General features: G+C 39.9%; 1 protein-coding gene across 2 annotated transcripts; it reads left to right on the top strand.

Annotated features, from left to right (window-relative positions):
- On the top strand, positions 35,431-143,212 carry FGD6 (FYVE, RhoGEF and PH domain containing 6). Of its 2 annotated transcripts, none has more exons than XM_005679831.3 (21): positions 35,431-35,668; positions 40,768-43,189; positions 79,177-79,330; positions 87,116-87,183; positions 87,269-87,299; positions 100,810-100,961; positions 102,545-102,701; positions 103,858-103,945; positions 117,828-117,878; positions 121,442-121,500; positions 121,584-121,655; positions 122,366-122,434; positions 122,968-123,051; positions 123,769-123,848; positions 129,646-129,748; positions 130,224-130,370; positions 131,201-131,303; positions 133,191-133,318; positions 136,432-136,560; positions 137,169-137,317; positions 138,896-143,212. In XM_005679831.3, the coding sequence occupies exons 1-21, from the start codon at positions 35,653-35,655 to the stop codon at positions 138,930-138,932; spliced, it is 4,299 nt and encodes a 1,432-aa protein (XP_005679888.2). In that variant the 5' UTR covers positions 35,431-35,652; the 3' UTR covers positions 138,933-143,212. The 2 variants fall into 2 exon arrangements, with proteins under 2 accessions (XP_005679888.2, XP_005679889.2); XM_005679832.3 differs by having other exon boundaries at positions 35,432-35,668; positions 79,180-79,330.

Raw genomic sequence — 144,179 nt, 5'->3', positions numbered from 1 at the left:
AAGGAGATCCTGGTTCAATTCCTGGGTCGGGAAGATCTGCTGGAGAAGGGATAGGCTACCTGCTCCAGTGTTCTTGGGCTTCCCTTGTGGCTCAGCTGGTAAAGAATCTGCATTACAAGATTCTGTAATGCAGGAGACCTGGGTTCAATCCCTGTGTTGGGAAGATCCTCTAAAGCAAGGGAAAGGCTACCCACTCCAGTATTCTGGCCTAGAAAATTCCATGGACTGTATAGTCCATGGGGTCCCAAAGAGTCGGCCACGACTGAGCGACTTTCACACTTTCTTTCACAATGTAAAATCTGGAGAAGTGTAGGAGGAAGGTCAAGAGGAGCTGACACTGGAGCTAAGCCCAGGCAAGGGACAAGGATGAGCGCAGGAGGGAGCCCTGGAAGCTTATGCCATGCAGACGGTGGCAGCTACGAGTATGGGCCGACAAAGAGCCAAGGGAAGAACAGAAGAGCAATGAAGTTTAAAAGGCACACTGAGATAGATTTCAAAAGACTGTGGTCTTAACAGTTTTGAATTTATCCTATAGACTATGAGGAGTCATGGAAGGTTAATACAAGGAAGCGAAACAATAAAAATTTGCATGTTAGAAAAATAAATGGCAACAGAGCAGTGGCTGTACTAGCAAGGAATGAGTGTAGCCAAGAAGCATGATTAGGAGGGTACATAATAGTCCAGCTAAATAATGATAAAAGCTTGCACTAGGGTAGTAAAAACAGCAATAACTACGAATTAGATTTTAGAAAGAAGTTGAAGTCACTTACTGACCAAATCAATGTCAGAGTGTGGGAAACTGTAAGATAAATTGAGAGGGTAGTAATTTGGGAATACAGAAAAATATTTTCTTTGTTTCAGGGGTGCTGAGAAAAAAAGCTCTGCTTTAGGCATGTTGAATATGAGTTTCCTGGAGCACAGGCAGATGGAAATATCTAACAAGTATCTGGAACTCAGTGAAAATGGAGAATAGACAAAACGCCAGTGAGGGCAAGAAAGTAGATGAGATAGCTCAGAGGAAAAGAGACCACACAGAGGATTGATGCTAAAGCTTTACGGAAGGAATGTTTAAGAATAATCCCAGGAAAAGAAACCAGAAAAATATACAGAGAATGAATACCAATACAGAATACTCAGTAAGTACCTAACAATCACATTTTTTAAAAAAAGTCTAAAAATGGTGACTGCTTCATCATGAACTCAAACAGAAAATTTGCTTTCCAAAGGAAATACCTGGAACTTCATCACTTGAACAGAATCTGGGGGGCAATTCTAAAAATATATCCCCTAAGAAGGAACAAGAAATCTTTTTAAAAGTTTAGCTGCCCCAGATTTATATAGAAAAAATTAATTTTAGAGAGATGTACCTTACGCAGTTGAAATATGTAACATGAAGATTAAATGAACTTTCTGGATATGTGGTAATTTTGAAAAACACCTTCTGGCTATGCTTTTAACTGCTCCTCAATTTCTGAGAGGATGAACTTTAAACTCTTATTTATTTATAAACTAGTAACAATATTTCTAAATGTAAAAATACTGTCATAAGTGAAAAGAACTAAACAGTTATAAACCCAAGTTTACACACACACACACACACACACACACACACACACACGAGGTCAATGTTCATCTCCAGCCCCAACACTATCCCTTGACCCATCCTTTGTCTTCTGTTGCCAAGTAATCTCAAATTCAAATTTTAATCTATGAATCATTTTTTAGATATATCTTTAGATTTTGCTTTTAAGACAGGAAAAAAGACACAGATGTGTATAATGGACTTTTGGACTCAGAGGGAGAGGGAGAGGGTGGGATGATTTGGGAGAATGGGAATTCTAACATGTATACTATCATGTAAGAATTGAATCGCCAGTCCATGTCTGACGCAGGGTGCAGCATGCTTGGGGCTGGTGCATGGGGATGACCCAGAGAGATGTTGTGGGGAGGGAGGTGGGAGGGGGGTTCATGTTTGGGAACGCATGTAAGAATTAAAGATTTTAAAATTTAAAAAATAAAAAATAAAAAAAAAAAGAAACAAAATAAAAATCATGATTGCCTTTAAAAAAAAAAATAAATAAATAAACAAAAAAAAAATAAAAAAATAAAACCTTCCCCAGAAATATCTGTATTTGAAAGGAACAAGGAGAAGAAAGGGTTTAGGTAGGGAGGGCCCTCAAAACTGGTTCTGGTCTATGTGCGCTCTCACTCCCTTAACTCCTTCCTTGTGAGAGTTAGCTAAAAAAACACACCGTTTCCCTGGTGTTTACTCTGCTGTTGCATTTGGGTCCAGCTTGGTTACTTCACATTTTAGAGTTTTTTCCTAAGAAGAACAAAAGGAAAGATCCTTCCCTTTCTATCTTACAGAGTAAATGATTAACTGAAAACTTTAAAATCTTCCTCCCAAAAGTAACAAGACTCCTATATTAAAACACTGATTAAACTAGAATGCTCAAGAAATGAGGTAATCTGGTTATATTTTTTTCTGTTAGAATTCTTTTTGTTAAAACTGAAATATACTGGAATATTTTGTAAATACAATAATAGAGCACAAATCAATTTAGTGAACCTAATTATTGGTGGCTTCTTCTAGTACCTCAGCCTCCCAATGCTATATATCAACTATGAAATACTTACTATATAAAAATATATGATACTGCAGATATAAAGGGCAGCAGAAATTGAGGTAAATATACTTACTCCATTATATATCTTTGAAATAATTTATTAAATATTAATTTGCTTTCTCTTTAAAAAAATCTAAAGAAAAAAATTCTAGTTATTGTAGGCGTCCTGTAGTTGGGCTCCTATTAAGATACTGACTTTTATTTTTTTGTTTTTTTTTCCTGGTTCACTCTAAGTAACTTCAATATTTAAATAAGCAATATATTTTGATCCTCAATCATATTAATTTCAATTCATTATACAAATTAACCATGACATAGTCCAAAATACCAAGGATTCATGTTTATCTAAACAGATACATACCACTGATGAAATAAAAATTAAAGTCTTAACCAGTGCAGGGGAAGAACATGGAGCTGCCAATAAGGTGTTTTTTAGTAAGGATAAGGATAAAGGCAATTTAAATAATCAGTAAAAGACAAAAGATTGAGTCATAGAGAATGGAGATGCCTCCTTACTTTTGGCAGGGCTCTTGTAGGAGGCTTTTGCTGTCCCTCTGTCACTGCGCTTTTTTCTGCTTTTGGTGACAGAGAAGAACATACTTCAAAGTCTGTGTGTCCCAGATCCTGCAAGTACTGGTAAAGTGGAGAATTCTGAAAGAGATATAAAATAAATTTCAAGATAATTACTACAGTTGACCTTTTAACAACATGGGTTTGAATGACAGGGCTCCACTTTAATGATTTTAAAAAATAAATGCACACTACAGCACTATATATGGAGGGGTGGCTGAAGCCCAGCAAGAGGAACAGAGCGTAGGGAGGACTGACTGTGCAGTTATATGCGGGTGGGTGCCTCTAAACCCCCTATATTTCAAAGGTCACCTATTTCAAAAGTTTTAGAGACCAAATTCAACATTATGACAAGTATGCCCAAACTGAATTATTTACACAATGCCACTTAACATCAAAAGAAAAAAAAAAAATCAACAATTCAGCAGGGTTAACTCAAAAAAGGAAAAACTAAATAAAATAGACATTCTTTGAGTGCCAGCAAGAAAAAATAAATTTAGGAATATAAATAGATTTAAGCAATTTCTTTGTCCAAATTATTTGCAGTATTAGAATAAATCGCTTCGAAATAGCTAATCCTGGCTAAATATAGTGCCAAAAAGGACTCACAGTGAAAAATAGTTATTACTTGAAGCCAAGAAGCAATGATTATACTGTATCAATTATAAATTTATCATATAATCATACTGATTAAGTCAACCAGGCACAGATGAGTATTATGTATCATTTGTCAGCACTGAAAACAAACTTAAAACACCAAGAAAGTTACCAAAATAAGCTTACATACAAGCATACGGCAAATAAGAGGCAGTGTAGGTTAAGAACAAAAACTTTGGAGCCAGACTACTTGGATTTAGATCCCAACACTGCCTCCTACCAGCTTGGTAACCCACGGTGATTTATAATCTTTCTATGCTTGGGCTGTCTAATCTAAAAATAGGTATAATATTAATACCTAAACCATAGGGTTCTAGGACTAAATAAATATAAAGCATTTGGAGTAGTCCCTAGCACACAGTAACTGTTCAATTTACACCTCAACTTTATATAAGCTGTGTGCCAAAGGCAGGTTATGGAATAGAACAAACAGAAACATCCTCATCACTATCGAATGAAAATCCATGGGACAATTCTAGATAAATGCTTTACCATCATTACTACCGTTATTCCCGTTTCATAGATGAGGAAAGATTCACTCACCTAGAGAAAGCAGGATTGGTCTCACTCCAAAGCTAATGCTCTGAAATATTGTGCTATATTACCTAAAGTTACAAACAGCCTCCTGTGTTTAGAAAAGACACAAAAGAAGCTTACGTACAGTTTAGTACAGAGACATGAAGCAAATGAATAATTACAAGAACGTACTGGTTGATATGGAAACAGAGGAGAGGCAGCTAAATGAGACCAATACTTTAAGGGACTGTATCTTTGAATTTGAAAAATGAGGAAGAGTGGGAATTTGCTGGAGTGGTAGCAATTCACTGGCTATTAATTTGAGAGAACAGGAAGATGAGTGCCTTCCTTTGAAGCTATGTTTAATCTCTTCTTTGAGAAAAATAGGCAAAGCATTTAAAAATAAGGAGAAAGAACTTATAGTCTCATCCTTAAATCAGACTTAAAATCTCTAGCGGCAGAAATGATTAATCTTTGTATTACCCATAATGTATTTTCAAATATTGCCTTGAGTTATTCAATATGTATTTTCAAACTGAACTGTGAATTCCATCTTGCTCTGCCCCTAGAATGGCAAAAGAACAAGAATACTAGTTGTTTTGGGCTGACCTTTAGAAAAGTTTACATACTTAAAAAAAAAACAAAACCCAAACTTGTTTTTAAGACAGTAGAATCCTTTCTTCAAACGAATTCCCATGGGGAAGAACAATAAATAAAATGGATCAAAGTGGAGTTATTCTAATTCAAGGGTCATCACACTTCTTTTGTAAAGGCCAGATAGTAAACATCTTAGGCTCTGCAGGCCATATGGTCTCTGTCTCAACTAATCAAGTATGCTGCTGTAGTGTGAAAGCAGCCACACGATACAGACTGATGAATGTGCTTATGTTCCGATAAAACTTTATTTATGGAAATAGTGAACTTCTTATAGTTTTCATGTGTCACAAAGTAACATTCTTTTGATATTTTCCCCAACCATTAAAAATGTAAAAACCGCTCTTTGTTCACCAGCCATATAAAAATAGGCATCGAAGGAGTACAAATTGGCCCGGAGTTTACTGACTCCCTACTCAATCAAGATCATGAGGCACACTTGTGATTGCTAACTGTTGTCCGGGAAGGGGCTTAGTGGGTGGGGACCGGGCCAAATTTCTTTTTATTCAAACTGTAAGGCCCTACCTTACAGTAAACTAGCTGATGCTATGTCCAACACTGACTACAATGTCCCTTCCTTTTTCAGCTTATGTCACAGCTCACAAAATAACAAAATGAAGTATCTGTAACAGATTTTTTAAAAGTGATTACACAGAAGAGATACAATAAATACTCTGTTCTCCCTTTTTGTTTGCACATTAACTAAGAGCATACACCCTCAGTTTGGATAACCACAGTCTGAACACTATTTCATATTTCACAAAACAGCAACTATTAATTGTCTAGTAAACTCTGGCTTGCCAAGCCCATCACTGCTTTGTTTCATGGCTTTATGTAACTAAGCTTTTGGCAAAATTTCAGAGACCTCTCTGAAGACCTCTGTTACCTCTGGAGACAGGGGATGAAGGTAAAGCAGGTTTAGTAAAATGTTAATTCCAGTCACTGTCATATTTCATGTTTGTACTTCTCTCTTTTTGGCTGTTAATGCAAATCATATCACTTTCTAACACATATAAACAGACTATATGAACACTAAAGCTTTATTGATTATATTTATGATAGAATTCTGCACTGTAGCATTTATTTTACTGTTTTATTTGCACTTTTATGACTCAATAACCTTTGAACCAAAAGAAAATTTAAAATTTAACCAATGATAACACACAAATGAAAAACAAACATCCTTTGGCTAACAAACTGAACATCAGCCAAGATGAACTGACCATGATAGACCTTGTAAGACAAATTTTAAGAATGCAAAGGGATTTTTAGTAATTATTTTATATTAATTTAAAAAATGTTTGGCAGATAAAATTACCTTTCTCTCTGAAACTAGCAAATCATCTATGCACAAACTGAAAGATCTCAGATAGCCAAATAAAGACCAGTGATTTTCAAAACTTTTTGGTCTTGGGACTCCTTTCTAGTCTTAAAAATTATTAAAGGTCCCAAAGAGTTTTTGTTTATCTGGATGCCTAACAATATTTATCATATTAGAAATTTTAAACTAAAAAATTAAAATATTTATCAACTTACTTAAAATAATAATAAACCTATTATAATAGTCATGAAGCAATTTAAAACATTTTAACATGATTTTAATGAAATTTTCTTCACAATGAAATAAATGTATTGAGAAAAGTGGATTGTTTTCTATTTTTGTAAATCTCTTATTAAAGCCTGGCATGACAGGAGGAAGTGGCTGCATTCTTATATCTGTTTCTGCACTGAATCAGCAGCAAGTTTTTATTTTGGATGAAGTATATAAGGAAAATCAGACCGTAAACAGATAGGCAGTTGGAAAGGGAGGAGTATTTCAAGTCTTCTCTGATACCTGTATTATCAAAAAATAGCCATATCAAAGTCTACAAGTGATAATTTTGAAAAGGTTTAACATGAAATATGAAACCATATTGGTGAGCTCTTCATATTTTGTACATGCGAGAGAGAATAATAGAAGCAAATAATGTGTCTTAGTATAAAACGTGATCAACCAATATAAAACAAATTACTTTTTCTTTGACAGCAAGGTGACACTCCATACTGCAACATCCTTAACCACTCTATTGGGAGACTATTAGGCTTAAAAACAAATACACAGAAATTTCTGTGATTCATATAATGAGTATTATTATAGGTTGATTCAGCTTTAGAAAGGGACTTTTTGTATGTGTGTGGAGGGTAAGGCAAAGTAGGTGGTGATAAAGAATTTTCTTTGTTATAACTTTTTCCCTTGGTTCAAGGGAATAGAATCAAAATGTTTCAGTTGTTTTCTAGAAGAGAAATTATTAGCACTGGATTCAAACTACAATTTTGTAGTACTGGAGAATGTTACTGCTGCCAAAAGAAATATGAGAAATCCCAGACACAGCATGTGGGAGCTTCTCCTCAGGAAATCCTTGTGGTTCACTATTCCTGTAAATTTTAGCTGACAGAAAACACACATCATAGCACCAGAAAGAATTTTGCTAAATGCAAAAATGCCAGAAGTCTTTGGTTGTGCTAAGATTGTTCTGATGGCTAAAATATACTTTTGTAAGAAAGTAAACATAAAATAAGACAGGAAATCCCAATATTTTTGCTAGCACTGCAATAAAATGATTCTTTAAGTCCCAGATTACCTGCATTTCATGCTCTCCCCAAGACAGGAGATCCCATGCCAATGGATATATAAAGTTTGAACAACTCATTTAACAAACTGTTTATTTTCTCCATGATTTATGTATGGTACATTCCATAGAAGCGCCAGTACTATTACTGCTGATTTGCATTTTAAAAGATTAACTGTGCAGAAATGGAGGTGGTGTGTAAAATGCTCTTATTAATATGTTCTTTTAAACCACTTTAAACCCTTACAGGTAGAGCAAGTTGTAATCTTTCATATTCTAGCCCAGAAGGGGAAGAAGAGGCCAAATCCAGCATAATTAGACAACTCATAATAACAAATACTAAAAATCCCCCCATGTGGCAGGTAATATGTAGGCACAGGTGAGAAAACAAAACAGGTTGATGTCTTTGCTATAAAAGTTTCATTCTATGACACTTCTGATAAAACTATGGTACACTTGATACTTTCCAACCAAGTTGATGGTTTCAGGAAAACCCTCTCTTGGTCTCAGTTTCCTGAAGTACAAAGAATGCCATGAGGTTCTTAAACTTGTTCAGGTGGTAAAAGAAAACTCATGACACTCTTTGGGAAATAAGACAAAAAAGTGGTACATTATAATGCAGAATTTTGTGTTAACTCAAATGCCACTTTATCCTATGTAATCAGTCAAGTCTACAGTATGGAAATTCTACAGATTAAATCACCCAGTTTCTTCAGCAACAAAAAAATGATAAAATAAAGGTAGAGGAGGTAAAGAAAACTGCAAAAGACTAAAGGGACATATCACCCAAACGTGATGGAAGGATGTTAGGATCCTGGTTTGATTGTAAGAAGACATTTCTGAGATACCTGAGGCAATCCAAACATAGGTATTAGATGATACTAGGGAATTATTAATTTTTTAGATAACTGCATTGGAGTTAGCATTAAAAACCAGAGAGAGTGCTTATCTGTTAGAGATGTATACTGAAGTATTTATGGGTGAAATTAAGTAATGTCTGGGATTTGCTCTAAAATACTCCAAGAAAGATGAGGGTGGGAGGGGAACAGATGAGACAGTTTGGCAAAATGTTAACAGCTGCTCAAGCTGAAGTTGGGTTATGGGCACACAGAACTTTCACTGTATTACTCTTCTTATGTATAATTTTAAAAGTTCATTATAAAAGTTTTAAAAAGTCAGATGCTAGGTTTTTCCAGAGTCTGGTATAAAAGATTTAAGAAAATAGCAAAAAAAAATTGAAAAAATTCAAGTTATTATTTTAATCTAGGAAAAAGATAAGTTTATTAAATTTTAGAAAAAAATTCTCAAGTCTTTACAAACTTCCATATAATGGTACTGGTAGTTTTAGTATCTACTGAAAGAGAATACAACAAAGTTCTCTCTAGCAACAAGATTCCAAGTTACCAGTCTTAGCAGAGGTACAAATAAATGGCTAACTACATGTCAATTATTCATATTTACTTTTCAAAAACTAATGTGAAGTTTGTGGGATAAACAATTTTCATCTATGTGATTTCTGAAGCCATGTTTAGACAGTTAAATACAAAAACTCAATATATTCCTATGGACCAAGTAAGTAGATTTTGGCCTCATTCCCCAACTCTGATATTTGGCAATGTCTGAAGATAATTCAGGCAATGGTAAGGAGATACCCCTCGTCCAAGGTAAGGAGTAGCGGCTGTGCTTTGCTGGAGCAGCCATGAAGAGATCCCCCACGCCCAAGGTAAGAGAAACCCAAGTAAGATGGTAGGTGTTGCAAGAGGGCATCAGAGGGCAGACACACTGACACCATACTCACAGAAAACTAGTCAATCTAATCACACTAGGACCACAGCCTTGTCTAACTCAATGAAACCAAGCCATGCCCGCGGGGAAACCCAAGACGGGCGGGTCATGGTGGAGAGGTCTGACAGAATGTGGTCCACTGCAGAAGGGAATGGCAAACCACTTCAGTATTCTTGCCTTGAGAACCCCATGAACAGTATGAAAAGGCAAAATGATAGGATACTGAAAGAGGAACTCCCCAGGTCATTAGGTGCCCAATATGCTACTGGAGATCAGTGAGGAATAACTCCAGAAAGAATGAAGGGATGGAGCCAAAGCAAAAACAATACCCAGTTGTGGATGTGACTGGTGACAGAACCAATGTCCGATGCTGTAAAGAGCAATATCGCATAGGAACCTGGAATGTCAGGTCCCTGAATCAAGGCAAATTGGAAGTGGTCAAACGAGATGGCAAGAGTGAATGCCTACATTCTAGGAATTAGCTAACTAAAATGGACTGGAATGGGTGAATTTAACTCACATGACCATTACACCTACTACTGCAGGCAGGAATCCCTCAGAAGAAATGGAGTAGCCATCATTGTCAACAAAAGAGTCCGAAATGCAGTACTTCGATGCAATCTCAAAAACAACAGAATGATCTCTGTTCATTTCCAAGGCAAATCATTCAATATCACAGTTATCCAAGTCTATGCCCCCAACCAGTAACGCTGAAGAAGCTGAAGCTGAACGGTTTTATGAAGACCTACAAGACCTTTTAGAACTAACACCCAAAAAAGATGTCCTTTACATTATAGGGGACTGGAATGCAAAAGTAGGAAGTCAAGAAACACCTGGAGTAACAGGCAAATTTGGCCTTGGAATGCGGAATGAAGCAGGGCAAAGACTAATAGAGTTTTGCCAAGAAAATGCACTGGTCATAGCAAACACCCTCTTCCAACAACACAAGAGAAGACTCTACACATGGACAGCACCAGATGGTCAACACTGAAATCACACTGATTATATTCTTTGCAGCCAAAGATGGAGAAGCTCTATACAATCAACAAAAACAAGACCAGGATCTGACTGCGGCTCAGATCATGAACTCCTTATTACCAAATTCAGACGCAAATTGAAGTAAGTAGGGAAAACCGCTAGACCATTTAGGTATGACCTAAATCAAATCCCTTATGATTATACAGTGGAAGTGAGAAATAGACTTAAGGGCCTAGATCTGATAGATAGAGTGCCTGATGAACTATCGAATGAGGTTTGTGACATTGTACAGGAGACAGGGATCAAGACCATCCCCATGGAAAAGAAATGCAAAAGAGCAAAATGGCTGTCTGGGGAGGCCTTACAAATAGCTGTGAAAAGAGAGGCGAAAAGCAAAGGAGAAAAGGAAAGATAGAAGCATCTGAATGCAGAGTTCCAGAGAATAGCAAGGAGAGATAAAAAAGCCTTCTTCAGCAATCAATGAAAAGAAATACAGGAAAAGAACAGAATGGGATAGACTAGAGATCTCTTCAAAAATTAGAGATTCCAAGGGAACATTTCATGCAAAGATGGGCTTGATAAAGGACAGAAATGGTATGGACCTAACAGAAGCAGAAGATATTAAGAAGAGATAGCAAGAATACACAGAAGAACTGTATAAGAAAGATCTTCACGACCCAGATAATCATGATGGTGTGATCACTCATCTAGAGCCAGACATCCTGGAATGTAAAGTCAAGTGGGCCTTAGAAAGCATCACTACGAACAAAGCTAGTTGAGGTGATGGAATTCCAGTTGAGCTATTTCAAATCCTGAAAGATGATGCTGTGAAAGTGCTGCACTCAATATACCAGAAAATTTGGAAAACTCAGCAGTGGCCACAGGACTGGAAAAGGTCAGTTTTCATTCCAATCCCAAAGAAAGGCAATGCCAAAGAATGCTCAAACTACCGCACAATTGCACGCATCTCACATGCTAGCAAAATAATGCTCAAAATTCTCCAAGTCAGGCTTCAACAGCACGTGAAACATGAACTTCCAGATGTTCAAGTTGGATTTAGAAAAGGCAGAGGAACCAGAGATATAATTGCCAACATTCTTTGGATCATCAAAAAAGCAAGAGAATTCCAGAAAAACATCTACTTCTGCTTTCCTGACTATGCCAAAGCCATTGACTGTGTGGATCACAATAAACTGTGGAAAATTCTGAAAGAGATGGGACTGTCAGACCATTAACCTGCCTCTTGAGAAATCTGTATGCAGGTCAGGAAGCAACAGCTAGAATTGGACATGGAACAACAGACTGGTTCCAAATAGGAAAAGGAGTACATCAAGGCTGTATATTGTCACCCTGCTTATTTAACTTATATGCAGAGTACATCATGAGAAACGCTGGGCTGGAAGAAACACAAGCTGGAATCAAGATTGCTGGGAGAAATATCAATAACCTCAGATACGCAGATGACACCACCCTTATGGCAGAAAGTGAAGAGGAACTAAAAAGCCTGTTGATGAAAGTGAAAGAGGAGAGTGAAAAAGTTGGCTTAAAGCTCAACATTCAGAAAACGAAGATCATGGCATCCGGCCCCATCACTTCATGGGAAATAGATGGGGTAACAGTGGAAACAGTGTCAGACTTTATTTTTCTGGGCTCCAAAATCACTGCAGATGGTGATTGCAGCCATGAAATTAAAAAACGGTTACTCCTTGGAAGAAAAGTTATGACCAACCTAGACAATATATTCAAAAGCAGAGACATTACTTTGCCAACTAAGGTCTGTCTACTCAAGGCTATGATTTTTCCAGTGGTCATGTATGGATGTGAGAGTTGGACTGTGAAGTAGGCTGAGTGCCGAAGAATTGATGCTTTTGAACTGTGGTGTTGGAGAAGACTCTTGAGAGTCCCTTGGACTGCAAGGAGATCCAACCAGTCCATTCTGAAGGAGATCAGTCCTGGGATTTCTTTGGAGGGAATGATGCTAAAGCTGAAATTCCAGTACTTTGGCCACCTCATGCGAAGAGTTGACTCATTGGAAAAGACTCTGATGCTAAGAGGGATTGGAGGCAGGAGAAGAAGCGGACGACCGAGGATGAGATGGCTGGATGGCATCACGGACTCGATGGACATGAGTCTGAGTGAACTCCGGGAGATGGTGATGGACAGGGAGACCTGGCGTGCTGCAATTCATGGCGTCGCAAAGAATTGGACACGACTGAGCAACTGAACTGAACTGAAGTTAATTCTGGTTGTTGTAACTGAGGGGATGAGCTTTACTGGCATCTAATGGAGAGAGTCAAGGCTATACTCAATATCTGACAACGCACAGGACGACCCCTACAAGTTATCCAGCCCAAACTGTCAACAGTGCCGAGGCTGAGAAACCCTGTTTTACAGTATAAGGAATCACAGTTTGAAAAAATTCCCCCCCAAATATATAGCCCAGTAGCTGCTTTCATTATTTACCTTTTACTTTGGGAGCATGATAGATTCCAAAGCCAAAATGGAAAATTACTTTTCCATGACTTGCCATCCAAAAACCCAACAGGCTCTGTAATAGTGAAATGAGTTACCTTCGAAATAACTGCAGCAGAGTTAACACGTTAAAACTTCAACCAGTCACTAATACCGTGCAAAACCAAAATCATCACAGCACTTGGGTACATTTGGAGACTATTTCTAAATGAACTTCTTATTCATCTACCTGAACTTTAATTTCCCAATAAAATAATTTCCTTATTAAAAAATTTGTTGGGGTCTCAACATAAGAAAAGAAAAAATATATCTGACTAATGAGGCCACATATGCAACTAGGAAATTTGGATATCTAAGTAAACTCACTTTCTTCCACAGATGGCATCTTACTAAGAAGTGGCTTCCTTTGGTTATTGGCACACCTCTGTCAATGCTACAGGCCCACCAGCACGTACCTGCATCAGGCTGGAAGATGCCCGCAGGATGCTACGATGCTCTTTCCAAACTGGTCCTGATGCACCTTCTGGATACTCGCCTCTTTCCCAGGAGAGCTCAGTTACCCTTTTAGAAAAGCAATATCTAGTCTGCAACAACTACTGGCCGAATTCTGATTCTGGTTCCTCATCAACTATTTGCTTTGTCTTCTAGATGCGGATGACTGAGTGCTTACAGCATTCTGCCAGGAAGATTTAGCAAGAGGGAAACTTAAATGGCAATCGTCATTTGCTTATCTACCACTAACCAAATATTTATAGAGCATCTACTATACTAACTAGAGTTAGAGTAATTTTTGCCATTAACTTCTCTCGCAGAATATTCAAGGAAAAGTTAACTTTGCTTTACCTATAAAAGGAAACTAAGTTCAAATTCTCAATGTCATGGATTTTTTTTTTGTTTTTAAATTAAAAATTAAAACAATATCAAAAGATATAAAATGCAATAAAAACTTTTTTTCCCCTGCCCCTGATCCTACCCCTACATCCTCTCCCAAAATGTAATAAACATTCTTTAGCTTGTGAATTCTTCCTCCTAAATTTGGTATCCATTTATGATTGAAAGTGGCTGGCAATGGAGATGGCTAAGATGACTCTGAGATTTTTGGTTTGAACAATTAGGAGGTGCTATTTACCAAAAATAAAATAGCAACAGAGGAACAAGTCTGAAGAGAGAGGCAATGAGTTAGAGGCACCTGTGAGACATTCAAATGTAAGTAACTTGGACCTAAGATATTTGGAGATCAGGAGAGTGGCCTAATCTGAATGTGTATATTTGAGTTTTTTGCGAATTAGGTATGCTGACAAGCCCATACAATGTCATACAGGTGTGAAAAACACATGGCGTAAATGAGATCAGCCTGAGATAACGAAGACAAGATGGTCCTAAGAGAGATCAATATATTAGAAAAGAGTAAAGTCAAAGCTGGAAAATAGTAAGAGTAACAGTAAAAACTGTTAAGATTTATTGAGTTGAACATATATGAAGCATAAGTGAAGCTTGTTTTACCATACCTAATTTACTCCTAACAATAAACTTCTAAAGAGGTATTATTACTACCACTCCCATTTTAGAAGGAAACTGGGATATATAGAGGTTAAATAACTTATCCAAGGTCACCCAGCAGAATGGAAGCTAGCTGGGGTGAGTCCAAAGCCTACATCCTTACCCATAACACAAAATTGCCCGAGGAAAAAGGAGATCTAAAAGGAACAACTAAGGCTTCTCTCACAAAAGTTTATACAGGTATGGTGAGGCCCACAGATCAAGAGACAATGCCATTGCAAAGACTGTTATATTCACAGATCTCGAGATGGGAGCAGCCTGTGCCATAGGGGAGGAGAAGGGACATGGGCGGCACCAGGGTCAGTCGGAAGGGAGAGGAGGGAATTACGGGAGAGAGACTTCACTGTGGTTTCTGTGGGAAGGAAGGCAGCAAAGTAAGCAGGCTTCACACTGGCGAAATGGATGATTTCAGCAGGCTCTAGAGCGCAGGGTCTCTCCCAAGTAGGGCCTGGTAGTGACCCCAGGGTGACTAGGCAGACAGACAGTAGCCAGGTGAGCAGTTTTTTTGTAACCTGGAAGGAGAAGCAATCCCTGCAGGGTCAGCAAGGCTCCAAGTTGTTAAATGCATCAAAAAACAGAATGTAAAACAATGACTAATAAATTTATATGTCAGATTTCATATTCTGTAAGGTTTAAAATGCAGGCCCAGCACGGTACTATTTTTAACTCAGTTATATATTTTCCCCTTTTCTTCAGGCTGTCCTCATCTCAAGTTATTCCCTTTCACTGCTAGCGTTAAGTTTCACAGAACTAGTCTCTCAAAGTGGCTTTTTTTCCCCTGTGAATATATTTTGAAAATGGCAGCTCCTCCAGATCTTCACAGAACTACTGTTCTTATGACCTACCGGCTCTTTCATTTTCCTTTTCACTCATTCCAGTGCTGCAGTTTCCCAGAGGCTACAGGGCCCACAGGCAGTGGATATCTCAAAATGGTCCTTGACCCGCTCCCTCTGCCCATTTTGCAGGTTACAACAGCATTTGCTTCCAGTTTGGAAATGTCAGTGGAAGCTGCTAATTCTGTTTGGTGCTACCAGATGCACTTATTTCTCACAAGAAGATGATCAATGTAGACGCTCATCTGTTTGTTGATGCCCTCCCTACTAATTCCTCCCCAAACAAAGCAGCACCAAACATTGACCGAGTAACCACACTGCCAGGCATTGTTCTGAGCATTTTTTATACAACAGTTCTCATCTTTACAATAACCTTTTATGGCAGAACACATTTAAGCGAAGAGGAAACTAAGGCACAGAGACCAAGTAACTTCGTTGGCCACGGTCACAGAGACAGTAAATGCTAAGAGTCAGGATATGAATCTAAGGCAGCCTGACAGAGTCAAAGCTATTATTTACTCCACTGCATTGCAAATAAGTAAAGAAGTTCATTAACTTTGTTTTATATAGTATTTTGTACAGCTTGTGTATTTTTTTAACCAGAAGCTGAACTTGTGATTTTTAAATTACTTAACAGATTAAGTTAGAAAACTCAAAACAGATCAGCATAAGTCTCCCAGTAATAGCTACATTTATCACCCATCATTTCTTTTTCAGATGAGCCATAATTCACATGAATTTGCCTCAGATTACACAAGCCTAGAAGCTGGCTACAAAGTCTGTTTTAGCCAGACTTCAAAGTCGTTTGCAAGAGTACAGTATTATTACAATGAAAATATATTTATGTGTTATTTGTGTGGGAAAAGGTGCCCAATATGAGAGGTTGAATTCTTAATTTAGCAAATGAATGGAATGATCCTGAGCACGTTTCTATATAAAAATTAATGGTCTACTTGACTGTTACACACTTCTTTTATTTAAAGCATCATACCATATCAAAGCAAAATGCTAACTACTGCCAAATGTTAGATGCTATATGATCTCTGCAAGTTTTTATTAAACACAAAAAGCAACAGGAAAATAGTTAATTACCAACAGAAAGTAGTAGGAAGCACTGGCACAGAAACCTGAAACTGTGTGAGGCAGAAGTAACTGTTAATGAAGACTTTACACCTCTACAAATCTGTTCTCAGAAGCCTTCCAATTCCATCCCCTTGTTAACAGAATTTATCAAATTACTTGCAGGTAACTTTTCTTTAAAAGTCTAAGAAAAGTACTGTATTTATTTAAGTTACATAGTTCTAAACGTTTCTACCATACCAACAGAACCTCTAAAAGATCTTTTATTCAAAACAAAATCTTTAAGGAGAAAGATATCTGTAATTAGAAGAATTTGATGGAGAATATTTGCCTTGAAACAATTTATTAACCATTATAAATGTTTTAAAAATCTTTTATTTTTGAATGTAAAGTTGTAGGTCTAACAGTGATTATCACATACAGAACAGCATTGTTTTTGAAGAATGTGATTGAAAAGGATGAACTGTTGTCAATTGCTTCGATTTTCTTATTTTTTCACAGTTAACTGAAGAACTCCACAAAATAAGCTGACGAGGAAGACTGTCATTACCAAATTACACAAGGTAATTATTTTCTCTATTTTTAATGAAGAAACTTTTGGTATATCAACACCTAAAACAGTCACAATGAATAAACCCTACAAAGGAAAATACATTTTCCCACTACTATTAACTATATTGCTAATATATGGAATTTCTATAGACCTTTCATTTATCTCTAATCAGCACACAATCATAAAGCATAATTTAAAAATAACTATTTTTTGCCCCCACCTTAAACCTTGAATAATAATATAGAAAAAGTATATTGCAAAATTAAAGATATTATAAAATAAGAGGAAATACTTTTTGGAGTATACACATTTCAGCATAACTTCTAAATTACTATTCCAAAAGTCCCAAATTCATGTGTTAATTGTTCTTCATTATCAACAAAGCAAAAATCTAATCATAGAATTAAAAAAGATTAAGCTAAAAAGGTTCATAAATGGGTTTAATTAGGGTCCAACTAATTAAACTACTCACAGACAGCATAGTTCTAAATCCTCCAATTGAGCCAGAGGAAAAATTTATTGCCTCTTGACCATATTCTTTTGATCCGTACACTTCTTTCTTTGATGGTTCCCACTTGTTTCTCCAGAACTACAGTACAAAATGGCCACTGAACTGGAGGGCGTGTCCTCATCATTACTAAGCATTTTGCTATCAGAAGCAGCTCTTCGAAAAAACCTGAACATAATTTCTTCAGTGCCACTCAATATTACTCTGTAACTGCAGAAGCAGTAATAAGGACGGTGGTGTTTAAAAAATGCCATTAGAGATTATTACTTAATATTTATGTTAGTTTTTTTTTAAACCAGCAGCAAATAAGACATCTATTCATAAATTCTCCTGGTTGCAGGCTTCTGTTTTCCAGCAGAAATTCATCCTATGCAGTTAATTTTTCATGAAATGTTATAAACAACAAAAAGCTTTAGAGAGATTAACTTTACATTTTTTCCTGTATAACAGTACAAATTACTTAAGTGCAACAGTATCTAATCCAAAACAAAACGTATCCATCAAAAGAAAGATGAAGAGATGTGAAGGGAGAGCACTCACACAGCTTACAGGCTCAACTGATTAAAGCAAAGAGCAGCAGCAACTTGGTCTCAACTAAGGAAAGGGAAGACAGTGATCCTGATTGACCCTTCTGTAGTTCTGATGCTACCCTTAATGTTACTCAGTATCTTGTTCATCAACTGGCATATACTGGGCACTTAATGAATATAGAGCAGAAGCTATGTGAGAAAGGAAAACTATCATTTTCAACTGCTTTTGAAAAAAAAATTGGAGCCATGTTGAATACATTGGCAAAATGTTGGGTGTGAGAAGAGCATACAACAAACACCAAAGTGAGGTTTGGGAAGCCCTATTAGATCCCATCTAACCTTATTTTCTTTTTTCCTTATTCTAAATAATAATAGTAAATGTGGAGGCAGAATTTGTGATTCTGTTAAGGGACAGAGGCGACATCTTTCTCTCAAATAATTCATTATACTCTATCATCAAGGAGATTTTGAAAGGAAAAGTAAAATGAAAAGAACATGGCAAGATATATACTAAAATAGAAAATCTACTTTAATAAAGGTGTTAAAGAGATATGAGGTTAATGACTGTGGATTTATCAGCAAAAATCCCCAAACAGGATATAGTTGGCCAGATTCTGTCAGCAAAATAAACTACAATGTGGATTAAAAATTAAATCATCAAATATTTCAGATAAAGACAAATGGGGATTTTGATCTTCTGCAGTGGGAATAACAGTAATAAGCATGTAAGCAATATTCTAAAAAGCCAGAGGCAATGAAGTCAGTACACTAACACTATACCCCTGTGGAGTACATTGAGCTTCGGCCTTTTCTCCTAAATCCTTACGCATGATTTGCTTCTGGGAACTCAGAAAACACCTGGAGTGGAATCAGGAAAATGAAAATTGAGCCACAGTTATTGATCTAAAAATAGACTGGAAATGAGCAGAATCTCTTCCTGTATTTTCTAATTAACGGAAGCCTTTAGGGGCTTACTCTCATTAACTCAACCAACCTACCAGATTCAAGAAAAATTTAATACTCAAGGATGATCTGGTATAACTCCTCTATAACAGATGTCAAGTAAGCTTTAGAGAAATTAAGTGATTCATTTAAGATATCATTGCTAATTCATGTTAATCTCTTGACTATTAGATTAGTCCCCTTCCACAATGTTTTCAAAGCATGAAAGTCGTTAATATAACTACATACGCTACCAAGATAACCAGTAAAAGTAACTTAAGGATTGTATATCAGACAAAGGAACTTGCATTTTAATAAAAGCAATAAACAGAGACCTACTATCTTTTGCACTGTCAACATATTTTTTTTAATGTTAGCATCTATATTGGAGCTCTGAGGATATGTGATGAAGCCAAAACAGTAGAAACAATATGACACAGACAGAAAAAAGCGAAGACTTGTCCCTCAAGAAAAAATTTTACAATTCATGTTAAATAAATTTATTCTTGTATATATGGTAATAAACTAGCTCTGGTCTTAATGGTCAATCTTATATGTCAATAGGGTTCTGATTTAATAACTTCATTAATCAATATCCGTTCTACTATAGATAAATGATAAAAACATGAATTTTGTCATGCTTCTGATCTCAGCTACTAGTCAGAAGTAAACTATATAATACAATTGTAAAGCTTTATGTACTACAGGTAACTGAAAATGCATTTTAAGGAATAATAATATGATACCATAATACCTAAAATTTTGTAAGTATAGTTTTTTCAGAGAGAAAGCTCAATTATCAAAACAGCAAATACTATCAACATACACAGAAAAAATTTCCTTCCATTAGTCAAATCAATAAAGCACATAGGAAAGAACCTACAAATGTTACTTATAAAAAATGCCTTACTGTTCTTCAGAGATGTATAATAACCTTTAAAATATAACAAAATGAGAATCTCTCTCAAGCAAGAGAGGATTTTTTTGTACCTTTCTTATAGACATGGGAGATTGTGTAAGTGCCATCTCACATTCATTTGACTGCCTTAGTGCTGGGGGTCAGAGAAAGCTAAACCTGAACACGTTGCCAACAAAGGGTTAACATTTAATTATTTACTGATGAAGGAGGGAGAGACGTCAAGAGAAGAGGGGCTTTCCCAGGTCTGAGCAGTTAGCTTCCCCAGTCATGACCAAAGGCAAAAAGAATGAATTTCAACAAATACCAGAAGGAGTTCAACGACAAAAAAAGGTTATCATGTACAGAGCTTACAGAGTGAAAGGGTCCCTTGAGGATGCTGCTGTCCCTCTAAGAAAGTTACAAAAAAAAACAAAAAAAGGCTTAGCTGCACTACAAATAAGGCAAAGAGGTAAAAATATTAGTCCTTCAAAAAATTTTTATTTTCAGATACTCTTCCCTCTAGGAGTAGAAGGATTCAAGATAGGATAAACAACTCAAAATTTCTGCAATTAACCTATAATGAAAAAAATCCAACAGCTATGAATGAGCAATCAGACTAGTCATCTAAGGTGACTAGAGAATTCTTACCCTCAGAACATCTTAAGAGATTCCAATAACAGACCAAAATGACAATATTGGTACCTCAGTATTTATTTTGCTTAATACCCATGTTAGATATGGAGTCCATCATTTTCTAAACTTTGTCCCGTTGCTACTCAGTCAGAGGTCCAAGTGTGAGGTGATGTCTTTCCCATTTCAGCCTCCAGGGGGTAGTCGGGCTCCAAGATAAAGGAACTAACTTTCAAGATATTCATATATATGGAATCTAGCCCTGATGAAAGGAAAACAGTCAGGTTCTAGGGTAAGGACCAGGAACTGGGTCTGGAAACTTCACTCTTCCTTCCATTTCTTAATTCATCCTCTATATCATTGTTCAGTCTAGGAGGGCTCAAAGGTGGCTTCTGGAGGGAGAATACAAAAGACCCAAACTACAAGAAAACATAATGCAATTGACTAATAACCAAGGAAACTGGTATTAAACAAAGTCATTTTGAAAATGTTTGAAATAGAAAAAAGACGTGATTGGAATACTTTCCAAATATGTGCTTGATTTAAAATTCAAAATTTTAATTTTAATGGGGCACATGACTCCCTTGAGTTAGTATTAAGACATAAATAAGCCTGATTTTTGATTCTGAAAATCATTATAATAATAGTATTACATCAGACATACTAAAAAACCCATTAAATTTTCTTAGAAGAGAGGTTAGATCCTATGATGGATGTGGTAGGCTTTTTTTTTCTGGCCTCTAAATTACATTCCTGCCTAGTGCAACTCTTGTATTAAAGAGAAGAAAGAGCTGAATGTAATATTTTCCAAATTATCTTGAGCTAGGGTTCTAGATGCATATCAGTTCAGTTCAGTCGCTCAGTCACGTCCATCTCTTTGTGACCCCATGGCCCGCAGCACCCCAGGCCTCCCTGTCCATGACCTATTCCCAGAGTCCACCCAAACTCATGCCCATTGAGTCGGTGATGTCATCCAACCATCTCATGCTCTGTGATCCCCTTCTCCTCACGCCTTCAATCTTTCCCAGCATCAGGGTCTTTTCAACTCTTCACATCAGGTGAGCAAAGTATTGGAGTTTCAGCATCAACATCAGTCCTTCCAGTGAATATTCAGGACTGATCTCCTTTAGGATGGACTGGTTGGATCTCCTTGCAGTCCAACGGACTCTCAAGAGTCTTCTCCAACATCACAGTTCAAAAGCATCAATTCTTCAGCACTCAGCTTTCTTTATAGTGTAACCCTCACAATTATACATGACTACTGGAAAAAACATAGCCTTGACTAGATGGAACTTTGTTGGCAAAGTAATGTCTCTGCTTTTGAATACGCTGTCTAGGTTGGCCATAACTTTTCTTCCAAGGAGTAACCGTTTTTTAATTTCATGGCTGCAGTCACCATCTGCAGTGACTTTGGAGCCCCCCAAAATAAAATGCGACACTGTTTCCACTGTTTCCCCAACTATTTCCCATGAAGTGATGGGACCGGATGCCATGATCTTTGTTTTCTGAATGCTGAGCTTTAAGCCAACTTTTTCACTCTCCCCTTTCACTTTCATCAAGAGGCTCTTTAGTTCTTCTTTGCTTTCTGCCATAAGGGTGGTGTCATTTGCATATCTGAGGTTATTGATATTTCTCCCAGCAATCTTGATTCCAGCTTCTGCTGGAATCCAGCCCAGCGTTTCTCATGATGTACTCTGCATATAAGTTAAATAAGCAGGGTGACAATATACAGCCTTGATGTACTCCTTTCCCGATTTGGAACCAGTCTGTTGTTCCATGTTCAGTTCTAACTGTTGCTTCCTGACCTGTATACAGATTTCTCAGGAGGCAGGTAAGGAGGTCTGGTATTCCCATCTCTTGAAGAATTTTCCAGTTTGTTGTGATCCACACAGTCAAAGGCTTTGGCGTAGTCAATAAAGCAGAAGTAGATGTTTTTCTGGAACTCTCTTGCCTTTTCGATGATCCAAAGGACGTTGGCAATTTGATCTCTGGTTCCCTTGCCTTTTCTAAAATCAGCTTAAACATCTGGAGGTTCACAGTTCACGTATTGTTGAAGGCTGGCTTGGAGAATTTTGAGCATTACTTTACTAGCGTGTGAGATGAGTGCAATTGTGCAATAGTTTGAGCATTCTTTGGCATTGCACTTCTTTGGGATTGGAATGAAAACTGACCTTTTCCAGTCCTGTGGCCACTGATGAGTTTTACAAATTTGCTGGCATATTGAGTGCAACAGTTTCACACCATCATCTTTTAGGAATTGAAATAGCTCAACTGAAATTCCATCACCTCCACTAGCTTTGTAGTGATGCTTCCTAAGGCCCACTTGACTTCACACTCCAGGATGTCTGGCTCTAGGTGAGTGATCACACCATTGTGATTATCTGGTTTATGAAGATCTTTTTTGTATAGTTCTTTTGTTTATTCTTGCTATCTCTTCTTAACATCTTCTGCTTCTGTTAGGTCCATACCATTTCTGTCCTTTATTGAGCCAAACTTTGCATGAAATGTTCCCTTGGGATCTCTAATTTTCTTGAAGAGATCTCTAGTCTTTCCCATTCTATTGTTTTCCTCTATTTCTTTGCACTGATCACTGGGGAAGGCTTTCTTATCTCTCCTTGCTATTCTTTGGAACTCTGCATTTAAATGGGTATGTCTTTCCTTTTCTCCTTTGCCTTTCACTTATCTTCTTTCCGCAGCTATTTGTAAGACCTCCTCAGACAACCATTTTGCTTTTTTGCATTTCTTTTTCTTGCTCCCTGTCTCCTGTACAATGTCATGGACCTCCATCTATAGTTCATCAGGCACCCTGTCTCTCAGATCTAGTGTCTTAAATCTATTTCTCATTTCTACTGTATAATAGTTAGGGATTTGATTTAGGTCATACCGGAATGGTCTAGTGGTAGTTCCCACTTTCTTCATATTAAGTCTGAATTTGGCAATAAGGAGTTCATGATCTGAGCCAGTCAGCTCCAGGTCTTGTTTTTGCTGACTGTATAGAGCTTCTCCATCTTGCTCAAGGGTATGTTTTTCCTTAAGCTCTGTACTAATAATTATATTACAACAATGTATCTTGCTCAAGGACATGTTTCTCTTTAACAAGAATCTTCTGACTAATCTTGTTATATTAAGACAGGTTGTGAGTGTGGGCCTGGTAAAAGTATATAAGGCCTTGATAAGACTAGTGAGGGGGCGCTCTCCACCCTTCTGATGTCTGTGTCAGAAGCTTTCTCTGTCCTTTCTCATTGTAATAAAACTTCTGCCACAGAAAAGCTCTCAGTAATCAAGCCTGATCCCTGATCCCACAGCCAAATCTTTGGAGATCAAGAATCTGACATTGTTCACCATAAGCTATTAGTGAGAACCAGCCCAGCTGGTAGGATCTAAATAAAGGTGATACCTTTTCAACCAGGCCTCTTTTGTAGATAATGCCATGAAGTTGAATGAGGAGAAAAGATCCAAAAGAGAACCATAAACACTCTATAGATTTCAGATTTAAGAGTTAGGCCCAAATGAGCTCTCTGTGGTTCATTTCAGTTCAGTTGCTCAGTCGTGTCCGACTCTTTGCGACCCCATGAGTCGCAGCACGCCAGGCCTCCCTGTCCATCACCAACTCCTGGAGTTCACTCAGACTCATGTCCATCGAGTCAGTGATGCCATCAGCCACCTCATCCTCTGTCGTTCCCTTCTCCTCCTGCCTCCAATCCCTCCCAGCATCAGAGTCTTTTCCAATGAGTCAACTCTTTGCATGAGGTGGCCAAAGTACTGGAGTTTCAGCTTTAGCATTATTCCCTCCAAAGAAATCCCAGGACTGATCTCCTTCAGAATGGACTGGTTGGATGTCCTTGCAGTCCAAGGGACTCTCAAGAGTCTTCTCCAACACCACAGTTCAAAAGCATCAATTCTTCAGCACTCAGCCTACTTCACAGTCCAACTCTCACATCCATACATGGCCACAGGAAAAACCATAGCCTTGACTAGACGGACCTTAGTCGGCAAAGTAATGTCTCTGCTTTTGATTATGCTGTCTAGGTTTGTCATAACTTTTCTTCCAAGGAGTAAGCGTCTTTTAATTTCATGGCTGCAATCACCATCTGCAGTGATTTTGGAGCCCCGAAAAATAAAGTCTGACACTGTTTCTCCATCTATTTCCCATGAAGTGAAAGGACCGGATGCCATGATCTTCGTTTTCTGAATGTTGAGCTTTAAGCCAACTTTTCCACTCTCCACTTTCACTTTCATCAAGAGGCTCTTTAGTTCCTCTTCACTTTCTGCCGTAAGGGTGGTGTCATCTGCATATCTGAGGTTATTGATATTTCTCCTGGCAATCTTGAATCCAGCTTGTGTTTCTTCCAGCCCAGCATTTCTCATGATGTACTCTGCATATAAGTTAAATAAGCAGGGTGACAATATACAGCCTTGATGTACTCCTTTCCCGATTTGGAACCAGTCTGTTGTTCCATGTCCAGTTCTAACTGCTGCTTCCTGACCTGCATACAGATTTCTCAAGAGGAAGGTCAGGTGGTCTGGTATTCCCATCTCTTGAATAATTTTCCTCAGTTTGTTGTGATCCACACAGTCAAAGGCTTTGGCACAGTTAATAAAGCAGAAATAAATGTTTCTCTGGAACTCTTTTGCTTTTTCCATGATCTAGTGGATGTTGGCAATTTGATCTCTGGTTCCTCTGCCTTTTCTAAAACCAGCTTGTGTATAAAACTGTCTAGAAGCTAACAAACTGAAACTCGACCACATTTCAGGGAACTATACAGACCACCTGACCTGCCTCTTGAGAAATCTGTATGCAGGTCAGGAAGCAACAGTTAGAAATGGACATGGAACAACAGATTGGTTCCAAAAGGAAAAGGAGTACGTCAACGCTGTATATTGTCACCCTGCTTACTTAACTTATATGCAGAGTACAGCATGAGAAATGCTGGGCTGGAAGAAACACAAGCTGGATTCAAGATTGCCAGGAGAAATATCAATAACCTCAGATATGCAGATGACACCACCCTTACGGCAGAAAGTGAAGAGGAACTAAAAAGCCTCTTGATGAAAGTGAAAGAGGAGAGTGAAAAAGTTGGCTTAAGGCTCAACATTCAGAAAACGAAGATCATGGCATCTGGTCCCATCATTTCATGGGAAATAGATGGGGCAACAGTGGAAACAGTGTGAGACTTTATTTTTTGGGGCTCCAAAATCACTGCAGATGGTAATTGCAGCTATGAGATTAAAAGATGGTTACTCCTTGGAAGAAAAGTTATGACCACTAATAAACAATTTCTAGAGCATCAAAAAAAAAAAAAAAAAGAAGAAGAAAAGTTATGACCAACCTAGATAGCATATTCAAAAGCAGAGACATTACTTTGCCAACTAAGGTCCGTCTAGTCAAGGCTATGGGTTTTTCCTGTGGCCATGTATGGATGTGAGAGTTGGACTGTGAAGTAGGCTGAGTGCTGAAGAATTGATGCTTTTGAACTATGGTGTTGGAGAAGACTCTTGAGAGTCCCTTGGACTGCAAGGAGATCCAACCAGTCCATTCTGAAGGAGATCAGCCTGGGATTTCTTTGGAAGGAATGATGCTAAAGCTGAAACTCCAGTACTTTGGCCACCTCATGCAAAGAGTTGACTCATTGGAAAAGACTCTGATGCTGGGAGGGATTGGAGGCAGGAGGAGAAGTGGACGACCGAGGATGAGATGGCTGGATGGCATCACTGACTCGATGGACGGGAGTTGGTGATGGACAGGGAGGCCTGGCGTGCTGCGATTCATGGGTTGCAAAGAGTCGGACATGACTGAGCGACTGAACTGATACTGGTAGGGAAACCAAAATCCTGCAACCTCATATTTATTCAACCTGTACAGCAACTCTTAAACCCATATCAGAAATCAGGCTGTTAAAGTATGCAGCCTCCAAGTAAAGCATACTTTAATACCCATTTCCTATGAGGCTAAGGAGTGCTAAGAGAGAAGGAATAAGTTCTCAGAAGGCAAAACCAAAGGCTGTGGATGACAATGGTTACGTTAATCCTAGAGAAGGGAATAAGGGCTACAAAGTAGGTTAACCAAGAAAGTCTCTTGCAGGACGATTTTACAAGAAGTGGATGGCACACTCAAAAGGAATAAGTGAAAAGAGTAATCAAATAACCGTTATTTACATAGCCTTAAGAAGGGCTGAGGCAGCTAGGAGGGGACAGTAAAGCATCCAGGGACTGGCAACAGCAGTAAGTTATTAACTTCCTTGGGCCTAAAGGTCAAAGGAAAGCAACAGTGTCACTGAAGCCCGAAAGAGATGAAGTTAAAGAAGTCCCCCAAAAGACTTGTGGCTTTAATTACAGGAACACACAATCACTACCAAATGGTAGCCCTGCTAGGAGGAAACTAGAAATATAGTATCTCTCCAGTGCTCTGTCTTCTATACTCTTGCTATGTCTGAATGTTTGTGTTCTCCCAAAATTCAAATGTTGAAACCTAAATCTCCAATGTAACAGTATTTGGAAGTGAGGCCTTTGAGAGGTGCTTAAGTCATGTGGTTAGGGCGCTCAAGAACAGAATTAGTGCCCTTATAAGAGAGATCCCAGAGAGTTCCCTCACCCCTCCTGCTGCCCACAGGGGAAAAGACAGTCATTTATGAACCAAGGAAGTGGGTTCTCATTACTCAACCACACTGGTACCCTAATCTTGGATTCCCAGCCTCTAGAACTATGAGAAGTAAATTTTTGTTGTTTATAGGCTACCCAATCTGAGTGTTACAGCAGCCTGAGTTAACTAGATTGGCTGAGCCTAAATGGAATTAGCTAAATAGAATTCTCACCACCTGAATTGAGAAAAGTCATCACTACCACCATCAATCCCTTACCCATACACCTAGGTGTTAAGCCGGAGTTTAAGAACAAATCACAAAGGAAATTACAAAACCATGAGACAAACTACATTTCAAAACTCATGAAAAACAGCCAGTACAGCACCCAGGGACATTTATAACCTTACAAATTATTTTTTAGTATTCAAGTCTTTAACTCAAGAAACACACAATACCAGTAATTCTGAAAACCAACATGAATTTTTTTCAGGAAAAATTTAATAGTAGCTAAAGTTTGAAAGTGAAAGTCACTCAGTCGTGTCTGACTCTTTGTGACCCCATGGACTACACAGTCCATGGAACTCTCCAGACCAAAATACTGGAGTGGGTAACCTTTCCCTTCTCCAGGGGATCTTCCCAACACCAAGGATTGAACCCAGGTCTCCTGCATTGCAGGAGGATTCTTTACCAGCTGAGCCACAAGGGAAGCCCAGGAATACTGGAGTGGGTAGCCCATCTCTTCTCCAGAGGATCTTCCCGACCCAGGAATCGAACTGCGGTCTCCTGCATTGCAGGTGGATTCTTTACCGACTGAGTTATCAGAGAAGCTAACGCTTACAGAATGCTTATAATGTGCCAGGTACTCATCTAAGCACTTCACTTACATTAAGTCATTTAATGACTCACAACTGCTCTATGAGATTGATACTGTTATTTCTACTTAATATCGAGAAAACCGACACAAAGAGGAGTAAACTGCTCAAAGTCACATTAATTAATATGTCTTGGAGATAAGATTTCCTAGGTCGTCCAACTCAAGATTCTATTCCTTTGACAACTGTATTACACTCTCTTTCAGAATAAAAAAGACTATCAAATATCTCCTGAAACAGAAAACTGGAACTGAGCATTAACCATAAAAGAAAAGGAACCACTAAACTACATCTGTTCTGTGCACCCTCAGCAAAGGTCTAGACAGTTTAAGGGTCAATTTAGCTATGGCCTCGAGGAATAGATCCTTCCTGAAAGGTAGCAAAATATGCCACCCCAAAATTATGTCACTGGGGCATCTTTCAGAAGAAACTCAATTCTCATAAATCCCCTACTTGGGAGTTTCATCAACCAGGAAGATTGACTCATCAGAGGAAAGGAGGATATACCCAGTCAAACTTTGCCATATCTCCCACCTGCTCTTCTAAGGACCCATTTATCTTTGCAAAGTAAATATTTACTTTCCCGAGGTATACATGGGGCTTCCCAGGTGGCACAAGTGGTAAAGAACTCACCTGCCAATGCAGGAGCCATAGAGACACGGGTTCGGTCCTTGGGTTGGGAAGATCTCCTGGAACAGGGCGTGGTACCCCACTCCAGTATTCTTGCCTGGAGAATCCCATGGACAGAGGAGCCTGGTGGGCTACAGTACTTGGGGTCGCAAAGAATCAGACATGACTGAAGGGACTTAGCACACTCACACAAGAGGCCTACATCCTTTCCTTGGCCCCACGTAGACGGTACATGAGCCTGAATCATCTAAGACATCTTGGAGTGTTACAACCTTCCCCTGACAAAGATTCTTTCCTTAACCCAACTTTGTCAGGCTCCTGAAAATTCTACACACTTCTCTGCAAAGTCTAGTTTTAACAAAACCCTGCTATGTCAGTTTAGCAAGAGTCTCTCATCCTCCACAACAGATCACCCTCAATCCTCCTCATGGGTTCCTCATCTTCTACCATCCCTCCAGGTGAAATCAAGCCCCACAGGGTTAACAGAAGCTGGTGATTAATAGAAATTCTTGAGCTTGTCTTAAAGAACAGATAAAGGAACAGCTTGTTAAAACTCTTCTGCTTATAGATTGCCTTCACTGGTGAGCTTGCTTTAGTTTTTTTCCCTCTCTTTAACTGCACACACCCCAAGCTTCATAGAGCCTAGGTAATATACCACAAGATTCCTTAAGCACCGTACAGAAAATACCTCGATATACGGCTTGCTATAGTACTGGAGACAGGGGCTTAAGCTGATTTTTAGGAACTTAAGAGTCAGCTTTTGTTCAGTGAGAGCTGGCTAAGACTGGTTGAGATCACAAGCTGTAAGACTGGACCCACGCAGGTGTTGGACGAACGTCCTTTTGACATCAGAGGGCCAAAACCTCCACCTCCAGAATCATGCTAAGTGCCTCCATCTTTTAACATGCATCCTTGGAAGAAGCATGTAACCTAGATATGACTGCAAAGAACACTGATTACCTCACTTCTCCTGTACCTCCAATCACCTTTCCTTGCAACTAAGACCACCCTGCTTCTTTACTCCATAAATATCCCACCTTTGGGAGGGTAGATTTTCTGCTTGTTTTCCCTTGGCTGCTTTGTGAGTACTCTTCTATGGCAAACTTCAGTTTCTCAGCATTTGGCTTGCAGTAACAAAGGAACAGACCACCCTGGCTTGTATTCAGCAAGAATCCTGGTATATCGGTTTAGCCAAAACCCCTCTAAATCCATGATTTCCTCTTAGTAATTAAATTTCCACTTATTCATGTATTTGCAATAGAATCCAGTTCTATACTGAGGTCTCTTCCCCCTATTGCAGTAGTCCTGAATAAAATATGTTTTTACTGCTTTAACTATCATCTAGTTCCATTTTTTTTTAAAACACTATCTCCCATGTATATATGTGGGTATGCATGTTGTTAAGAACAAGACAACACGCCCCAAATGGAGTCACTTATGCTAAGATCCACTTTCCAAACCAAAGCTTACATTTTTGGCCTCTTCCAGAAATGTAACCGAGGAGGACCCTATGGGGCCTTCTTGGGACAGAGCCCCTCTCCCAATATTCTCTGCTGTAGCTCCTATCAGAAACAGCAAGTATATCCTGCATATTTCCTGAGTTTTTTAGATGCTAAAAAACTCCAAATAGAAGAAATTAACTACCTGATGATCATGAGGCTGTAGCCCCCAGACCTACTGGTACCTAAGAACTGATAATGTTAATGGCCCTATTAGCTTAAAATCAATCAATCAGAGAATTCTGAGTGACCAGATCACACACCTTGGGATGTTCCTCCCCTCATCTGGCCTTTAAAGATGCTTTGTGAAACCCTTCCAGGAGTTAGGATTTTGGGGGCAGGAGTCACCCGTTCTCCTTGTATGACCCTGCAATAAATCTTTCTCTGTTCCAGACTTCAATGTTTTGGTGTTTGGACTAGTAAGTCCAAGTTGGGCATAGGAACTTGTTTGTTCAGTAACAGAAATATAATCTTAAGCCAGTCAATCAGCATCAGTGAGGTAATGTGCCTGACAGACCCCTGCCACCCCCTAAAAGAATGTGACCTTGATACAACCAATCTCTTTACTAGCCTAACTTCCCTGACCCACTTCCTCTGCCTATAAAAGTCTCTCTCTCTTTTGAATAGATTCGCGAACTCCTTTCTGTCTGCTAGATGGGATGCTGCCCAATACATAAATTGGAGAACAAAGTCTGTAAGACCTTTTAAATTTACTCTAGATGAATTTCGCTTCATAACAATGCTAACATTTTTTTGTTTTTGTTTTTGTTTTTTTTAATCTAATCTATCTGTTATTACAGGAGTCTCAGCCAAGAACTCAAAGGGTAGAGGGAAAATTATTTGTCCTCCCCTGTTGTCCCAGTTTGTAAATCTGTCCTAGAGCACAAAGTGATGGGAAGTTGCTTGAGTCATTTAGAAGGCAAGCAATAAAAATGCTCGTGGATTGGAAGATTCAATACTGTAAAGATGTCAGTTCTCCCCAAATTAATCCAGAGATTCAAAGCAATTTCAATCAATCTTTGCAGTTTCCTTTTTCTAAAGTGAAAATGACAAGCTGACTCTAAAATTCATTCAGAAAGACAAACGGCTAAGAATAGACAAAGCAATCTTGAAGGAAAATAAAACTGACGGGTATTATTCTATCAAATACTAAGAACTATTATAAAAGTTATAGTAATTACAATAATGTGGTATAGGCACAAGAATGATCAAATTAACAAGTGGAAAAGGGAACATCCAAAAACAAAGCCACACATACAAGGTATCCTGATTTATGACAGGGCAACATTGTAGTTCATCAAAGAAACATGGTCTGTTCAGAAAATGCCAGGTTAAATAGACAACCATGTGGGAAAAAAACATATGTTGACCTTTACTTGATATCACACAAAAATCAGTTCCATATGGATGGCAGATCTAGAAGCACAAGGTTAAAATAAAGCTCTGTGACCTTAGAGCAGGCAAATATTTCTTTAAAGGCACTGACCATAAAAGAAAAAAGATTTACTTCGATTATAATAAAATTAAGAGCTTCTGTTCATTGAAAGACACTATTAAGAGAGTTCCACAGACCTGAGACAGTTGAGGTACATATATCCACCAAAGGACTCACATTCAGTATATGTAAACAAATCCTTCAAATTGGTATCAAGAGATAACCCAAAATAAAAATAGCAGCAAATTTGAATTGGCTTCACGAAGTGAATACACAACTGGTCCGTAAACATAAAAAAACCCCTCTCCCTTTCCTTATCAGGGAAATGCAAATTAAAGCCAAGAGATACCAGTATACACACTAGAATGGTAAAAAGACGGAAATTAACAAGTGTCAGGGAGAAGGCAATGGCAATCCACTCCAGTACTCTTGCCTGGAAAATCCCATGGACGGAGGTGCCTCGTGGGCTGCAGTCCATGGGGTCACGAAGAGTCAGACACTTACTGAGCGACTTCACTTTCACGCATTGGAGAAGGAAATGGCAACCCACTCCAGCGTTCTTGCCTGGAGAATCCCAGGGACGGGGCAGCCTGGTGGGCTGCCATCTGTGGGGTCACACAGAGTTGGACATGACTGAAGCGACTTAGCAGCAGTAGCAGCAGCAGCGTCAGTGAGGTTAAGGGGAGCAACTGGACCTCTCCTACACTGCTGGTTAAGAGTACAAATTGGTACTACCAAGTTGGAATAATGTTCGGCAACATCCACACAAGGTGAACGTATGTATTTCCTATGACTCAGTAATTCCTCTTCTAAGTATATACCCAACAGAAATATGTTCAGTAAGATATATATACTGAAATGTTCACATTAGCACTATTCATAGTAGTTTCAAACTAGAAATCACCCAAAGACCATTAATAGTAGAGTAGATTAAAAACTGGTATACATTCACATGCAATACTATGGAGAAATAAAAAATCCTTACATGACCATATGGATGACTATAACAGACAAAATCAGAGAGCAAAGTCAGACAAAACAGAGCATATACAAATGGAACTGCATAGTGTGTACACTATAAAAAAGTCAAAAGGTATCTAAATTAATTATTATAAGTCTGAAGAGTGGTTATTTTGGGGGTGGAGAGAAGTGACTGGAAGAGAGTAAGAGGGAGCTTCTGGTGTGCTGATGATGTTCAGTTTAACACAGGTCCTGGTTACATGGGTGTATTCAACATGTGACAATTGATCAGTCTGCACATTTATGATTTGTGCACTTTTCTTATGAACATTATGCTGCAATAAAAATTAATGTATATGACAAAAAGCAAATACATTAAACAACAAAAAACATTTCTAGGGACTTCCCAAAAGTCCAGCGGTTAAGATCCTATGCTTCCACTGCAGGGTTTGATCCCTGGTCAGGGAACTAAGATCCCACAAGCCCCCCTGGTTCTGCCACAAAATAAATAAATAAATTTCTACAAGTAAAATAGGTTTAAGTAACTTATGAAAAATGTATGCAAATCAGTTTTTGAGAATCTAAATCCAACAGGAAAATGGGGGAAAAATACAAAAAGAAATGCTCAAAAAGAAATAAAAATGTTTCTAGTAAATTCAAAAAATGTAAATTAGAACAGCAGAATGCTCTATTCCCTATCAAATTAGCAAAGACTAAAAGAAATTAATAAGGTTGCTAGTATTATTTTCTAGATTTGGTGAAAATAATACTCTTATTCCTAACAGAAACTTGAAATAGTATAACCTTTCCACGTAAAAGTCTTGAAAAATGTTTGTATCTTTTGACCCACTAGTTTCCTTTCTAGAAATTATTCTAAGGAAAAATCAGAGATGCAATTAAAAATGGACTTATGCCAGTGTTGATTATAATGGCATTTTGAAACAATATAACTATCCAAGAATGGGAAAATGATTTTGATACATATATATATTGGATATTATGTTGTTTTCAAAGAGTAATGATAAGAAAACACTCAGTGAAAAATACATATACAATTCTATGTGGTATACTTTTTTGTGTTAAAAAAAATCAAACATATTTGCATAGCAAAAGTTGGCAAGAATACACACTATAATTTAATAGTGGCCATCTGTGGGTGAAAGGATAACGAGTGATTTTAATTTTGTGGCTTGTTTTCTACAAAGAAATGCTGTAGAAATGAGCATGCATTATTATCATATTCAGATATCTAACCACATAACAGGGTAAAAAAAAAAAAATCCACCCAGTCCCTTTTCTCTAGCAATCTAAGTACCATAGATTTTTGTCTCTCATGTCCCACATGCAATCTTGTAACTTGTTTCCTCAATTTTACCTTAGCAGTATCTGTCCAAGCCATTATTCAATTCAGTCTTCTCTCATATCTGAAACTCAGGCACTTGTATTCCCTACTGACCTCCTCAAATCAAGACACTTCCTTTCGGTAAAAGAGCCTATCTTTCACTGTTCTCCATTCTAGCCCTATCAGACCGCTTCACATAGTAAGAGTTCACACTCAAGTCCTAGAAATATCTGCACCAGATACCGTCACACCTCCCAAGCTTGGCATACTTTGTTCTCGTTCTTCAGAATGCATTTTCTCCCTTCGATCTCTCTAAATAGACTCACAGTTCAAGACCCACCTCCAATATCCATTTACTGGGTGTAGCGTCTCCGAGAACAGACGGCAGTTTCCAAACCAATCCTCCAATGACAGTTTGCATATATTTCAGCATATACCATTCTGCACTATTTATTGTCTAGCTCTCTTTTCGTAAAGAATGAGCTGTTTCTTTTCTTAAATTTCTTAAAATCAAGTTGGATGAATGGACTTTGGTGAAGCATTATACACATGCCTCATACAGAGGTGTGTGTTTGCGCCTGTGCCTGATAGATAAATGGCAACAGAAACACTAGAATTTTTTTTTCATTCGAGATGGCAGAGAACGTCTTAAAATAGTCCCCACACAAAAGCACTCTCACCAAAGCCTCGAAACAGAAGAAATAGCTACACCTAGAGCAACAAGCAAAGGACAAAAGAATTAGATGCTGAGACGCCCCGGCCCTAATCACCCACAGGAGGTCCCACACACAGATCTTAAACCACGTTAGAAAACTAGCACCGGCTGCCTTCATTCGAAGAGCCACGCCGCGACAGTGAACGGTGACCTCGGGCACTTCTTGATACTGACCCCAAAAAATCAAGGACGAAAAAGGGGGAGGCTAAGTCGTACGGGTGAGTCTCCAAAATCCACGACTGCGCCCCGCCCCAACCAGGAGCAGTTACCCCACCCCCACACCCCGCCAAGGCGTCTCCATCACCCGGGAAGGAACACGCAGGGCTCGCGTCCACCGGCCAGGCTGGGAATTCTGGGATGGCCCGAGGCAGAGACTGGGCGAGGCAAGGGCGCCTCAGGCTACACCTGTCAGGCAGCGGCCAGCACTAGGCCCGGAAATCGACGAGATTCGGTGACCAAGAACGGCAGGAGCGTCACCCGCTCCCTCGCTCCCTCGATCGGCCTCTCGCCTTCTCCCTCGTCCTTCTCAAACAAAGGCAACTCACACGCACCGCCATTTTTCCCTTACCTCAAAAACCACCTCTTCGTCAAAATCCGGTGTCATCCTTCTCCGCCATGCCACCCGCCTCAGCACGATGGGAAATGAAGGCGGGAGAACAGGCTGCACCCAGGCGTCTGCCCCTGCCAGTCCTTGTGTGCAGAAAACTACAATTCCCATCATGCCTTGTAGCTCACGCCCCCTTTTCAAACCCGCTCATTGGAGCTGAGCTTGAGCATGTGGGCGGGAGGGGCGGGAACGGGATGAAATTTGGCCCTCTGATTGGAGGAGGCTGGGGCTTTTGTCCGCCTTTTACGGCCGCGGCTAGCAGGGGGCGCCTGGAGCTCTGATTTTTTTTTTTGGAGCTAGAGAAGTCCGCGCACTGGCGAAGCGGCGTTGAGCACTGTTCGTGCGCGCGCGTGGACGTCCGTCCGGAGCTCCGCTGCTCTGTGCTCGTGCCCGCCTGCCCGTCGCCGGCGCTCGCGCCGGGGAGCGCCGCCGGGTCCTCAGAGCCGGCAGCTTCCTTTGTGCGGCGCTCACGTTGCGCCGCGGTCCCTCAGGACGGAATGTGGGCTCTGCGAGGATTTTTCTCTTCTGCCCAAATTTTTGAAACAATGGACTGTAAGGGGCGCGGGGATTAAGGGGGGCGAGCTGGGAAGCGAGCTTCACTGGGGAATCATGACTTCTGCTGCCGGTAAGTGACGGCGCTCAAGCTGCCGCTGGAAAGTTTGTAGCGAGCGCTGCAGGCTTTGGGCTCGGGGCTGCTTTCTCCCCCGGGATAGCTTAGTAGTGTTCTCTGTGCGTTTCTCCGGGACTGCGGCAAGTGCGGAGCAGACGGTGTTTGCTGCCGGATTTTCTCGTCCCTTCGCGCCTAGAGGGGCACTTTGGAAATCCTGTGTCTCTTGGGACCTCCCTTTAAAGGAAGACCTTGTTGGGGTCTCTTAGCTCCAGGAGAAACGGGAAATGTAAAGAGGGCATTTATTTATTCTTTTCTAAAATTTGAGCGACTTTGCCTTTGCGTATGAAAATAGTTTAGATTCCCATGTTAAGAAATCAGTTATTCTAGGAAAGGGCAGCAGCGTTCCCGGAGTGTTGAACTTAGCCACTAGGCTGTGTGGCTTTAACCTCAGTGAGGACTGGAAACCCTGACCCTTAGTAAAGAGATGTAGACTTTGTTACTCCTGGGTTCCCCCCTGTTAGCTGAGAATTAGAGGAGTAGAACTGCCGATGCCAAGGTTTTTGTTCATCTTCACCCGGTTTTTTGGTGGACTTTTTTTTTTTCCTCTGTCTACCTGGTTAGTGTACACAAAGGCTTATTTTCTGTCTGCCTCCCTTGGTCCTTTCCCTTCATCCATATGGCAAAGCCTGTTGTATTACCTTTGTGTGCACTCTGAAGAATTTTATGGACAACGTTCAGAAGGAACAGTTCCTATTTTCCGAAATAATTACTAAAGTGATATTATATTCCCTTATAAGAACACAGGTTAACTTTAAAGTTAGAATTTTTTTTAATTTTTAAGTTTTTTAAAATGACAATTTCGCCCACATTGAAAGAAATAAACCTTCATTATACATTTAATAGTAAAATAGCTAAGACTCCAAAGTTACTTCTAGAATCAGCAGTTAAGTATCAGATTAAATTTTCTTAGCTTTTCTTGGCATTTGTTTTAAATTCCTGTAACTTGAAACTGTCAAAGAGCACCCTAAATGTTCTGATTTGTGTTCTTTCTGAAGACTAGGTATGCTAGAGGTTGTATTGCTAGGTGTAATCTGATTACAAATTAAGGAGCTGAGAAGTTAGCCAATAGGAGTAAGAAAGCAAGGAGTGCAGTGTTCCTGTAGTAGTATCTCTGAAGATGTTGTGGATCTTCCCTTTTGATGTTATATGTGTGTGTAGAGGATGTCATCATATAGTGAGAATTACATTATTTATAAACTCTTCTTTCCTTACCAAAAGAAGGCTTTCTACTTACTTGAGGTGAAGTATTTTCATCCTAAATTTCTGTGCCTCAGTGTAATGAACAAGACAAATTTTAAATTTAAAATTACTGGAGATTTTAAAATCCTTCCAGCCCGTTTTAACTCTTCCTTCGTCAAACGCATTTAAAATTCGTACTTTGGATGTGTCAACTTTCAGTTCCAATCCCAACAGTTTATAAATGAACAGATACAGAAGCATTTAATTGACATTTAAATATGAAAACCTGATCTAGGTCTCAGTTTGGAATTGTATTATTTCATTTGAATGACCCTCAAATATTGCAGGCTATTTTTATATTTATCAACTTTACAATTCAATCCACAGACATTTCTGTGGTGTTAAAAAGAGGGACACTTCCTGTGTTTAGCTGAGTTAGTTGGTTTTTAGCATAGCTGGCTGAGAAGCATTAACTACTTTTTTGCTTGCCCATCTGTTAAGATTTATTATAATTTTTTCACATGTCTAAATGGAGAATATAGAAAAGAACTGGGGTTTTATTTCCATCTTCTAACAAAATTATGTGTTCATCATTCTTACAAGCTGTTTATGATGCTCTTTGGGACAAAATTTAAATTCATTAAAACTTTAGGAACATTATTTGCAGCTGGGGGAGATGTTTGTTTACACTGAACCTAATCTGTGGCATTGTTTGGGCTGGTTGGCTTAATTTAAGGACATAAGCAAAATATAGAATATCTAAATTATATGTATTCTAAAGAGCTTGCTTTGTTTTTCTGCATCTGTGAAAGAGTAGGCCCACACAGAGATTTTAGAATTTTTAAAATCAGTATATGAGAAAAAGAGAGCTAATTATAGGAATGTATTTTATACCTTTTTGAACATGAACAGGTCTCAGAGTACATGTGCCGTACTTTGCTTTTTGGCTGGTCTAGTAGCTCAAAGTGTTGCACGTGGACCGCAGCCATCTGTGTGCAATAGATGATGAGTGTGTTTGTAATTGTTAGAATAGTGGTACTAGTGCTTTACACTCTTACCTTACTTTTCCCTGGAGCCAAACAGCTGTGTAAATAAAAGATTTGCTGCTATGCTCTAAAAAGTTTCAAGTCTGACTGTTGATATAGTATTAACATCCAAAGGTGCTGGATTTATTGCAAGTTTGACATTGGAGCAGACTGTCATATAATGGCTTGTTATTTTTTGATTTGTGTTTCTTTCAAAATAGAGCCACTAAAAATAATGATGAATTTCAAATATTGCTGTGTTTTACTGGCTTAGTTGAACACTTATTCCTACTACTAATTAAGAACTTAGTAATCCTATTGAAGTTGATTCCTACAAACATATTATTATTCTGTGTTTAAATGGATATTGACTTTTATTTTTTTAAAGAAATATCTTGTTACTGAGACATAGTAAAGATGTGTATGTGGCAGCTCTGTCTGTTCCCAGGCCCAATGTTCAGCATTGCGGATACAGCAAAGAGACAAAGTGCCTGCCCTCCTGGAGCTTGTCTTCTTGTGGGGAAGACAGAGGGAGGTACACTGAAGAAAAATCACACAGGGCAAAGGGCTCCGGAATCTAAGGGTTCTCCTGAAGCAGGTATCTCAGACGTATCACCTCAAAATCATTTAGACTCTAGAGTAATCTGTTCAAATCCCTCATTTACAAGTAAGGAAACTGAGGCAACCAATTCTGCATAAAAACACACAGTTAGGTTAGTCAGCTTTCCCAGTTACATTATTGGTTTTCTCCGAAACAGCATTAACTAAGCCAGAGTTCACAGTTCTTTATTTAATTCATTGAGTATGTGTTGGGGAAGTTAGGTACATAATGCTGTGCTGTATTTCTTGGTAATCACCATAGTTCATGTAGTTAACTGAGTTCCTGGAACAGTAAGAGATTTATGATTCTTGGAAGCAGACCCTGTACAAAGTGTATTTAAAGAAAAGAGTAAAGTTGATACCAAAGATTTTAAAAAAAAGATTGAACTGAAATAGCAAAAATTGATTGAGTGAATGACCCTGAAATTTCTGAACAGACTCTAAGATTCAGTAAAAGGTTAATGAGATCAGAGGTTTTTTTGCTTTTGTTTTTTGGTTTTTTAGCTGTGGTAAAATAACCTAACATAAATTTAGCATCTAATACTATTTCTAAGTGTGCAAAGCAGTAGTGGTAAATGCATTCATACCGCTCTGCTGCCAGTCTCCAGAACTCTTTCCATGTTGCAAAACTTTTTGTTTATTCCTTCAAAACGCCCAGAGGTAGGATGTTTTCAGAATGGTTACAGAAATGAAATCAGTGTGACAGTCTGTCAGTCTTCCTTATCTTGGATAAGATGGGAGGTTAGGAAGAAGCCTCAGGCAGTCATACTTTCTGTTAAGACTTCACTTAATAGGTCAAGGGTTTAATTTAATAGCCTATGACACAAAGCTTTATCATTAGGGTTTGAGTGGTTTTAAAATTTTTTATACCTAAAAAAAAAAACAAGCAAAATAATAACGTGCTTATTGAACATTTAACTGAAATTGCATGGCTTTGGGAATTTATATTAAGGCATTTTGGAACTACCTCATATCTTTTTTTATTATAACATTATACTGAAGAATTAAATGAGAAGGCATCTGTTATCGGGTGACCTTAGTTGAAGAGGTTTGGGAAATTCTTCCTTGGTTGGTAAAAAGGAAGTAGAGCACCCTACTTTTTTTTTTTCTCCTTACTTGTGTCCCTGTAATATCTTCCCGAATTGGAGTACTGTGACTAATTTCCTTTGTTGAAAAGAAACTCACCACCAAGTGAAGAATCAAAGCCTCTGTGTATCCAAGCACTTAAACAGTGTCCAGCAGATGATATTTTGAAAGATTCAAAAATATTTTTACCACAAGTCTTTTAAGAAATATGACAGGGTGAAAAATGATAGTATAGATAGAAAAACATAAAAGAACTTCAAAAAATGTGGATGTTCAGACCATGTAACTTCATTTTATAGGCCTTTTGTGTGAAGTTTTAGGTTCCTGTAGGCTAGAGCAGATCTGTCGAAATCTAACACAGTGCTTATAAGGTGCTTATTAAGTCCTTTTAATATAATGTCAAGAAAGAATTGCTACCATAGGAATTATAGTCATCTTTTAAATACACTAGAACTGTGGTTATAAATGAGGGGTATACATCGTAATCACCTGGGATAGAGTGTAGACATGTGACTTTCTAAAAATAAAGCTCAGTGAAGAATTATAATGAAAATTCCCATTTGACAACGCCTGCACAGGAAAAATACCACTTTATTAAGAGCCTCAGATAATGCAGTATTGATAATTTTCAGTGTTTAAGTTTGGGAAATTTCTAGTTTCTGTATTCTCTTTTAGGTTATTTTGGGGTTCAAGTGAGATAGGTCATTGATAGAGGGCATTTTATACAACTCTACTGTATATCCTCGAGATAGAAGAATACTGCTATTCACATGAGACGTTTGGGTCATATCCTATGTAAACCTTAGGCAAATTCAGCTTTTGGACTCAGTAAATGAACCACAGTATCCTCTCCTACTATATGGATCTAAGCAAAAGCCAGTTGTTTTATTTAGTGTTGACTACAGATATGGTGATCTGTTCCAGAGTTAGAAGAAAAACTGTATTGGATTTACTAAGCAGTGTACACTATACCAAAAACTGTATGTACTTGAATTGAAGAGCAATTTACAGAATTTTCAAAAGTAGTACTGACTCTGCATAATGTAGTATAATAATCTGCCTAGTAAAATGCATTGTCAAAAGTAAAAATGTTCTAAAACTTAATCATTTATCTTCTGCTTTGGATTTTTGGTTATCAGACTTTTTTTTTTTCCCCCTATCTAGAGATTAAGAAGCCACCAGTGGCCCCCAAACCAAAGTTTGTTCTGTCAACTAATAAGCCAGCTCCACCTCCTGTCGCACCCAAACCCGAGATCTTGGTTTCTAGTGTTCCACAGTCAACAAAGAAAACCAAACCATCCATAGCTCCAAAACCAAAAGTTCTGAAGGCCTCACCTGTCCAGGACATCACACAGTCAACATCAAGGAAAATCGTCGTGAACCTGGAAGAGCATACACAGGAATTCCCTCAAAGTACTGACAACTCGAACTGCAAAAACAAAGGACATCCGAGCAGTGATTATATTTTACCACTGTGTTCCTGCCATCCTGGATGTGACCATAAGCTTGAGAACAGAGGGAATTTGTGTGTCAAGCAGCTTGTCTTAGGGCCCCTGGAAATGCATGAGAATTTAGAAAATAACAAAATTGGTGAGTCCCCTTCAGCTATAAAAAATCAGCATAAATGCGATTCTGTTGGTGAAAGGGTCAAGAGCCAGGGTAAAGTAGTTTTAAAGGCAAGCATCCTCGAAGAGAAGCTCAAAGATGTTTTAACACAACGAACGTCACCCTTTCTTTTCCCCCAGAAGCACAGATCCACAGACAGTCCAGAAATGAGTGATGGCTGTAATTCCCACAGACAGTTCAGCATTGAATTTGCAGACTTGTCACCTTCCCTGTCCAGCTTGGAAAACGTTTCTAATCATCACCCTTGCCACCTACAACTTCCTAGCACTGAATTTCAAAATTTTGAAACTAATCAGAATGACAGTGAAAAAAGCAACACTTGCTCTCATTCATCTGAACAAGAAGCTCTAGAAAATGGAAAAAGGAGTCCTTTCTTATCTTCAGATGGAGATAGTAAGAAATCAGAAGCCAATGACCTTGGTCCCTTGGAAATCCACTTAGTGCCATGTACTCCCAAGTTTCCAACTCCCAAGCCCAGAAAAACACGTGTTGCACGCCTCTTACGCCAGAGACATATAGATACTCCGAGTGAAAGTACTGAAGAACCAGAGAATGTAGACAGCTTGCCTCATCTTTTCGAAGATAGTTTGAAAAACAATAAAATCAGTGTCTTTCATCAGACTGCTTTGTGTAACCAGGAACAGGTGGACAAAGTGAAGCCAGAAAATAAAGGTGAATTGAATGTGGACCTCACCGGTGACAGACAAAACTCGGTCTATTCACAGAAAGCCATGTGTCCTGAAACATTTTCCTCTGAAAAACTGTCACCTCCTTTAGAAACAGACTCTAACTTGAGTTCTGACAACAAGTCAGGAGATAGTTCTGGTATGTCACTTGCCGAGGACAAAGGAACCAATTTTATAAGATGCAATACTCTATCTATGAGCCTGCCCAAGCAGCTCAAATTAACCTGCAGCGAACATTTGCCTACTGCATCTAACCCGGGAGTGTCTGCCCCTCAAATGCAAAAGGAATCTGTGATAAAAGGTGAAAGTTCCTCAAAAGTTGTCCCCAAAAAACCGCAAAGACACAGTTTGCCTGCTGCCGGAGTGCTTAAAAAGGCTGCCTCTGAGGAGCTTGTGGAGAAAAGTTCTTACCCCTCAAATGAAGAAAAAGATTCAGAGAAGGGTCTAGAAAGAGATCACATGCAGCATTTATGTGCCCCAAACAATGGTATGTCATCCTCCTTTGATATGCCTAAATGGGCTTCTGAGAAGCCAGTGTGGAAATTACCTCATCCCATTATCCCCTTCTCTGGGACCCCAGAATCCTTAAAGTCCGTCACCATATCCTCAAACAGTGAGACTTCCAGTGCCCTGACCAAGCCTAGAGCAAAATCATTATCTGCTATGGATGTGGAAAGGTGCACTAAGCCTTGCAAAGACTCTCACAAGAAGAGCTCTTTAAAGAAGTTGCTCAATATGAAGCTGTCCATCTGTTTCATGAAGAGTGACTTCCAGAAATTTTGGTCCAAGAATAGCCAGCTTGCAGACACAACCTCAGGCAGCCTGGCAGTTGGGGAGCAAAAAGGGAGTGAGAGTGATTGGCATGGTTTGTTGGTGGAGAAGAGAAGTAAACCCATCAAGGCATATTCGGCAGATAACTATAGTCTGGAGTCCCAGAAGAAGAGGAAGAAGTTGCGGGGCCATACCAGTGCCCCTGATGGACCAAGAGCCGAGTCTCTGGATGACCAAATGCTCTCCCGGGAGTCGTCCTTGCAGGCACTTTGCAAATCTATTACCAGCGACTGTGCACCGGAGTATGAAAATATACGCCATTATGAGGAAATACCAGAGTATGAGAACTTGCCATTTGTTATGGCTATGGGGAAAACTCCCGAGTTGGAACAGCAGAATTCCAGCAGTGTGGAGGACACTGATGCAAGTGTGTATGAGGTAGAGGAGCCGTATGAAGCTCCAGATGGCCAGCTCCAACTTGGACCCAGACACCAGCATTCCAGGTAACACTTAGGTGTCAGACAGACTCATGTATCACTGAAATTAACCCTCAGCAACCCTGTGAGATAGGTTAAGATCTCATAGGTGGGGACAGGTCACTTGGCAAGAGAGTGGTTTATTTGATTTTGTTTTTTAATTAATTTTTATTGGCATATAGTTGCTTTACAATGTTACATTAGTTTCTACTATACAGCAGAATGAATAAGCCATACATATACATTATATCAGGCTTCCCTGGTGGCTCAGAGGTTAAAGTGTCTGCATGCAATGTGGGAGACCCGGGTTCGATCACTGGGTCGGGAAGATCATCTGGAGAAGGCAATGGCACCCCACTCCAGTATTCTTGCCTGGAGAATCCCATGGATGGAGAAGCCTGGTAGGCTACAATCCACAGGGTCACGAAGAATCAGACAGGACTGGACGACTTCACTTTCACTTTACGTTACATCCCCTCCCTTTTGGACTTCCTTCCCATTCAGGTCACCACAGTGCATTGAGTGGAATTTCCGGTGCTATACACTGTATTCTCATTAGTTATCTGTTTTATACATCATATCAATAGTATACATGTGTCCCTCCCAGTCTTCCAATTCCTCCAATCCCTGTTTTCCCCCTTGATATACATATAGTTGTTCTCTACATTTGCGTCTCTGTTTCTGCTCTGCAAATAAGATCATCTATACCATTTTTCTAGATTCCACATGTATGGGTTAATATACAATATTTGTTTTTCTCTTTCTGACTTACTTCATTTTATATAACTCTCTAGGTTCATCACGTCTCTACCAATGACCCAGTTTGAGAGAGTGGTTTAGTTAAGCATATATTGTTATTTCCAAAGTGCAGTCTCTTTTTATCATGTAGTCAGGATGGGTATTTGCAATCTAACCTTTCAGTCGTTGACTTAAAAGTACCAACTTGGAATACAGAGCAATACCCTAGAGGAGGGAGTTGTCCAAGTCAATGAGGTTTATTTGCGAGGTATAAGAAATCTGTGAAGTTTTTGAAATCTCTGTGTGCCCTTGAACTTTGGTGCCCTTGTCAGATAAAACCTCTAAATTTGCAAAATTCACTACTCTTTGAGGATTATTTATTTCACTTGTTGAAGGCTAATTACTAACTTCAGATGGAGATAGAAAAAATGCAAGAGAAACAAAACTCCTGCCTTTCTCACTTTTGTATACATACTTCTACCCCTGGTGTGCCTACTTCATCTGTCTCTTTTGAAACCTTGTTTGTCCTTCATGGTCCAGCTCAGCAATCCTTTGCTTTCTGAGGCTTCCACAGTTAACTAGTACGACGTGTTTACCTCCTATTCTGATCTCCCAGTTACGCTTTGATGCTGTGGTGTCCTTTATCTCAGTCTTCTTTATGGTAGAATTGTTTATTGCCATGCCTGATTGGTGTTTGGTTTCAGGCTTCATGAAGAGTTCTGGTCATATCTTTTTATCCTGCATGAGGCTAATGCAAGGGTCTTAGTAGGGATCGGTGGATTTGGTTGACTAAATGGAAGAATGAGCGAAAGAAGGGCAAAGGGGAGCAGCTTCCTAACCCCAGGAGCAGCTTCCTTCTCTCTCCCTAGTCACAAAGGGACCCTTGGCATTGTGTTGAAAGTGTTTTGTGTTTAACACAAAGCACACAGACCGTTTTGGAAGTCTTTATATTCTTTCTTAGGTGACTGACTTCAAGCCTTTGAGTGCTTAGGTCTTAAAATAGGACTTCTGTAGAAATATTAATACATGTGGCACATAGTAGAGCCTCAAAAAAAAAAAGGATTATTGGATGAATTGAATAAATCAAATTAAGCAAAATCTTAGTTGTTGCACCAAGTAAAATAAATTGTTCTTTTACCTTTCAGATGCTCTCGTGGCACTTTTCTTTGCTCATAATCCTCTCTGCCCTTCCTCCTTTAACCCAAAAAGGCTTACCTCCTTTGCCTTAACTTTTCTAAATCTGACTTCATCCTGTTTACAGCTGTCTACTCTGAGTGTTCAGAGAAGGCAGTGGCACCCCACTCCAGTACTCTTGCCTGGAAAATCCCATGGATGGAGGAGCCTGGTGAGCTACAGTCCATGGCGTCACTGAGAGTCTGACACGACTGAGCAACTTCACTTTTACTTTTCACTTTCATGCATTAGAGAAGGAAATGGCAACCCACTCCAGTGTTCTTGCCTGGAGAATCCCAGGGATGGGGGAGCCTGGTGGGCTGCTGTCTATGGGGTCGCACAGAGTTGGACACGACTGAGGTGACTTAGCAGCACTCTGAATGTTAGTACCTAGGTGAAAACCTCTCCCTTGGCATAAATATTTCAATGGGGAATAAAGTAGCCAACTTTTTAAAAAAGTCTGTTTCCTATTTTCATGCCTGCTCATCTCACCATGGAACAGTTTTATTGATGCTGCCCTCCTTTTGAATAATTTTTTATTGGAGGATAGTTGCTTTACAATGCTGTGTTAGTTTCTGCTGGTACTGCCCTCCTTTTAACAAAGTTTTGTGTGTTATTGTGTATATGTGTATGTCGAAGGGACGAATTTGGGTTCTTTGTGACATGCTGCTGCTGCTAAGTCACTTCAGTCGTGTCCGACTCTGTGCAGCCCCATAGACGGCAGCCCACCAGGCTCCCCCGTCCCTGGGATTCTCCAGGCAAGAACACTGGAGTGCATTGCCATTTCCTTCTCCAACGCATGAAAGTGAAAAGTGAAAGTGAAGGCTCTCAGTCGTGTCCAACTCTTAGCGACCCCGTGGACTATAGCCCACCAGGATCCTCCGTCCATGGGGTTTTCCAGGCAGGAGTACTAGAGTGGGGTGCCATCACCTTCTCTGCTTGAGCAATGAGTGGATGCCAACAATTAAGATAGGATTAGGTTTGGAATAAGGGTGGTGAGTTTGCTTTTGGGATATGTTGGATTTGTGGTGCCAGATAACCATCTAGGGGAAAGCGTTAGTTACTCAGTCATGTCCGACTCTTTGTTACCCCATGGACTGTAGCCCACCAGACTCCTTTGTGGAATTCTGGCAAGAATATTGGAGTGGGTTGCCATTCCCTTTTCCAGGGGATCTTCCTGACCCAGAGACTGTACCCGGGTCTCCTGCATTGCAGGTGGGTTCTTTACCATCTGAACCGTCAGGGCTTTGTGACATACTCCTATCCTTAGCTAAGGTGAAGTTTTTTTCCTTGAAATTGGAGATTTGACCCTGGAAGTTTTCTGTTGACCCTCAGACTTGATCTGAAGGGTTTGTGATAATCTCTAATACAAACTGTAAACTTCTGGAACTTGTTCTTCATCTGGTTTGCTTCTTATGCCTTTAGGGCACTGCTGCTCTGGTCAGGGGCAAACGAGGAAGGAAGGGGTTAATGTACATATCCAGCCAGTGCAGCCGGATGGCATTCATAAGAAGGGCTTTTTCTCAAGGCCACAGGAAACCAAAGGCGGCTTTGGACAGGTTGAAGCTGTCAAGTAGGGCAGCCTGGTAAAGAGTGGGTGAGCTCTGCTTTTGAATTTCGCTTTCCATGGAGATTTTTGTTTAGGCCTGGCGCAGGGAGGCCTGAGCAGACTGGGGAGTCCTAAAATGTGCCAGCTGAATCAAAAGCCTTCAGTCACAGGCCAGGCTAACAGTGTTGCCTGAGAGTTCGTACCTTGTGTAAACAACATTGAGCGTGGAAAGAGAAAGGAGAATTCAAGCCTCCCGAGGAGGATACCTGGCTACCCCCAAAATAAGGTAAATGAGAAGTGGAGCGTCTGTTTCAGGTGAGCTGAGTGGATCCAAGTGGAAATCCTGTTTGACAATCTGGCTGTTGAAAATAAAGAGCTGTGTTTTAGAGTAATTAAAATTCAACACCCTGTGCTTCTAAAATGATAAGAAAAAACACAAATGAACTCTTAAAATTTTTTCTGCTGAAGTGAATCAAACAAGTGTCTTTAACAGTTTCTTAGGCATTGGAGAAGAGGTTCTGGATCTTGTAGAGGGGACTGATTCATAGAAACTCACTAGTTTTACAGTCTACTTAGATAACCGAGCAGATTCTGGATTAGTAAACAGAATAATGGGGGTAGCCTGTATGGTCTTCTTCTTTAGAGTATAGATGTTTCATGAATCCAACAACTTAACATTTCCGGATTCATAACAACATGTTTTTAACTCTTCAGAAAAGAATTGCAGGCAGCCCCCAATTTCAAAGAGGATTGTGTTCTAAAAGTTTGTGATGAAAAAAAAAAAAAAGTTTGTGATGATTTGAAACTTAGTGTATTTCTCAAAGACACAGTTGTGGGATGGTGATATAAGCCCCAGTTTAGTCTCCGGGTTACATTAGCCATCACTGTCCTGGCCTCCCCTTGCCCCTCTCCAGGTAGATTCATCCTCAGTGCTTTGTGCTAATGCAGGAGAGTTGGCCAGGCTGGAGCCGAGTGCCTGCAGGGCAGGAGCAGAGTTGCTGTTTGGAGGCAGCAGGGTTTGTGGAAAGGGTGAGGCAGCTAAGGAAGAATGAGGAAACTGGGGGCTGGGCTGAGAAAGACTACAACGCACTGCCAGTGACAAGAAGGGAAGGGCTGGGTGGGTGGGAATTAGGATGCACTGGATTTGCTTTTCCTCCTTTCTCCTTTACTGTTCCCACCCCTCCCCTTAACCCTCCTCAGACTCCTTTGTGCAGTTCACCTAATTAGTCTCTGACCTCAGGAAAGAGTGAGTGGAAGAAACTGAGGGAGGGGGCTGGATGGTAAGGAGTGGTTGAGCAGCCAAATCTCAAGGTCAGGGTGGATGATGTCATAGAAACGTTATTGTTGATGTCCAGTCACTCAGTGGTGTCCAGCTCTTTGTGACCCCATGGACTGCAGCATGCCAGTCTTTCCTGTCCTTCACTATCTCCCATAAGTTTTCTCAAACTTATGTCCATTGAGTCAGTGGTGCCATATAACCATCTCATCCTCTGATGCCCCCTTCTCCTACTCTCAAGCTTTCCCAACATCGAGGGCTTTTCCAGTGAGTCAGCTCTTCACATCAGGTGGCTGAAGTATTGGAGCTTCAGGTTCAGTAGTTCCAGTGAACATTCAGGGTTGATTTCCTTTAGGACTGACTGGTTTGATCTCCTTGCTGTCCAAGGAACTCCCAAGAGTCTTCTCCAACACCACAGTTCGAAAGCATCAATTCTTTGGCACTCAACTTTCTTTATGGTCCAACTCTCAAATCTGTACATGACTTCTGGAAAAACCATAGCTTTGACTAGATGGACCTTTGTTGGGAAATTAATGTCTCTGCTTTTTAATACACTGTCTAGGTTTGTCATAGCTTTTTTTCCAAGGAGCCAGAGTTAGATGCTTAGAAACATAGAAAGCATAGAAACATAGCTTTAGGTATTCCCAGGTAGGTCACTACTGGGTCATTACTCTGGGTTCTCAGAAGTAATTTTGTTGGAAGTAAGATGGTGAGCCCCTTTGGAGTATTCCAGTGCTCTTGGGGGGTACAGTGACCCTCTTCCCTGATGTGTTTCAGACATAATACATCTAAAACAACGGGCAGTGGGCCTTTCTCTCTGGCATGCAAGTGACGAGTGCTCATTCACTTGACCAAGAAGTGTGATTTCCGTAAGGAAGTTTCTAAAGTTTGGGCCTCTGATGTTAAAGAGTTAGGGACAGATCACAAAATAGTAGGGCCCAAACAGTGGAATTTTCCTCTTAAAATTGTAGCAGATTTCCTGATTCTATAATCCAGAACAGTTTTCCCTGGAAACATTCCAGGTTTTTTCCTCTGTTGTTGTAGTTTGTTCTTATTATAAGCCCTTCAGGGAAAATGTGTGGTAATTGGGTTTTCCTGGGTAACCTATCAAGTCAGTTTATTTATTGCACAAGGCTGACCGGTATCAAGCAGTATGCATTCAGAGATGGAAGCGTGTGCTACTCCCTAGGAGTTTCTGCCCAGTGGGGCTGAGTTATAGACGACAAGCTTTGTCTGAGTTGTATCCCAAGTAGGGTGTTGGACTTCACAGAGATGGTGACACTTGACCTGTGGCTTATAAAATGGACGTGATTGGATTTGGCATTTAGATCATTTTCCAACCTCTGTAAGAGTGGTTTCATTCTTTGTTTTCTCCTTAGTTTAAATACAAAACTGGGCTTAAAGAGCAGCCGAATGGCATTTCAAATCTCAAGTCCCAGTATGGCATTTGTGTTGTAAATCTTCAGACCCAGCCAGAAGCTGTCTCTCCTGGGTTACGTTTACCATCTGGTGGTTTTGTTGGATTTTAATATAATGATTAAAGTATAAATTAGTAGCCCTAATGAGCACTTCCATGGTTGTCATAGCACCAGGAAGATTAAGCACAGTTAAAGGGTGGGGGCTGGGACTCGTACATCTCAACAGCAGCTCTTTCCTGTGAGTTATTTTCAGCATCAGCTCAGGAAATATCAAAAATTTGTATGGCTCTTTAACTTTGTGCTTCTTGTGTTGGAACCATAGCCACACGGTTTTGGCAGATCTGTTTGTTTACATACTTACCCTACATTTGAAACATCAACTAGAAGCATTGGATTTTATTTCTTGGCTATGCAACTTTTCTTTTTTCCTTTTAAATATGTACTAGGAATTAAAATGTGGTATTTGTGTCCAACTATATTCCTTTGGTCTCACTCTTGCCAAAACAGGTAAGTTAATATTTTGTCAAATACATACGTTTTTATGTGACGGAATATCACTTTATACTTTTAGAGAGCATATTTTTAGCCAGAAATAGAAGAATGAATATCCTACATTGTGATTGTGTGTGCACACACATGTCCATGCGTGTGTGTGAGCGCATCCTGTCTTCCTTGGTAAAAATACATTGTTTTGAGATAGGTGATATTTGCACATTTGGGGGAAAAAAGATGACATTGTTTTGAGATAATTGGCTGGTTTTTCCATGATTTTTCAATGGTAAAAATTGAATATATAGTTTTAGAATTTCACCAAGGTTATGATTTTTTTTTTCATAAAATTGCAATTAAGAATTGTATCAATGAGGTAGAAATTGCTTTGCAAAATGAAATTTTTATCTTCTTCCTGGAAAAATTTTCCCAGGAATGTTTCTGTTTGGGAAAGGGCACATGTGGGAAGGGTAACAAAAAGGGCCTTCCTTCTTTTCCTGAGCATTTTTAATTTCTGTAAGGACCTGATAGATAAAGATAATCAGACAATCCACCAGTCTGAATGGATTAAACCTAACAGTAGGATGTTTGCAACCTAATGAATTTGCCTTAGAAATAACCATGAGCAGGAGTTGGGTTCCCAGCCTTATCACAAGAGCATCTTTAGCATATGAAAAATGCAGTGGAAAATAGTGGGAAGTGAGCCGGGGACAATAGCATTAAACAGGGCAATAAAATTAAATAAATAGTGTTTATGACTTCTAAATGCTGATGTATTCAAAGAGGGAAAGGTTAGTGTGTTGATAAGGAAAATAATAAGGGAGGAGGGACTAGTACGAAGAGGTGGAGAAGATGACCTTTGGCCCACCAGTCCTCCAGGTGGTTCAGGGGAATTCCACATGCAGGCCCCTGTTCAAACAAAAGGGGATGAGTATATTCATATTTCAGGTATTCACTAAATGCCTGTACTTGTATGCTACTTTGGTAAGGTTTCTGGGTTCTCCCAGACATTTCTTTCAAATGCATCATCTTTTCCTGGGGTTGCATAGATTAACTTGATATTTAGGGAAAGCCCTTTATTTAAAAAGTAGACCTGTTTATATTAGCCTGTTTATTTTAACACTTTCTTGAAACTGTATGAGGTACAAAGAGAAGTTCGAGTTACAGTAGTTTTGGGTGTGGGACTCTACAAAGCAGTGCCGACCTTCTTTTAAAGACTGACTTTGAAAAGGATACCAAATTGCTATGATTTATTCAGTAATCCTGGATAAATACTTTGGTATTATGTAGGAACTTGGATGATCCTTTCAGTTTTATTCAGTACAGTTATTTTCTAGAGATCATGTACATTTCAGATCATCAGCAGTAATGTAGCAAATAGGTGAATTTCTGTTTTAGAGAGGATTGCCAGGTATTATACTCTCACAGGTTCTTAGGAAATTTTGTGGAATGTTTAAGAGTTACTGAAATTCATTTATGGAATATTTTCATGGAGAAGGAAATGGCAACCCACTCCAGTGTTCTTGCCTGGAGAATCCCAGGGATGGGAGAGCCTGGTGGGCTGCCGTCTGTGGGGTCGCACAGAGTCGGACACACTGAAGTGACTTAGCTTAGCTTAAGAGTTAAGTTCAAGAATGGAACTGCCTCGTTTCTTCTGGATAGTATGGAAAGACTTCTTTGGTGGTTTAGTTTGGGTCTGGTGTTTGTGGATCTCTAGAGGAAAAAAAAAGTATTTGTGAGTAGTTTTGTCATCAGGCAGAGACAGTTTATCACTGGGGCTATAAAAATTTGATTGGTTAAATAGGATATCAGTGGAGTAAAGTACTATGATAGTATTTCCAGAAAGGATAGCTCTCTTCTGCAGTTTTCTTTTAGACTTCTTATCCCTTTTTGTTTGCATGTATTACAGATCCATTCTGGTTCCATGTAAGTGTGAATTGGAATAAGGTTGTATGAGGTATTATTACCCTTTTATATGTAAAGAAACAATCCTGGTAATAGTGACTTCAGGAAAAATGGGCCAAGATGGAAATGCAAATGGATTAGTGGTTCTAAGCCCTAACTCTGAATGGTCTGTTTACCAGACTCCCATTTATCAAAGTATTTTAGTTTCAGCTTCAGGAAAGGTGAAATAATAAACACTGAACAAAGCAAGTCAGTTTCCCCTGACTGTTTGGATAAAAATTTAAAGGAAAACAAACACATTTAGACTTTTTCTGTTTGAAATATCAGTGCTTGTTCCTTTTAGCTCCTGTGGCTTCCACTGAAACCTTTGTTTTACTTAAATCACTTTTTTTTTAAAGTAAGTTTCTTGGTAACATATTTGTAACAGTTGATATATTTTGTCATATATTATTATCATTTAAACATTAGGAATTAAAGTAAACCAATTAAAGACTGGTTTTCTAACAAACTTAGAATAGCTTGGTTTTTGTTTTGTGTCCCATCCCCCACCCCCGCCCTTAATGTGAAAAGCAGTTCTGATTTGAATTGCATGACAAGTGTAATTTCACATCAGGAAAACATATATAATAAATAAAGAAGGAGTAATTGGAAACCTTTTCCCCTCCTCTTTCTATTGGTCTTTAGATGTATCTCCAGTCATAAGTAAACATTTCAATTTAAATGAGTAGTTTTTACACTATTTAATTTTTCTTTCGATAGCTTCACTGTGAGGAAGAGGAAAATAAAGCATAGTTCCTCTGTAACCCCCAGTTAGGTTGTGGGGAGGACTCTGGGGGCAGGGCTCGGGGCCCTGGGAGCAAGTAGGGATTGGGATGAAGACATTTAAATGGGGGCCTTTGGGGTCGTTTGAAAACTTTGAAAATTGAAGTGTGTCTTTTAATGGTTTTAGTTTAAATGTAGTTTTAGAATCATTAAAGTTCTGAATTAGAGGAGTCATTAGAAAACATTCAGCCCAACCTCCGCATTCACTTGATAAAACCCAGCACAGCACGATTTGTTGACTTTCCCTACAGGAGAGAGACAGAAATTGCGAAACTGTGGCTCCAACCTGGTGCTTCAAAATACCACATCTCCACTTCTAACGCTATTGTGGAAGTATTACAGAGACCACAAGTTTTAGGAAATAGTTGCAGAAAGCTTCAGGATGGCTTGTACCTTGGCCTTATTTTCTCCTACTAGGACAGATAATGTTCCTTGTTTGAGGAAAGAGGGCTGCCACACAGCTGCATATAAGCACAGAATTATATGACTCCTACTTTTTAAATGGTGGTTTCAGGGAGGGGAGTGTTCAGACTGTCACGTGAGTGTATGTTCCTCGGTTCTTTGTCTCGTCACAACAGATATTTGGAGTGACAGACACTAAAGCCCCCTCAACGTGTCTCAGCTCTCAGGACTTGGATAGACTGTGTTATAGCTCTCAGGTCTTGAATGGACCATGTTATAGCTCTCAGACAAATCGGTGTTACAGCTCAGTGTTACAGCTCTATTTTATTTAGAAGATAGCAGGAAAATCCATCTTTGAGGCGTGAGGGCACGTCAGTCCAGAGATAAGAGGAGAAGAGCACCCCAGCGCGCGGGAGAGAGAGCGAGCTAGCTTTGGCTTCTCTTTTGATATGTTTCTCACTCCCTGGGCCTGTCCTATGGAAATTGGGTCAGCCAGGAGTGTTGTTTGTTTTACCTGAGGTCCTCACTCCAGTCCTCGGACCTTCTTTTGTTCTATTTTCGTGGGCATTTCCCTTGCTTGTCTTTTAGCCACCACCATTTTGGACTCCTTTTCCCTATTCTACCTACCTAACAAAACTAAGCAGAAGCTTTACAAATAATCTCATGCCACTAACATATGTTGGTATATTAGTGTCGCTTTCCTTCAACTCTCTGATTCTCCCCATCAATCCAGTTTTTTTTTTTCCCCATTTCACCAAAACTTTATTGATCAGATGATATCAAGGATAAGAAATGCTGGTAATATCATATAGCATAGATTCCATATTTAATAGTAACAGCTGATATTTCTGATATACTAGGAACTCTCATAAGAGTTATTTAGTCCCTATTATCCTATGCAGCAGATCCTCAGTTCGATTCCTGGGTTGGGAAGATCCACTGGAGAAGAGATAGGCTACCCACTCCAGTATTCTTGGGCTTCCCTGGTGGCTCAGACAGTAAAGAATCTGCCTGTAATGCAGGAGACCTGGGTTCGATCCCTGGGTTGAGAAGGACCCCTAGAAGGAGGGCATGGCAACCCACTCCAGTATTCTTGCCTGGAGAATCCCCAGAGGAGCCTGGCAGGGTACATTCCATGGGGTCACACGAGTCCGACACGACTGAAGTGACTTAGCAGACATGCAAATCCTATAAGATGGATACTATCTCTTATTACACATGAGGAAACTAAGACTTCAGTGAGGTTTAATAACTCACCCAGGGGTACACAGCTAATATTCAGAAAAACTGATCCTGAGACATAATAATTTTAAATCAGAACATGTTCGTATTATAGACTGTCTACCCAGGAGACTATGATTTTAAAAATGCTCAGTTCAGTTCAGTCGCTCAGTCGTGTCCAACTCTGTGACCCCATGAATCGCAGCACACCAGGCCTCCCTGTCCATCACCAACTCCCGAAGTTCACTCAAACTCATGTCCATCAAGTCGGTGATGCCATCCAGCCATCTCATCCTCTGTCGTCACCTTTTCCTCCCTCCCCCAATCCCTCCCAGCATCACAGTCTTTTCCAATGAGTCAACTCTTCGCATGAGGTGGCCAAAGTACTGAGTTTCAGCTTTAGCATCATTCTGTCCAAAGAAATCCCAGGGCTGATCTCCTTCAGAATGGACTGGTTGGATCTCCTTGCAGTCCAAGGGACTCTCAAGAGTCTTCTCCAACACTACAGTTCAAAGGCATCAATTCTTCGGCGCTCAGCCTTCTTCACAGTCCAACTCTCATATCCATACATAACCACTGGAAAAACCATAGCCTTGACTACATGGACCTTTGTCAGCAAAGTGATGTCTCTGCTTTATGCTATCTAGGTTGGTTATAACTTTCCTTCCAAGGAGTAAGTGTTTTTTAATTTCATGGCTGCAGTCACCATCTGCAGTGATTTTGGAGCCCCCAAAAATAAAGTCTGACGCTGTTTCCACTGTTTCCCCATCTATTTCCCATGAAGTGATGGGACCAGATGCCATGATCTTTGTTTTCTGAATGTTGAGCTTTAAGCCAACCTTTTCACTCTCCTCTTTCACTTTCATCAAGAGGCTTTTTAGTTCCTGTTCACTTTTATTACTGTGCCCAATTTGTTCACTATCTAGAGGAAAAAACACGGGGACACCTGCAGTGATTTGTATAGACATTAATGAGCATTTTCAGAGGCCCAGGATTTTTCATGCAAGATAAGTTTGTGAATTGGAAAACTTTTATGGTTAGGGAATAGGTGTTTCAGTGGTTAAAAATGGAAATAATCATGCCGTGTTTGCATTTGGTCAAGTTGGTGGTTGCTATTCAGAATGAGTTAAAAAGTTCCTGTCATTTCCTGGTTGCATGTGGACATCAATGATACAGAAAGAATTATGCATGTCTCATATTTTCCCACTGATTTACATGACACTTGCTTTTTTATCTATTATTCCAGTTCCTCATTTCGTTTTCTGTCAAGTACTTTCCGAGTTCTAAAGCACTGTAGTTTTTTGGATTTTGTTGTTTTTTTCTCTTTTTTTGGCCATGCTGGGCAGTATTGAAGATCTTTGTTCCCCCTGGCAGTGGAAGCATAGAGTCTTAACCACCGGACCACTGAGGAAGCCCCCCTAAAGCCCTGTAATTTAAAATTAGCTACTATTTATAGATTCTCCAAAGCAAATAATTTTGTAGGGCTGCAGTACCTTTTATGATACATAGTAGCCTTATTATCTTGATGAAAAATTAGATTTAAGTGAATGGTGGATTTTTTTTCCCCAAAGAGGCAGGTGATAAACTCTCTAGTTGCAGATTAGAGGAAGTAGGATTTCTGGAGCCTTTGAATTATGAGAGGATAAGACCTGGAAACTAGGAGAGGAAAACATTCAGTTGGATTGTAGGTTGAAAGAAATTTCCTTAGCTAAAGCACTTCTAGCGTCATTGCTGGGACTGCAGACATGTGTCACAATTGTTGACCCTCTCTACCTAGGGGCTGGTGAAACCTACCTCCAAGGGTAAACTAATTGAAATGCCTCTTTAAATTTAGCACCTGTGTTCATCCTGCCTAACCTGAACTAAAGCTGGCTAGTCTTCATTTTAACCAAAGAATGCTATAAATTATATTATCAATTCAGTTCAGTTCAGTCACTCAGTCATATCCGACTCTTTGCGACCCTATGGACTGCAGCACACCAGGCTTCCCTGTCCACCAACTCCTAGAGCTTACTCAAACTCATGTCCATTAAGTCGATGATGCCATCCAGTGATCTCATCCCCTGTCATCCACTTCTCCTCGCTCCTTCACTCTTTCCCAGCATCAGGGTCTTTTCCATTGTGTCAGTTCTTCACATCAGGTGGCCAAAGGATTGGAGCTTCAGGTTCAGCATCAGTCCTTCCAATGAATATTCAGGACTGATTGCCTTTAGAATCAACTGGTTGGATCTCCTTGCAGTCCAAGGGACTCTCAAGAGTCTTTGCCAACACCACAGTTCAAAACCATCAATTTGACAGCACTCAGCTTTCTTCATAGTCCAACTCTCACATCCATACATGACCACTGGAAAAACCATAGCCTTGACTAGGTGGACCTTTGTCGGCAAAGTAATGTCTCTGCTTTTCAATATGCTATCTAGGTTGGTCATAGCTTTTCTTCCAAGGAGCAAGCGTCTTTATATTTCATGGCTGCAGTCACCATCTGCAGTGATTTTTGGAGCCCCCCAAAAATAAAGTCTCACACTGTTTCCACTGTTTCCCCATCTATTTGCCATGAAGTGATGGGACCAGATGCCATGATCTTCATTTTTTGAATGTTGAGTTTTAAGCCAACTTTTTCACTCTCTTTCACTTTCATCAAGAAGCTGTTTAGTTCTTCTTCGCTTCCTGCCATAAGAGTGGTGTCATCTGCATATCTGAGATTATTGATATTTCTCCTGGCAGTCTTGATTCCAGCTTGTGCTTCTTCCAGCCCAGCGTTTCTCATGATGTTCTCTGCATATAAGTTAAATAAGCAGGGTGGCAATATACAGCCTTGATGTACTCCTTTTCCTATTTGGAACCAGTCTGTTGTTTCATGTCCAGTTCTAACTGTTGCTTCCTGACCTGCATACAGATTTCTCAAGAGGCAGGTCAATGGTCTGGCAGTCCCATCTCTTTCAGAATTTTCCACAGTTTATTGTGATCCAAACAGTTAAAGGCTTTGGCATAGTCAGGAAAGCAGAAGTAGATGTTTTTCTGGAGTTCTCTTGCCTTTTTAATGATCCAAAGGATGTTGGCAATTATATCTCTGGTTCCTCTGCCTTTTCTAAATCCAACTTGGACATCTGGAAGTTCACAGTTCACGTGCTGTTGAAGCCTGGCTTGGAGAATTTTGAGCATTATTTTGCTAGCATGTGAGATGAGTGCAGTTGTGTGGTAGTTTGGACATTCTTTGGCATTGCCTTTCTTTGGGATTGGAATGAAAACTGACCTTTTCCAGTCCTGTGGCCACTGCTGAGTTTTCCAAATTTTCTGGCATATTGAGTGCAGCACTTTCACAGCATCATCTTTCAGGATTTGAAACAGCTCCACTGGAATCCCACCATCTTCACTAGCTTTGTTTGTAGTGATGCTTCCTAAGGCCCACTTGACTTCACATACCAGGATATTATATAAGTTTCTGGTATATAGGCAAGAGATTCAGTTAAATAACACACATATGTATTTTTTTCAGATTGTTTTCTATTATCAGTCATTATAAAATATTGTCTATAGTTCCCTATACTGTATAGTAGGTCCTTGTTTAGCTCTTCTATAAATAGTAGTGTATATCTATTATTCCCAAACTCCTCTAATTACCTCTCCCTACCCACAATAAGTTTGTTTTCTGTGTCTGTGAACGTCTGCATATAAGTGATAATGTAAGACATTTGTCTTTCAGACATCTGTCAGACTTCCTTCAGCTGGCATGATAATCTGTGGGTCCGTCTGTGTTTCTTCGAGTGGCATAGTTGTTCTTCTCTGTGGCCGAGTAATAGTCCATTGTCTATATGTGCCTCATCTTCTTTAGCTGTTCATCTGTGGGTGGACATTACGCTGTTTCCATATCTTGGCTATTGTAAATAGTGCTGCTTTGAACATAGGGGTGCGTTTATTTCTTCTTATTGTGGTTTTATCCAGGATATGCCCTGGAGTGGAATTGCCAGATCATATGGTGACTCTAGTTTTAGTTCTTTGAGGATCCTCCATACTGCTCTCCATAGTGGCTGCACCAGTTTATATACCCACCAGCAGTGTGGGAGGGTTCCTTTTTCTCCACATGAGAAACACTTAATTTTGTTACATTGCTTTGTCCCCCATGCCTGGAACAGTGCCTGGCACATGGTAGGGACATAGTATCTATTTATTGAAAGGCTGAATAAGGAAGTGGGTTTGTGGCTGCTGTGTCACCGTTCCCTCCTGCAGCATGCTGCCTGGCATTTGCTGTTCGTTGCATTATACAGGTAATGGCTAACGTGTGTTGTGTTGACTGTATACCAAGCAGTACATGGCACACCTTGTTCTGCTGTTGCACAACACTAACTCATTCTTCTACCAGAGTTTTGTTATCCTTCTTCTTACCACTCCCGCTAAAAGACACATAGTAAATGAAATAAAAGAACAAATGGTGTAGGAGATTATAAGCACCGTTGTATCCTTGACCCCAGCACATACCTGGCACAAAATAGATGAACAGATCTGAGTAAATAGTTGTCAGGTTATACGTTGCTTTTACTTGCATGAGGTCAGAGTCCAGCTGCATTTTGAGTAAACCGGTGTCCCAATGACCGGGCTTCCAGAATATACAGGAAACACCTGATCATTTTGGAAAGCAGTTACACCGATTTGGAGAATTACTGCTGTTCGGTAAAACAGAGCTCCCTTTGAGAAGACACGCTGAGTTAAAAGCCCTTAACGTGCGTCTGTCTTTTAGCTATGTAGTGAGCACCCTTCCACATGGTGGAATAGTGATGCACAAAACATGCCATCTCTCTAATTCCACTAGTCCTTTTATCAAGCTTACAGAACAGTTTTTAACAATTTCATAAGTAGTGCAGATCTTAAAATCTTCATATGCTATTCAGAAAACAATTTTTAAAAATTGTCTATCACTAGAAAAAATTACAGTTTTACAAAACTCTTCTTAAGGAAAGAACTGTCCCCATGTCTTACATGTAAAACTGAAAGTGAAACTATCTGGGCCGTCTGTAGGTACCTTTGGAGTTAGCAAAAATTTACTAAGATATCCCAAAGTCAAGAGCCTGGTAAAGGGCCTTGTGCAACTTTTATGTATATGGGGAAATGCTCAGAATGTTTTAGCTACAGAAAACCTGTTTTCCCTTGTAGAGTGAATTATTCATAAAATTATCTCAGGATTTGAACATCTGTCTGCGTTATTTCAGACTCTGCTCCATTGTCTCTAAATAAAATGTGTTGTGAACCCCAGCATGGACTAGTTGGCTATCCAGATGGGGAAGATGTTAAGAGTTTTATCTAAGAAAGTTATAAAATCTTTTAGAAAAATGTTACTTTAAAAAAACTCTCTATTTTATCATTTGGTATTCTTATTCTATATTGGGTAAAATCCCATGTACTAGCTGTTAAGAAGACAGGTAAAATATTGTTATGGATTTGCACAGATAACCTGTGAAAGCTATTTAGTAGATTACCTCTTTCTTCAGTGTGTTAAAAGTTGTTTCCAGTTGACAGGTACTTACATAATATTGTGTATTGAGCACCATATTTAGGGAAGTATAAAAGGAACTCAAAATGAAAATCAGAAGGCTTTAGTGATGAATATAAAATAAAGATCTGAAGGGTTAAAGTGTTCTCTTGGCTGTCTGAGGAGGTCTTAAAATAGCTGTGAAAAGAAAAGAAGCAAAAAGCAAAGGAGAAAAGGAAAGATATACCCATTTGAGTGCAGAGTTCCAAAGAATAGCAAGGAGAGATAAGAAAGCCTTCCTCAGTGATCAGTGCAAAGAAATAGAGGAAAACAATAGAATGGGAAAGACTAGAGATCTCTTCAAGAAAATAGAGATACCAAGGGAACATTTCATGCAAAGTTGGGCTCGATAAAGGACAGAAATGGTATGGACCCAACAGAAGCAGAAGATATTAAAAAGAGGTGGCAAGAATATGCAGAAGAACTGTACAAAAAAGGTCTTCATGACCCAGATAATCACGATGGTGTGATCACTCACCTAGAGCCAGACATCCTGGACTGTGAAGTCAAGTGGGCCTTAGGAAGCATCACCTGTGTCCATAAGACTGTTCTCTATGTCTGTTCTGCATTGTGAAGTGAAGTCGCTCAGTTGTGTCCGACTCTTAGCGACCTCATGAACTGTAACCTGCCAAGTTCCTCTGCCCATGGGATTTTCCAGGCAAGAATACTGGAGCCAGTTGCCATTTCCTTCTCCAGGTGACCTTCCCGACCCAGGGATTGAACCCAGGTCTCCTGCATTGTAGGCAGAGGCTTCACCGTCTGAGCCACCAGGGAAGTCCATTGCTGCCACTGCAGAATAAACTCATTGGTACCATCTTTCTAGATTCCACAAGTGTGTGTTAGTATACAGTATTTACCTTTCTCTTTCTGAATTACTTCACACTGTATAATATGCTCTGGGTTTATCCGCCTCATTAGAACTAACTCAAATGCATTCCTTTTTATGGCTGAGTAATAATCCATTGTGTATTTGTACCAAAACTTCTTTATCCATTCATCTGTCAATGGACATCTAGGTTGCTTCCATGCTCTAGCTATTGTAAATAAGTGCTGCAGTGAACAATGGGATACATGTGTCTGTTTCCGTTTTCGTTTCCTCTGGGTATATGCCTAGGAGTTGGATTGCTGGGTCGTATGGAGGTTTTATTCCTAGTTTTTTAAGGACTCGTCATACCATCTTCCATAGTGGCTGTATCAGTTTACATTCCCACCAAAAGTGCAGGAGCTTTCCCTTTTCTCTACACCCTCTCCAGCATTTGTTGTTTGTAGAGCTGGTTGTTTATTTTGGAAATTAATCCTTTTTCAGTTGTTTCATTTGCTATCATTTTCTCCCATTCTGAGGGTTATCTTTTCACCTTGCTTATAGTTCCCTTTGCTGTGCAAAAGCTTTTAAGTTTAATCAGGTCCTACTTGTTTATTTTTGTTTTTATTTCCATTACTCTAGGAGGTGGGTCATAGAGGATCTTGCTTTGATTTATGTCATCAAGTGTTCTAGCTACTTGATGACAAGTAGCTACTCTTTCCTCGAAGAGTTTTATAATTTCTGGTCTTACATTTAGGTCTTTAATCCATTTTGAGTTTATCTTTGTGTATGGTGTTAGGAAATATTCTAATTTTACATATTATTATATTTTAATTCTAAATGTTATATAGAATCCTTATTTTTAAAAAATATTAAATGTAGAGATAGTGAAAAGTAAAATACTCCCTTTCCCTCTCATTACCCTCTTCTGGTCCAGCTGAAAGATAAGGGTTTTGAAGGATTTTGTTTGTTTTTGTTTTGCTTCGTAGTATGGAAAGTTTTAGAATGAATGGAAAGTTTAGGGGTAGTTTGTCTCTGTCCCTAGGAGGCTGTTGTTATCTTGGAAGTAAGTGAGAAAGACAGAAGCTGTCAGCCCTATTTCCCCCTGGGCAGGAATAGCATCTTCCTTCTTGTGTGTCAATGCCTGACATGAAAACTAACACCCCAGAAGCTCAGTGAATGGCCAGAATTAACACATATCACAGCTGGAGGAATAGAGGACGCTTTGTCTTTCTGTTGTTGTTTTAGTCTTCAATTAAGTCATGTCTGACTCTTTGTGACCCCATGGACTAGAGCCCACTAGGCTCCTCTGTCCATGGAATTCTCTAAGCAGGAATACTGGAGTGGGTTGCCATTCCCTTCTCCAGGGGATCTTCCTGACCCAGGGATGAACCTGCCTCTTCTTGGCAGGTGGATTCTTTACCACTGAGGTGCCTGGGAAGCCCCTTTGTCTTTCTACCTGGTGTCTTAATTTCTCTTTACTTCCCTCCTCTCTCTCTTTTTTTTTTTTTTTTTTTTTTTTGCACTTTTAGCTAGTGGCTCAGAACAGAGGATCAGTGTCTTGAAGGCCTACCAGACTCTATGCTATTTAACCTCCTATGAAAGTCGTACAAGTATTTGGCTTTACATTGCGAAGTGAAGTTCATATTGACAAGGAAATCAGCAGTTTCATTCCACAAGTGACACTTCCTTCCTATATCATTCATAGACCATCTCTACCTATATTGGTCTTTAAGTTGTTACCATTGTGATCATCATGTACCAAAGAGGGATGAAGCTAGCTTTCCGAAAGTTTCTCTAAAAAGCATCTTGAGACTCAGCAGGATACCTTTAAGTCATTTATGTTGGAGACTGAAGTTCTTTTAGAAACAGGAGACTGTATCGGGAAACTGAGCTTTCAGTCTTCCTCTACCAGTAGTAAACTGCCACAGAGAAGCAGTGAAATTAAACGTGGAAAACAAGCCCAGGAGTGACCTGCAAAACCACAGCTCACATGATCTCACTGCAGTTCTTTACTCAGATGTGTGTGCTGGCGATGAGCTGTTTCACATGACTGACAGTGCAGAAGCTTCTCTCTTGCAGTCCTTTTTGCTACAAGTCTAGACTTCTAAGTGTCTAGAGTACTAATCTTTTAAATACTAGAGATGATCACATACACACACGTATATGAGAAAGAGAGTGCATATAGGAAAGTGAACTTTCTATGTCTCAGACATTATTAGAGCATTATTTATATTAATTCATTTAATTCTCATAAAACCCTGTCAGGTAGACACTATGATATCCCCATTTTATGGATGAGGAAATGAGACATAATGAGGTTAAGTCAGTTTCACTTAGCTAGTAAATGGTTAGGTGAGGACTCAGACAGGCAGTTTTTTTTTTTGTTGTTCCAAGGCAGAGTGTTTCTAGCATCTACTCTGAGAAACTATGAAACTATGATGAAATGTTTGTGACCCTGCAAAAGTGCATCCGTTTATCTCACTTCTTGAATACATGTTTATTTTTACTTCCCTTCCATTTTCTCTGACTCTAGAAAATGTTGCCCAAGTTTGATAAAAATGTTGTGATTTAGTTTGTTTCCCAGTCAAGGGAGCCAGAGATAAAGGAGGAGAGGTCAATAGTGTAACCAGTGCAAAGATACACTGATATTGTTTTGTGGAAGACAAAACTTTCCTGAGGCCATCTGCAGACTCTCAGTCTTAAAAAAATGGACCTGTATCCAGTGTACTCTGAGGAAGAAATGGGTCCCAGGTGGATCTTTGGGGTTGTTGACAATTCATAGTTGATCTAGAGTAGTCTAAGAGAAATGGTAAATACAGTTTTTCATGCTTATTTTAAATAAGGAAGTAGACTGATTTATTCATAAGCGATAGTTTAACCTTCCCCTCTTTAGCTACTTACGGGCTACCAAGAAGCCTACTTTTTCCTCCATGTCAGTGGGAAATCCCAATTACAGGTTGTGGTTCCTGTTAGAAAATGGAAACACTGAAGTAGGCTTGAATACAATAAGATCTTGAACAGTAAGTAGATTCTGGTTTAACTGCTGATTTCCTTATAATCCCCCACTATTTTATTATAGTGGGGTCTGTAATACAACATTTTATTTTGTGTGACATGGAATATGTCTTTTATCTGTAATAATAGAAGTAATACTTTAACTTGAAGTTGCTTGCGTTTATCCTGGCAGAGTCTGTGTAGATGTAAATGCAAAGTTTAGTTAGGAATTCATGTCGCTAGGTTCATATACCCTTCAATATGATGTGAGGATAAGCCAATTAGAAATCAACAGTGCACCAGTTTTGTATATAAGGGTCCCAGAAAATGACATCCTCTTTGGTAGGTGTTCTGGTTACATTCTGTTCACCCTGTTGGTGAGGGATGGTTGAGGATGGCCAAAAGGTGACAGGTAAGCTTGACAGCAGTTTATCACTTACGTACACCCTAGGGGAGGAGGACATCGCATTCCACATAGGGCCACACAGAGGCTGCCCTGGAAGTGGAGAGAACCACCAGGAGCTGTGGGAGCCAGACTTTGTAGCATCAAGAGGATTCCCTGGGAGAATGTGATTGACTAGTTTCAGTGATTTCACACAGTGACTGAGAACTAAAATCACCTATTCATGGATAAGCCGCAAGAGTCCCTATGGTCAAGAAGGTTGTTTGACTAGGGGGCCTTATCTGAGGGAGCAGAGTGGGAAGAGCAACTTGTCATTAGGCCATCTGGGGCTCTCTTCACTTCCCCCCGATGTCAAGGCAGAACACTGTATGGGCCCCTACACCATAGTGGCTTCATACTGAGTCACGATCAAGAGCGTAGCAGGGGCAGAGGACCTGGTCATATTTTCCAAAAATCTCACCACGTTTTCAGTGACTGTTAGGATTATGATGAAAAGACATGAGCAGAAGCAATGTGGCACATACGATTGACACAAAAGCACATGGTCACCCTGTTAGAGATGGTAGTCAGAGGGTGAGCTGTTCATCCCTGCCTGCTCACCACGCGGTCCGTTCTCCTAGCCTGACTCCCCTGCTAGGTTCCCCGTCTAGTGTTGAAACTTGATAAAGCTAAGGGGAAGGGTTGAATTTGGATCCCAGCTCCCATCACAAATGGATTATTTCTTGTGTGCCTTGCTTGCTTCCTAGCTGTAGGAACCTCTTTCTAACTAGTAAATATCTTCATTTCTCATCACACAGAAATGCAGTCACCCTCCTATCACCATCTCCCATCACCCACCACATCACTTGCATTTCTGCCTCCATGCCTTTGCTCACAGTTTTCCCCCCAGTCCTCTCCTATTTAGGAGATCTTTGTTTCTCCTTTCATTCACTGAAGTATCTTCTCCCAGGTGCCCATACCTCCAATTTATCTGACTACCCCAGTCTGCATGGGGTACTTCTTTCTCTGCTTCTGTAGCCCTTAGTGCCTGTGAGCTGCCTTTAACATTTAGCATGCACTTACTTTTAGTTCGGGCTTCCCTGGTGGCTCAGAGGTTAAAGCGTCTGCCTGGAATGCGGGAGACTCTGGTTCGATCCCTGGGTTGGGAAGATCCCCTGGAGAGGGAAATGGCAACCCACTCCAGTACTCTTGCCTGGAGGATCCCACGGAGGGAGGAGCCTGGTAGGCTACAGTCCGCGGAGTCGGACATGACTGAGCGGCTTCACTTTCACTACTTTTAGTTGTTCTCTGTTGAGAAAATGGTCCCTGCCTTTTACCCTATTTACTGCAGTTATCCTGACTCCTTTTGCATTTATTAGTTTAAGAGAGTCTCAATTAGCAGGTAAAAAGAAAAGCAGCCAATAGAATTTACAGTTTGAACATCATCTATGACTAATTCTGTTAGAGAATCTTCATCTAGTGCCTACAATAGAATGCATAATAAGCCTACAGTAAATATTTATTGAAATAAATGGTTAGCAGTTTTATATATTGAATATTATAATATATAAAATATATATGTTAGCTTAAGAAATATTCACAACCTTAACGTTGAGAGTTCTGTTTTATTTGGTGGAAATTTTTAGGACTTAAAGCCTGGGAGGCAGCTTCTCACATAATCCTGAGAGAACTGCTTCAAGGAGGCAAGGGAAGAAACCAGGCTTTATAGAATTTTCACAACAAAGGGCAGGTAGCTGGAACATCAAGAGATTTTTGTTAATTAAACAACAATTAATTAAAGGAAACCAGATATTTCAAGGTAAGTACTTTAGTGTTTTTCTGTGTACGAGAAGATGCAGGAGTCTGGGCTCACTGAAGTCATTGCTTTCATATGCACCTCGGCTATCCTGGGTCAGAATCCTGTGTTTTCTTCACATCCTGAGTTCCGCAGTGCTCAGCATAGGGAGTGGCTACAGCCTCACGGCTGCCAGCTTTAGCAGGTATTCTTTTCCTTCCTGAGTGCCCCGGAGGGCTGGAATCACTGATGACTGTGACATCCTTGTTTACTGACATGGCCGGAAATACTCCATTTCTCACATGTGTGAAAATAGATGTATATATGTGCAATATATGTGTGTGTGCGTATCTGTGTGTGTGCATGTCTAAATATGAAGTGTCCTCATATATTCATCCCAACCTCATTATTTCTAGCGGCCTCTATTTGGTGTGGTACTAGTGAATTCCATGTTACATAATGAGGAGGTAAAGGGAAGAAATGATGTTGGGTCAACATCTCTTTATTTAAACATTACTTTTCAACAAAATAAACACCATCTTTGCTGCAATAAGAAAGCCGGGTTGGGAACCTGCTGTATTTAATTGGGAAGCAATTCTAAGCTCAGTAGAATTCTTTCCTATTTGTGTTAACAAACAGATTTCTATTATCTATATTTCTTGAAATGCATTTTAAAGAATCATTCATTCCTCAAATCCCTTAAGAAAGCAAAACTGCTGGTAGTTAAATGTTTGGCACTTATTTTAGCTAGTGCTTGTTTGAGAAGACATTTTTATAACAATTTATTACACTGTAACTCAGAACAGCTCAGACTTGAACCAGATGCCTAAGTTTGAGGAGCATGCATGTGTAATTGTGTCTGACTCTTTGCGATCCCATGGACTGTAGCCCTCCAGACTCCCCTGTCCATGGGTTTCTCCAGGCAGGAATATGGGAGTGGGTAGCCATTCTCTTCTCCAGGGAATCTTCCCGACACAGAGATTGAACCTGTGTCTCTGCATGTCCTGCATTGCAGGTGTATTCTTTACCCACTGAGCCACCTGGGAAGCCCCAAGCTGGAGGGACAGGGGAGTCTGTTGGATTGTGATTGGCTTTGGACTTCTCCTTTGTCCTTAAGGTTGGACCAGGAGCTCTGGAGGGCATGATCTTACAGGCCAGGAGTTTTCCCACAACCCAGACAGAGCCCTCTGGGAGATGCCTAATAATATGGTGCTGTTTACTGTGGTCTTCTTAACAGTTGTGTGGTTACTCTGTGGCCTCTATAGACTGTTGAACAATCCCTTTACAATCTCTCTTTCTCTTTTTTAAAGCTATCAACTGACTGGCCAGAAGGTCTCTCCTCCTACCTATTATCTAGAGACTCATGCCAATGGTTTTCCTAAATAAGTCCCTACATACTGACTATAAGAGAAGGCATGATCTATGTATCTTTCCCATTTAAGAAGCAATTAAAGGGAAAAAATAAAGACAGTCTTGAAAATACGCAGAAATCTAAACCTGGGGTGTGGGCAGAATGCCTAAAGAGTTGGTGCTCGAATTAAAACTTTACAGTTTCTGAGTTTGGGATGTGTGTGTGTTGTCTTTGAAAAAGTAAGTAGAAAAAAAAAATTTTTTTTTTTTTTAAAGCAGGAAAAGGGTAAATAATGAAGTCTCTCATCTCAGACTGTAGCCCCAGAGGCAATGATTTTTATCAGTTTCTTGTGACTCTTTCAGGCTTCCCTGGTTAAAGCGTCTGCCTGCAATGTGGGAGACCTGGGTTCAATCCCTAGGTCAGGAAGATCCCCTAGAGAAGGCAATGGCACCCCACTCCAGTATTCTTGCCCGGAAAATCCCATGGGCGGAGGAGCCTGGTAGGCTGCAGTCCATGGGGTCGCTAAGAGTCGGACACAACTGAGCGACTTCACTTTCATGCATTGGAGAAGGAAATGGCAGCCCACTCCAGTGTTCTTGCCTGGAGAATCCCGGGGACGGGGAAGCCTGGTGGGCTGCCGTCTGTGGGGTCACACAGAGTCGGACACGACTGAAGCAGCTTAGCAGCAGCAGCAGCCTGTCTGCATACCTTTTATATGCATATATTTATGTAGATAGACACATAGGCACATATATGTGTGTGTTTTTCCTTTTTACACAGATGGATGCACACTGCTCTGTGCGTTGACTCCTTTTGAACCTTGCAATATTGTTGGAGAGCAACCTATACCATTGTGCATAGACCTGTTTCATTTTTAAAATAGCTGTTTACTCTATCATTGTATGAATATGCCCAGTTTATTTAACCAGCCTCCTACTAACGGCCATTGATGGAAACTTCTTTTAAAACTGCTTGTTTTGTGGTTAAACCTTACTGACTCTGGAATCTGCTTACGTCAAGTGCTCGCATCTGGGTAGGTTATCTGCTACTTTAAGGAATTTTGAATTCCATTTTGCTTTCTAGCTAGTTTTCAGAGTTGTCCCTCCATGCGTATGTGTGCTGTCATTTAGTCGTGTCCGACTCTTTGTGGCCCCATGGACTGCAGCACACCAGGCTCCTCTGTCCATGGGATTTTCCAGGCAGGAATACTAGAGTAGGTTGCCATTTCTTCCTCCAGGGGATATTGCCACCCAGGGATCAAACCTGCCTCTCCTGATCCTGATTTGGCAGGCAGATTCTTTACCACTGAGTCACCTGGGAAGCCCTTGTCCTTCTGTGACTGTATTTTAAATAACAGCCTCAGGGTACTGATCTTGATTTTGTTTCTGTCAGGAGAATACAATCTGAAGAACCCTAGTAATAGAAAGATGGTACTGATGAACCTATTTGCAGGGCAGCAGTGGGGATGCAGACGTAGAGAGCAGACTTAAGGGACACGGGCGAGGGGCAGGAAGGAGAGGGTAAGACGAATGCAGAGAGAAACATGGAAGCATATTCACTACCATATGTAAAATAGATAGCCAGTGGAAATTTGCTGTATGACTCAGGGAACTCAAACTGGGACTCTGTAACAACCTAGATCTTCACGACACAGATAATAACGATGATGTGATCACTCACCTAGAGCCAGACATCCTGGAATGTGAAGTCAAGTGGGCCTTAGGAAGCATCACTATGAACAAAGCTAGTGGAGGTGATGGAATTCCAGTACAGCTGTTTCAAATCCTAAAAGATGATGCTGTGAAAGTGCTGCACTCAATATGCCAGCAAATTTGGAAAACTCAGCAGTGGCCACAGGACTGGAAAAGGTCAGTTTTCATTCCAATCATAAAGGAAGGCAATGCCCAAAAATGCTCAAACTACCACACAGTTGCACTCATCTCACACACTAGTAAAGTAATGCTCAAAATTCTCCAAGCCAGGCTTCAGCAATACGTGAACTGTGAACTTCCAGATGTTCAAGCTGGTTTTAGAAAAGGCAGAGGAACCCGAGATTAAATTGACAACATCTGCTGGATCATTGAAAAAGTAAGAGAGTTCCAAAGAAACATCTATTTCTGCTTTATTGACTATGCCAAATACTTTGACTGTGTAGATCACAGTAAACTGTAGAAAATTCTGAAAGAGATGGGAATACCAGAACATTTGACCTGCCTCTTGAGAAACCTATATGCAGGTCAGGAAGCAGCAGTTAGAACTGGACATGGAATAACAGACTGGTTCCAGATAGGAAGAGGAGTACGTCAAGGCTGTATATTGTCACCCTTCTTATTTAACTTATATGCAGAGTACATCATGAGAAACACTGGGCTGGAAGAAGCACAAGCTGGAATCAAGATTGCCAGGAGAAATATCAATAACCTCAGATATGCAGATGACACCACCCTTATGGCAGAAAGCAAAGAAGAACCAAAGAGTCTCTTGATGAAAGTGAAAGAGGAGAGTGAAAACATTGGCTTAAAGCTTAGCATTCAGAAAACTAAGATCATCACATCCAGTCCATCACTTCATGGCACATAGATGGGGAAACAGTGGAAACAGTGGGTGACTTTATTTTTGGGGGCTCCAGAATCACTGCAGATGGTGATTGCAGCCATGAAATTTAAAGACACTTACTCCTTGGAAGAAAAGTTATGACCAACCTAGACAGCATATTTCAATGCAGAAACATTACTTTGTCAACAAAGATCCGTTTAGTTAAGGCTATGGTTTTTCCAGTGGTCATGTATGGATGTGAGAGTTGGACTATAAAGAAAGCTGAGTGCTGAAGAATTGATGCTTTTGAAGTGTGGTGTTGGAGAAGACTCTTGAGAGTCCCTTGGACTACAAGGAGATCCAACCAGTCCATTCTAAAGGAGATCAGTCCTGGGTGTTCTTTGGAAGGAGTGTTGTTGAAGCTGAAACTCCAATACTTTGGCCACCTGATGCAGAGAGCTGACTCATTTGAAAAGACCCTGATGCTGGGAAAGATTGAAGGTGGGAGGAGAAGGAGATGACAGAGGATGAGATGGTTGGATGGCATCACCAACTCAATGGACATGCGTTTGAGTGAACTTCAGGAGTTGGTGATGGACAGGGAGGCCTGGCGTGCTGTGGTTCATGGGGTCTCAAAAAGGTGGACATGAGTGAGTGACTGAACTGAACTGAACAACCTTGATAGAGGGGTGGGAAAGGGTGGGAGGGACATTTAAGGGGGAAGGGACATGTGTACACCTATGGCTTATTCATGTTGATGTAAGACAGAAATGAAACCAATATTTTAAAGCAGTTATCCTTCAATTATAATTAAATAAGCAAAAAAGAATCCTAGTAATAAATGTGTTTCTGGGGAAGGGGATGAATGTTGAATTTATGACGGTAGAAGTTGCCCCTGGAAAATGACGCAGACCTGATTTTCAAAGTTCATTACACAAAGCTAGTTTTTTGTTGTTTTATTTGTTGTTGTTTTCTGAAGCCAGTTTTTAAATAATCTAGTTTACATTTCAGTGGACACTGGATATTTTCCTCTGGTTTGTTTTTCTAAAGCTATAGATCTCCAGCTTGCTAGTTTTAAAGGCTTGGATGTTAATACCTTGTTTTAAAGGCTTGGATGTTTTTGCTCATTGACAATGAGTAAAAACACTAATTATGTACATTTTATGCTGCAAGTTTTTTTTTTTTTAAACTTCTTTTTGGTAAAAAACACCTCCTGTCCTATCCCTTATTTTAGTGATTTTATTTATTTATATTTTGTGGTTATTAAAGCATTTAACTCTAAAAAGTTAATATAGTACATGCTGCTGCTGCTGCTAAGTCGCTTCAGTCATGTCCTACTCTTTGTGACCCCATGGACTGCAGCATGTCAAGCTTCCCTGTCCTTTACCATCTCCCAGAGCTTGTTCAAACTCATGGCCATTGAGTCAGTGATGCTGTCTAACCATCTCGTCCTCTGTCGTCCCCATCTCCTTCTGCCTTCAATCTTTCCCAGCATCAGTGTCCTTTCTAATGAGTTGGCTCTTTGCATCAGGTGGCCAAAATATTAGAGTTTCAGTATCAGTCCTTGCAATGAATATTCAGAATTGATTGCTTTTAAGATGGACTGGTTTAATATCCTTGCAGTCCAAGGGACTCTCAAGAGTCTTCTCCAGCACCACAGTTTGAAAGCATCAGTTCTTCCATGCTCAACCTTCTTTATGGTCCAGCTCTCAGATCCATACATGACTACTGGAAAAACTTTGACTATACAGACCTTTGTCTGCAAAGTAATGTCTCTGGTGCATTTTAATATGCTGTCTAGGTTAGTCATAGCTTTTCTTCCAAGGAGCAAGCATCTTTTAATATCATGACTGCAGTCACCATCTGTGGTGATTTTGGGGCCCAAGAAAATAATCTCCTCACTCTTTCCCCATCTATTTGCCATGAAGTGATGGGACTGGACGCCATGGTCTTTATTTTTTGAATGTTGAATTTTAAGCCAGCTTTTTCACTCCTCTTTAACTTTCAAGAGGCTCTTTAGTTCTTCACTTTCTGCCAAAAGGATGGTATCATCTGCGTAGCAATCTTGATTCTACCAGCAATCTTGATTCGAGCTTGTGCTTCTTCCAGCCCAGTGTTTCTCATGATGTACTCTGCATATAAGTTAAATAAACAAGGTGACAATATACAACCCTGACAGACTCCTTTCCCAGTTTGGAACCGGTCTGTTGTTCCATTTCCAGTTCTAATTATTGCTTCTTGACCTGCATACATGTTTTCAGGAGACAGGTAAGGTGGTCTGATATTCCTGTGTCTTTAAGATTTTCCACAGTTTATTATGATCCACCCAGTCAAAGGCTTTAGTATAGTCAATGAAGCAGAAGTAGATGTTTTTCTGGAATTCTCTTGCTTTTTCTGTGACCCAACAGATGTTGTCAATTTAACCTCTGGTTCCTCTGCCTTTTCTAAATCCAACTTGAACATCTGGAAATTCTCAGTTCATGTACTATTGAAGCCTGGCTTGGAGAATTTTGAGCATTACTTTGCTAGCCTGTGAGATGAGTGCAATTGTGCAGTTGTTTGAGCATTCTTTGGAATTGGCTTCCTTTGGGATTAGAATGAAAACTGGCCTTTTCCAATCTTGTAGCCACTGCTGAGTTTTCCAAATTTGCTGGCGTATTGAGTGCAGCGCTTTCACGGCATCATTTTTTAGGATTTGAAATAGCTCAGCTGGAATTCCATCACCTCCACTAGCTTTGTTCGTAGTGATGCTTCCTAAGGCCCACTTGACTTCACATTGCAGGATGTCTGGCTCTAGGTGAGTGATCACACCATTGTGGTTATCTGTGTCATTAGGTCTTTTTTGTATATTTCTTCTGTGTATTCTTGCCACCTCTTGTTAATCTCTTCTGCTTCTGTTAGGTCCATATCATTTCTGTCCTTTATTTTGCCCGTTTTCGCATGAAATGTTCTCTTGGTATCTCTGATTTTCATGAAGCGATCTCTAGTCTTTCCTATAGGAAGGCTTTGTTACCTCTCCTTGCTATTCTTTGAAACTCTACATTCAGATGGGTATATCTTTCCTTTTCTCCTTTGGCTTTCACTTCTCTTCTTTTCTCAGCTATTTGTAAGGCCTCCTCAGACAGTCATTTTTCCCTTTTGCTTTTCTTTCTTTATATGTGTGTGTGTGTGTGTGTGTGTGTGTGTGTGTGTGTGTGTGTAATTTCTTTTTCTGAAATCAGTAATAAAAGTCTCAGCCTTACTTATTATGGAGACATCAGTGTTTATTTTTAGTCAAAACAGTTAGCAATGAAGAAGACCTATCAGATGATCTGAGCCCAGAAGGGTTACACCTGTGGAACTTGAGCTTTGTTGAAGTCAGATAAATTTGTCTCAAACTCTTTGTTATCTCTTGGCTTTTGTGTTCTGTCACTCTGGCTCTGCACAGACAGAAAATAATCATGCAAGATCTTGTGTTTGGAAAACCTGAAATCATGACGTGATTAATGAGTCTTGCTTTGTTAGAGGATGAAAATGTTATGTAGGGCAAATTCCCGAGTTGTTCCGTATTTCCTAAAAGAAGTAGAAATCTTTTCTTATTTTGGGGGTAGTCATGTGCGTAGTGGGTAGAGAAAATTCCACACATACTGGATAATTGAGAAGAGAATCTGAAAATAAGAAGATGAATGGTTTTTAAAATTTGTTGTTGTTGATTTAATGCCTAGTTTTCAACTTGACAGTGGAATCTGCAATTCCATAAAGGAACTGAAGTGAAAGAGTAAAAAGTTTTCTGGGGAAACTAAATAGAAACAATTTTCCAGTGAAAATTGTAAACCTGTCTTGTATACTTTACATTTTATAATATATGACTTATTTAAAAAAATTTTTTCCTGGTTCATCCTTCAAGTTTTTCTTGGTCATTTTCCCCACTTACTCTGATAAATATGAAAGTAGCTAAGTGAAGTGAAGTTGCTTAGTCGTGTCCGACTCTTTGCAAATCCATGAACTGTATAGCCTACCAGGCTCCTCAGTCCATGGAATTTTCCAGACGAGAATACTGGAGTGGGTTCATAATCACCAAATCATAATGAGACAGCATTTGCAAAAGAATTTTGAAATCTTGAAGACTAGCAGGTGTTCTGTTCAGTTTGGTCGAGGAGTAGAAAGAAGAGACAAAAGATGACAGAAAGTTGGATTTACGTGTTGTCACTTGAAAATGCGAGAGAAACTTTGAAGGTGAGAATATTGGAGTGAATTTCTTGTTTTCACACTTGGAGAAATTACATGGAATATTCTTTGTTTTGTTGTTGTTTAGTTGCTCGGTCGTGTCCGACTCTTTGCCCCCCATAGACCGTAGCCCACCAGGCTCCTCTGTCCATGGGATTCTCCAGGCAGTAATACTGGAGTGGGTCGCCACTTCCTTCTCCAGGGGATCTTCCCGACCCAGGGATCGAACCTGGGTCTCCTGTGTTGCAGGGGGATTTTCTTTGTTTAAGGGCTCCAAAATAAGATCACAGGCAAGAGAGGTAAAAGGTAACTGGATTTGCCCAAACTGCTTTCAGTGCTTTGAAAACGTGTTCTGTTGATTCTGTCCCTCTTTTCATTTCTGTGCCATCCTTGGCTTTCTCCCCTCCCCTTGCTAGACTCTAATTTAATAGAGGTTCACAAGGATGTTTTGTTGGTGAACCCTAGCAACTTTTATGCCTAGCTTGGCTCCGTGCAGGTTTTATGTTTCTAAAAACTCTTTGAGGAAATAAAATAGGAATCTTTTTTTTAAAGAATTACTTTTTAAAAAGAGAGATCATCCTTGATGTGTTAAAATGAGAAGTTTGATATACTTCCAGTATAAAGTATACTGTTTATATACAGAAAATAACATGAACAAAAAAGTCAATTTTTTTTTTTAAGTGATGACAGTAAATAATCACCACTCCAATTGCAAGGATCCTTGGCATGTGAGATTGAGGGAACAGTTAGCTAAATTAGTAGAAATTTACTTCTGGCTCCCCTTGTCTCTGTTTTTATCCGAGTGTACTTTTGGAAACGATGGCCTGCAAAAGGAGAGCCCAGTTGTGACTCTGTTTTGGTTGTTTTTGCAGCTTACTGTCCTTTTATTTCAGTTGTCAAATTATGTAATAACTAGGCAGGAAAGTGTGGAGGAAACACTATGTCTTGTCCCTTTAACCCTAAAAGCAGACTGTGTTAGGATGTTATCTTTCTGAGAGTGGGAAGGGAGTATAAGGAATGGAGGAGCCTGAACTCAGTGACTAGCATAGGCAAGAAATCCATGTTTCATTATCAAGAATCTAAAATTATTAGATAGGCTTGAAAGTTCACGGTTATATGGGAAAATAGAGTAATCAACAGTTTTTCTCTGTTTAGTCAGGGAGAGATGAGCATGTATGTGGGTTCTAGGTGGTATCTTTCCTGATTTTGCTGCTGACTCCATTTTCTTTTAAAATCAAATGCTTTGTTGGTATATTTCTGTTTCAGTTGATGTGTCTCCCTCATTCTGCTGGTGGCTGTTGATGAGACCTTGAAGGAAGACTTGAGTTTTTTGCCCCTCTTTGCCCTAGCTCTGGTGATGTGTTTTCCTTGTATGTTCAGCCCTTCCTCTCAATTTCTGATGTAGCCTCCCTGGCTCAGGCTGCCTGCACTATGGAAATTACCTCCTGGGTCTTCCTCCCTTTCTGTCGCTCTGCCTATCTCCATTTCAGTTCATTGGTTTGAGGTTACAAGATTAATACTCCTAGTGTTCTTGCCTGGAGAATCCCAGGGACGGGGGAGCCTGGTGGGCTGCCGTCTATGGGGTCACACAGAGTCAGACACGACTAAAGCGTCGTAGCAGCAGCAAAACCCTATTTTGGTCTACAAAAGTTCCTCCCTCTTAAGCTTCAGAAACCATAATTGATCTCTACTGTTCACCATCCAGGTATGTGGGGAGCTGCTTTAGCTTCGACTTAGGCTCTGAAATCATCAAGATGACCTCACTGATGCTAATAAACAACGATATCCTTTCCTCTGCTTGGAGGGGGTGGGATATGGGGAGAGAGGGGTAGGTACTGTGTTTACAAAACTTGACTGATGGAAGAGGTGCCATTGTCTTCTCTGTTGGCACTAATAAGAAAGATGTATAGGGACTTCCTTGGTAGTCCAGTGGTTAAGACTTCATCTTGCAGTATAAGGGATGCAGGTTCGATCCCTGGTCAGGGAACTAGGATCCTACATGCCTCTCATCCAGGAAAAGTGAAACATAAAACAGGAGCAATATTGTAACAAACCCACTGAAGACTTTTTTAAAAAAAGAAAGAAGTGTGGTAGTGACATGCATCTTGGAGATATATTGAGGAGATCTCTGAGGTCCACTGGAAGGTCTCAGTCTCCTTGCTGAAGGCCTGTAAGATGCGTGTAAACTCTTCATGCTTCTTGACAGCTTGGCACCTGTCATCTTCTCCAAGCTTGTTTCCCATTAACTACTCACAAGAGACTCCTTTGGTAGGCAAAATGTTTTTTTTGTTTTGTGAATACCAGCATTCTTCTGTACCATTGATGATGATGCCCAGAGATCCTTTTTCCTTTAAAAACCATCATTTTTCCAGTATTCCCCCTGCTCCAGGCCTTTATCTGGCATCACCAGTACCACATACATTATCTGAACTTCTGCAATTTAATACCCATTGGTTTCTAATAACCTTTGTTCATTCAATAAAAATATATTGAGGGCACATTACATATCAAGTAATGTGATGGCAGTTCAACTGAAAAAGACAATTTCCTTGTCCTTAACAGTTTACATTTTAATGAGAGGAAAAAAAATGTACCACCAAGTAAGAGCATGTAGGATTGAGAAGAGCCAGATAATCTAATTTGGAGTAGGTAGAGGATGGCCAGGGAAGGTTTTCTCTAGGTAATCAATTTTCAGAACGAAAATCTCCTGAAGTTGTATGGAGGTACATTTTGATACTTGTTTTTAATATTTAAAGCTTTTTATTCCTTGGATCCTTATTTAAATATTTTATTTATTTACTTTTTGTCCCCTTGTTCTTAAATGTTAACTTTTGTGAACTTTTGTGTCCGCGAATGGATGTGGCGACCAACTGGTTGTTGTCTTCTTTAAAATAGCTCTCCAAAAAAAAAAAGGTAGCTCTCCGAATGTTAATCCAGTGTTCTCTAAACAAAATAAACCTAATTTCCTCATAGGTGCCACAGCTGTATTACTATTTGGAATTTTTATACTGTTGAATCATAAAGAACTCATGGATAGGCTAATCCAAAAAATCAAATTACTGGGGTTTTGTTAAAACCAGCTTCTGATTCATTGGGGTGGGGTGGGACTGCAGTTTTATTTTTCTAAAAAGCTTCCTGGTGATGCTGAAGTTGCTAATAGACTGAATATGTTTTGAGGAGCAGGGTTTCAGAGGATGTGAAGAGATTAAGAACGAAGATAAAAAGCAAGTTGAAGGTATATTTCCTTCTGCTTATAGGGATGAATGTCTCTCATCTCAATCACCTAATTACCCAGCTGGGTTGGGCTCCTATCCCTGCACCAAGAGACAAGTGAATATTGCCAGTGATTTGACTGCTCTGCTGTCCACCCCACCCACCACCCCAGGGGTGAATCTTCTCTGTGCCAGGGGGAGCTGTGATAAGATATGCACCCACCTTACTGAGGCTGTGATATTACTCCCTGAGGCCCTCTGCCCCTGAGTAATAGGAAACTGTAACTTTGGCAGGAGGGAGTGTTCTTTTGGCGTTCTGCCTCCATCCAACTGGTGTGTATAACAGTTGGGCTTCAGGAATGGGTTCTGAGGCAAGTCTGTATCCTACAATGTGTAATCAGGAACTGGCAGAAAATTTAACTTTTAAGATTCCCGTTAGAAAATCTCATGACTTGTTAGGAATCTTGGCGGTTGAGTGACCTGCCCATGACCTGAAAAGGAACCTGCCACAGGACATGGAACTGTCGCCTTATTCTGCCTGAGTGTCTTCCCTGGTGATTTTCTATGGATCTTTTCCTGACTCTTCTGTTCTGCAGATATTCTTACAGACTACAAACAGGAAAGCCGTTACTACAGTCCTTTTCTTCCTGAGTCTTCGCAACTAAAGCTAGAATTACTTCTGTTGCCTTCCTTGGGAGCTTTCCTATGGAATTCCCCTCATAGATTGGATTGCCACAGTGTCTTTTAGATTCAAGAATTCTGTCTCAGTACAGAGTGAGAAATGTTGTTGATGTCAGGCTGGTGAGGAGGAGCTGATAAATGGCCTTGTACAAGGGTTTTCAAACTCTAGCCTGTATCCCTTCGGGGCCCTTCATCTCTATAGAGCTTCTGATTCAGCAGGTCTGGAGCAAGCTGGGGATTCTGTGCCCATCCTCAGATGTGGTTACATGAAAGGCAGCAATGATGAGCAGAGAGGTGGGTGCATGTTCACAACAGCACGTGGATTGTGCATCGTGGTCACCATCATTACCTCCCAGTACTTACAGATTTGTTCATTGCTTTTTTAAAAAATGAACCTCTGAGACCTAAGGAAGCAACACCTCTTCTAATGTTGAAACATTAACGTGATCAGTAACCCAGGCCACCTCTTATGAAGCTTCTTGGTTTGTGTTTGTAGAGACCTGATTATCCAGAGTAAGGGTATATTAAAGCATAGAATAGGGGCATCTGGGAAACTTGCTCCTTACCCACCTTCTTGTCACAGAAGTACATGTTAGGTTTGGTCTGTTTTTTTTGTTTTTAAGATTTATCCAGCTGTATTTATTTTTTTGGCTGCACCAGGTCTTTGTTGCTGCGGACTTTCTCTAGTTGCGGAGAACAGGAGCTACTTTCTAGTTGCGGTGCACCAGCTTCTCACTGAGGTGGCTTTTCTTCTTGTGGAGCACAGGCTCCAGGTTGTGTGGGCTTTGGTAGTTGTGGCTCATGGGCTCAGTAGGTACGGCTTACAGGCTTGGTTGCCCCTTGGCATGTGGAATCTTCCCAGACCAGGTATGGAGCCCATGTCCCCTGCATTAGCAGGTGGATTCCTAACCACTGGACCAGCAGGAAAGCCCCATTGGGTGTTGTTTTTGTTTTTTTATACAATTTTTAAAGATCACTTTCCATTTACATTTATTACAAAATATTGGCCATATTTCCCATGTTGTAATACATTTGAGTCTGTCCTACACCCAATGTATTGTACCTTCCCCCTGCCACTAGTAACCACTAGTTTGTTCTCTGTATCTGTGAGTCTGCCTTTTTTATGTTATATTCGCTGGTTTGTTGTAAAACAAACAAACAAACATGTTTTTCAAGGTGATCCATTTTAAATCCAAGATGAATTTGGGTTTTTGACAACTGAGATGGGGAAAGGGAAGGGAGAGTTTGGTTGATCTGACTCTTTGCATCCCTCCAGATCCCTTAGATGTGCTTTGCTTACCTCTCACAATTAGTGTGTGTGTGTTTGTGTGTGTGTGTTAGTCACTCAGCCATGTCTGACTCTTGTAACTCCTTGTAGCCCACCAGGCTCCTCTGTCCATGGAATTCTCAAACCCTGTGTCTTCTGCATTGGCAGGCAGATTCTTTACCATTGAGTCACTAGGGAAGCCCTCACAGTTTGTTTTTGGTAGGATTTCTTGTTCTCAAGGGTGTCTAAGGCGATATTCTCTATTAAAGCAGTTCTGGAGCATCCCAGGAGGGACACAGTGATCTGGACCTTGGTCTTCGTGACCTTCCTTCAGATGAAGAGGAAGTCAGCAACAGTTCAGATGAAGATGATGTCAGCTCTGCTTCTAGTAAAGGGGAGCCTGATCTGCTGGACGATAAACAGGTATGTTGTTGGTATTTACAAGTTTCTACTTTTGTGTTTTTTGGCCTCTCAGGACACTCAGAAGTAATATTGATTATCATGATAGGCATAAAATCCTTCCTTAGTTTTCAAAACCTTATAAAACATCTTTCTAGTTATTTAATTCTTGCTATATGTGCCTGAGATGTTTTCATATTTCAAAGAACATGTCATTTAGAGATTATTTAGTAATTTTCGAGAAACTGTTTTTGGTAATGTCCTTTGATTTTCTTTTGATAATAAAAACCCTTCTTAGGATTGCTTCCTGTACTGCCAGTGATTCTACTTGAAAGAAAGGAATTAGATGCATTTCATCCTCAATCAGGTCTTTTTAGGGATAGAATAAAGATTGCTGTCAGTAGTACCTCAAGATGTGCTTTGAAATAATCTACTATGTGTGTATTTTCTGTATACATGAAGCAGGATTGTCCATGTACTGGTAATTATTTAAGATGTATCACAGATACATGGGAATTCATGACACTGTTTCTCTAGTTTGATATGCATATGTTTCATTTTAAATCATAATTCTTTGAATAAAGAAATAGTTGCAGTGGAAAAAAAAATAGTGTTATCAGCAATATCCCCAGAATGTGTTGAAATGTTACAGGAAGGTGGAATTTGAAAGGATTCACATAGCAAACTTATCAAGCCCTAGAGAGAATCCATGTCACTTAACTCCCATGTCATAATTTATCAGACCATTGTGCTTCCTCTTTACTATAGTTTTGCTTTGTTTAAATTAACTTTCAGCTTTAAGTGATTGGCACATGTTTTGTAATTGTCTAGATTTGAATTCCAGTGCCACCACCTATGATCTCAATAGCCTTGGGCAAATTATTTAACCTCTTTGAGCTAAAGAACTCAGTGTTATGAAGAAAAATTAGTACTTATTTCATAGAATTGTGTCAACTAAATTAGTTGTTACATGTAAAGTCTTGGAATACTGTCCAGAACGTGATAAGAATGCAATGACTCTGATATTTATTATTCACAAGACTTCGTTTCTATAAAATATTGGATCGTGGAGTTGGGCAGAACCACTAATTTCTTTTGAGGTGATAAAAACATTCTAAACTTAGCTTGTGGTGATGGTTGCACATCCCTGCACATTTTAAAAAGCCATTTAGTTATATATTTTAAAAAGACAAAAATATATTTATGAAATGTGAATTATATCTCAGAAAAGTTGTTAAAGAAAGATAAAAATCCTGGTAAAGGGAAAATAATTGTGCTAAGAGAAAGGTTAGTACAGAGGAGGAGGGCACAGCAACCCACTCCAGGATTCTTGCCTGGAGAATCCCATGGACAGAGGAGCCTGGCAGACCACAGCCCATGGGGTCACACAGAGTCAGACACGACTGAGCGACTGCGCACAGCACATGCATAGCATATAGTCCATATACATCAGCCAAGGGTGGACCACAAATGTGGCTGTAGCCAGCCAGTAACTCAAGGAGAAAAGGTGATAGTTTCCAAAAGAAGTCTTCGGTGTAGAAGCATAGGAGTAGACCTTCTTTGATAACTTCTTTGATTTTACATTTCTCAGTTTATTCAGCGGGACAGTAATGTTTCGAGTCTCAAGCAGGCTAATAGTTGCCAAAACACTTTGGAAATCTTCGTGACTCAAAGAAATGTCTGCACATTAAACACGTGTAATGTACGTCTGTGCTTCTGTTTGTAGTAGATTGTATTAGTTTCGTAGGGAAGTTGTTACAGAGTACCACAAACTGAGAGTCTTGAAAACAGAAATTAACATTTAATAATTAACTGATTATTTAACAGTTCTGGAGGTCAGAATTCCAAAATCAGGGTGTTGGCAAGGCCGAGCTCTCTCTGAAAGCTCTAAGGTAGAGTCTTTCCTTACCTCTTCCTGTGATCTGCCGGCCATCCCTAGGGTCCCTTGGCTTATAGCTACAGCGCTTCAGTCCTGCCCCCGTCAGCACATGGGGTGCTCCCTGTGTGTGTGTGTGTCTGTGTCCCCTCTTCTTATAAGGAAACGAGTCTTACTAGATCAAGAGCATACCATAGTCCAAAATGACCTCATTTTTAACTTACTACATCTGAAACAAGAAAGAAAGAAAGAAAGTGAAGTCGCTCAGTCGTGCCTGACTCTTTGCGACCCCATGGATAGTAGCCTGCACCAAGCTCCTCCATCCATGGGATTTTCAAGGCAAGAGTACTGGAATGGGTTGCCATTTCCTTCTCCAGGGAATCTTCCCAACCCAGGGATCAAACCCAGGTCTCTTGCATTGTAGACAGACGCTTTACCGTCTGAGCCATCTGAAGCAAGCCTATTTCCAAATCAGGTCACATTCTGAGGTCCTGGGGATTAAGACTTGAACATTAATTTTGGAGGGACTTTTTTCAAGCTATAGCAAATACCACATTCCATGGACGTATAATGGGCACATCATGAATATGTGTCTGCTGCCGCTGCGAAGTCACCTCAGTCGTGTCCGACTCTGTGTGACCCCATAGACGGCAGCCCACCAGGCTCCCCTGTCCCTGGGATTCTCCAGGCAAGAACACTGGAGTGGGTTGCCATTTCCTTCTCCAATGCATGAAAGTGAAAAGTGAAAGTGAAGTCGCTCAGTCATGTCTGACTCTGAGCGATCCCATGGACTGCAGCCTACCAAGCTCCTCCATCCATGGGATTTTCCAGGCAAGAATACTGGAGTGGGGTGCCATTGCCTTCTCCGGAATATGTGTCTAGATGCCAATAACATTCCCTCACCAAAGTGCCAGACTCAGTAGAAGGAAAGAAGAAAGAATGAGGGCCACTGCGCCCTTATCTTTAACTTGTGAAGGAACAACAAACTGATGTTCAAAAAGTTATTCCTGGAAAGCTAAAAGTGCCACCATAAAAGCAAGAAAACTTCCCTCTGCCACATCTGTGTATCTGTGCCTATCTATGTGCAGGTTCTTATACTTAATCTTCAAAATCATCCTGGAATATAGATTTGACAGCTGTCCTGTTTTTCTCTTCTTCACATGAAGAAAGGGACTTTTTAAAAACAGGTTAAATAACTTGCCTTGGAACCTTTGGAACTGAGGTTTTTAGCCAAAATCTGTCACTGCTAATAACTTGGTTTGAGCCACAGAATCTGAATGATGTTGATGGAATGTGTTTGGGATGGAGGAATGGCCATGCAAATTTTTTCTTTTCCAATTTTTTAGTTTTATATTTTGTGGTCTTTATTTTCAGTACTTAATAAATGATTGTTTAAGAATGAGATATGTTATTCATTCTGCTTCGTTATGGTTAGAATATTCGCCACTGTTCACCCCTCCTAAATATTGACTTCTCTGCCTCCCTCCCCCACATTTTTTTTTGTCTGTGTAACAGCTCATATGATACATACCATGAAGAGAGAGGTGAAAACCTAAGGACTTTTTTCTTTTAGTTCATCATGGTGTCACCTCATTTGTGAGATTATTTAATGATATGGAGATGTTTCTTGGGCGACCTGGTTGTTCAGGTTTTATTTTTTTATTTTTAACTTGACAATATTGTATTGGTTTTGGCATACATCATCAACATGAATCCATCACGAGTGTACACATTTTCCCTATCCTGAACCCCCCTCCCTCCCCATACCATCCCTCTGGGTCATCCCAGTGCACCAGCCCCGAGCATCCTGTATCATGCATCAAACCCGGACTGGCGTTTCGTTTCACATATGATAGTATACATGTTTCAGTGCCATTCTCCCAAATCATCCCACCCTCTCCCTCTCCCACAGAGTCCATAATACTTCTATACATCTGTGTCTCTTTTGCTGTCTCACATACAGGGTTATTGTTACCATCTTTCTAAATTCCACATATATTATTTTTAGTAGAACTCAAGTGCTATAGCAGAGATCTTTTACGAATTCTGTTTTAAAGTAATGGATAAATTTCACTGGATTTTACTTGTGAACAAATATGAAAAGAAGAGAACACAGTTAAGAATTCACAAAGCTGGGCTGTTATCAGGAGATCAGAACATAAAACTAAATTTCAGATCAAAGGTTCTGTTTGGAATTTGTTTGAATTATTTTATGACCTTAACAAAGTAATCTCATTTGTGACTCTTGTTTCAACTTCCATGACTGTGTACTTGGGGACATGCAGTTATCTAACAGGCAGCCTCCTTTGAAATGTGATGTAGTTTAAGTGAGGACTTACATTAACAGAGAAATTAAGACACCAAATAAGGCCTCTCTCTTGAGGTTTTACAGTGGGATGTACTTTCCCATCATAGTTGGACTTGGGTCAGAATCATTGTTCTTACAAGTTGGAGTTAATATAGAGCTTTTTATTTTGTTTTTTTGATTATCTTTGGCTTTCTCTCTACTTTGAAAATGATTGTAATCCTCTGAATCATTTTCCAGTAGTTTCTGTCCTTCTTTAGCTCTGCCATCTTCCTAGTTTAAAAGGTAAAGTAGAAAACAGAATATACAGACTCCTAGAAGTTCAGAATTGCAGCAGCAGACCTTTAATCATCTAGTCCAACATTCTGTTCTTTTATATGACGAAATAGCTGTAATGAGCCTTTTGTTTGTTAGTTTGAATTTACATTTTCCTGTTACTCAAAAGTAGTGCTGTCTGGTCTTAGATTCTGAGAAGATGGTAGCCACCCTTGTACACTTGCTCATTCATGCATCTTAAGTGGAGAGTGAACCAGGTACTCTCCTTGGTGCATAAGGGGGCAAGGGTGAATAAGATCACAGGCTAGAGAGGATTTAGACGTGTCAGCAAATAAACACAACCCACTGGGTTACGTTGTGTAAACTTTACACCAGTAAGAGAATAATCTTGTCATCCAAATGACATCCCCAAGGATGGTAGGGAGAGACTATAAAGGCAGCCTTTGTCAAGGAGAAAACTGAGTGCCTGCCACTTTAAAAGATGGGTTGGAATATAATGAGCAGAAATCTTTGGGGGAGGTGGAGCTGGCAAGGAGGGAAGTCGAAGCAAGACAGACATGTAAGGGCAGAGCACACTTGGAGTTTCAAGGTGGTTCCAGTTTGGCTGGAGTCGAGAGTACACACTGTGGAGGAGTAGGAATGAGACTAGTGAAGATAACTAGACCCTCATTGTGGAGTGCCTAATACACGTAGAAAAGAAAGTTCCGTGATAGGGGGCTGCTAATGTGCTTCCGCCTGAGAGCAGATGGGATTATATTCGGAGTTAAGAACCTCGTAGTCTAGTGGCAGCGCAGAGAATGGTTGCAGTGGGGTAAATCTAGAGCAAGGGAGCCACTGAGATTACTGCAGTAGTGTAGACCGGAAATAAGGAGGCAGGATGAAAGGAGAGGAAAAGATTAGTAAGATACTCAGAAGTACAGATCAGGGCTCAGTGATTCAGTTGTGATCATAGAGAGTGGAGAAGAAAGTCGAGTCCAGGTTTCTGGCTTTGATCAGTGGATATGTATAGTATCTGGCATGTGAGTATTTTATGTCTGTTTAAGGAGTGACTGAAGGTCATCAAAGTTTTTATTCTTTGTCAATCTTTTCCTGATTATGATCGTACCGCTGCCTGGTTATGATCCTTCTCTCCTTCAAGATATCAGCACATTTCACAGTTGTCCTTGTATATGAAAAGTCAAAGTGTTAGTCACTCAGTCCTGTTGGACTCTTCAACCCCATGGACTGTGGCCCACCTGGTTCCTTTATCCATGGAATTCTCCAGGCAAGAATACAGGAGTGGGTTGCCATTTCCTACTCTTTGGGATCTTCTTGACCCAGGGATCAAACCCATGTCTCTTGCATGGCGGGCAGATTTTTAACCATCTGAGCCACGAGGCAAGTCCATGTCCTTATGTATAGTTATTTGTATGTGTGGTTTGCTCCCTTGTTCACTTCTTGAAGCCTGGAGCTATTTCTTATTTATGTTCAATCCCTTCTAACATCTACTTTCATGCCCCATTTCAGAAGTCCAAAATCAGAATTTCCAAGATAGTTACCTAGGAATCTGAAAATTAATAAGAGTTGCCTCGTGGTTTTATTTATTTTTAATTAATTTATTTTAATTGTAGGCTAATTACTTTACAGTATTATAGTGGTTTTTGCCATACATTAACATAAATCAGCCATGGGTGTACATGTGTTCCCCATCCTGAACCCCCCTCCCCCTCTCTCCCCATCCCATCTCTCAGGGTCATCCCAGTGCACCAGCCCTGAGCACGCTGTCTCATGCATTGCCTGGTGGTTTTAATGATCAGAAGTGTTTTCAGCTACAGAGCAATGAATTAACTGATGGTGAAGCTGTTTTCTCCTACTAACCATGCTATCAGATGAGGGATCAGTTCAGTTCAGTTGCTCAGTTGTGTCCAACTCTTTGTGACCCCATGGACTGCAGCACGCCAGGCTTCCCTGTCCATCACCAACTCCAGGAGCTTGCTCAAACTCATGTCGATTGAGTCGGTGATGCCATCCAACCATCTCATCCTCTGTTGTCCCTTTCTCCTCCTGCCTTCAATCTTTCCCATCAGGGTCTTTTCTAGTGAGTCAATTCTTCACATCAGGTGGCCAAAGTATTGGAGCTTCAGCTTCAGCATCAGTCCTTCCAATGAATATTTGGGACTGATTTCCTGGTCCAACTCTGGCATCCATACATGACTACTGGAAAAACCATAGCTTTGACTAGATGGACCTTTGTCAGTAATGTCTCTGCTTTTTAATATGCTATCTACGCTTGTCATAGCTTTTCTTCCCAGGAGCAAGCGTCTTTTAATGTCATAGTTGTAGTCACCATCTGCAGTGATTTCAGATAGTGAATTACTAACTTTAGATTTTTAAATGATGGAGTAAAAATGGTACGTTCTTCCTCTTGGGAATGACTTCAGAATAACAAAGAGGATGAGGATAAGAAATATAAACTCTGCCTTCAGTGATAGGAGGCAGCTGCAACCTCAAATTACAATGAAAGTGTTAGTCACTCAGTCATGTCTTACTGTTTGAGAGACCCCATGGACTGTAGCCCGCCAGGCTCCTCTATCCATGGGATTCTCCAGTCAAGAATACTGGAGTGGGTTGCTATGCCCTCCTCCAGGGGATCTTCCCAACCCAGGGATCGAACCCATATCTCTTATGTCTCCTGCACTGACAGGCGGATTCTTTACCACTGAGCTACCAGGGAAGCCCAAACAACAGAAATTTATTGTCTCAGTTCTAGAGGGGAAATGTCCAGGATTAGTGTATCAGCAGAGCTGAGTACTGTGAGGAAGCAATCTACTCCAGGAAGAGCATATTTCCAAAAGGTATTTTCAGTGAGTTGAGAAAGCCTATGGCTGTGATGTGTGGGGTTATAGACCACGGAAGAGCACTTTCCATTCTGCACTTAAGGTGTCTGACTTAAAATGGCTTTACTGAAGGTGAAGTACTTATACAGGCCTACTAAATAGTTACCAACTAAAATTACTTGCATGCACCCCAAGAACACACGTTCATGTGGTGTCTATTTTCCCTGCAGAATGTAACTTCAGTTTTGTGCCACTAACAGTGTGCCCCACTGGCGCTCTGGGGTTCCTCAGGGTACTCCATGAATCCGGCATTGATATCAGTGAGGATTACTGATTGCTCTTAGCTTCTCCTGTATCATGGTTTAATAACCACATCTTATTCTTCATGTTTGCCATTTGAGACATTATATAGTATGAAATGTGTTCTATTTGAAACCTGTAAGTATCAGAGCTTGAATGTACATCTGAATAACTCCAAGCTGATCTTCCTTATCCTTTTATGAGTTCATGCTTTCTTAATGCACTCTTATCCACAGGGTGAAGATACTGGAATGAAACGTAAAGTCCATCATATTGCCAAAGAGATCATGAGCTCAGAAAAAGTGTAGGTATCCAGTTTCCAATTCAGAAGACTATTTGTTTCCTCATTGGTTCGTTTAAAACATGTCTCTCATTGCTGTTTTTTACAGGTTTGTGGATGTGTTAAAACTTTTGCATATTGTAAGTATCTGCTAATATTTTCTTGAAGTCTGACTATCCTCTTTTACGTCTTTCCCTGTCCTTCAATATGTTCAGTGTCATTAAATTAACATGTATATACACGTATGTGCTTTCTAATACACGGTTATATTAGTAAATTCACACATTTATGTGAAGACAGAAATTTTCTAAAGTGCATTAATCTCATGTCTGTGTAGTGTGCCAGATGATTTCTGAAAAATAGAGCCTTTATGTCTGTATCTCCAAATCTTTAAACCTTTTATCCTCATAATAAAGAGTTATTAAAAGGATAATATTTCTTCTTGGCCATTTGCAGAAGGTCTCTGCTTCAGTAGAATTTTGCACAGCAATGGATAAAGAATGTTGGTGTTCAAAACTGTTCTATATGAACAATCTCCTAGAAAGACACTTAAAATAGATATTTTAAAAGCAAACATTTTTAAAGTTCTGTTTTCAATTTTTGTAATTGTAAACTTGAACAAACCTGTTGGGAAACAGTTAATGTGTCTGGCTGTGTAGTCATTTTTCTCATGCACTCCTGCAAGTTTCCACAAGTTTCATTACTTATTGGCAATTAAAGTGCCTTTGATGTTACTTTGTTTTAGTTATATTTTAGCAGGATATTAAGATTTAGAAAAGTAAAGTTTGAAATAGAGAAAACAATTTAAAAGACATGGAAGTGAATTAAGTTACCATCCAAGTTTACTTAGATGGTAATTATTAACTGAGTTACTGAGGAGTGGTAGGTTTACAAAATATATACCCGTTCATGTCTCTGAAAAGAATATCATTTTCTGTTTTCTTTTATATAAACATGAAAAGAGGGTTACACTTAAAGGTGGGTAACATTTACCAAACAATCCCCTGTGCTCTGTAGTTGGTCCAGTGGGCACATGGAGACCTAATTCCTGTGTGAAAAGTCTCTAGCTTTGGAAGATTTTTCTTAAAAATTTCTTAACATTGCTAATTTGTTTTTCCCATGAATTGTTTTTCATGTAACTCTTGACTATATTGGTAGGTTCTCTTTTAAAATTTATATATATAGCAATATCTTAGCTGTTGAATCAGAGAAGGCAATGGCATCCCACTCCAGTACTCTCGCCTGGAAAATCCCATGGACGGAGGAGCCTGGTGGGCTGCAGTCCATGGGGTTGCTAAGAGTCAGATACAACTGAGCGACTTCACTTTCACTTTTCACTTTCATGCATTGGAGAAGGAAATGGCAACCCACTCCAGTGTTCTTGCCTGGAGAATCCCAAGGATGGGGTAGCCTGGTGGGCTGCCGTCTCTGCGGTCACACAGAGTCGGACACAACTGAAGCGACTTAGCAGCAGCAGAGCTGTTGAATGACAACAATACTGTCATTTAAAAAAGTAATGATAAGCTTGATAAGTAAGTGACTTTTGAAAATAAACTGTCTATCATTGGCTGCTATGCCCCAACTGTCTCTACTGAGTAAGGAATTGTAGTGGGAGAGGTGGAAGACAATGCTGAATCGCTGTTTTCTGGAAAACTTAGAATTTATCTCCAGGATGAGCACATTGTATCTATTTGATATATTTTCTGATAGACATGTTTAAATAGACACAGGACCTCCTCAAGGAAATTTGAAGCATCTGCAAGTGAATGAGGAAAACTGGTAGAGGCAAAAATTGCTGTTTAACTTCACTGTGCTATTCAAACCTTGCATGGAACATATGTTCAGGATGCCTGTAGTCTAATATACTGCTTCTCACACTGCCTTGGTGAGCAAATGAATGTTTAAATTGCACATCTATGGTGGACCAAAACTTTTGTAAAATGCAATACAAATTCATGACTTGTCAAATGGATAGAAAAGTTTCTAATCCCTTATTCTTACTTTTTTTGACTAATGTCTTTGTATACCTATAGCAATTTGTAGACCACACTTGGAGAAGCATTAGCTAAGTAGATTCTGTTTCTTACTAGGTATGTGAATTTTAGAAAACAGTTTGGGGAATTCCATGGCTGTCTAGCAGTTAGAACTCTGAGCTTTCACTGCTGAGGGTCCAGGTTCCACACCTGGTCAGGGAACTCAGGGTCTCACAAGCTGGGGTGTGGCTGGGAAAAAAAAAAATCCATCTCTCAGGTCATGAGGAATCAGTGAAATAAAGTATGTGAAAAAACTTAATATTATAAAGTATACGATAGGATCTCAAATTGCTGTTCTGTTTTCTTCTTCTCATTCTTCCCATGTAGAGCATCAGTGAATGAAGTATCCATTTTAATATTACCAGGCAGTAGACTTTTCACGATTCTGATGCTTTCACATGCCTTTTCCTCTACTCCTGAACTAAAGTTTCATTCTCATGAAGGAAGTTCTGATTCCAGTAGGTAGAGAAGCACTTAAACGCATTGAAATGAAGTGAAGTGAAAGTCACTCAGTCATGTCCAACTTTTTGTGACCCCGTGAGCTATACAGTCCATGGAATTCTCCAGGCCAGAATACTGGAGTGGGTAGCCTTTCCCTTCTCCAGGGGATCTTCCCAACCCAGGGATTGAACCTAGGTCTCCTGCATTGGAGGTGGATTCTTTACCAGCTGAGCCACAAGGCAAGCCCAATAAAAGCATTACCAGAGTGTTTGATTTAAAAAAAAAAAAAAATGTATCCTCATTCTTACCTCTGTATTTTTGGAACAAAACAAAAGCACCATGAGAATAGACAGTTAGACCAAAATGTTTCCTTTATCATCTCAGATCTGATAGATGGCCTCAGCTTCTTCCCCAGTGATGTGAGAGTGAATCATCCATAACTCACCTTGATTTGTACATCTTCAAAACTGCCTGAGCTTTTAATGTAGGAGTGAGAATAGATCATCTGCCAGCCTTATGTTAACATCCTGTCTGGTATGTGCAAAGGGTAACTCAGCAGAGCCCAACATTAGTGGGTGACTTAACAGCCAGGCATTAAGACAAATTCTGAACCATTGCTAAGAGGGCTTCGTCACCAGGATAATGTGGGTAAAGCCAAAAGCATCTCTTGTTTCAATCCAGCACTCCAATCATGCTATTAAGGCTCATGTTTACTCTCCTACCACAAAGGTAGCTCATGGATAGTCGTAATCCTGAGTGCTGCTGCTATCTGATTTCATCTAAAGGAATTAACTACTGTGTTAATGATCGAATATGACTGCTTTAAAATATCTAACAGGCTTTAGATAACCCAGTGGGTACTTTTGGAAATCAACCCACTATATTAGTGGCTTGGGAGGAGCTATTATTTCAGTTATATATGATTTCCCATTAATAGTTTCCCATATTCAAGACTCTAGATTAGCATTAATAGATCTTTCTCTGAAACAGAAATGTTCAATATCTGCACTGTCTAGTATAGTAGACACACTCAAAATTTTAATGTATCCCTGTAGTTCACCAATACTTTATATATCACTTTAATATATCACTGTAGCTCACTATCATTTCTTTGTTTCAAATTTGATGAACTAGGTGATATAGCTCATAAAAGTGATTGTAAATCTAAACTAATGAATTTTATCGTATTACATTGGAAAGAATTAGACTGGGGTAGAGATCATGTGATTTAAAGTATACTCAAAATTCTGAGAATCGGTGTACTTAGTTGAAGGCTTTGATTCTTCTGATGCTTGCGAGAAAAAATTGGGCCTGCAGAGGCAGTAGCAAGACTTTAAAAGTAATGTTTTAAAAAAAATAAAATAAAATAAAAGTAATGTTTTATATGGTCCTTACTCTGCATTATCTACCATGAGCGCTTAGACTTTGACCTGGATTTAAAAAAGTGGTCCAATATACACATTGTCTCTAAGTCAATACACTATTGAGTCCAAAGAAAAAAGAGATTCTCTTTTCAAAATAGTAGTGGCATCCATATAGCTGCCAAAGCCAGAAAACTAGGATTTGTTCTTCATTTCTCCCTCTCACCTCTCTTGCCAAACTGTCAGCAACCCTGCTGATTTTATTTCCTCTTTACTGCCACTATCCTAGTCCAGCATATTATCTCTTACTCAAAATAGCATCAGCCTTTTAACTGGGCTTCCTATTTCCACTCTTACCCTCCTTCAGTCTGTCCCTTAAAATATTTTTTCATGTGAAGTATTAAGGGTGATTTTCTTAAAATACGTATTAGGTCATGTCACTCTCCTGCTTTAAGCTGTTTACGTGATTCCCATTGCGTTAAGAATAAAAACCGTTACTTAGCAAGCCCAAGTCCTGTAAATAGGATGATAATCTGCCCTAGTCCACTTTTGACCATCTTGGTTATTGTCTTGGCATAATATTATTAATGGGCTTCTCGGGTGACTCAGTGGTAAAGAATTGCCTGCCAATGAAGGAAACGTAGGTTTAATTGCTGGGTCAGGAAGATCCCTTGGAGAAGGGAATGGCAACCCACTCCAGTATTCTTGCCTGGGAAATCCCATGGGCAGAGGACCCTGGCGGACTACAGTCCATGGGGTTGGAAAAGAGTCAGACATGACTTAGTGACTAAACAGCAGCAACAAATATTATTAATAGAGCTTCCTTCTACTGTCAGAAATGATCTAATTTGGATAGTAAGTTATGGTTCCCTGTGCCTGTAAGGTGCTCTGTATTTGGCTTCTAGAAGTGAGATGAGGGTCAGACACGACTGAGCGACTTCACTTTCACACATTGGAGAAGGAAATGGCAGCCCACTCCAGTGTTTTGCCTGGAGAATCCCAGGGACGGGGGAGCCTGGTGGGCTGCCGTCTATGGGGTCATAGAGAGTCGGACACGACTGAAGTGACTTAGCAGTAGCAGCAGCAATGAGATGAAAAGGCAGTGAAAGAGAGGAAGGCCTTCTCTCACTTGTAAAAGACTATGTTCTGTCCCATCGTGGCCTGCCTTCAGTTTTTAGTTCAGGCTAAGGTTATTTCTGCTGAGAGATTTTGCCAGTGCAGTGTCCTGGAATATTTATCCTTCCTTCCTTTGTTCATGCTAGTTCTTTCTTTATCCTTCCGGTTGAGCTTAAGGTGACTTTCTCAAAGAGGTCTTCTTTGACCATCCTTTTCAACTTTCCTGTGTTTGTTTTCTTCTTGATACTTCACACATATTGTTTATCTATTTGTTTACTTGTTTGGTTTTGGTCTCTTCTAAAATGTAGGGCTTCCCTGGTGGCTCAGATGGTAAAGAATCTGCCTGCAATGTGGGAGACCTGGGTTCGATCCCTGGGTTGAGAAGAGCCCCTGGAGAAGGAAATGGCAACCCACTCCAGTATTCTGGCCTGGAGAATCCCTTGGACAGAGGAGCCTGGCGGGCTACAGTCCGTGGAGTTAACAGAGTCGGACACGACTGAGCGACTTTCACTTTACTTCACTTTCTAAAATGTAAGCTAGGTGAGGGCAACGATCCTATAGTTTCAGAAAAGAAAAAAGAGTAAAAGTGTTAGCTGCTCAGTCATGTCCAACTCTTTGTGACCCCATGGACTGTAGCCTGCCAGGCTCCTCTATCCATAGGATTCTCCAGGCAAGAATACTGCAGTGAGTTGCCATTCCCTTTCCCAGGGGGGGATCTTCCCAACCCAGGGATATCTTCTGAGTTTCCCATCATTCCTATTGTGTGGAAGGCCCCCAGTAAATGTTATTGAGTGAATGAATGCGACTAATTGGCTAGTGGTTAAGAATTGTGCTTCTGCCACTAACTGTGCTCTTGCAGAAATTAATCAAGCCTTGGTTTCTTCTTGAAAGTGGAAATAATGATCACATTTGGTGTGATGGTTAAATGTGATCATACAAAATAAATGTTAGGCACTTAATTAGTGTTAACTGCAGGTTAAGTGGACATTCTTCAGGTTAATGTGCTGTTATTTAGAATTATTTGTATCAGTCAAAATCTGTATTATTTAATTTTGTTGTTACCAAGTAAGCTTTTACTCAAATCAATCAAAATAGAATTTGTTCCTGAAAAATACCCTACTAGGTTTCTTTTTCCATTAGAAAGTAAGCTCCGTGAAAGCAGGGATTTTTGCCTGTTTTGTTTGTGTTATCCCATTAAATTAATATCTATTAAATGAATGATAGGAAAGTGATGAATAATTCTTGGTTTGGTAGAGCTCTAGTTAATTATACTTCTTTTCCTTTTTTGTATCAGAAGTTGTCCAATCCAGAGGTTGCTATAATATTGTTTATAAGTACCATTTTCAAGATAAAACACCTTAGACATCTAATATAATTAAGTACAAATGATACAATGTTGTTTTGGTTTTGTTTTGTTTTTGTTATCTGATTTGCTCTCTGCTGGGAGACTGGTTTAATAGATGTATCTATAAACTTATTTTATAAATGTCTAAACAGCGTGATGTAAATAATACATCTTAAGAGAGAATGAGCGAGACTTTCAGGTCTTTCGAACAAAGATGGGCTGGTTAAGTTGTAGATAAGTGGTACTTGTAATGAGGCATTTTTGTTCCACCAATTTCCTTAGGCTGGGATATACATTACCCTGAAGATTTGAGAAGACTGCAAGTTAAAATCCATAGAGTTAGAGGCAGAGTTACTTTGGACATTCAGGTGTTTGTTAGTAAATAGAATATATCTTTTTTTTAAAAGTGCACTATAAAAAGAATAAAAGACTTCCTCATAGAAGCCTCCAGTTGTTACCATATTAAAATGACTGTCTTGTTTCACCAAATACACTGTCTCTTTTCAGTTTTGTGAACTATTTAATTATTATTTGGTGTTTAGTTGTGTAGCATCCTCCTGTGGTGTGTGTTGACATGGACACCAAACCTTCAGTTTTGAGTGGCTTCCTTCACTGAATGAAGTTCATTGTCAAACGTGTCTCTGTCTTGCCGCTGGACTATTGGTTTTCCTCACCTTGCTTTGATGTTTCCTTCTGTTTATAGACCTCTGTTTGAGAGCTCTTTTTCCAAGCTTCCAGGGACTTGTGATTGTAAGTGGTGGTCATGTGATCATGTGATCATTTAAAATAACTGAATCTCCTTTAATGAAATAAATGGCTGTCTACTGAGTGCTCTCTGTGCACCTTGCAGCATGCCGTGTTACATAAATTATCTGTTTCAGTCCTCGTAACAACCCTGTCAAATGGGTGTTATGTCCGTTTTTTAAATGAAGAAAGTGACCTTACTGCCAAAAGTACCCCATTACTAAATGGCAAAGCCAGATTTTAAGTTCTGGTCCCTTTGAACCCACATGCTAAGTGAATGTTCAGAAATTGATTAAAAGTTGTTACTTGGAATGTCTGCTGTGCTGTATAGGCTCTGGTGTATCTTTGAGTTTATTGGCTTGCTTTCCGTTTATCACCAGGTCTGAACATAGAGAAAGAGAGGAGTAACTTCCTTGGTCAAAGATTTTCATTTTAGAACAAAATCAAGTTATTAATGTAGAGCCTACCCCCTGTCCCCACTTTTACTTCATAGCATCACACTGCCTTTTGCTTATTTGTCATAGCTCTCTGATCTTAGCAGCGCCTTTGCTTTTGCTTGATATGAATTGATTAGTACCCTTCACATAGGCAGGGAGCTCTACAGAGCCCCTTGTCTGCCCATATATCCATTTGGTCTTCGTAATTCACTGTGTCTTCATAGTGGTTAAGTAATGCCTTAAGGTCACGTCATGCCAGTCAGGACAGCTGGTCATTAAGTCACTTGCTTCTCTTTGGCCCTGGGGATATCAAGTCTGACCTGGTGAACAAGGCCATCTGCTTTGTGCTTCCTTATGTTAAAATGTTCAGTCTCGATTTTGTTTGCATTGATTTTTGCTTGCTTTTGCCCAGGAGATCAGAGGTGGTAAGACTAGTATGTTAATACCTCACAGGAGCTGAGTTTTTTTTTTTTTTAAGTTGATCTGGTTGTAGGTTTTCTTCAAATTATTAAGAATAATATTATACTACACTTTTTAATTGAGACACCCATTTCTATTTCTAAAAAGGCCAGGTTGGTGGTAATTAGAAACTTGTTTTGCATAGACTCTTTGGTAGGTTTTATGTTAGAAGAATAGACTGAAGTATATGTAGTCAATATTTTTAAAAACTCACGCATTTACCTAACTTTTAAAAATAATTTTATTTTTATTTTTATTTATTTATTTATTTATTTTTGACTGTTTCTGGACTTTGTTGCTCCACGGGCTTTTTCTCTAGTTGCAGCGAGCGGGGACTCCTCTTTACTGGCTCTGCGCGGCCTTCGCTTGTGGGACATGGGCTCTAGGGCGTGTGGGCTTCAGTAGTTCTGTCTCCTGGGTTCTAGAACGCAGACTCAGTAGTTGTGCACGGGCTTAGGTGCTCCGCAGCATGTGGGGTCAAACCCCTGGACCAGGGGTCCCTGTCTTCTGCACTGGCAGGCAGATTCTTTACCACTGAGCCACCAGGGATGCCAGCACCTAACGTTTTTATACTATAGCTCCCCTGCACCCATTTATTTTAATTCCTCAGCTTTTCCAGTGTGAAAAAGTATACTCCGGATCTAACTGAAAGTACTAGTCCTATGGTCCTGTGTCCTCACTGACTTATTCAAGGAGGGGTGTTGGCAACTTTAGATTCTTCTGCCCCAAAATAGTTTTGCCTCTGGCTCTTAAGTGTCATCACACTTTCCCAAATTATCCTGGCTGTTAGCATTTAGAAGAAGAACCAGACATATGTTGTAATCATCCTTTCGATTAAAAAATTTTTTTTCCTCCTTCCAGTGTCACATGTTTGGCAGTGGTCGAGGTTCATGAAGAGCTGAGAAGTTAGATTGTGTGTAGTTTCTGTGTGACTTAGTTACATCTGGCATTGTGGCCACTGCACATGGCTTTCAGGGGATGGTGGCCCACAGGGTGGGGAAATGAGATGGGGGCCAGGGCTGCCCTGTGCAGTTAAGGTCATCATAAACATTATTCTTTTGCTCTTATAATTATTTCTCTTTTATTTTGACATGCTGTCATAATTTTAAAAAAATACATCATGGTGGACTTCCCTGGTGGTTCAGTGGTTAAGATCCAGTGCTTCCACTGCAGGGATCACGGGTTCAATCCCTGGTCTGGGAACTAAGGTCCTGCGTGCTTCACAGTTCAGTTCAGTCGCTCAGTCATGTCTGACTTTTTGCAACCCCACGGACTGCAGCATGCCAGACTTCCCTGTCCATCACCAACTCCCGGAGCCTACTCAGACTCATGTCCATTGAGTTGGTGATGCCAATTATCTCATCCTCTGTTGTCCCCTTCTTCTCCTGCCTTCAGTCTTTCCCAGCATCAGGGTCTTTTCCAGTGAGTTGGCTCTTCACATCAGATGGCCAAAGTATTGGAGCTTCAGCTTCAGTATCAGTCCTTTGAATGAATATTCAGGACTGATTTCCTTTAGGATGGACTGGTTGGATCTTACAGTCCAAGGGACTCCAAAAGTGTTCTCCAGCACCACAGTTCAAAAGCATCAGTTCTTTGGTGCTCAGTTTCTTTATGATCCAGCTCTCACACCCATACATGACTACTGGAAAAACCATAGCTTTGACTAGATGGACCTTTGTTGGCAAAGTAATGTCTCTGCTTTTTAATATGCTGTCTAGGTTGGTCATAGCTTTTCTTCCAAGAAAAGCACAGTACAACCCCCCAAAATGGCATCTTGGGCCATTCGTTCCTGCAGAACTGCTGACATTACCCAGTAATACTCAAAAAAAAAACCAAAACCCACAGTTTTGCCAGATGTGTGTCAACAACCCCAAGTTAGAGGTGACCACCTTACTCATCAGTGCAGCATACTAGCTGGTCTCTGTTGACTGTGTCTTAAATAAACCAGTTTCCTTTTTGGCAGTGGTGGCAGACATGGAATGCAGAGTCTAGCAAAAGCTGTGTCAAACAGGTTCTTAAGCTGCTTAGCAGCTAATGTCTGCTGTCACTGTCCTGGCTGAGGAAATGCCTTCTAACTGGAAAATAAAAGTTATCCTCCTGCCAAGAGACAAACATATCCATCATTTAACCTATCAGAAGAAAGGACACTGCTTCTTGTTTTGCTGAAAAAGGAACTCTTGCATCTTAATTACATTAGTCGTTAAACTGGGAAAATGAAAAAACGCCACAGAAGATGTTTAACTATAGTGCTTTGAGTATATTTATAGTTGAGGATGTTATTTGTGATATGTAAATACATTCTCTATAATTCTGCCTGATGGAAATCCTGATGACTGTCAAAAATGTTAAGTTAGCTGTATTTTCTCTTACTATATGTGAGTGCTGATAAAAACAAGCTGTTTGGAGGTGGAATTTGGCCCCGATCCATTTGGTTTGTGGAGTTGTTTTGTGTGGTTTTCTGAATTTTAGTTTATACAAGTAATGAATCCTTATTTTATATTACAGTAATTAGTTGTAAAAGTAGTTCTTTAGTTATTGGTGGAAGTAGCTTGGTTCCTATGGGTTACTATGACTATTTGGGTTGATAAAGTTAGTCCCAGGTACTGAGGGCTTCCCAGGTGGCTCAGTGGTAAAGAATGCACCTTTCAATGCAGGAGGCACAGAAGACGCGGAAAGATCCCCTGCAGGAGGAAATGGTAACTCACTCCAGTATTCTTGCCTGGAAAATTCCTTGGGTGGGCTACAGTGCATGGGATCATGAAGAGTTGGACACAACTTAGCAACTGAACACACTGAGGACTAAGTGAAGGGTTTATTAGCACTTGTCGAGCATAGCATTTGACTTGTCTAAAATATGCCTTAGAAGAGGAGTCATTTTTTCTTTTTTTCCCCTTTGGTTGTACGAGGTGACATGCAGAATCACAAAATCTGGTTCCTCAACCAGGGGTCGAACCCGTGCTTTCTGCAGTGGAAACAAGGATCTTGGCCACTCGACTACTAGGGAAGTCCCTCCATGTCTTGACTATTGCAGATAGTGCTGCAGTAAACATTTGCATGTATCCTTTGAAGCATGATTTTCTCCTGATAAAATAGATGCCTAGGAATGGGATTGCTGGGTCGTACGGTAGTTCTGTTTTTAGTATTTTAAGGAGCGTCCATACTGTCCCCCTTGTAGCTGTACCAATTTACATTCCCACCCACAGTGTAGGAGGGTTCCCTTTTCTCCACAGACTCTCTAGCATTTATTATTTGTAGATATTTTGATGATGCCATCCTGACCTGTATGAGGTGATTCAGTTCAGTCACTCAGTTGTATCTGACTTTTTGCAACCCCATGGACTGCAGCACACCAGGCCTCCCTGTCCATCACCAACTCCCGGAGCTTATTCAAACTCATGTCTATTCAGTCGGTGATGCCATCCAGCCATCTCATCCTCTGTTGTCCCCTTCTCCTCCCGCCTTCAATCTTTCCCAGCATCTGGGTCCTTTCCAGTGAGTCAGTTCTGTGCATCAAGTAGCCAAAGTTTTGGAGTTTGAGCTTCCGCATCAGTCCTTTCAATGAATATTCAGGACTGACTTCCTTTAGGATGGACTGGTTGGATCTCCTTGCTGTCCAAGGGACTCTCAAGAGTCTTCTCCAACACCACGGTTCAAAAGCATCAATTTTTCTGCGCTCAGCTTTCTTTATAGTCAAACTCTCACATCCATACATGACTACTGGAAAAACCATAGCTTTGACTAGACAGATCTTTGTTGGCAAAGTAATGTCTCTGCTTTTCAATATGCTGTCTGGGTTGGTCATAGCTTTTCTTCCAAGGAGCAAGCGTCTTTTAATTTCATGGCTTCAGTTACCATCTGCAGTGATTTTGGAGTCCAATAAAATAAAGTATGAGGTGATACTTCACTGTAGTTTCGATTTGCATTTTTCTGATTGTTGGTGATGTTGAGCATTTTTTCATGAGCCTCTTGGATATCTGTATGTCTTCTTTGGAGAAATACCTATTCAGATCTTCTGTACATTTTTTGATTGGATTGTTTGTTTTTTTGACATAGAGCTGCATGAGCTAGTTGTATATTTTGGAGATTAATACTTTGTAGGTTACTTTATTTGCAAATATTTTTTCCCATTCTGTGGATTGTTTATTCCTTTTGTTTATGGTTTCCTTTGCTTTGCAGAAACTTTTTAAGTTTAATTAGGTTCCATTTGTTTACCGTTGTTTTTATTTTCATTACTCTGGCAGCTTTTGTTTACTTTCAAATTAGATATGAGTTTGTTGGGCTTCGCTGGTGGTTCAGAGCTCTGCCTGTAATGCAGGAGACCCGGGTTCGATCCCCGGGTTGGGAAGATCCCCTGGAGAAGGAAATGGCAACCCACTCCAGTATTCTTGTCTGGAGAATCCGGTGGACGGAGGAGCCTGGTAGGCTATGGTCCACAGGGTCGCAAAGAGTCAGACATGACTGAGCAACTTCACTTTAACATTTGTTGTCCTTCACAAGAAGCTCAAGAAATACTGATACTAATGGTTAGTGTGTGTATGTACAGGGTGGGTGTTAAAAGGGGTCAGGGAAGAAATCAGGGTTTTTGTTTTGTTTTTTGATTTGCCCAGTGAATTCCTAAAGGGAAGCAGTTAGAAAGGAGAAAGAAGATAAAGCCTAGTAAAGAGTCTGTTTTACTCCACCTTTGCCTTAAAGTTTTTAATTAAATTTCCTTTCTAAGAAGGAACAATTTTTTTTTTAATCCTCAGGACTGTGATACAGTTTACTATTGTCTTACTTATCCTGAGAATAGGCCTCAAGATATTTGGAATTCTGGCCAGGTACCATCTCCAGCCTCACCCTTTCCAAATTCTCTGGAGAGAGAGGGTGGAGTAGGGTGGACTTGTCTTAAAACATGGTATAAATAGTCTTATTATAGGGAAAAGTCAAGGAAAAAGAATGTGTGATGAGAAAAATTTTTAATTTCTATAAAGTATAAATTCTGGTGAATTTATGGGGAGGTTGGATAGAGGGAAGAGAGAGTTTTAAGTCCAGAGTTATAATGTTTTGTTGAATCTGTGTGCCAGATACATTGCAGAAAGCTTTGTGTGCAGTAGCTAATTAAAGTCTTATAAACCATTTAACAGATGAGGAAAATGGAGCTAGCTCAATGAAATACAGTGAAATAGGAACAAGGGCTTATATCCAATATTCTCTGATAATCAAGAATGTACCACCCTCCAAATGCCTCAGTTAGAATGTTCCAGAAGTTGGCAAATAATTACTGAAAGTGGACGAAAGGATGCTCCCAATGTAAAATTAATTAAGATCTTCTGGGGACTTTTAAATAAATGGATTTTGTTCATATAGCAGTATTGGAATAATTTTGAGGACTACTTAGAGTTCTAGTATAATTTGCAGATACCTCCTTAATATAATTGCTAAGTTTGGAGATCAAACCAAAAGATTTAAGAGAAATATCACATGTTCTGTTTAAAAACCAAATATCCACCCCAGCCTCTTGGGGGGTGTGGGTGTGTGTGTGTGTGTTTGTGTGTATTTTCTTATCCAAGTAAGTGGGGTAAGAGGAAGTGGGTGCTTTCAATTTGAACTCTACATGGGAAATACAGTTTGCAGTTTATATTGTTGTGGTAAAGAGAGTGACTGGGGGAAAAGCTTTTCATTATATTAAGTGGTATGTGTGTGTACATTGTTTTTCCTCCTCTGAACTGCAACAGGATTTCCGGGGTGCAGTAGCCCATGCTTCCAGGCAACTTGGGAAACCAGTGATTGAGGACCGGATCCTAAATCAGATCCTGTACTACTTGCCTCAGCTGTATGAGCTCAATCGGGATCTCCTGAAGGAGCTGGAGGAAAGAATGTCAAACTGGTAAAAATGGGCCGACCAGCTTTCCCAGAGTTTCCAGTTTTAGATAAAGGCAGGAGGGACCTACACGTGACAAAGATTTGCTGTTCCTTACATTGTGTTTATTCAGTATATTGAATTTTCTTGGCAATTACCTGGAGATTGATCACTTTATTTATATATTTATTTATTTTTGGCCACACAGCACATCATGCATGATCTTATTTCCCAGACTGGGGATTGAACCTGTGCCCCCTGCATAGTGGAGGCTTGTAGTCTTAACCATTGGACTGCCAGGGAAGTCCCCTAGATTGATCACGTTAGATGGCCAGAATTCACTGGTGCACTGAGCTCAGTACTCTACATTTTTTAATTCTTTAGTAATGTCATCTCAAAAGCAAGAAGGGCCTGTATTTGGCCGATTTAACTTTCTGTAGGTGCCCTTTGATAATCAAGATTTTTGAGACTGGGAGGAGGGTTTAGTTGATATATTCACACTGGAAACATTTTAAAATGTCTGTCTTTTTGGAACCTCAAAAAGAGGAAACTGCCTTTTCTAAAGGAGACCGTTAACCAAGAGAATAGGGAGATTTTTCTGTTTGGTTTAGAAAATTTACACATGTATGACATCATTGTAGATGCTGTAGATTTCACAACCGAAAAACAATACCAAAGGTTGACTGCCATTACCCGTATTTGTGTGTTAGTCATTCCATCCTGTCTGACTCTTTGTGACCCTGTGGACTATAGTCCACCAGGCTCTCCTGTCCATGGAATTCTCCAGCCAAGAATACTGGAGTGGGTTGCCATTTCCTTTTCCAGGGGATCTTCCCAACCCAGGGATCAAACCCCAGTCTCCCACATTGCAGACAGATTCTTTTTGCCATCTAAGCCACCAGGGAAGCCCATTATGATATTTAGACAGTAATAGAAAGTTTGGTGACATCTTTAGAAGTGGGTGGCGAGTTTGGTTTAGGGAGTTGGATTTACTGTTGAAGTTCATGGTAACCCCCAAATTATTAGAACAACAACACTGTGTATCACCTACTTTCATGATAAAAAAATTTCCCTCTAAGTTTTATTTATATATAATCCATGAAAATACCTCTGCCTGTTTTGGAAATATCTTGCCTCTACATGTTGGGAAAATACGCTAAATGGTGATTAATACTTCACTGTAGCCTAAGTATAAAATTTATACTTATACAGTTTAAGGGCTAAGGAAAGACTAAAACTATAATTACACAGTTTAAGGACTGAGGAGTGACTAAAAGCTCTCTTTTAAAGGCATGCTAAAATACAATGTAATTACAGAGAATTTCCTGGTCCGTACTGTATCATTCTTCTTACAAAAAATTATCTTAGAAATTCATCTGAATTTTCTGAAGTCTCTGGCTGTACATAAGCAGGAAAGACCAGTCAGGACTGGCAGAGACCAGGCAAAATATAATGACAATCGACATGGGAAAGAGTGGGCATTAGGGGATATTTCTTACAAGGAGAGGAAGAAAAGATAAACGGATTGCTTGGAAATGGGACTCTGCTTATCAGTGGATATATTTTGGATTCTGTAATGACTCTTTTTCTTGTCTATCCCTTCTCCTTAGGACGGAACAACAAAGAATTGCTGATATCTTTGTAAAGAAGGGACCATATCTAAAAATGTATTCCACATACATCAAAGAATTTGATAAGAATATAGCTTTGTTGGATGAGCAGTGCAAGAAAAACCCAGGTTTTGCTGCTGTTGTTAGAGAATTTGAGGTATTTTTGCTACCATCGTCTGTTTTGCTACCCCTTTCTCTGTTTTGAAGCTAAAACTATCAGTAAATTCCATTTACACCAAACTAGAAAAGTTTTAGAAGTGTTAAGATATTGCTGATTCCTTCTAATTTGTATGGTAATTAAACTTTGAAACTGTGTGTCGACTTTTCTGCTCTCTTTTCCTTTCCTCTGAAGTCTTCGTGCTGTTAAGAATGGAAGTGTGATATAACTATATATATAGCTGTGGCCTGGGTTCTCATCACTGTCCAGTGAGTTGTTCTGTTGCCTTGGCAGCAAAAAAAACACATAAGACCAGGGAAAGTTAGCTGTCCAATGTCTAATGATGCTTGCACAACAGATGCTTTCTTAACATGCATTGTCATTATGCTTTCATAATTATCCTGCATACCAGACCCTGGAGGTATATATTTAGAAACAAATAGAACCCTCTGAACAAATCTGAAAAAACTCTTCCCTTCTCACTTGAGTTGTGTAAGAACCCCAGGACATCTTAGGATGCGGGGACATTTTCCCTTGGCCATTTTGTTGTCTCCCCGCAATTAATACCTGTTATGGAGATTGGAGGTGGGGCTCAGAAGTGGGCACCAGTATCTGTTATACATACTATAGAAAACAACTTTAAAGGCAGAATCAAATGTCCTCATGGTCAAGTCAGAAGGGTTCCAGAATCAAATGTTTGCATAAACAGTGTGATTTGGGGCTGTCCTTTGTAGCCGTTCATCTGGGAGAGTTTACATTCTTCAGGCTTATAAGAGGTTTGTTTAGCAAGGCTGTTTTTCAGGTTGTCTTTATTTTCTGCCTTCTCCCCAGTACCAACTGTTATTATGAGTATATTGACAACAGGCTCTGATGTTTATTTGAATACAGTTCCCAGTAGTTTTATTTCTGGGCTGGGAATTTCCTCATCAATCAGTGATTTCAGAGACCTACCTACAAGAGAGGGTGGGCTCCATGGTGAGTCAGCTCCGGTCTCCCTCTCAGCGTAGGAGTTGTGCCTTAAAATAAAGGGAGTATCTCCATGAACCCCCTCCTGGAGTTGCTGGCTATTTAAAACTTGGCTTCCCAAGAACTTGAATCTGGGTCTCTTGCTTCGGAGGAAAATGCTCGTGTTTACTTTGGATGCCTTTCCTTTCAGGTGAGCCCACGCTGTGCTAATCTGGCCCTCAAGCACTACCTGCTCAAGCCGGTTCAGAGGATTCCCCAGTACAGGCTGCTGCTAACAGGTGGGTTTCCCTGACAGAGTACCACCCAAGGAACTCCTGTCACACTGAGGACACCCTGCCTTTCCTGAGAACACTTCTGTTTTTCTGTCTATCCAGTAGCTGCTTTTCCGAACACGGGAATTTATACGTTGCTGGTGGCCTCACATAGATATCACCAGAACTGAGCTGCTTCCAGTTCTTTGATCATCCGTGTGCATTCTCTGCTCTGGGCCTTCCTGCATGTTAATTTGTTTTGCTCAGAACTTCTTTTACTGTCTCAGCCCCACAACCTTGGGTCATTTTACCTGCTTAATATTATTAATTCCTAGAAGGTGCTTTTCCAGCCACTCAAGAATGAGGTTTAGAGGATCATTCCCACATATTTGAATATCAACTACTATGACCCTGGGGCTTACCTGGTGGCTCAGATGGTAAATCTCCAGCAATGCAGGAGACTTGGGTTTGATCCTTGGTTATGAAGATCCCCTAGAGAAGGGAATGGCTGCCCAGTCCAATATTCTTGCCTGGAGAATTCCATGGACAGAGGAGCCTGGCAGGTTACAGTCCATGGTTTCACGAAGAGTCAGACACAACTGAGCGACTTAAAAGACTTTCACTTTTTCACCATGGCCCTAGTCACTTACTTCAGAGGGTTGTTACAACGGTTGATTGATGAGCTATGTGCTTAGAGTAATGCCTTGCTCATAGGGAAAGTGAAGTCTCTCAGTCATGTCTGACTCTTTGCGACCCCATGGACTGTAGCCCACCAGGCTCCTCAGTCCATGGAATTTTCCAGGCAAGAAGAGTACTGGAGTGGGTTGCCATTTCCTTCTCCAGGAGATTTTCCCAACCCAGGGATTGAACCCGGCTCTCCCACACTGCAGGCAGATGCTTTACCGTCTGAGCCACCAGCCTTGCTCATAGTAAAGTCTAAATAAGTATTAGCTGCTATTATTAGATCCTTATCATCATCATCACTGTCACTGTGTCGGGCCATTGTCTGTATCTTCTACTAGAGCTTCAGGATTACTGGGCTGCGTGTCTTGTTTACCAATGTAATCATTTAAAAAAGAAGGAAAAGAAAACTATGATTTGAATGGAGGAGGCTCAGGACTTTATATTCATTGGCTCTTTAAATCTTCACCATAGCTATGCATATTTCACATACTTACACAGATGAAATTACAGGTTTATAGTGATTAAGTTGTTTGGCATCACAAAAAAGCCGGTTATAGTCTCAGTACCAAGCATAGTATCAAACACATACTATTAGGTCCTCTGTGGTATTTGCTGAAATGTATTGGATGTGCAATGACTTAATATATATATAGTACCATTAAGAGTTGTTTCTAGGACTTCTCTGAATGTCTGTGGTTAAAACTCCCGTCTTCCAATGCAGGGGGTACAGGTTCAATCCCTGGTCTGGGAACTAAGATCCTGCATGCCAAAAAAAATTTTTTTTAAAAAGGAATTGTGTTCAAATACACAAGAATATTCAAATGCCTCCACAGCTCTAAATTCAGTCCGTTGTAATTTTGTGTAATAGGTTTTGAGGTACTGTTAGTGTTCTTAAGAAATGGCATGCATGCTTTTGTCCTTAATCACTTTCTCTTAAGCCAAGAGCTTAATGGAATGAGGGAAATGAATTCTGGAAAGCCAAGATTTCTTGATTTCACTTTAGGCAAACCCATCCTTCCAAGCTTCCCTGGTGAACCACTGGTGAGGAATGCCTGCCTTTAGCCCCAGGACTGGCTACCCTAGGTATTTCTACTTAATTTGAATTTCTCTCTGTGAAATCAGGCACAGGATTTCTCTCTGGAGTGACATAAGGCAAACCAAATAATTTCAGGATATCCTGTCCATCTGTACTTTCTTTCCTCTGCAGTTGGCAGAGATTTAGAATACACAGGGCAAAAGGAAGTGCCCATGCATGTGTTGTGTTTTTGCTAGATAAATTCAATGCTTTATCATAAATGAGCTATTGAAGGGCTCAGGCTATTTCTACAGCTGTCAAATTAAGTACTGTTTTTAGTGGCAAAAGACAACTATGGTTTTCAAATGGGAGAAGAATGGAGCAAGGTCCTGAAATTTTCATGTAAAAATATATTTTTTCCCACACTATGACTGATCTAAGTAAAAGTTACACATGTGTTTAATGTAGGTTTCATGCTGGGCTTGATTTTAATTGATGAATGGTGAAATAGCAATAGCAAGTTTTAAAAATTCTCTGTAAGAGAACAGGTTTCAGTTGTTTCATTGTTTTATAACCAAGGTGATATGAGATTGGAGTTAGTTTTGAGCTGTGTCTTCTTTAATCTTAAAGCCCCCCCCCCCCATTTCTTAACCTGGAAAATCTACAATATTTAAATGGTGTACAATACTTTATATATAGTAGACTCTTAATAATTGTGGATTTATTGAAAGGTAAAGGTAATACTTGACTTGTTCAAGGTTGCAAACTGAAGTGAAGTGAAGTTGCTAAATCGTGTCCGACTCTTTGTGACCCCATGGGCTGTAGCCTACCAGGCTCCTCTGTCCATGGGATTTTCCAGGCAATAGTCCTGGAGTGGATTGCCATTTCCTTCTCCAGGGGATCTTCCCAACCCAGGAATCGAACCCGGGTCTCCTGCGTTGTAGACAGATGCAAAGTCAGGACTAAAGTTAAAGAAAGAACATAGACTTTGTAAAGCAAAGACTTCATATTCATTCTGTGCCTTTTCTTCTGTTGATTCAGATTCTTCCCTTCCTCCACCCTGACCTGAGTCCCCCATCCCTCCAAAGCCATCTCTGATTACTTCAGTTCTCCTTGATCCTTAGTATCGGTGCAGTGTGACTTAGTAAACATTTATTTGGATATTGATTCCTTAATTTGGTTATAAACCCCTTGAGGTCAATGAGTGAGTTTTTGTTCTTGTTGTTGTTTTGTGGCTTCCCTGGGCCTTGTTGCTGCCCACGAGCTCTCTCTAGCTGTGGCAAGTAGTGGCTGCTCTTTGCCGAGGTGTGAGGGCTTCTCATCACAGTGGCTTCTCTTGTTGTGGAGCACAGGCTCTAGAGTGCAGACTCAGTAGTTGTGGCACACAGATTTATTTCCTGTGCAGCATATGGGATCTTCCCAGACTAGGGACCAAACCTGTATCCTCTGCATTGGCGGGCGGATTCTTAACCTCTGGACCACCAGGAAGTCCTGATGAGTGAGTCTTTTAATTCATAATTTAGTACACCCCAATATATCTGGGTCAGTTTGGGATCACTTGAAAGCTATTTAGGAAATAATTTTTGTTGATTTTAAGCTACATTTAAAGCATTCTTTTAACCAAAATATCTTTAGCCTAAAGGACAACATTGAGAGAGAGAATTTCAGGGATGTTCTCTTCTCCAGAGAGGTGAAATGTCCTGCCCCAGCAACACAAATAGTATTAACTGAAGAATCTGTGATCATATAATCCTTAAGGACATATGGGAATTGATGTCAACAGTTTGTTTTATATGTCTTTTTATTTAAAACTCTGATTTTCCAATACTCCTTTTTGTCATGTTCTGATTTTTCTTTTCCTTGCAAGATATTTCTGCTTTAGTTATCAAAGTGCACCTTTCTATGCATTTAGATTTTTTATAAGTTGGACTTTAGGTCTTAAGTTAGCATCAATTCAGATGTGTGAATTAGCTGGATCTTCATCTTTGGATAAACAAAGTCAATGATTTAATCCTCCAAACAACCCTATGAGGGAAGAACTTTTATTTCCATTTTAGAAATTCTAGGGGCACAGAGAGAAAGAGTGAGAGTATTTGAGGCAACTCCTGACAACTTTGATTTATTGGGCAGAGAAAGGGAAGGATTCCTGCCCGGCTTGGTGTAAGTAGATTTGTGCCCACTTTGGCTTCTGGGGAAGGGAAGATTGAGAAATGCAGGGATGGAGTGCAGATAAGATGGTTTCTTTTGGAATTCTGCTAGAGAGAGGTAAGTGGAAATCCCTGGATACAGCAGTCCTGCCTCCTGTTCAAACAACCACCCTATTGTCTTGCAGTGTTTTCTTCAGGACCTAATTTGCGTTTTTAGTGGGTATTTTTTTTAGACTCTCTCTTCCTTCATTGTAGTAAAATTTCCAACGAAATTCTTGATAATGTTTTTCTAAACTCAACTCAAAATAGGATCCAAGAAAATGTCTATGTTGTATAATGAAATGCTTAAGATCAGATTTTTTTTTTTTAAGTAGTAAATAAAGTGACTTAATTTAAGAAGGGAAACTTGTAAATTCTGCCTTTATTTTGGCCACTTAAGACCAGTGGATCTGGCCAGATCTTTATGTCTGTGTGGGGCCCAAACCCTGTTTGGAGTTAGGACAAAGGGGGATCTTGAAGCAACAGTGAGGAAGCAGTTCTTTTTAAACACACAGATGCTGCTGAAGAAACAACATTAATTTTTATTTTCTACCTCCTCATCAGTTCAGGGTAGAGACTATCTGTTTTATCCTAACTCAGTGCCTGCAGAGATTCTGGAACATAACAGGGACTCAATAAACTGAAAGGGCTCAGAGAAATAAGCAGTGTTTCTTTTTATGAGGTTGAGAATTCCTATATGGTAGTGCCAGTGAACATTTGTTGGATGGATGGATCGATAAATTTCTTTTAAAAAATAAAAGAGTAAAAACAGTCTTCCAGTTATCCAGAAACAAACCTGTGGAAAGGACTGAAATGCTTCCCTTTCCCCATCTTGTCTCCATCGTAGGATTTGCTGACTAGTTTTCCTCTGCTCTGCTTCCTGCTCTTTCCATTTCCCTTTTTATGGTCCAGGCCAGATCTTTCTAAACTCATGCCAAGTTATGGCGGTATCTTCCTACTGGTCATGCTGTTCTTATCAAGCCCCCTTCCAAGAAGACCTTTGGAAAAAGCACACTCCTCCCGTGTATCCCGTTGGCTCTCATACCACCACACTCAACACTACTAACACCAGATATATAGGCTTTTTTTCCCCTATACCAAGCAATTCTCTTTAGCACCAGCTCGGTGTCCCATAATTCAGGGGTTCCCAACCTCTGACATCTAACACCTGATAATCTGAGGTGGAGCTGATGTAATAATACAAGTAAAGTGCACAATCAATGTAACACACTTGAATCATCCCAAAACCATCCCCCCACACCTGGTCCATGGGAAAATTGTCTTCTACAAAATGGGTTCCTGGTGCCAAAAAGGTTGAAGACTGCTGCTGGCATTTAATTCGGTTCTGACAGTGTCTGCCTAGAGGTAGTGGGCTCAGTCCCACAAGACAGACCCTTCCAAACTTCAGGTGCCGTTCACAAGTCTCAGGCTGCAGCCTCTATTTCTGACCACTGTAAATCTGGGTTCCCATGACTTTCTCCTTAGGTTTGAAAATTTGCTAGAATGGCTCACAGAGTTCAGGGGAACATCTATTTACATTCACTGGCTTATTGTAAAAGGGTATGATAAAGCAGAAAAATGAGCTTCATATGGAAGAGATACTCAGGGCTAAGTATGTGGGTTGGAACTCCCATGCCCTCTCTGGGCACTCCAGCTCCCTAGAACACCACCACATCCTATCCTCTGGTATTTTTATGGAGGCTTCATCGTGGAGGCATGGCCCATCATTAACTCCACTTCTAGTCCCTCTTCCCTTCCTGAAGGATGGAGAGTGGTGCTGGAAGTTTCAATCATGGTTTAATCTTCCTGGTGACCCATCCCCATTTAGGAGCCCACTAAGAGTCACCTTGTTACAACAAAAGATACTGTTGTCACCTAGGAAATGCCAGGGTAGCTTTGGGGTGTGTGTGTGTGTGTGTGCATGTGTGTGCAAGCACTAAGTCGCTTCAGTCATGTCCAACTCTTTGTGACCCTATGGACTGTAGCCCGCAGGCTCCTCTGTCCGTGGAATTCTTCAGGCAAGAATGGGAGTAGGTTGCCTTGCCCTCCTCCAGGGGATCTTCCAGACCCAGGGATCGAACCCATGTTTCTTACGTCTCCTGTATTGACAGGCAGGTTCTTTACCACTAGCATGTCCTGGCAAGCCCATTTTTGTCAGAACTAAGGTCAAAGAACGGAAAGAAAGAAAGGGAAGTTGCTCAGTGTGTCTGACTCTTTGTTACCCCATGGACTGTAGCCCGTTGTCAAGAATACTGGAGTGGGTTGCCATTTCCTTCTCCAGTGGATCATCCCACCCAGGGATCAAACCCAGGTCTCCCACATTGGAGGCAGGCTCTTTACCATCTGAGCCACCAGGGAATCCAGATATTAGGACAAAAGATGCTCCTGCTGCTTCTGTCATTTAGAAGAGTGTGAAGATTTGGGGAGCTTTGGGCCAGGAACTGGGAGCAGAGACTCTGCAGTTGGCCTCTGGTATCTGCAGACTCACAACTCACGCACAGGGAGGGCTGACTGTACTGTACCATCTTAGATAAGTGAATTGCACATCCAGATTTTGGTATCTGAGCAGAGTGCTGGAACTAAATCTCCCACAGATAGCGAGGGATAGCTGTATACAGTTTCTGTCATTTTGCAGACATACTTTTAATTTACTTTTTAGAAAGGTTGAAAACTTGCTTATCGTACCACAGTGAGGGATACATGTCGTTACCCATTTATCCAAAGTCAAGAATGAACCGTAATGGAAAGTCTGGATTTGAGGTGGTTATGGGGTGTCAGTGTAGGCTCCTCCATTGTATGATATGCGCCACGCTGATGGGGTGTGTTGATGATGGGGGACACTGCATGTGTGAGGGCGGGGGATATGTAGGAAGTCTTCATATCTTCTCCTCAGCTTAGCTGTAAATGTAAAACTGCTCTAAAAAGTTAAATCTTACTTTAGAAAAAAAATTATTTGTCCACAGTATAAAGACCACCACTATTAAACGTGTTCTTTGTAAGTGAAGAATGGTGCAAGTCTTACTTTCCTTTGCTCTAGCTGCGTTCATTATCTGACTGTCTCCTCAAACCTGACTGTCAAGGGCAGAGTTTCTCCTCCATTCATTGACCACTCTCTCATTCAAGCAGTATTCACATGGCTGGCGCTGAGCTGGGCACCTTTATGCACAACGCAATGGTGGTCCCTGCCCTTATTGAGCTTATAGTCCTATTCTTTGGGAGCCACACCCAACCCCTCAGGTTCGCTCCCAGCTCTTCCTCTTCTTGCCTAGAATTTATATTGATCTGGTCATTTGTTTGAGTGAGAAGATTCTGAGGATTTATTTTCATAAGCATCACCTTTTCTCTTTTGAAGGAATCTTTCCTGGCTGGCTTGGTGGGACAAGTGCACTTTTGGGCTTCCCTCATGGCTCAGTTGGTAAAGAATCTGCCTGCAATGCGGGAGACCTGGGTTTGATCTCTTGGTTGGGAAGATCCCCTGGAGAAGGGAAAGGCTACCCACTCCAGTATTCTGGCCTGGAGAATTCCACGGACTGTATAGTCCATGGGGTCACAAAGAGTGTCAGACATGACTGAGTGACTTTCACTTTCTTTCACTTGTGTGTTTATGAAAACTATGTTACATAATACCAAAAAAAGTCCCTTTTCATCTTCTACCATTCAGGGATGACTATCGTGTATCCTTTCAGGATTGTTTTGTTTTTGCTGCTGTTGTTAGGATTTGGGGTTTTATTTGTGGGGAGGAGGTCTCTATTGTGTTATATGCACTATAAAAGTTTCAGTAAAAAACCTTTTATTTGTGGAAAGTTACTACATTGGTTTTGAAACAAGGTGAATCACTGGGGATCCTAGTGGAGAAAATATAATGAAAAGTGTAATATAAAAATTCCTCTGAAGTATTTTTTTCCATTTCTGTATGTGGCAGAGGAAGCAATCTTTTGAACTTTGATTAAATTCAGATCAGGTAGTTTCTTTGATCTTGTTCAAGATATTTATGTTATATTATAAGTGACTTTAACAACGTATTATATTACTTTTCCTATAATCTTGGCCTTCATTCCAGGATGGCATTAACTCCCTCTAGGTTTTAGAAATCCAGGATTTCCCATTTTGATAGAAAAATGGGATATTGAAAACATCTGTTGTAGTGTTACATCTGCCGTAGTGTTCTGAAGCTATAAATTTGAGTTGTGAACAGGCTAATAAACAGATATGACAAAAGATCAGAATCAGATTAATGCATGACTTTTAAAAATCCCCACTGAATATTGAAACTTTTGCTTCTGAAAATTAAAACCTCTGCCTAGCAAGTGTTTGTTTGAAAACCATGGGCTGATTTTCTACATCTAAAATCATTCTAACATTTTCTCTAGAGCAAAACATGATGAAAGGCAGGGCTGTCCTGGACACCAGCCAAAGAATTTCGTCTCTAAGGAATCCAAAGCCCTTGATATAAGGCAGCTCCATCCTTGTGAAATGGGAGGGTCATAACATTCAAAATTCCTATTGTAATTAGCTCAGCTCTTGTTCTGTTGCAGTTCAAAATACTTTATTTGCAACTGTGATTCGTTGATAACTGGGGTGCTGCTGCTGCTGCTGCTAAGTCGCTTCAGTCATCTCTGATTCTGTGCGACCCCATAGACAGCAGCCCACCAGGCTCCCCCATCCCTGGGATTCTCCAGGCAAGAACACCAGAGTGAAAAGTGAAAGTGAAGTCGCTCAGTCGTGTCTGACTCTTAGCGACCTCATGGACTGCAGCCTACCAGGCTCCTCTATCCATGAGATTTTCCAGGCAAGAGTACTGGAGTGGGGTGCCATTGCCTTCTCCAGATAACTGGGGTGGTGAGGACCAAATATGAATAAGAGGTTCTTTAAGTGGGCCTTGGCCACAACGAAGCCATTTCTGTATATGTGAGATTCTCACTTGGTAAACTGGCAGCCTTAATGCTTGAAAAATGTTATCCACGAAGAAAAGCAATCTCAGTGAAGTAAAAATAATGGATGTTTACATTTGTTGGGAGACTTCCTTCTGGGGTTGACTCCTCTAAGGGCATTCTGGATATGCCAAGCCAACCTGTCCTGCTAAACAGGAACTGAAGGGAGAGTCTGTCCATTATAAGACCTGCTCTAAAATTTTGCCCTACATGAGCCTGGCATCAGGTTTGGTTTGTGAGTTCTTTGGGCATGCCCCTCTGGACCAGACTGATCAAAGTCTTAAGATAGGCCAGTGTTGCCTCAAGTGGTTATGTCCTCGATGGGCTCCCTGCCAAGTTCTAAGTCCAGCTTTCACTCTGCTTACCTTATTGGGTGCCCTGGTGAAAGGACTGCATCAGCCCAGGAGAATTGGACTTTTTAATTTTTTTGGAAACTTCTTGGCTGTGCCATGAGGCATGTGGGATCTTAGTTCCCTGAGCAGGGAACAAACCCACAGCTCCTGCATTAGGAAGCACTGGACCATGGAGGACGTCCTGAGAAATAAATGGTCTTTTTAATTCACAGAAAGGCATTGTCAGCTTTCCAAGAACATGAATTGGTAAGCATGAGAGCCTGGAAAGGTCACTTTACTAACTTAGGCAGCGCTGGACCACATACTGAACTGAGAAGGGTTCCCAACTGAGTTCTCCATATTTGAAAAGCAGGAGAATCAGAGCAAAGACTGGATCACTTTTTAATTAATCAGACCCTCCGAGCATCATCTCAGCTGCTTAATAAAATATGGAGCAAAAAGTGGTAACCCCTAAGTGAATGTCATTTAGTCCATCATAAATGCAGGAAACATTTGCTGAACATGCAATTTTATTGCATATTATTTTAGATGCTGATAATAGAAGAGTAATTAATCAGGCTCCTGGTCCTCCTGCAATCCACAGTTTAGCATTTGTGTTTAAAGGGATACCTGACACCATAGAGCCATGTCCTCAGATTCGAAACACTCAGCTTTGGAACACTACCCTTTGTGTATGCTCATTTCCTCTGTTCTTTGCCATCAACCGTTTCTGAGCAAACAGTCCAGGAATCTGACTGGGTGCTGTTGAATTAAAAAGTCCCTGATTCTCACAGATGACTCTTCTTTAGGAAATTGTTCCTATACCTCTGGATAGTTTTCTGCTTTAAGTTGCTTATTCATTGATTAGGCAATCAAGGAATGGTAAGGCTTACTAGGAGTCCATATATTGAAAACTTAGAGCTCTAACAAGATATGGTGTTTTTTAGGTTCTCATTCTTTTATGAGAACGTGGAAGAATATGTCCTTATATATGAGGACAAAATTAACTTGCTTAATCCTTGAGGCTGCACATGCTAAATTAGTTTTGTGCCGCTACTGTTGGATGATGGTAATTATGGGGATTAATTAACCTTTATTAATCAATGGTGCCACCTGGTGGCCGGAAAGTACATTTTGTGGTGCCCATGCAGACCTCACCAGCCTGTTTTTCTTTGACATAAATAACTTCAATAGTATTTGAGGTATTTTTATTACTGAAGTTTTGAAAAATGCTTTGCTTGGTTTGTTGAAAACAAGAAAGTCATGGAATACTATAAATCCAACATGGCAAATCGAAATGACTCCTGTGTTCTCATTTTTAAAATGATCTCCGTCAGGATCAGTTCAGTTCAGTTGCTCAGTCATGTCCAACTCTTTGCAACTCCATGGACTGCAACACACCAGGCTTCCCTGTCCATCACCAACTCCTGGAGCTTACTCAAATTCATGTCCATTGAGTCGATGATGCCATCCAACCATCTCATCCTCTGTCGTCCCCTTCTCCTCCCGTCTTCAATCTATCCCAGCATCAGGGTCTTTTCAAATGAGTCAGTTATTCGCATCAGGTGGCAGCAGGATACTAGGACCTAAATGATACGTAGTGAACAATTCCATATGACCAATGCAGGCGTGTCTGTCTCGTCTCCCTTCCTGGGTTTCACCTGGGTTATGACACTCACTGGGACAGCTGGTGATTTCATTGCTCCTTCCGTCTGACTCAGAGGGTGATCAGTCTCCTGCTCATTCTGTAGTTAGGGCATGGAGTGATTCTTAACTGAGGGGCTCATGGTTGGGTCTTCCTAGAAAAGGTAAAAGTTCTCAAAAGGAAGATGTACTGCAATGAGATAATCTGAAAATACGGATGAATACATTAGAAGTTGAAATTCTAAAATTCACTTTTGGAAAGCTGAATTTTGAAAGTTGAATTTTAAGTTGTTGTTTTTTTTAATTGGCAAGGAAAGTAAACCTAACCCCATTATCTCCTTGATTAATAGTATGATTTTGCAATAGCTTTGTGGTGGGGTTTTTGCTCAGCCAATCTGTGTCTTTCCACTTTGTTCCTAAAAGTTTAGGTTGGCGAGCAGTAGCTGAACTTGAGTACAAGGGAAGAAAATGCAACTCAGAAACTTATCAGGCTTAGCATAGTGATTCTGAGGTCAGGATTTCCTAATATGGACAACCTCCAGTGACCTCTTTTGGTTTAAAGAAATGTCTCAGTTTGCATGGATATGTTTCTGTATTAAAGAACAAGAATCAAAGACAAAATAGGAACTTGCTGTGAATCTGATGCTTAGGTAAATCTGCTTTCATTTCTGCACTCTTCTGCTCCCCAGGCTTAAAGGAACATCCCTTTTGATTAATGAGGTAGCCTAAAAAGAGTGTCGTTTTCTTCCTAACCCTGTCACTCTCATGGAAAAGTTAAATATTTGAATTCACAAAAGATGACTTATACAGGGAATGCATTCTGAGTGGGGTCAGAGTGAGATTAAATTCATTTTTCATCCCTGGATGAGGCTAAGTATAGTGTACGGTCAATATATTTTGTTAGTTTTGGAGATTTTCTTATTTGATTGGAAGAATGCTCTCCAGTGTGTGTTCGGATTAGTTTTGGGTCTAAGTTGCTTGTGATGGCCTCTGGCGACATAGAAACTCTGCTGTGGCTCACAGAAGCTTAATGCCGTCTCCCACAGCATCTCACCATGACTTCCTGCCAGGGCTGCGTAGTTACAGTGTGCATGTCTAGACTCACACAGGTCCTTAGATCAGTGTCTCAAAGAAGTATAGTTTCAACAGTTGGGTGTGTATGTTTATGTCATCTGTTAAGTTTGAAAAGCTGGCAATGTGCAAGTTTCTCTTTGTGCCTTTTTGAGCATGACTTCATAAAGCCATGGGATGAAATTATATTTGTTCCATAATATTGCTAAATGGAGATTGCATGGTACTAACTCACTTCAGTCGTGTCTGACTCTTTGCAACCCCATGGACTGTAGCCTGCCAGGCTCCTCTGTTCATGGGACTCTCCAAGCCAGATTATTGGAGTGGGTTACCATACCCTCCTCCAGGAGATCTTCCTGACTCAGGGGTCAAAACTGCATCTCTTACGTCTCCTGGGTTGGCAGGCGTGTTCATTACCACTAGCGCCCACCTGGGGGGCGCAAGTGGTGTGATGGTCTCTGGCAAGATAGAACCTGTGTTGTGGCTCACAGAGGCTTAATGTCATCTACAGTATCTCGTAGTGGAGACTGGATCTGATAAAATGCATTCAGTCTTTTGATATGCCTTTCCTCTTTCCATTTCCCAGCTCCCACAGGAATTAGGATTGATTTTAGCTTTTATTGCCTTTTACCCACTAAGACAAAATCCTATATGAAAAAAATCATTTTTAAAAAATTCATTAAGTATTTCTTGTCCCTTGTATGCCAAGTCTCTGGCGAAGTGGTATGAGAGATAGAAAGATGATATCAGATGTGGGCAGGCCCTGCCCACAAGGAGCCTTGAATCTAATGAAAAACAAAATGATAGAAGGCATACAGTGAGTAACTGCTGTGTTACGTATTATTCAAAGGGAACGAATAGTTCTTTCAAATGGAAAGTTTGGTAGGGGAGGAGCAATTTGAGATGAGCCTTGATGAATTATGAGTAGAATTTTTATATGCAGAGACAGAGAAAGGATTCAGAAGAATAGCGCATTAAAGACAAAAGGTATAGAGCCAGGGAACACACAGGAAGTGTTTAAGAAATTGTGCAGAATCAAACTTTAATAAGAACAAAGGGCTGGCGTAAGGCAGTAGCAAGAAAGAAAATCAGAACAGTCAGCAGGGACCACGTAGTGGGGTCTTGAAATTATAGGAAATGGGATTTGTTTTAATTTGATAGTTAAGTCATCTAGCATTTCTCAACTGGAAGTGTCACTTTGAAATCCAGCAATGTTCCTTGGTGTTAAAGACAAATTAAATATAACCTATTGCCTTAATTTATTTTGTGTTGCAAGAGCTGCCGTGTACCATGTTGCTCATTTACAGACCATCTTCATCTGGACCAGGGTTTCTTCACTGCAGCCCTGTTGACAGTGTCCTAAAGTTGACATTAGGACAATCCTGTGCATTTGGAAGATGTGAAGGCGGCATCTCTGGCCTCTAACCCCTCAATGCCAGCGGTGTCCCCTTTCACCCAGTTGTGATAATCAGAAATATCTTCAGTCATTTTCAAATGTTTTGGGAGGGGGGTGGGGGGCAAAGTTGCCCCCGTTTGAGAACCACTGGTCTAGACACACATATTGCATTTTTTTGGTATGTATTCTGGGCATTATTAGACTCTTAAGATTGATGAATCTGAGTCCCTTAGGCATTCAATTTATTAATGCTTGAATTTTGGAACTAGACATACATCTGATCTTGGGATTTACTGTGTTGGAGTAAAAGTGTTGAGCTGGAGACCTGGATTCTGATCTTGGCTCTGCCACAAAGAGGTGGGATTACTTGGGTGAGACATGTCCTCAGTAGCCCAATTACTCATCTCTAAAATCACCAGTGCAACCTCTAGGCTCTTTCTTAGCTCTGATTCTGTGTCCTGATTTCAAATTGACCCCAGGGCTTTAGTCTTTCATTTTTAGAAAGTTAGCACAACCAGAATGAATGTGTATATTAACCAATAAGGCTGACTAATAAGGCTGACTGATTTTTTTTTCCTTAGTACTTCAGTGTACTAAATACTGTGTATATATATATATTTTTTTTTATTTTTATTTTTTTCCTTTTCTAGATTATTTGAAAAATCTCTTAGAAGACTCTGGAGATTACAGAGACACTCAAGGTAAATGATTCCTGTGGTCTCATGTGTTAGAAGTTTTTATGTTACATTCATTTGGACCTAGAAAGTAAAAATGTAACAAAACCCATATACAAAACTGTGTTTTATTCATAACAAGCCTTTTTAAACTCTGTTTTGGGCAAATGAAGATAGAGCTAGATAAAGTGTTAGTGGCCTGGAAGCAGGTGAAATTATAGGGACCAAAGATGCCCATGGCCAGGCAGCCGTGAGAGCCAGCCCCCTAAAAGGGTGGTCCCAGCATGCTGTGTGGTCAGGAAGCTTCATCCTCCTGGGCTCAGTCTGTCTGTGCCAGGGTGCATTCACCTTCACTAAATGTCCACCAGCTTTCAAAAGCAGAGATTGAACCAATTGATCTGCAACGTCCTTTCAGGATTTAAAATCATGAGTCCATGAAGTGACCAAACAGTACAAATTAGAGGTAAGGTCTAAAATAATCTATTACTCTGGGGCTGTTTAAAGATGGGCATTAGCTTTGTCATCCTTCCACTCCTTACCCCAATAGTACATATGGGGAATAGTCTAGTACAGTACAAGGGATTCATTGATATTCTTGGGATAATCCACTGTGTGTGTGTGTGTGTGTGTGTGTGTGTGTGTGTGCACGCGCACGCGTATGCACGCAAGTATGTCTGTCTGTCTCTCTCTCTCTCTGTCTTTCACACACACACACAAGGATTTAATTCCATTTGGGATAGTAGTGTTTTTTTCTATTTACTCCCAAACTACCTCTTTTAAATGTCATCGGTATATCCCTGGTTCTAATCTACAGAAACACCCTAGACAAATCCATCTCCACTCCATTCATCTTATGAATTTTGATCACATTCTTGTGCATCGTCCTTTACATTATCAGATTACGAAGCTAAAAGGTCTTTAACCCATTCTGTAGAGACTCTTGTTCATTCTATTAGTCATTTTACTTCTTTTTCTCTAACATTTTCTATTCACAAGTGTTATGCTTTCAAGGGTGCTTTTTTAAAGGAAGAGATTGGAGTGGGGGATAGAACATGCTTCTTGTCTTTGGTGAACATGATTTAGTTGAAGAAGGACGTCTGTGATACCCTTCAGGTAAAGAACAAAGCAGATAGCTTTAAAGTAAGAATGCGCTGAGCAGTATAGAATCATTTGAAAGAGGGAACAAAGTGTGAGAATTGAAGAGGCAGAGTTCTACTTAGAGGAAGGAGGAACCAGAGATGAATTGACTGGAGATGGTGGACGAGAGGAAGAATGGACATCAGGAAGATAAATATTTTAGACAGATTTGAACAGATCAGGCCTCAAGAAAACATCTGTCCCAGGGCTTCTGCCTTCAAAGAAAGTGCATTGTTAGGTCCATTTTGCCAGTAAAACAGAGGCAGGGCAGAGATTAAGGAGCTTGTTTAAAGGAAATTACACATTTCTGCAAAGACATGGCTTAGAATAAGCAGTGAATGGTGACATGTTCTATATGGCCAGAGGCAGTGCAGTGCAGTGATGAGATTGCCCAAGGGCAAGAGAAAATGAGGCTGTTGATAATATAGCTTTGGAAGGTGAGCGGAAGAGTTAAAGGGACAGAGTCACACAGGGCCTTGTAAAGGGATGACATGGGAAGAGTAGGGTTGCAGAATGGGTGGGAGAAGTCAGAGCCTGGAGGCCAGGTGACCAAATAGCAGCAGCTTTAGTACTTCATCCATTCATTAAATCTTCAAACCTTTGTCCCTGTCCACTGGGAGTTCAAGCAGGTCAGAAAGCAGGGAATGTGTCTAGCCTCTCCTCTTGATATCTTCCATGATGAGCGCCAACTGCAGTAAATTCCAATATGTGGTTGGAATCTGTATAAGAAGATACTGCTTTCCATGAACAAAGGTGATGATAACACATTTATTTTTGGTTGCACTGGGTCTTCGTTGCTGTGAGTGGGCTTTCTCTGGTTGCAGTGAGCAGAGCTACTCTTCGTTGCGAAGAGCAGGCCACTCATCGTGGTGGCTTCTCTTCTTGCAGAGTACAGGCTCTAGGCGCGCAGGCTTCAGTGGCTGCAGTATATGGGGTCAGTAGTGGTGCCGCACAGGCTTAGCTGCTTCACGCACGTGGAATCGTCCCAGATCAGGGATCGAACCCATGTTCCCCGCATTAGCAGGTGGATTCTCATCCACTGTACTGCCAGGAAAGCCCCATAATATATTTAAAGGCTACAGAAACCTCCAGGGTCGATACCAGAAAGAGTATCCCTTAGAAGGTATAGTTAGTCCCTCAGTCATGTCCAACTCTTTGTGACTCCGTGGACTGTAGCCCAGCAGCCTCCTCTGTCCATGGAATTATCTAGGCAAGAATACCGGAGTGGGTAGCCATTCCCTTCTCCAGGGGATCTTTCCAATCCGTGGATCAAACCTGGATCTCCTGCAGATTACCAGCAGATTCTTAGCATCTGAGCCATCAGGGAATCCCAGTAGGTATAGTAGCTGGTCCAAAAAAAAAACTCAAACCTTTTCCAGAAATCGATTTAAAAAAATAATCCTTTCATTGACAGTTACTGTCACTGGCACACCAGGCTCAGGAGAGTATGCTTCCCTCTCGAACACTCTGCCAGTTTTTCTCTGTGGAAGTGCTGCTGTCCTATGGGAGAGCTTTCTTTGTGGGGATTGCTAATTAGCATTGCAGGATATTTAACATCCCCGGCTCCTTCCCAGGAAGGGCCACTGGACCTTCCCATCTTTGTGACAAACAGAAGTTATCTTACACATATCCAGGCATTCCCTAGGGGAACACTGCTGTCTTGTATTGAGAACAGCCATGGCCCAAAAGGAGACAAGGGACACATTTTCCTTTATATGTATAATGAAGATGGTAAGACTGAGTGAGACATTCAGAAACATTTGATATAAGGCAAAAAGTTAATAAAAAGAATAAAACACAGGTGAGGCTCAGTAACCCAACTCACAAAATAATGTGTGTAATTTCCTAAGATACAGTAGGCTTCCATGTGGCATTTTTCCCTCTTGGGATCAGACTAAGAGAAGACAGCTAAGCCCTGACCTTCTTAAATCGAAGGTTCTCATAATTCTGGTTTCCTATCCCAGGATCCTCGTCTGTCAAGGCAGTTTATCCTGGAATGGTCCTCAGCTTCCAGTTAAATCCTATTCATATCCTTGTGGTCTCCAACAGCTCAAATCTCAGTGCAAAACAATCCTGACTCCCTGCTGCTGATATGCATGGTCTATAATGTGTCTTTTTTGGTTTTGGCCAGACTGCATGGTTATCAGTTCTTGGCTCCCTGATCAGAGGTTGAACCCGTACTCCCTGCAATGGCAGTCCTAACCATTGGGCTGCCAGGGAATTCCCTATAATGTGTCTTCAGAGTCTGTCTTTGGCTCATTTCTTTTCATAAGTACTGTTTTTGCCTGTTTCCCCTTGGTTTTGCTCTCATCGAACTTCACCATGTATATTTCTGCCCACGCGCAGTTAACTGAGCTCTTCCACTAGCCATCTTGTTACCTGGAATTGGTCAATGTTGCATTTCATTGGTAATGATGTTGATCAAATGCCCCTTCTGTTCCTACGTGTTTTAGATGCCCTTGCTATTGTTATAGAGGTAGCCAACCACGCCAATGACACCATGAAGCAAGGAGTAAGTATCTTCATTTCAGTGGCTGTTGTACTGTTGTGCCTGGGAGCTCATGCCTTCATATGCTCTGTATTCTCTTTCTGTAGGACAACTTCCAGAAACTTATGCAAATTCAGTACAGCTTAAATGGACACCATGAAATAGTTCAGCCTGGACGGGTGAGTGTTTTAGATTGCCTTTGACAAGCTTAATACAATGGATTTAGTCACCATTTGTAACTATTTTCATTTGAGTTATGAAAATAGGTTTTTTGTTATTGTTAGTCTTCAGTGACCCAATCTGGATTAACTGCCTTCATTCTATCCTTTAAAAACATGCATGATTTAAGTCACTGTAACAAGAAGTCCAATTCAATTAGGAGAATGGCAATGGACCCCACAGAGTATCTGATTAAATAGGATCATTTTATTGTGTAATCCTAGCTGACCTCACACAGCGTTAAAGACAATTTCATTTCAAATCTTCAATGTAAGAGTGAATTTTGAGAGGAGGGGAAAATTATTGGTGTTCTGATGCTCTTCCTGGAGCACAAAAGTGGCTGAGGGAATGAATTCAGGAAATTTACAAAGTGCAATTGTCAGGATGTTGGCTCAGCCTCGGGATAAAGTACACACTCAGTCAGTTACATTTTAGATCACATGGTACCCCTGGGGTCAATATTGGCTTTATAGAATTCTGCTGGCTTATTCAATTCCTAAATGACTTTAAGGGTTTTAAAAGAAACCATGGCTGTAAAAAGCCACAAGGAAACTATGCTACCCAGCCTCCACACAAAAAATCTGGGTAAAGAAGGTTGAAAAGGAAATTACATGTATACATATATTGTAGTTGTGATGGTACTAAATGGGCGTTCGTTTGGATGAATCAGGTTTTTCTCAAAGAAGGAATTCTGATGAAGCTGTCTCGGAAAGTCATGCAGCCCCGAATGTTTTTCCTGGTAAGTGGCCATGTGTGTTGCTGTTGAACCCAAGGCAGGGGTAATTGCTTAGGGAAAGGAGACCTCTGTTCAGGCCAGATAAGCTTGGCACATTCAAATAGCAGTTTTAGTGGGATCTTTGACTGTCTGGAGTGCTTATTTGCATGTCAAGTATAGGAAACAAAGTCTTGTATGGTGCATAAGTAGAAATTTACTTCCTTTTTGAATCTAGTTTATTTCATGTCTGATTTGGAAAAATTGATTCTGTCGGTGTTTTGTTTTGGCAAATTATAGTTCCTTAGTGGGATTTAGAATTCAGAAAATGTCAAATTTCTTATAGAACTCAGAAAGCGCATTTTCCAGAAATGGCCTTCTAGTGATATACTAATAGAACATCCTAGGTGGTTCTGATTTTATAAGCAGAATCTAAGTATTTTATTGAGAGAGTTTGAAGCAAAGAGGTAATTTTGTTCCTTTATTCCTGTGTCTTACCAGTATCTTTGTAGATAAAATTTCTTGCTTTACTTTGTCCTATGAAATGTTTCTACTTTCAGTTTAATGATGCCCTGTTGTATACAACACCAGTGCAGTCTGGGATGTACAAACTGAACAACATGCTATCATTGGCTGGAATGAAGGTCTGTGCATCTGTTAGAAGATATATATATATATTTTAACCCAGATGTATTTAGAGAAAAATCCCTACAATGATAATTTTCTCATAATCCTTCTCTCTCCTGTCTCCATGTGTTCCTGTTCATGTGTTCACGTATTCATTTTTTCCCTCGTATATTAATTTAGTTACAAGATATTTCCTGAGAACTGCTATAAACAAAACATGTTAATGACTTAGTGAAAAATACAAAGATGAATTGAAGCAGGATTCTTTTGTCTCCACCTTTGCTCTAAACCCCCATGAGTTTAGCAACTAGTGGGGAAGCAAATACACAGCATATCAATACCTATAAAATAGATGGTAATAAATAATCACTGTAAAGGCACAAAGTTTGTGGGAGCTCAGAAAATAAAGAACGTGTAGCTTTTCATGGGACATGGTGGAGGGATAGTTGGCAGTGAGAAAAGAGTGAGACTTGAGGAAGTCTTTTTGGAGGAAGAGCCAAGAATCTTAACAGAGTACGTCACATCTGGCCACACTGAGATGTGGCGAAAGGCAGTCTTGGAAGAGGGAATAGGGTGAGCAAAGGCCTGAAGATGGGAAAGTTGGGCCTATGAGTATGTGGGTGTTTACATTCTTCTGGAGCAGATGAGGGAGAGTATTGGGCAGTTTTAACTGCACATCAGAGATGAGGTTTTCCATAGGAAATGTCTGCTCAGTTCGTTTTGCTTTCTTCCAGGTCAGAAAACCCACCCAAGAAGCATATCAGAATGAACTTAAGATCGAAAGTGTAGAACGTTCCTTCATCCTCTCAGCCAGGTACATTTTACAAATACATATAAACATTTGCCAGTATTACAGGCTCAGATACCTGCAACATTTTTCACATTAAGGTTAACAACTAGACTTATTTTTCCCCCTTCTCTTCTCTCCTAATACCATACAGTTTACTTTTTCTTTTTTAAATTTATTTTTATTAATTTATTTGACAGCGCCAGGTCTTCATTGCAGCATGTGGGATCTAGTTCCCTTACCAGAGGAACGAGATCCCAGCCCCTCAGCATTAGGAACGAGGAGTCTTAGCCACTGGACCATCAGGGAGTCCCCCATGCAGTTTACTCTTGATTTACCGTGTAGGGGGAATGTCTGAGAGCTGATACAGTAGGATGCTGGAAGCACAAATATTAAAATGTCCCTCTGAATGGAGTAATAATGCTAAAAAGTGCTTTGCCAATCATTGTTTTTGAAGTGGGTATTTCAAATCCTTCTACAGTGATATGCAATGTTTTTTAAAACATCTAACGCTTTATATTTTACAAGGAAGTTTTCATGTAACATTCCAAGGTCATAACAAATCTATTGAGGTAGGTGTCATAAAAGTGAGGAAGACCAAGTTACAGAAAAATTGAGTTGTCCATTGCTGGCAAAGTCAGGATATGAACAGAACTTTTTGTGGTTTTAATTCTGTTGTTATTTTCATACCACTTTGCCTCCAATAGAAACCTACAGTGATTTACGTGTACTGCAAAATATAAGACCATAATGTAAATCAAGTGCTGAGGAAACCTGAAACTGTATGACTCATACAGGTACATTATTCAGGTTTGGCTAGGTGCCAGGAGTGGCTGTCTGGCAGGATTTGACTGGTGAAGGGAAAGACACCAACAGCTCTAGCTTGCTCGACTGCCAGATCTGGATAACAAGTCTGGGTGGCTCTCAGACTTCGCCCCTGATGTAATCAAAATAGCAGCAAACCCTTACATGGTGCTTACTCTGTGCTCGGGACTATCCTGAGTACTTTCTGTGTATTAATTCATTAAATCTTCACAATAACTTTTTTAGGTGAGTTACTACTATTATACCCATTTTATGGTGAAAAAAGTCAACCAGCTATTAAGTAGCAGAGCCAGTGGAGCTGAAATTTGGATCTGACACTAAAATTCATTCTTTTAACTGTTCTAATGTTGCCTATGTCCGTGGATGTCAAGGCCTCAGACCAAATGTGCCAGCTTCCCAAATGAGACCACAGGAGCAGCTCCCTGGGTCATGTCACTCTTCTGAAATAGAATGGCCACTGCTGTCTGATACTAAATCTCAGGATGCCAGGAGAAGACAAACTCTTGTATTCCGGGTTTGTCACGTGCTTCCCAGATACTGGCTAGAGCAAGCAGAGCTCTGTCAAGGGAGGGAGTACTTGAAGCATCCTCCAGATCAGTATTTAAAATGTGAAAGTAGGGGACTTGCCTGGTTGCTCAGTGGTTAGGACTCCATGCTTTCACTGCCCAGGGCCCAGGTTCAATACCTGGTCGGGGATCTAAGATCCCATGAGCCGAGCCGTGCAGCCAAATTTTTTTTTTTTTTTTTAAGAAAGTGAGAAAAAAGTTTGATCACCTGAAACTATGTGATTTTTCCCCTTTCTTTTCTTTCTTTCTTGAATTAGCACAAAAAATGCAAAGAATATCAAGTTCTGGTATATCAGGTTCCTGGTGAATACTTCAGCTTGGTTCTTAAAATCAAGAAATTTATTTTCAAAGATCCAAAGAGGAAATGCTTATAGGGAAGTTAAGTTTTCAATTGTTCTTAAGTTTTCTAACTAAAATGTGCTTTGATAAGCATTCTGTTTATTAAAAATTAAACAATTCAGAAAATGATGGTCAGTCTTTCTTTCTTTGGTTGCCTATCAGTTATATATCTAGATTATGTGTGTTTTTATCAGATCTGGCTCCTAGAATGATCTAGTAAGATCACTGAATTTTTAAGTGTGATGGGAAACTATCCGAAGGTTTTAAGCCAAGAATTGGTGTGACCTCATTTTTCGTTTTTAAAAAAGCACACTATCTGCTCTGTAGATAACAGGCCACCAGAGGCTAGAGTAAAAGTTAGAAGACCGGATAGGAGGCTGTCGATAGTGAGGTCTGGACTATGGTTAGTCTGAGGTCTGGCCTTCAGTTAGATTTGATGGAGAAAGGGCAGTTAGGGATAGCCTCCCTCAGGTCCTGTGTCTGTTGAGGTATGAAGGGTAAGTAGGAGTTAGATAGCTTGGCAAAGACAAAAAGAGGGGGCTCTTAGCCACTGGGAGTGGTGGGAACGAAGATCCTGAGGTGGAGCAGGCGGCGTGGCGTGTTCAAAGAACTGAAAAGCCACTGTGTCTTGAACATAGCAAATGAGAGGGAGAGTGAGCCGAGATAAACCTGAAGGGACAGGGAGAAAAATTATGCAGAACTGTCTTGTGGATTTTGGTCTTTAGCCTAAGAGCCACAGGAAACCACTGGGGGGTTTATACAAAGGAATGATGTGATCATATTGGCATTTTAAAAAGAATATCTGGTTACTCTGTGGAGAATAGTTTGAGAGGGAACTGAAGGCGGTGAGTAGTGGGACATAGGAAATGAGAGAGGCAGTAAGATTGAGTCTTTAGCTTGGACAGTGTATCAGGTTGCTGTGATAGGTAACTAGGAGCTTTGGGGAGAAATCAGGAATTGAGGTTCAGAGTGGGAGATCCCCTGGGGAAGGAAACGGTAACCTGCTCCAGTATTCTTGCCTGGAAAATGCCATGGACAGAGGAGCCTGGAACTGGTGGGCTCCAGTTCATGGGGTCTCAAAGAGTCAGGCGCGACTGAGCAGAGGCACACAGGTGCATATTGAGTGAGTTGCCTATAAGTCATCAGCCAGCACAGAGGTAGTTTATGCCAGGAGCTGGATGTCAGAAGGGAGACTGGACTGGAGGCATGTCTTGGGGAGTCATCAGTTTAGAGGTGCTGACCGAAGGCAGCAGACTGACTGGGAGTGCGCAGGGAGACCCCAGAGTCCCCTGGTTAGATCCTGTGATTCTTCCAGTCGCACATTAGTCATCGCCTCTGCAAAGCCTCCTCTGCTACCCAAATAAGGTAGTTTACTGTTTCTGCGTTACTTATCTACTTTACCCGTACTGTATTGTACGGTGATTACTTGTTCTTAGGACTCACCTCAGTTGGGTGTCAGCACTTGGAAGTCAAGGGTACTCTTGTGCCCGATTCACAGCATTATGCCTGGGCCATAGGAGGCTCCCAGTAAATGTTATTCAAGTGAACTGAAATGGTGGGGCGTTTGGACCCCAGAGTAGCATCCCACAGTTAACACAAGAAGGCCATGGTGTGTCAGGTCGAGCACCCAGAAATCCCTTCTATTGGAGAATTTTTTCCCTTAGAAATTCTTTCCAGTCAGTGGTGAAAAGGTGCTTGGTTGATGCAAATTTGCTTTCTGGTAGTGTCCACATCCCATAAAGAAAAGAATACTTGTCTTAACTGTGTTTTCATAGGAGGAAGATGCTGATTCTTCTTTTAACCATGTCACAAAAGCAGGGCTAGAATGTCTGCACTTGATGCTCGAGGCAAATGTGTGTGGTCTCTGAGACGTGTTTTATCAAGAGCTGATAAACATTGTTTTGGCAGAAGCCCACACAAGAAAAAGCCAGGAATAACCGAATGAAAGAACAGCATATGTGACATGATTTGCAGTCGAATCACATTCCACATGCTCCCAGGGCTCCAGAAAAATCAGACAGCAATCCTCACATTAGCCATCTGTCTCTCTGCTTTCTGTTACCTTTTCCAGTGAAAAGTTGGGGAAGGAGAGAAGGCGGGGGCACAGTAATATTTTATGAATGTTTACCCAGAACCTGGGCCCGTATTCTCATAGCACAACTCTTCAGAGGACAGGAACAAGGGCTAGAGATGGCCTGGTGGTGAAGGGTTCTCTCCTTAGCCACACCTGGGTCTGATACCAAGTCACCATTTATTACAGCAGCCTGTTATCTAAGGCATCGCAAGTGACGCAGAGGTATAGAATCTGCCTGCCGATGCAAGAAATACAGGTTTGGTCCCTGGGTCGGGAAGATCCATTGGAAAGGAAACGGCAACCCATTCCAGTATTTTTGTCTGGAGAATCCTACGGACAGAGGAGCCTGGTGGGCTCCAGTTCATGGGGTCACAGAGAGTCAGACAGGACTGAGCACCTGAGCATCCTGAGCATCATATTATCTAAAGCAAGTTCACGTCTTCACATTGCTTTTCTGTAGATGGAGATGGGGTGTGAAATTGGGATTGGGGGGGAGAGAGATTCCTCTGAGGATATTTGCACAGAGAGCATTCAGCACAACTGGCTGATAATGTGGTCAATGTTAAATTAGCGGCAGCTAGTGGAACAGTGATGGTGGAATAGCAGAGGTAACTGAGGTGGGTTTGATTTGGTTTAGAGAGATAGGGGCTATTTCTATTTTATTTTGGTTATGATACATAATGAAACTTTGAAAAATACACTAGTTTTAAAATTTTGTTTGTAAACTGGATGCCTTCCTTTTAATATCTGTATGAGTGCATTTTCTAAATGGTACTGAAGCCATTTAGTTAGAAGGTTCATTTCTGAGAATGATTATGGTGGGGAAGGTTAAAGTATCTCCTTGATGTGCTCTGGGTTCATCAAAATATGCCTATTTGTATAATTTTTTATGATGGAATTTTTCCTTTTGAAGTCATTACTTAAAAGTTACGCACTTAGAATTAGAATGAGGACTACAACGAACCTGCATATTTGGTCACTAAGACTCAAAAAATTACCAAGGTTCTACCACAGATTTTCCTTTTTTCTAAAAGTACTTTAAAACAAATGGCAAATATCAGGTCATTTTACTCCTGCATACTTGAGTATGCTTCTCTTAAAAATAAGAAAACACACATTTTCTTACACAGTAACATTCCCATTATTATAATGGATTTTTATTATGATGCAGTTTTACATTTATTATTAAATTCTCTTTCTCTCTACAAAGACACACACACACACACACACACACACACACACACAATACCTAAAATGTGTCTCCCCTCCTGAGTTTGCAAAACAAAGGCACCGATATCGGTAATGATTCTGAGTCACCATAGAATTTTTTTAGAGGGCCTCTTTGCAAAAACATAGAACAAGAACGCATTTTTCTGAGCAGGCTGTCCCCCTATTTGGCCCATTTCTATTTATATCTGAGTCACACGCTTCCTGATGAACTGAGGGTAAGAACAGAAAATGTGATGGACTTAATTGGTAGAGGAGCCCTAATAACCACTGAAGGCTCTCTACCTTATTAACCACGCCTTCAGCTTCTGTTTATGACACCAAAACTATGTTTCCTTTACTCTAGTGCCCTTTCTAGAGTATTTAGTAACCTAAAAATATTTAGTATTCTGTGTTGTAAATTTGGATTTGAAACTTGATTCCTTGGAATATTTTTAAAGCTAGGATTATATCTCAGGAAGCTCCTTGGTTATATAAGTAATCACAATTATTAATTGCATGAATAGCCCTTAAATCGAACAAAAATACCTCCAAATTTAGGAGACTCAAAAGCCATTCAGTTTTAGAAAGTGATATCTTTGGAAAGAAGAAAAGTGTTGTGTTTGCTAAAATGCCATATGTTCTTTAAATGCCCGCTGGTTATTTGTGCCCAGAAACCTCCAAGTTGTTGCCTGTGACTCACATTGTTGGAGGGTGGTGGAATCTGTTGCCATGGCAGAAGGAAAAAAAGTAAGAAAAAGGCAAAGAATAAGAGCTGACATCTGGCTGATAGAACCTCTTTTGCCCCCAACAGTTCTGCCCCAGAAAGGGATGAATGGCTCGAAGCCATTTCCAGGTCAATAGAAGAGTATGCCAAGAAAAGAATCACATTCTGTCCTAGTCGGAGTCTTGATGAGGTATTGTCTTTTCCTTTGTGTGTTTTTTAAGTGCATTTCAAACCATTTCACCTTAAACTTTTCCCAGGGGTTTAGAAAAGCAGCATATGCTTCACAGAAGGATTGGGTATGTGCATAATTTCAGAGCCTGAATGTTTATTCTATTAATGTCTACCAGTCTAGGATAGTATATAGGGCATTCATATTTTTTCTGGTTATAAGACCTCACTGTAGAAAGTACAGTAGTGTAGTTTGAGGAAGAAACTAATCAGCTGTCATTGCACTACCACAGGCAATGGTAGTACAGTTTTGCACTAGAGGATTGTTGGAATGTAGCTAATCTTAATGTCCTGAGAAGATGAAAAATACGATTGTTCCTGTTTCATCCGCACCCTTAATGATACCATCAGCATTGTGAGCCTCCAGTGCAAAATAAAAAGATTGAAGCTGTAGCAGGCAGTGTGCCTAGAAATAATCAGAAGTCATTCTTCTACAGGCTGACTCAGAAAATAAAGATGAGGTTAGTCCTCTTGGATCTAAGGCTCCCATCTGGATTCCTGATACCAGGGCCACCATGTGTATGATCTGCACCGGTGAATTTACTCTCACCTGGAGACGACATCACTGCCGGGCCTGCGGAAAGGTTGGAGAGGATCACACTCACTTCCCTTGTGATTTTCATTAGCTGCATGCTGTACATGGTGAAGAAGTGTATTTCCCCTTGTAAACCATTGTAGGGTAGGGAGGAAAGAGATACTGTCTCATGACTGGTATCTCCCCCTAAACATTTAGCATGAGGCAATCTTGTTAGGAAACTTACTCCTTCTACCCCAAGATTACTTTAGGATGTCAATAGTAGAACGTGTTCATTAAAAAAAAAAAAAAACTAACAAATTCACAATTAAATAGTTGCTCACATTTATAGGTAATTGTTGAAACTACATTTGTCCCAATACTACGTTCCTAACAGGAGGAAACTTTCAGTGTTGAAGTTACCCTTTGTGATGTTTCTAAGTTTTTATAACATTATCAGTAAAATGTGCATAGTAACAATGAAATCAGAGAGTGACTGTAAAGATTTAATGGATGTTACTTAGAGAACATTTAATACAGTCCAGACACTACGAAGAGGTACAGCAGAGGTGTTCATGGTTGCAGCAGCGATGATGGCAATGACGGTGATGATGGTGCAGGTAACAAAGCACTTACTACCCACCAGGCACTGTTCTAAACATTTTGCACCTGTTAACTCCATTAGTATGTTATTATCTGTCATAAGCAATCAGTGATAATCTGTGGCCTCTTCAAATGTGGTATTGTGTGTGAGTTCCCTACATACCTCTGCTGAGTGGTTATTGAGACTCAATGACTATGAACAGGTTTTGAAAAGGAGACTGAGCTATAAATTGTGCCTGATGGTTTAGATACAAAGGTTATTCTAAATGAAATGAAATAATTCCAATGTGTTTGCAGATTGTATGCCAAGCTTGTTCATCAAACAAGTATGGCTTAGATTACCTGAAAAATCAACCAGCAAGAGTATGTGAACACTGTTTCCAAGAACTGCAGAAATTAGGTAATGTATAAGTAAAGATTTAACTGAAAATTCCTTTATGCCCCAGATGCTTGCAAAAAACCTTCTAAAAGAATCGTCATAGGGCCTATTAGCAATATAATTGGTGATACTTCTCTCAAAATATTAAGTATCTTGCTTTCTTAATTTAGTTAAGCTTTCTTTTTCTTTATTTTAAATTTATTTATTTTTACTTGGAGGATAATTGCTTTACAGTTTCGTGTCGGTTACTGCCATACATCAACATGAATCAGCCATAGGTATACAAATGTCCCCTCCCTCTTGAACCTCCTCCCATCTCCCACCCCTCTAGGTGTCACATAGCACTGGATAGTTAAGCTTTCTTCACTCATATTTTGTGATGATTCCAGGAAAGGTTGCACTGAAACTTATTTTTATTCAAAAAAGGTTTTTGCTAAGGATTCTATTGTAGAAGTATAATCACAGGATGAAATGCTTCGAACAGTTACAAGGGAACTTTAGCTTCTAAGTAATTTTCAAGTTTCTAGTTTCATATCTATGTGTATTACAAATCATTTTTATCTATCAGTCAAGTAGTTCTCTATGAAAACATACCAAGTGGCGCTTTGGTAGCCTTATTCTATTCACTTGGACTGATGTGTGAGGTTTTATTCTAAATCTAAATGTGCAGCTTTTTACCAGCTACAAAATGATGAGTTACATCTGCCTGCAAGTATCCATTCCTCCAGTTAAGATGAATGCAGCTCAGGTCTACATTTTGAGAGAAGATCCTTTAGTTAGAATTCCTGAAACTTAGAGAATCTAAACTTTTAAAAGATGATCCTTCATGGCAATGAAGAATAGCTTTTCATTAGCAGATGAGAATGTCTAAGTGAATAAAACTGGATGACATGCTATTTCAAAATCCATACATTAATAGAGGAATCGTTTGTTATTTTCTGTACACATTTTCCAAAAAGAAACATTCATCTGATCTTCTGCCAGCCTTATGTTCCTCCCTCTGTTCTCTGAGTAGCTAATATAGGCTCAAACATTCAAAATCCATTGTTGAATACTCCTTTGTCACCCATTTGGTCAATAAATCTTGTCAAATTTATCTTCGAAAAATCTGTCCTGCTCTTGACTTCAGCATCTCCACCCTAACAGAGCCTTCATTATCTTTCATCTGACTACTGTCCTACTTTCCTAACAGGTTTTTCTCTTGCAAATCCTTCCCCTTTCCTACTGTCACGTTTAGTTTTCTAAATTGAGTCTACTTCCCAGCCCAGAAGGCTTTTAATTTCCCACTGTCTAAAAGACAGTCCTTAGAACCAGTCCTCTTTTTTCCACCTTCACCTTCAACTAGATGATCTAATTTCATATCTCTGTGCTTTTGCTTATGCTGACTTTTCTTCACTAAGTGTTCTTCCTCCTCTTTTTTGCTTGCCAGACTCCTACTTATACCTTGATGCCAGCTTCAGCTTTCCTTGAACGTCTGCAGTCAAAATTAATTACTGCCTCCTCTTGCCTTATAGTCCCTTTTCGAAAATTTTATGTAATGTTATTTGGTCATATATTAGATACTAAATGATGTTGTTAGTTTTGTTTTGTTTTTTAAGTCAGGAGAGAAGTTTTTTCAATTTAGTTTTTTAAGTTGGTAGTACATGAACATGTTTCAGAATTCTGAAGGCTTAAAGGGGCAATTCTCTCATATGGTTTGCAGTTGAAAAAAGTAAAAAATAGACAGTGGAAAGTCTTCCTCCCACTCAACTTCCACCCATTTGGCTTCCTTTCCCGGGAGCCTCAGTGACACAAGTCTCTTAAGTATCCTTCCGTGGATATTTTGCACAACAGTGTTTATTGACTTGGATTAAATTGAATTGCAGAATGTTTACCGTTGGTTCCATAAGTGTACCTGGTTTGTTTTAGATCACCAGCACTCTCCTAAGTTTGGATCCCCTGGAAATCACAAATCTCCTTCCAGCGCCTTATCATCAGTCTTACATAGTATTCCATCAGGGAGGAAACAGAAAAAAATCCCAGCTGCTCTTAAAGAAGTAAGTGTTTCCATTAAACTTGCAACTTGATAGAGGCTGAATTATTCATACCCAGATAGTACTTTAGTTTTTCTTTCATAAAGGAAGATGCCATTTCCTACCACTGTTAAGACATGCATTTTAATACTGAAGATGGATATGGCTTAGGCCTCCCTTATCTCCCTTATGACCTGAGTCATTTAGAAAATGACTGTTGAAAGGTTTGGAAAGCATTTTATAGCAGTGATAGAAAGTAAAGATAACTTGGACTCATGTTAATTTTTAAAATTACTTTGAGGAGACCCCTTATCAGAGGGAAGAAGTCTATAAACTATTGGGGGCATTTTGTTAGTATTTACTCATCTACATGGCTTATTTTTTTTCGGCATTAGTAGGTTATGTAAAACTGATACAGTAGATTGTTCACTGATAGTTGGTTGTTCTTCCTTCAACTTAACAGAAAAAATTTTAAGTTTTAATAACCTACAAAGCTTGACCTGCCCCTGGAGTAAATCCATATGCATCTCTGATATCCTGTCCCAGTTCCTCAAAGTCAAGTGTGAAATCAGCCGATGTCAAGAGATCAAATAGTCCTGCCTTTCTAGTCACTCCTATTTTGGTTAGTTTATTAATTGGTTTTGTGCCCAGGAAAAGTAGCGTTTTAAATTTTGTTCTCTTGCTTGTTTGCTGTCGAGGTGTTCCGTCATGAAAAGTGGAAGAAAGGAACTCTAAAAATTTGACGAAGATCATGTTCCTCATGTAAAGTTGAGCATATTTCATCATGGCTGTTGAAATACTAGGAAGTGATTTATAGCCAGTCTCATGAAATAGTAAGAATAGGATTTACAGTTCCATTTGCCAAGTTTCATGTGAAACTGGATAAGCCGGCTAGGTGAATACCTCTTAACTCTTTTTCTTCTATCACGCAATTCCTGAATCTAAGTCTACATTCAAAAACTTTGAAGTTTTTAACCAACTGAAATGATTTTCAGTTCTTTGTAATTTTTCACTTCTCCATGTTGATGTCACTGTTTTTAATTCTGACACGTGCTCCCCTCTTTAGTCAGAACTCCACAGAGTTTTTGGCTACAAAAACTCTTCATGGCCTATAGACTAGACTCAACCTAATTCCAGTCCGCTTTTGTACATCTTTCTACCCAAGCACACAAACGGGCCTTCCACTTTCAAACCTCTGCTTTCTCCCCTGACTCCGCTGGTTCTCAGTGTCCTCCAGAGTGGCGGCAGCACCACCATGGAACTCACTAGGAATGTAGATTCTTGGGCCCAGCTATGTGGAATCAGAAACTTGAACAAGCATTCTCAGTGATTCAGGTGTATGTCTGCTGAAGTTTGAAAACCATTCCTTTGCGCCTCTGTGGCCACACAGGAGAAATTCATTTTTCTAATACGTTCTATACAAGTCAAAGTAGTCTCCTTGGAAACCTGTGATTTTTTGTCTTTTGTTTTAAACGGGTGAAATTCATGTAACATATAATTAACTGTTTAAAGATACACAATTCAGTGGTATTTGGTGTATTCACAGTGATGTATAGCTGCTGAATTGCTCCAGTTTTGAAACTTTTTCATCACCGCGTAAGAACACCCCCGCCGGCGCCCGCGCCCGCGCCCGCGCCCCCCACCTCCTGGCAGCCGTGAACCTGCTTATGTCTGTTCTGGAGCTGTCATGGAAAAGGAGTCATGCAACATATGATCCTGAATGTTTGGCTTCTTTCACTTAGCACAGTGTTTTTGAGATTCAGCCAAGTTATAGCATGCATCAGCACTTTCTTTTGTGTGTCTGAACAGTACTCCTTTTTCGATATATACCGCAACTTGGCCATTTATCTGTTGAGGGACACTTGGGTTGTTCCACCTTTTGGCTGTTGTGAATAACGCTGCTGTAAACATTGGTATACAGCTTTCCATGTGCACTTACGCTTCCATTTGTCTTGGTTATATACCTAGGAGTGAAATTGCTTGATTGTATAATAAGCCTATGTTTAACTTTTTAAGGAATTGGAAAATATTTTCTTATTCCATTGATGTTCAGTACATTTTTAGAAATTCATCTTTTAGAATTACATACATTCAAAACTTCAGTACGCTCAGTAATGGCAGACTGTGTCTCTTGAATCGATAACTTCACTTATTTTTTAAATGAATCATTAGAATGAAAGTTTTGTGAATTAGATGATTAAACTGGTTTAACACTAATTTTTCTTTTAAAAAGATAATAGAGGACTATGTATGATTATTCAGTATTGTGATTGGTCTTATATGGCTATTAAATTAATTGTAAAATATTCCAAAAGAGCAATGTACAAAATATTTCAGGCAATGATAGCAACAGTTAACCTAAGTACTTACTATCAGTAGTATCACAGTGTAACTGCATTTTAAGAGAAACCTCTTTTGAATGTAAATGTTGTAGTTTTCCTTTTTTTTAATTACTTGGTAGTCTTATATAAGATGTTATTTCTGTATACAGATTTACTTGCACTTAATAGACATTCTAATTTAACATTAGATATAAATTTTCCACTTGGGACTTTGCTAGGAGACCAGTGGTTAAGACTCTGAGCTCCCAATGCAGGGAGCAGGGGTTTGATCCCTGTCCAGGGAACTAAGATTGCTATAAGCTGCATGACCCCCTCCCCCCAAAAATAGAATTTCCTGTTTACTTATCTGTTGATATAATTTGTAGAAATCCAGAGTTATCTTAGAAACAAAGTTGAAGGTTTAAGAATTTTCCCTAATACCCCTAAATGAGAGCAATAAACAACATATACTGTCCCCAAAACACAGCTTTAAAAAGGCATTTTTGTCATTTGAAGTTATTCATCTCCTGGCAACCCAGAAAACCTAGTGGAACCCACTAAGAAACCTATACATGCAAGCACAGGTAAACCAGGTAAAATTCTGGAATTGCTTCTAAAAGGAAGGATTTTATGCTCATGGTAATAGCAATATTCAATCTGTACAGCAGCAGATTCTGAATATAAACAGTTTCATTCTTAAGCACGATATTATTATGGTTATTGCTTTCAGCATCAATGATCAAAAACAATTTTGTCTTTTTAAATTTTGATTTTGTCTAAAACCTATTAAACTGTGTATGGGGTTTGCTTATTTAGGTATCAGCAAACACAGAAGATTCCTCTATGAGTGGCTACTTGTACAGATCAAAGGGCAATAAAAAACCTTGGAAACACTTGTGGTTTGTCATAAAAAATAAAGTACTATATACATATGCTGCAAGTGAGGTAAGATCTGAAATGTAAACATGAATAATTTAGAGTCTTGTTTTATAGTGCCACCTAGAAATAATTAGTGTTTGCTTAATCTGTTTGTCTACGCTTTTGCTTTGCTTTGAGAGGGGGAGATACTACTGTTGTTTTTGACATGAACAGTGTCCTTGTTTTGTACCTAAAGATACTCAAAGATGTTAGGAATTTTCCATAGTGTTAAAATGTTAAGTTTGGGGGATATCTTGTGACTACTGACTACTTCACTAAAGGCAGAAGTTTGGTAAGACTGGGGTATGTCACCTTTCTGAGCTGTGTTTTTTGCATCAATAAAATGAAAGTAATGTACTTACTCACTTCCCATGGTTGTAGAGAAATAATATGAAATCAGTGAATATGAACACATTGGAAACTGTCTACTGCAGTGTCTGTCTGATGGGCGGGGAGGGGGTGGCCCAATAAATATTGTTGAATAAATGAAAAGTGAATTCGTTGCTAGAATTACCATTGTTTTATGTATGTGTGTTTGTTTGAAATTAAATTAGAGCTTTTCAGATAAAAAGTTGCAGGTCTGAATTTTGTATCATTTTGAAAGTCCGTCTTCCTTTGTGTCTTTGTAAATTTAGGATGTGGCAGCTTTGGAGAGTCAACCTTTACTAGGCTTCACAGTCGCTCAAGTCAAAGATGAGAATTCAGAGTCTAGAGTGTTTCAGTTACTGCACAAAAACATGCTATTTTATGTATTCAAAGCAGATGATGCTCACTCAGCTCAGAAGTAAGTAATTCAGCCTTTTTTTCATACATGAAATTTCAAATTGTTACTTTAAATGATTGATTTTAAAAATAACCTACTTCCATGCATGGGATCAATGAAGAATGTAAATCAGAGATCCCACTTAGAAAGATTTAAAATGTTATTCAAACTCTTTAGAATTGTTTTAAAGATAGGCAAGAGTATCTGGAATATTTTCAGGAAGCAGAAAGGAAAAGAAAATAGGTAGTTCTGTCCAAAATATTTTGTGTACACATGACCTCTGAGGAAGCAGCATGAAGCTGCTTTGCTGCAAGGAAGGGAAGCGGAGGTATTTGACCTCTCCTCCAATGAGGTGAAGAATTTTATTTTGAAACATTCTGGGATTTTGGCAATCCAGTGAGTCAATCATGCCATGGAACGGCAGGAGCTTAAACAGCTGCTTGCTAACTTATATCTTTGGGGAGAAGGTCAAACACATTAAGAGTCTCTTACGCTATTTCCAGTGACTGAGTAGAAGGAAATGTATATCATTTTAGATGGAAGTGGTTGAACTAGTCTCTTCAAAATTCCAAAAAGAATATTTATTTAGATGTCATGAGATTGCTTGACATAGAGAAGAGTATCTCTGTGAAACTGAGGTCCTCTGTGAACAAAACAATTCAGTTCACCTCCCTTTCACTAGATTTTTATTTTGGCCTCAAAATAAAAATATGCATTATTTTCACCAAGTGGTGCTCATGTTTTCTCACTAGGCTCTCAAAGTACACGCAAATCTAAAAGAATGCTTTAAGTAAGGCTTGTCTTTTATTAAGGAAGTTACAAGTAATGTATCAGAATTAAACATGTTCCCCCTCAATAATAATCAGATACTATATTACAAATACTCTATAAGCCTTTTTTTTCAGTCTGTATTAGGGTTTCCAACTATATATAGCTGTTAATCTAAATGATTACTTCTGGGTACTGAAGAATAATTTAAAATCATGACACAGCTATTTTTTCTTTAAAAAATAGTTACTTGGATAAAATAATTGCCTACAATTCTGTTTGATATTACATTTCTTATCATTTTTATTTGTGTTCATGATTAGCTGTTGAACTTTTGAATATGTATCTTTTCCTTATATAGTTGACAAGATAGAAATCCCTTCAAGAGAGTTGAATGTAGTTGGATGAAAAGAATCAGCTTAGTTGTTATTTAGAATTAATACAGGCTAATTTATAAATTTCTCTTTGAGTTTATTAATATCACATGGGCTGCTATATTTTCATATTACAGAATATTAAAATGTGTTAATTTTAAAGAAAACTTTTGACATTTAAAAAATCTTTTTATTTATTATGGTATAACTTATATGCCATTTGCATTTTAAATTGACCATTAAAAAGAATAAAAGATGCACTCTTCAGGCCAAATTTTGGTCCAAGTTACCAGATGAAAGGGTAGTTTCATACATACAGAATTCTCATTTGCTATAGAAAAGATCTTAAATATACTGTTAGGGTAATTGGATCCAAGAGAATAGCTGTGGTCTGTAGTATTGTCTTACCATATGTTGGATGACTGCATTTTACAAGTCTAACAAATTTCTCTTACAGGTGGATAGAAGCCTTTCAAGAAGGCACAATATTGTAGTTGTGTTGGTTTCATCTCGTGTGATTCCAAAACAGTGGAATTTCATCAGAATAAGTGCAGTAGAAACATTTTATATAACTGAACAATGCCAAGATGAATCCAACTAAAATCTTCATCAGAGAAATTATTTTATTAGGTATAAGGTAATTTTTAAAAAATGTTTGTTTTTCATGTATGTTATTTATTAAAATTTTATTGTTTACTTAACGGTCAGAGTTATTTGTGAGATTCACACTGTATTCTGAAGTACCTTTTCTTTAGAAACCAGAAAACTTATCTTAATACTGTATTAACTGTTTGTGACACAGTCCATCCTGTTTTCTCAGCGTGTTTTAGTGTTACTTTGTAACATTCTCACCAGTGTAAGTCATGGTAAATAAAAAACACACATCAAGGAGTGAATTTCTATACAGTCTTTGGATTGGAAATTATGATTAAACAGCTGATGAAAAAAATGTATGTCTTTGAATCCATACATTTAGATGAATTTTTGTATCTTTTAATGGAAAAACACATGGCCAATTTCTACCTCAGTAACTGAAACAAAATTTCAGTAAATTGTCTAAAGTATTTCTACTGTTACGTACCTCTTGTGCTATGAGATAATGTTATATCATCAAGGAATTACAGCAAAGGGATAGAATCTGAATTTTCATTTAACTCAACTGTGAGTAGGAAAAAGAATATTTCCATTTTCAGGGTAACACAGATAATTAACTCTATGGCCTTTACATTAAGTCTAATCTTTAAAAAAGAAAAAAAAAACTACCATTTCAACACAAACATAAATGTATTATTTCTTTAAAAAGCAAAATAGGGCGAGTATTATATTACATAATGTCCCTTGCTCTTCTAAGTGTTCTGAGCCCAAGGTAGTAGAGAGGTATTTGTATATAAAAAGAATGTTACATTTTCTATAATATTGTGATTTTTTAAATGAACTGGAATTACCATATCAAAAAGCACATATTCTAAGCCAGTATTAGAAATTGTATAATAATCATTTTTAAAAGATTTTTAAATACCACTTTGTGTTACGTCCTTTCTGGTAATTAAAGTTTTTTTTTTTTATATTTTCCTTTAAACAGCTGTCAGCATACCTCATTAGGAAGGACTTATATTCCTATTTTGGCTCACATATTGTTTAACATATGAACTGCTTTATACATAAAATTGATGAGCAGAAGTAAAATTAAATTAATACTATGATTAAAGTCATTCCTGATATTCATAAGATAAATTTATTGACTGAGCGTAAATGAAATATAAAGTATCTTCAAAGGCAAGAAATTTTGAATAAAAGGCACAAGAAATTTCCCTTCTGCTGTTATGTAAAGAATTTCCTCATTCGTATTATCTCTGTGATTGCCAAGAGTTACCGAGCACCTTCTGAAGCCCTTTGAGTGTTTGTTGCAGCACCAGGGTCTCTACATCTCGAGTATGACTGCTGTCGTTTTCTGGCTATTGCTTGCTGTGGAGTCATTTTAAACCCTCTTGCAACCTCACCTACAATCCTTGCATGTTAACTTCCAAGTCTTTCTGTTAGCTGTAGGTAAACTAACATTTCTTTGCATCTCATTAACTTTAACCAAGATAGCATAAATAAGGCTTCCATGTTAAAATCCCTGCAGTTTTTAGTGTGTCCTTTTTAGAGACCAAGGTCATGCCTTATGAAGTGTTTCTTTTGGTTTCACAGGATCAGCATTTTGTAAAATAGGTTACTGGGGTTCCTCTCTCCTCCTCTTGAGCTTTCAACCTTCTGACTGCAGGTTTGGTCTAATTAGAATCTGAAAATTATCAGCCAGTGGCTATTCTGTCTTTCTAAGAGTTGGCTGAATCAAGAATTAAATATTTAAGAAACAGTGCACAGATTTCTAATAGTTGTAATTACATGTGAAGCGCATGTATGATTATGCTAGTGTTGGCTTAGCCCCATGGAGGGCTTTGAAAAATATAAAATATGGTGCCTTTTGAAGAAGCTATCGGATTACCAGCCTCCCCCCGACCCCGATGTTTTAAATGTGGAATAGTATTACATTCCCTTTCTCCCTTATCGGTCCTTCATAACTTCACTGAAGCGGATCAATTATTTAACCTTGCTCATTCAATGTCAAATGAGAAGCCTGATTATATATATTTTGTTATAAAGCTGTCGATACTTTTAAAACCACTCTTGAAGCTAACATTTTAGCAACAAGAAAGATGTTGCATGCACACTATAAATGAGAAGAAAACATAAACAGTACTTAGATCCCAATAGTGCTTAGTGTATTTCCTACATTGATACATGGGCTTCCATCAAATCCTTTTCAAGTGTCTCCTTTTATTCATAAGGAGAAAGAAGAGTAGTTATAAAGTTAAGTCCAAAAGGATGCTTAAGAAACCTAGACAAGAGATGCCAGGTCAAACTAGGGGAAGGCCGGCCTTAGTATATGTCTCTAGGCAGTGCTGCTCCCTTACCTGTGGCAGCTTTAAACATAGAGGACCCACCAGAGTCTAAGAAAATGAGAAAGTTTATCTTTGGTATTTCTAAACCTCTTCCCAACCTCTTTCCCCTTGTTCCCTAATGTACCCAGTATCCTGCTATTGTCTTTTCCCAAGATACATCTCCTTTTTAATAACTAAAAGCTTGATTGATAGTGTAGTAGCATTTCTTAAAATGAGATCATCAGAGCAAACTTTAATATAAAGCTGTAATGAACCAACCAAGTGAGGATAACTTTAAAGTATAGTTTTGTTGGCCAAAGGTGTATTTTATATTTGGATGGTAGACTATATCCAGAAATAGGGAAAGCCTACTATTTAGTAATTCAGTTAAAATGTAAATGTCATCACAGCGTATCTTGATTTATGTCTTCGAGTGTGCTTTCATTGTACTTAGTTTTTTAAATTTGAGATCTGTTGTAGTCAGATGTCATCACAGGGGCTTCCAGAGAGGTAAATCCTATTTCCCTTAGTATACTGCACAGTCCTTGAAAACATACTGTTTTATTCCTGGTACATCAGTTTCTCACAAAATACCTACCTTGCATCTTTCAAGAGAAAATATTTGTTGAAGAAAGTAAGGACAGGATTCTTATTATTTCGAACTCAAAAGTCCCGGATGGCCCATATTATAACTCAGATCTTAGACCTGCTCTTCCCACCATCCTGCAAGGCCATATTAGCAAGTACCTGTTGGACATCTACATCTTAAGCATTTTAAGCTTTAAATGTCTAAAACTCAATTTCCTTTCATTCAGATCTGTATATTTTCTTCTACAATGGAGAAACACCATTCTTGGCTCCAGAATCTGCCTCCAGGTCTCACCAAGACCCTCTACAATTGCCCTCGTGTCCTTTCCACCTTCTTTGTCCTATTATTGCATCCACCCTAGCTCAAGTCCTTGTTACCTCTTCCCAGTGATGGGCATAACTTTTCTTCTAATTCCAATGCCTTTGCATGGTCCCATTTAAACACCGCCAGACCCACCTTGTTAAGCATAGTTCCAATCTAGTTTCATTCCTGCTCTTTACAACCTTCACTGCCTTCCGAGTGGTTTGGCGTGAACACTTTTGCTCAGGTATCATGTGGCAGCTCACCCCGACCCTACCTTCCTCTGTTCACACCGTTTTGTCTTTTCTCATCCTCCCCCAACCCCATTTTTCTGCCTATTTACCTAAGACTTCTCTATAACAGTTGATCCTAGCCTCTCCCCATTCCTGCAGATTAGATCTAGTCTCTCCTTCCTCTATGCTCCTGTAGCCTTTGGCTCCTAAACAGACTTTCTTATGGTGCTTATCACATTCTAGCCTTGAGAAGAGCAACTGTATCTTGTTCGTTTGCGATTCCTCCTCAGCACCTGGCAGAGTGCCTTGCATTCACTGGACACTGTTGTGAATTAAATTAATTCAAATGATCTCTTACTCTTTTTTGAATGCCTCTAAAACAAATATTCTGGAGCCTATGCCATTTCTAATGTTATTTTCTAATGGAAATTTTCTAGTTGGATTTTTTTTGTTAAGATGTTAAAAAAGTCTCAATATCAAATTCCCCCGTTTTTGAGGGGGTGGTTAGGACGAATGGTAGCAACTTTCTTTTATATGAGTTCATCATAGCATGTTAAGAACCAATCTTGAAATACTATTTTTTCAGATGACATAAATTTATAGAAACACTTACTTTAAAAATGTTTGTATCTTATTGTCCATATAGAGATATAGATCCTTTATAAATAAAATATTAGCAGTGTAAATAATGTTATGTATTATATTTATACAAAATAAATTTACTAAATCTACTTTCAGTGTGATGATGTCTTTTAAATCATTTTTTATAGTTATGCAATTAGAGATGAACCACACTGATCTGTTTTCCTGAATCATAATTAGGGGAAGCTCTTTTTCACCAACAAAACATATTACCCATTTGGATGGTTTCTGCATCGAAATGCTACTGTGACCTAAGCAAATTAATTGGCTATAAAGGGGATGACCCCAAGCATCACTGTGGGTGTGCATATTGGGCACTGAGAATAGAGAAACGGTCTCAGATTGCCTTTTTCCATTGGACCTATAGGTAATATACTTTCTTAGCTTTCATCTTTGGGACAGACGTAAGGAGTGGATCCCAATTTGGGTGGATGGAGTAGCTGTTGTTCAGTTGCTAAATCGTGTCCAACTCTCTGGGACTGGATGGACTACAGCACACTGGGCTCCCATCCTTCACTATCTCCCTGAGTTTGCTCAATTCATGTCCATTGAATCAATAATGCCATCCAACCATCTCATCCTCTGCTGGCCTTTCTCCTTTTGCCTTTAGTCTTTCCCAGCATCAGGGTCTGTTCCAAAGAATCGGCTCTTCACATCAAGTGGTCAAAGAACTGCAGCTTCAGCTTCAGCATCAGTCCCTCCAATGAACATTTCAGGGTTGATTTCCTTTAGGACTCGACTTCAAGGATGGATGGAGGAGGGGTGCTTTAAAACCACTAATTACACAACAAATGATACTAAAAGGAAGAGGGTGACTTCTAGAGAATGAGACATAAAGAGTGTTTTCTCTTGTTAGGGGTTGTTGCATGCCCCTTTAGTTGCCCAGATGCCTAGTTCCAGGGGGAAATGACAGAGGAGATGTTCTCCTTATCAGTGCACCTTGTTTTTCCTGACTTGGGTTTCTGGCCTGAATGTGTGACTGCTTTTCTAGGGCGAATCAAAACTAAGACATTTAAAAATAAATAAGACATTTTGAGGACCCCTGCAAGACCAAAC

Source organism: Capra hircus, chromosome 5 (assembly GCF_001704415.2).
Source record: "Capra hircus breed San Clemente chromosome 5, ASM170441v1, whole genome shotgun sequence".
NCBI classification, from domain to species: domain Eukaryota; kingdom Metazoa; phylum Chordata; class Mammalia; order Artiodactyla; family Bovidae; genus Capra; species Capra hircus.
The sequence above is the reverse complement of the archived record's forward strand: the minus strand, read 5'-3'. Positions and strand labels throughout refer to the sequence as shown.

Bases quoted from the DNA above. Each gene is read 5' to 3' on its own strand.
- FGD6 (XM_005679831.3), top strand. The intron at 100,962-102,544 runs GTAAAAATGGGC...CCTTCTCCTTAG, and splicing joins GAGGAAAGAATGTCAAACTG to GACGGAACAACAAAGAATTG. The intron at 122,435-122,967 runs GTAAGTGGCCAT...TTCTACTTTCAG, and splicing joins AGCCCCGAATGTTTTTCCTG to TTTAATGATGCCCTGTTGTA.